A 144,179-nucleotide genomic window follows, 5' to 3' on the forward strand; every position below is an offset into this window, starting at 1 on the left:
ATAAGGGTTGTTTTCCTTCCGTTTGGGACAGGAGAGAAGGGACACCTTTACAAAAGGAAATTTATGCCCAGCTTTTAGGCAGAAACAGGAGGACAGAGTTCTTCCTCCATCTGCTGCTTCTCAGTTGCTTTCAACTCAAAATAATCCTTACACCAAAGAGGCATATTTCAGGATGGCGTATTACGCTCCTCTTCATTTTCTAAGGGAGCATCCAAGTTCAATCCTCCTGTAAAGATATTGGTTCCCAAACTATGTTCTGAGGAGCTAGTTCCCAAAGTTGTCTTATTTTTAAAAAAAAGAGTTCTATGGTCAAATAAATTCGGGAAATACTAGATTTAACAATGTCAAACATGAATCTTTCCAGCAGGAATTCTCAGAACCTTTAATTGCTAACAATACATTGTGATTCAGCAAAAGGGGAGTAATAATTCACTGTGTTCCCCAAACTTATTTGACCACGGTGTATGTTTTTCAGAGTATTTTTTAAGACTAATGTTTTCAGTAGTGCATACTGAGAAATAATGCGATTAGTCATCTTTGTATGTAAATGCAAAATTTAAGCAGCCACTGAAATAAGCATAAGCCACAAGGTAGAGAGCTAACTGAGTAAAGCTGGCACATTGTCAGTCAGCAGTAACCATGCTGCATTGCAAGTCATGCTTCAGGGGACTGAGCTCAGGGTTGTCCCTAGGAAGAAAAACTCAAGGGTCCAAAGCTTCTGGATCCCACTGAATTGAAACCCCTTCTTGGGCACTAAAGAGCACCAATGGATGAAGGAAAAATGGTCTCAAGTGGTCATTTCCATGCCTGGCTCATTCTTCTTAAACACCTATTAACATGATTGCTTCGTGATTACAAAGGCTAACTGCCAAGCATTTTTCACAGGAAGTAAGGCACTGCTTGTCTTTAACCATTCTTCCGGCTCGTGGAAAAGGGTTAGCGTTTTACAAAAATCTTTTTAATCTTATTTTAATTGAAGAAACCGCTAAAAATAGCATTTGAGTGGCTGCAAGATAAAAAGGAAAACGTGCATTCAAGGCACAAAGCTAAATAAATGCAACAATACAGATGATTTGGGGGCAGGGGCGTATAGGATTCAGAATTGATAGAAGATACCAATATCCCAGAAGCATGATGGTGACTAGTGTCTTCCCTCTGGTTATGCTGTTCCACCAGAATTTTAATTTCAGCAGCGACATCCTCAGTGTCACAATGGACTGATTCAGAGTTTCCCAAATCAGTAGACTTGATCCTTGATCTTCAAAGGTCAACTGTCACGACATGTCCCCTTCATCATCCTCCATGCTCCCTGGATAAGGGGCATGGCTAAGCGCCCAAGTCAGAGGATTGGTTGGTGATATCCTACAATGTCTCAAAGATTTGGAGGAAAAATGGAGAAAGAGGGACTGGTATTTACTGAGCCCGTAGGTGCCAGATATTTTCATATACATTATCTCATTAATAAACAGATCTTTCCCCTATTTTGTACATAAAGAAAACTGGGGCTTAGAGAGGTTATAAAACTTATCCAAGGTCAAACCAAATGCTGATGAGTAAATTAGGTTAAAATTTGAGCCAGGCTGGGTGAGTTCAAAGTCGGTTTTATAATATCATGCTGTCTCCTGATCATAAAAACCTTCATTTTACATAAGAGCATAAATGGCCCATTTATACCATTTCTTTCAGTATTTAGCAAAACGTCTCAATTTTTATCATTACACTAATTTCAAGAGACCTGGTAATGTTCAGAACTTCTCGTTCATTTGCCCAATCAATGGAGCTATTTATTCTCAATCGCTGGTAATGAACTTTCTTAACTCAGCATTTTGTGAGAAAAGGTCTAAATTCTTGAATTGCTTCATTTCACGCTCATTCTCTTTGCATGCATCTTTTTGGTTTGCTTTTAAAAATAGATTCCAAAATCATGACACATTCAGTTATGAAAAACAGGATGGAGAACACTAATCTGAAATGGTCACATGGCTGAGTACCTGTGTCTGTAGTAATCCTAAATTAAATAGAAAACTCTTGAATTTATGAAGCAATCATTCATGAGTGCTTGATAGAAAAAAATAGACAAAACACTGCCATAGGACTGCAGACTTGGATTCTACCCCACTCTCCCACAGTTGCCACCCTGGTTAAGACTATCTGATTCAGTTTCCTCATTATTTAAAATAAGAGTCGATCTCTTAAGTTCCTTTAAACATTCCATGATTCAATATTCACCTGCAACTTACTGGCCTTTGCAGTGAATAAACAATTTAAAATAATTCAAATCCTACCACCATAATCTTTTTAAAAATTTCTTTGACAAAGGCAAGGGACTTATCCATCTTCCAGTTAAATTTTGTTAGAGTGATAGAAAATCAAGCAGCAAAGAAGAAAGTATGGTCACCCAGCTAGGCAGTGATTGATACAGTGCTTGGAAAATGGTTTACTTAATGAGCAAGTGGCATAACTGCTTATTTGGGTTGCAGGTATCATGATTCATATTCACTAAAGAGAGAAAAATCAATCTTTTCCAGGAAGGACAGTAATACAGTAAAACTTCTTTCCCTCTTGCTTAGCCTGATACTATATACTCACAAATAAAAATAATTCTGTGTTAGTCCTCATACAGATGCCCACAACACCTGCTTTCAAATTCTTATAATCAGAGAAATTATGTAACAGACTATCTGTCTCAATCCTAACTCTGATAACAAACAGACCTAGGTTTCCTGGTATAGTTTCCTCGGTGTATCACTCCCCTCGTCATCCCATCACTTTCACGTTCCCCTTCCTCACCCAACATTTACACGAGTTCTGATGCAGTAAGCCACATTGTAAGATGAGAGTCTGAATCTTATCCACCATACCCTGGTAGAGCTGAGCAAACAATAGTCACTCAAAAATATCGTTGACTTGACCTTCTGGGTTTAATTTCCTAATGAATTCATTATTCCTTCAAAATGTCAGGATCAGAAGCATTTCAATGGCAGTAGGCAGTTCTTGCTTATTTCTTTGAAGGTTCTTTGGACATGGTCAAGCCTATAGGGTAGATGCACTAGAGGAGATACTTTGGGGAAATGCTTCCCTTAACCAATCTAGCAGATGTCAAAATGGGGAAGAGAGAACTAGTGGGCAATTTCTCCCTCCCCACATATACACATTCATCTCTTTTCTGGCCATCAGCCCAAGGACCTTATAAGCAGAAGTCCCTTGTCAGAAAACATCAGTCACACTCACTGTTAATTCCCCCATCACAGAATCATCATTCTACCTCTCGTACATGTGAGGAGAGCACAGTAATCTCAGTATAGTGCTTCTCCAACTACAAAGTGCATATGAATCATCTGGGGACTTGGTTGAAATGCAGATTCAGATTTAATAGGTCTGGGGTAGAGTCCAACCTTCTGCATTCCTAATAAGCTTCAACAGACACTGATGCTGCTGGTTTGCAAACCACACTTGAGTAGCAAGGTCCTAGGATCTTTGCCGTCCCAAATTTGGAGCATATTTTACCTTATGGTCTCCGTGTGGCTGATTATCTACCAAGAGTATTAAACAGCAGAAAACTCAGAACCTCTGCCTTGGGAGAATTCTAACCTGCACACAGGAGCTAAGTTCACTGACTCTCCCTGCCCAGACTCTGGATCTTTCTTCCTGCCCAGATGGATTTGTCAGATTCTTCTTGCTTAGCTGAATGACAAATCCTGGCTCAGCCTCACCAGCCTTATCTTATACCACTCTGACAGCAACTCAAACATTCAGAGCACCTGCTAAAATACAGATTCTTGGGCCCTAACCTTGAGTTGCTGATTCATTAGGTCTGGAGTGGCCCCAAGAAGAAACAGAAACTCTAGGCGATTCTAATACATTATGAGATTTTGGGGAAGGAAATACATGTAACCTCTTTGATGGATATGGGAAATCTTTATCTTATAGGTATTAATGCCCTTACATCAAGAAAGACAGAAACAGAAAAGACACATAGGAAAAAAAAGGGAACATCACTTGAGCATCTGATACTATGATAGAAGAAACTATTTCCTCCCCAATTTGGACACTTGCTTAAGGGCACTTACGGTTAATTCTAGCGTATTCTGTCCTTTTCTTTGGATATGAAGTATGTCTTGTGTATTCTATACAAAATTCTTTTAATGTAGGTTTGATTACAGATACACTCAGTTAATGAGAAAAATATCAAAGGAATGGTTATTCGCCCTTCTGATGGAACAAATGAAACTGAAGTTGTTTATACACATAGAATATTTTTTACTATATCCAAGAAGACAAACATTGGAATTAGTTAACAAAAATAGGACTGAACATTAATTAGTACCTTTAAAAGGGCAGAAGCAAATATAAAATACAAAAAGTAACTTTAGTTAGACTTTATGAATGAAATGTCCTCCCTAAGAAAGGCTCCAGTTTGGCTACTTGGTCTCCTCCACGGTAGATGTGGCATCTTGAGGGGTGTTAGCCTCTGTGGGTGCAGCCTCAGGTCCCGCTACAGTAGCAGTGGTCTCAGATAGAGCAGAGATGGTTTCTGGATTGGAACCAGCTCCTGTCTGATTGGGGGTGGTCTCAGTCTGACTGGGGGCGGTCTCAGTCTGCGAGGCCGAGGTTTCTTGACTAGAGCTGGCATCTGTTAGACTGGGTACGTCAGCTTGAAGAGGCATGGCCTCTTCTTCTGCTTCCAATTCTGTTTCCTGACTTTGAACTTCCTCACCTTCTTCTACCATAGCAGGTGGTAGCTGTAATAGAGTCTAATGAAAAAAAGAAAATTATTGGTATGAACTCAACTGAAAAAACACTGGTTTACAAAGCCAAGCTCTCACATTAACATTATCTTCCAAATAGATACTATTCACCCTAGAGTTATTCAAAACACTGCTGGCCAGTTTATATTACAGACAAAAAAGCTCTGATGACAATGGCCTAGGTTTTGCTGACTTGCAAGGAATATGCCTACACAGTTATCACAAAATAATGCTCAAAGTAATATACTAAATCTTCAGAGAGGAAAACAATATGAATACCTATCAGATTTTTTAGTAAAGGAATTTGCTGTAACACTTAGGAAAAACAGTGGCTGATTAGGATGGATCGACACACCAACTCAAGAAAGTGCCAGCTTCAATCAAGGAGCCCTATGCGGGGTGGAGCGGAACCACGCCTTGAGACAAAGCCACGGCAGGGAGGGAGCCGCAGGTAGAGGCTTCTGTCCCACCCAACCAGAACACTGGGGCAGTTTGACATGCTGAGCCTTCCCTTTACCCCATGGCAGTCGGAGCTAAGGCTTGACTTCTCTCCCCAGGGACTCTGTTTCTCTTGTTGGAAACTGAAAAATTTTAAAAGTACCATTTATAATAATATCAAAAAATATTAAATAATTAGCAATGAAACTAACAACATATGTGTAAGGTCTGTATGCTGAAAACTGCCAAACACTGATGAGAGAATTCAAAGACCTAAATAAATGGAAAGAGAGAGATATTCATGGAAGTCTCCACAATGTTAAGATGTTAATCTCCCCAAATTGATCCTAAGCAATCCTACTCCTCAAAATATCCTAATTAAAATCCGAGCATGCTTTTTTAGGGGTAGAAATCGACAAGCTGATTCTAAAATGTATATAGAAAAGCAAGGAACTAGAATAGCCAAAATAATTTTGAAAGAGAACAAAACTAAAGGACTTGCATTATCTAACTTCAAGATTTACTATAAAGCAACTCTAATAAAGGTACTGTGGTAATGGCAAAAGGCAGATACACAGATCAACAGAAGAGAACAGAAAGCCCAGAAACAGACACTCACGTATGTGGCCAACTGATTTTTGACTAAGACGACAAGGCAACTGAACAGAGGAAAAAATAGTCTACTCAGGAAATGGTGCTGAAACAATCAGATATCCACACGCAAATAAACAGAACTCAAGCCTACACTGCACTATATAAAAAAATTAACTCAAAATGTATCATACCTCTAACTGCAAACCTAAAACTATAAAACTTCTGGAAGAAAATATCCGAAAAAATCTGTAACTTTGGGTTAGACTGTTCTTTTAGGACATAAAAAGCATGAATCATAAAAGAACAACTTGATACACTGAAATTCATCAAAATTTAAAACTTCTGTTCTTTGAGACACTTAAAAATGAAAAAACAAGTCAAAGATTAGGAGAAAATATTCATAAAACACATATCTGATAAGAGAATCATAGTCAGAATAAATTTTAAAACTCTCAAACCTCAATAATAATAAAACAAACAACCCAATTTAAAAAATGAGCAAGAGACCTGAATAGACATATCTTCAAAGAAGATATACACATGGCAAACAACCACATGAAAAGATGCTCAATATCATTAGTCATTAGGGAAATGCAAATTAAAACCACTATATATCTACCGGAATGGATAAAATAAAAAAGACCAACTATAACGAGTGTGGGTGAGGATATAAAGCAACTACAGCTCTCATACATTGCTGGTGGGAATAAAAATGTACAACCACTTTGTAAAACAGGTTGACAGTTTCCTAAAAACTTGAACACACACTTTCTATATCATCCAGCCATTCTGCTCCTAGAAATGTACTCAAAACCAAGTACAAAGACTTGTACAAGAATGTTCACAGCAGGTTTATTTGTAATAGCCAAAATTGGAAATAACCCCAAATGTCCATCAAGATGTAAATGGGTAAACTTGGTACATCCATACAATGGAATACTATTCAGTAATAAAAGGAAAGAACTACTGATCAGGCAAAAACATGAATGAATCTTGAAATAATTATACTGTATAATAGCTAAAAAAAACAAGAGTACATGCTGTATAAGTCTATTTACATAAATGTCTAGAAAATGGAGACTAATCTAGAGTGACAGAAAGCAGATGCCTCGTTGCCTGGAGAAGGTGGGAAAGGGATTGGTGAAGGATCAGAGGGATTACCAAGGGCCATGAGGACACTTTTAGGGATAATGGCTATGTTCATTACCTTGATTGTGGTGATGGCTTCACAGGCACATACATTTGTCAGAACATAGCACACTGTATACTTTAAATATGTGGAATTTATTATATGCCAAATTATACCTACATAAAGATGTAAAAGTATGGATGTCACATGAATAATAACAACCTACTTTCGTTTAGCTGGTTTCCCACAAGGAATCAAGTACTTTAAAGATTTATTCTGCAACAAAGAAGATGCTTTCTATAGCAAGAAAAGTAAGAGTCAGTTTTGAGAAAACTCACCTGATGATAATGATGTGTAGTCTGTATCAAGTGCATGTACATGTTGTACACAAAGTTTGCCATCTGAGGCATATTCTTTATTATCTGTACTTCATGAGATGGTCTCTCTCCATTCTAGAAAAAGGCAAAAAGAAAGTTTAGAGTGAAAAACACTAAAAGCTAACATTCCAATAGAAACCCATGTCTCCATCTTATGTATAAGCACTATTAGGGTTTGGAGAGCATAAACAGGTAAGTGTGAACATGAATGAGAACATAAACATGAATTCCACTAAGGAATTCATGAAGAGGAGTGATTCACTTTAAATTTAAAAAATGTAGAGACTAGAAGAGAGCTAAGAGTCACTAGCTGTTAATACAATTTCCGGCTGGTAAGTAAAATATGAGTTTTGGTCTACTAGCTAACGTGGAATAATAAGAAATAAGCAATTATTTGACTCGAGAGAAAAATCAACATGGTTAAAGTAGTGGTCTCTAATACTGTGTATGCTCCAAAGGCAATTCTCAAGATCATTCAAAAAGAAAATATTAAAACAATTCTTCCTATTTACGTTTTCCTAAAAAAGAAGTTAACATTTCACAATAAGAAGTTAACAACATATGGACTGTTAGTCATGAGGGTAAATATTCAACAGGTTCTTTTACTAATAAAGTGTATGGTCAAAAATGTTGGTAAATAGTAACCTAAAGTGTGAACTTTGTGGTATCTATCAGAACCATCTGGGGGAAAAGAGTTAAATCGCAGAGACCTGGGCTCTAGCATCCAGAGATTTAGAGTCAGGAGGTCTGAGACAGGATGAGGTGATGCTAATGGAGTAGTTTCTGACAACTTCTGAGAAACACTGCTCTATCAGTGTAGGTAAACTCAGAAAGCAAATGAAGAAAATACAAAATTTGCACTTCTTCCTCAACCATCCTAGAATAAAGTTAACAACTTTCCTATTTATAGTCAATTATAAAATGTTTATAAAGTTTCACCCTTTCTTACTGTAGGAGCAATTCAGAAAACCATAAAGGTAAGAAACTTATATGAAGAAGAAGGATTTTACCTTAATGTGACAAATTATTTAAAGTACATAAAGTTAGAAATATTTAGTACGTTAAATAGCATTCCTCAGAATTAAGCAGAATGGTAGTATTGCATGTACAGGTGTTCTTTTGAGAATGGTCATTCTCTGCAACGGTCACAACTTCTGTGGGCAAAGACTGCCATGCCGTTTGACAACTATGAAATACTGCCTTCAAAACATAGAAGGTTTTTGTTTTGTTTTCGTTTGCTTATTTTCTGGTGGCTTTGCTGGGAGTTGCCTCTTCTGAGATGCAGTACTAGCTGCTCAGCCCTCACTGCCCCCTACATTATCTCTTGAGCAGAGGATGGAGAGATGCTCTGAGCCCCCCAGGGCTTGAATCCACGGTGTTGGCGTGTTTGCGTAAGGTACGGGTTTCTAAGCCTTCTGTTCATTGGTATTGCCTGACCTGCTCGCCAGGTTTTTCCAGGTGTGTCCCTGCAGCCCTGGGATAGGAAGCACCTGGGGACTGTTAAACCTGAGGCCATCTAGGCCCTGCCCCAGACAGGAATCTCCCTGTTTAATAATCAGCCCACAAAAGACCAAGAACCTCAGGGCTATAGGATTGTGTCCAGACTTTAGAGCCTGACACTCAAAGCTACACGATCCCACCCCATCATATTTCTCCATCCTTTTCTTCCTATTCCTCCACAGCAGCATTTCTTTAAAAAAAAATGCAGTTATAAAAAAAAAGTACTAAGCATTATTATAAAACAAATACACAGAATTTATTCTTGGCTTTTCTAAAAAACATTTAAAACAGTTTTACTGAAAATCCAATGGACCTCCAAGGCATTTCATTAAATGAAAAAAGCAAAGTCTCCCCCAAAGTCTATAGTATGCTAACCTTCATGTAAAAAAGAAAACAATATAAGAGAATAAACAAGTATCTGCTCCTGTGTGCAAACGGAATATATGAAGGATGAATTGGAAACTAAAGTGATAGGTTACCTATGGGGGGGGAGGGAAAGGGGAAAAGAAGGAGATAGGACAAGGGGAGCAGAGATGAGGAGGAGTGGCACTTCTCTGAGTATGTCTTTTGTTAGGCGTATGTGCTGCCCCTCCTACATCCCCCAGAATGTAAGCTTCTTAAGGGTTCTCCAAGAGCTAAACCCTTTATTGCTGTTATCAAGTAATTAGCTAAGTTCTCCTTACAAAACTGAAGAGAGGCAGTATAGTACAATGATTATTAACATGGACTTGGGAGTCAGCCTGCCTGGGTTTTCAAATCTTGGATTCTCCATCTATTAGAAGCGTGGCCAAACTACTTAACTTCTCTAATCCTCAGTTTCCTCATATGTAAAATGGAGTTAGTAAGAAAACCTACTGAACAGGACTGTTACTGAGATGAAATGAGATAATGTGTGTAAAGAGCTAGGTGCCTGATACATGGTGAGTACTCAATAAATGTTGGCATATTTTTATATAATAGTTGGCACTATTTTTATAGAGAAAATCTAATTCAGTTCCCTAGTGTAAGGAGTACTCTAACCCAGTGACTGGATGATCTATGTGATGATGTTCCCAGCTAACGTGGCCATCTGTTAAGAGAATGCTGCTATACAATGAAGAAAGAAGTCCTACCTTTCTACTGGTTGGGAAAGGCTCTGTTGGAATTATATGCAAATGAAGTGGGCGGGCCGTGAGCTGGCTGAAAGCTGGAGTTAGTTCAAAACAGTTTTGGAAGAGGGATACTCTGGCGAAGATATAAAGTCCAAGTCTGGCTCTAGACATGGCCACCACTAAGCGACGGACATCCCTTTGGGAAACAAATAAAATTAATTAACATACATCAAGATTAATAACATTTAAACAGCTTTTTTTTTTTTTTTTTTTTTACATATTCCACTAAATATTCCTGTTAAGCTGCAGCAATAAAAAGTTAGGCTTCTTAAATGCTTAATAGAGTAAACATTAAGTTAATCAATGTTATGTGACTAGTAAACCAAGTAAAAAGTGAATGCTTTATTACTAACTTCAATGGTGTTTTTGGGGTTGGGGAGAGGGAAAATCACAAAATAACCAATGTGCTGATTAAAAAGGTCTAACTAAGTAGTTACATCAGTATTATGGTACAGTTCAGTTGTCAGTCACCACAGCTGAGTCAATCTGAACCAACTCTTCCTCTACTTCTTCACCTATCAGGTTCCCAGGCTCTCTCAAGGTCAAATTTTACTTCTAGATAATTCTTACCACACTGTTTTATACTTATTTATAATAATAATTACAAATACACACAGAAACATAGCATGATGATATAACATAATATAACATAATAATACCACAGCTTATTCATGTATTTATTCTAGTATCTAGGTTCAATGCCTGGCCTATAATAAGTACTCAATGTTCACATAAACAGTAATAAAAATGGCTAAAATGAATGATACAACTATACATGTAGCTCACTATCTGATGAATTGTGTCAGTTTTCTTTATCTTTTAAAAAGAATATACTTTTTTAAAACTTTATCTGAATCAAATAATTTGTAAAAGAAGGGCTATATATTAAATCTAATTTCACCTCACTATTAGTGAGGATGTGTTTTAGTGAGAAAAGATAATTTTGGTTTCAAATACAGAGGACAGTTTGTTTTCTTGAGATACTCTTAGATGCTCTTTAAATTTGTGAGTATTCTACAAAAATTTGAATAATAATAAAGTCTGATAAAATCAGCCCTAAGCCCTGAAAGAAATGTTACAAAGATCATATAATGACCAGACAGAGAACCAGGAATTAAGAGTATTTATCAAATGGCTTTTCTTTGTCTCCGCATAATGCAAGATATTTGCAGAATATCTCTAAGTCAGCCTAATTGTCTATGGTGTTTTATGACCTTGATAGGTACCTAGTTACCTGTTTCAGGAGGTACTGTGCAACATCAGTACATATCATTCATGTTCGTGTGTGTGTGTGTGTGTGTGTGGGGTAGATCTCCTCCTCCAAAAAACGAAGATATATTCATTTAGGTAAAAGGAGAAAACATACCCCTTTGCAGTAGCTTTTTGAGGAATTTCTACATTTGTAACACTGGATTCATGAAGGAAATATTATCTTCTAGGTTACTTCAAGCCAAATTGTTTTTTATTTTCTCCACATTTCCTCAGAACCCAAGGGGTCATGCTATAGGTGGGTGGTTCCAACGCTGGTAATTGGATGTACAATGCTAGAAATACTTACCATGAGTTCTCACACAAATATTATAAAGGAAATTATTGTTAAAACAATGTTGTCAGGGAAAAAAGGGGTTGGTGGTGGAAAGAGGCGATCTAAACTGTGGTTTTCATGGTAATCACTGTATTATGATGTTCACTTCTCCCCTTCAAATCCAGAAGGTTCTATCTCTAGGCAGAACACAGATACAGTGCTACTGCAGTGACACTGAACCGGTTCCTCTGAGGAAACTTTTCCCAGTCCTCAGTGCTACAGTGCAGTGAGGTCACTTTCCAAGCCTGATCTCCACTGTACATGAGGAGAGTTGGACTAAAATCTTCTGCAGACTCAAATGTCGGTATCTTCCAAGGATATGTTTAATGTCTCCCCCACTGGACTCTATGCAACAAGAGGGTGGAGATATGAATGTTAGATTTACTACTATATGTCAAGAACCCAGCACACTGCCAAATAATAGATAGATCTGAAAATATTTGTTAAGTGAACCACCAAACACTATAAACATAACAAACTACAAACTACCAGTCAAAAAAGTAAAGGGTGGCAGCATGAATAGACAAGGTTCCTTGGAGCTGTGTCTTGAACCCAGGGCAAAGGGTATTACCACCTTCTTTCACAGTCCCCAGAAGATGGCTAGACAGAAACAGCATTGTTAAACAACAAGCCATCACTCTGATAGAACCTCTATGAGGAAACAACACAGCAAAGTTACAGTTTCACTGCTTCACTCTGAACAAGTCACAAGCGTTTCTACTGGTACCCGGACTATTCAAATCAGGTGGCAACAAGAACAATGAATATTGGAAAAGGGACTAGAAATGTCTCACTACTCTGGCTTCCAAACAGCTCCACAGTGTCCCAAAACAGGTCTCTGGAACTAAAGCTGAATAGTCTGCCTCCTACACAATCACCTGATTAGTCTACCCTGAATGAAAAAAGATGTGGGTAAAAGAAATATGGCAGGCACTTGGAAAACAGTTTAGCAGTTCCTTAAAGGGTTAAACATAGAGTTACCATATGACCCACCAATTCCACTCCTAGGTCTACACCCAAGAGAAAGGAAAATATATGTCCACACAAAAACTTGTGCATGAATGTTCATAGCAGCATTATTCATAATATGAAATAAATATTATTCAGCAACAAAAAGGAATGAAGTACTGATAACATGCTACAACGTGGATGAACCTTGAACACATTATGCCAAGCAACTCCATTTATACAAGTCTAGAATATGCAAATCTACAAAGACAGAAAGTAGAACAGTGTTGCCAAGGTCTGTGGGGAGAGGTGGGGGAGTGACTGCTGGTAAGTAGAGTTTCCTGTTGGGGTGATGAAAATGTTCTAAAATTGTGAAGATAGCTGCATAACTCTGTGAATATACTAAAAATCATTGCATTGTATACTTAAAGTATGTGAATTGTCTAGTATGAGAATCATATCTCAATAAAGCTGTTATTAAAAAGGGAAATATGGAAAGAAGTAGGTTTCCTTGGTCTCTTGAAACTTGAAAAACAAAATAATTTCCTGCTTAGAAAAGGAAAGATATGAAAGATTATCTCTACAAACCAAAATATTCTATCAAGAGTTTGATAAAATTCTAGCTAAGATGCCTAAGACATCTGGGTAATTGGTAGCATAAATAATAGTTCAACTGACATTTCCCCTGTATGCTTTAACAACACCAGCACCGTCACCAGCATCCCCTCCCCACAAAGAAGCTGGACTTTCAAAAGCAAATTTTAGCAAATACAAAGATTGATTTATTTGGATAAAGGTTATTTTTGCTTAGAAAATTTTGGTATGTAAGACAACAACAAGAACAAAGGTTCTTCTTTAACTCTTCATTTATAAGCATTTTATCATCACCATCTTTTTCTTTAAGTTTCCATAAAAGTCAGACAAAGAATAGCACAGAACTAAACTCATGGGAATCTGAAAAAGACAAAGCACTACAGAGTAACCAAAAAGGTCTGGAGAGGAGGAAGCAGTATGCATGTATTCATACTGTGAGTTTTTGAGAGATTTTGATTATGTAAATCATAATGATGCCCCATTCGGACAGCAACTATAAATCTCAATGTGGAAAAAGAACTGCTTTTTAGAAAAGTTAGTCTCTGAATACATGCTTGACACAAATAAATACACAAAAATAAACTATTTTAGAACGCTATAGTCTTCAAACAATTTTTTGAAACATTACGTCTTTGCTTACTCTTACATAAAAGTTATCAGTCTAATGGAACCTGATCACTGGGCTAAGCTCCAAATAGATCTTGACTTAATGACAACATTATAAGAGCTCTGAGAATTTTCTTTTTATAGCCACCAAATAAAATAATAAAATGAACTCTCCCTATAGCTTTGCTAAGTGAGTCATATGAGTTGAAGGTTTATGTAAAACTAAACGGCTGCTTTGTAATAAGAAGATATTATTCTCATAAATCTCTAGCATATAAATACATCACAATAAATGATAAAAATAGGTTATTGTTTGTTTTGACAATTCTTAATCCTGGGAGAACAAATGGTTCCTTTATCCTCTAACACTGAAGCTGAAAGACTGTGTGGGAAAAAGTCAGAAATCCTATGCAGTAAAAAATTCATCCTGAAGATACTTTTTACCACTTTACTTCCTTTAATCTCTGACTTTAAGTTTCCAACAGATATAGGATAAATATATTAAGATTTTATGATAAAATGCTATCTCTGAATGTTACTAAAGAGTACAAAAGTCAAAATTACCAAAACATTTAAGATTCAAAAAATTTAGAAGCAATGGTTAACTATACACAGAATCTGATACTGTTACATTCCAACAAAAAGCACCAAAAGTTGCCATAACAATTAATTATACTCTAAACTTAAAAAATTTAAAACTACTTAGCCACAAACGTAGAGATAATTCAGTAATACTATGAATGTTTTTCCTTACATACCTCAGATGGCCCACAGCCCTGGTTCGTACTAGAGAAAGAAGAATATAATCATTCTGTTGACCCTGAAATCTGTCAACAGTTGTCACCTAGGAATAAAAATGGGAAATATGGTAGATTTTCAAAAGCACAATAATAAGACTCTAGAGAGATCATTTAAATAATGTGCTAGAAATAAAAATCTTACCCTTAAAATAATCAATCCTAAAAGAAACATGACTACATACTTGGAATTGAAAGAACAAGTTAATGAACACTATGAAATAAACCACGGTACCCAGATCAGGCTATGTCCCTGTGTTATTCACACTGATAGTACTCATATTTACCTCTGCTGATAACCAAATAACTATCTGTGGAATTAATAGTCTTCCCCTACGAGACTACTCAACTCCACGAAAGCAGGACTGTGTTTAGCTTACTACCTGCTATCCCAGTTTGACGCCCAGTAATATAACTTAGGATGTTCACTTACTGTTTAACATAGTCCTAGTCCTCATCAATAGCATTCCTCTATCAAAAAATAAACAAGGAATCTTCATAGTACTTTTTGTTCAGTGAAAATAGATGCATAAATAAGGAAGTTCAGGAAGGTCTTAGTCTAATAACAGCACTCAGGCATTTATCATTAATTCAACAAAAAGTTTAAATGCTTATCCTGTACAAACTATAACTCATGGTCTCTACCTTTAGGAAGTTGACAAAACATTTCTTTTATATCAACTCCACAGAGGTATAATTTACATACAATATAAGGCACTCATTTTAAGCGTATAATTTTATAAATGTTGACAATATATATTCCCATATAACCACCACCACAATCAAAATTTCCATCACCTCAGGCCCCTTTGTCATCAAACCTATATCTCCCAGCCCTAGGCAACCACTAATCTGCTTTCTGTCACTACAGATTATTTTTTGCCAGTTCTAGAAGTCCATAAAAATGGAATCATAAAGTTTCAATTCTTTTTTGTCTGGCTTCTTTCACTCAGCATAATGATTTTTTTTTTTTTTTTTTTTTTTTATAAAGATTTTATTTATTTTTTATTTTTTGCCCCCAAAGCCCCAGTAGATAGTTGTATGTCACAGCTGCACATCCTTCTAGTTGCTGTATGTGGGACTCGGCCTCAGGATGGACAGAGAAGTGGTGCCTCGATGCGCACCCGGGATCCGAACCCGGGCCGCCAGCATCGCAGCGCGCGCACTTAACCACCAAGCCACAGGGCCGGCCCAGCATAATGATTTTGAGATTCATCCATGTGTTGTGTACAGAAGAAGTTCCTATCTTTTTACTGTTGAATAGTATTCCACTGAACAGATATATCACAATTTGTTTATCCATTCACCTGTTCATGGCATTTGGGTTGTCTCTAGTTTGGGGCTATTTTGAATAAAATTGCAATGAATATTCATGTATAAATATTTTTGTGTACATATGCTTTCACTGCTCTTGGATAAATATCTAGGAGTGAAACTGCTGAGCTGTATGGTAAATGTATGTTTAACTTTACAAGGAACTGGAAAACTGTTTTCCAAAGTTGCTGTACCACTTTATATATTCGCCAGCAATGGTCCAGTTCCAGAGTTCCCGTTGCTCCACATCTTGCCAACACTTGGTATACTGTCAATCTTTATAATTTTAGCCATTCTACTGGGGGTGTAGTGGTACCTCAATGTAGTTTTAATTTGCATTTCCCTGACAACTAATGATGGTATTTTTCATGTGCTTATTGACTATTCATATGTCTTCTTGTTGAAGCATCTGTTCAATTCATTTGCCAATTTTGTACTGGGTTGTCTTTATTAAACAATGACTTCTATAGTGCTTACATTCTAGATATCAAGTCCTTTGCTGTTATGTGTGGATGCTATATCTGGAAATTCTGTTGCCATCCTGACCATGTGGAGAGCTTGTCTGAGAACTGAGCTCACATACTGAGGATGGCAGAGCAGAAGGATGACATGAGCCTTGGTTCCTGAGGACATCCTTGAGTCACACTGTAACCCAACCCTGGAGCCACTCTCCTTTCATCTTCTCGTTACGAGAGAGAGTAACTTTCCTTATTCTTTGAGTTAAGTTTTTCTATTACTTATAAATAAAAGGATTCAGATACTGAGGTCCTTCTATTTCTAAACTTTCTATATTTCAAAGTTGTTAGTTTTTCATTTGCACTCTGTATATCCCTTACAGAGTGTTCTATAGCATCTATTCCTCACCGTATTCCTTCCAATTTTGTCTCCATTTCCATGACTTTGTTTTATTTTCTTCCAGTTCACATTTCATCTCTTCCTGAGTTCTTCAATTTCTCTGCTTTGTACTCTTCCCTCACAGAAATGGTTACTTTATTAAGTATTGTAAAATTCATAGCCAAATGTGTATTCAAAATTTTCATGTTTCAGGCCAACATGTTTTCTGGAGCATGTATCTTGTCAATTAGTATGTTTTGATGCTCTTTCCCTCATTTTTTCCTATATAAATTGAGCTTGTGCTAGTTTCCTTTTCCCCACTATTGCATCATTGAATGAGTGGGTTTTCTTAGATTAGCTACGTGCAAGAGATTAGGCTGGAGTGAGCAGGACTGTTTTCTAAAGGCTGGATGGTTTTCACCACAGAAGGTTCTCTTTTCCTCTGCTACTATAGAGACAGTCTATTTTTTGCAAATATAGCTCACCTGTAGGCTTCTTTGAACCAATCTGGGACCAGGAAGGCTTCTGCTCACCCCAGTTCCCAAATCCATTGTTCAATAATAGGGACGTGGCTCCTATACTTCCGAGTATGCCCCTCACCTTCAGCAAGTGTGTTTTTGCTGGCACTTTCAAGACTGGTCCCCTAAATTCTTCTTCCCACATTTTCTTCCTGATCTTAGCCACCTGATCTCTGTCAACTCATTAAAAATGGAGTTTATCTTCACCTCCTCCCATTTTCCTCTTACTTTTAGATGATTTCCAAGAAAAGGTGAAAAAGCTTTTATTCAGTTGTGTTCACAACCAAAGTCCTAATTTCATCATTACTAATATTATATTTATGTTTTGTTATTCTTTCTAATTTTTCAACTTTTTATTGATAAGATCAAGCATCTTCATTTTTATTTGATATTACTCCATCATATCACATAAAAAGTAAAAAAGTATAAAAAACATAATCCTAAGGTCTGAATGTACTTTACAATTTTCCTTTATCCTCAAGAAAAAACACTCCTCTACACATAGCCAATAAGAGGTGGCACAAATTATTCCTTTACAAAACAAAACAAAATAAAAAATGCTACAATTCCTATTTCTACTATAACAGTACATAAATAATGTAATTTTGTTATCCATAATTTTACCAACAAGGTTTTAGAAACATTTATTTCTGATTCCTATCAACAAAAATCTTCAACATGGTAGCTGAGACAGAAGTTCATAGCAAACTGGTAACACTGTCAGATAGGATTGCCATAGAATTATTTGTAGTTCCTTTTATTTCATTTTCTTAACATCTTAAAAAGAGATAGGAAAGAGACAAAGTAGAACAATATAAATAACCTATAATAAATATAAATCTTTCCATCTTGCCACCACCAAGAATAAGAGAACATATTATATTCATAAAATTACCTTATTTGGTCTTCCAATCAATGGGTTGCTCCCACATCGTCTGTTGATGATGTCACGAATAAGATGCTTTTGTCCATTATATGTTGTTAGAATACTGATCTTATCAGCAGGGTAACCAAGTAAACACATGTACATAAAAAGTGCCACTACATATTCTGCCTCTCCAAGATTCTGTAATGCAAACATAATCAGATTGTGCATTTATTTCTTTTTGTTTCAATTTTATAGAGAAAACAGCACAATTTGTTCATTTATCACACCTCAAGAAATGAAGAGGTAATAATAACTCGGACAAGTGAACACCTTTCATAAAACTGAGAAATAACCTTATCCTAGGTTATCACTGATAAATAAAAATAGAATAATTTCTGGTAATTATTTCCCTTTGACATTTGCAATACATTTGCAATATACAGAACAATCTTAAAATAAAAGCTATGTACTTAAAGGCTTAATATTTCTGGGACCACAACAGTCACAATATAGGTCAATAATATTCTACTACAGTGTACTACAACTATAGTTATGGAAAGAAATATTAACATAAAGGAGCAAGGCAACTATCTCAGAAGCCAGCAGAAAATCCAGTCTAATAGCATATACATCTAACAGTGCTGTAGCTAACTCCCAATTTTTACACAATGTGTTTTCTTCTTCCTCATACTTCTTAGTATTTTTTATGTGTTTTCTATTTGTACTCTTACCGATGGCTGCCACATTTACCAGACCACTTAAGGTGGGAAGAGGATGCGGCCTCAAATTGCTTAGTCTGGCGTACTGTGATGTTAAAGATTCTGTTTAAAGATTGGTAGGAAGGGGCTTAAAACCAATGCTTAACTTAACGTGAAAGTGAGAAAGCATACACGAGGTAATTCAGTCCAGTAGAGACTAAACTGAAAGTAATAAATGAGAGAAGAAAGTAAAATGAGAACATAAACACATCATGAAAATCAAAAGAGAAAGACAAGTAGCTGGATTTCATGTAAAGGCAATACGAAAATTACAGGAAGACCTTCAGAAAAATCATTTGTATTCTGGTGACACTTGGTGCCTCTCACACAGCTTGAGTTATCTCTTCATTTAAATTCTCTAGTTCTTTAGAACACAGGAGGGAAAAGAAGCCACATGACTGTGTAAATTTTTCCATTTTCTTTATCAATAGCAAACTACATTTATCAATAAGCCTCAGCTCTAATATAGATAAAATAACAAATCTTTTAGTGTATACGCTGCCAGATCTTTTTGTATAGATTATCTGTATATATTTCTTTTTGCATGTTTTGTTGTTTCTTTTTAAAAATAAAGTGGGACACTATAGATACACTTTGCAACTTGATTTTTCTCATTTAATATGGCATAAACATTTTCCCTATCATTCTTAGTGGCTACTCAATATTTCATTATATGGAATAGGTAATAATGTAATTAATCAATACTGATAAGTAATTGGGTTATTTCTCATTTCCAAAATAATTTGCAGTAAAATAAAAAGATGTGATCAACATTTTAGCAAACAAGTCTTTACAAATTTGTGCAATTTTTTTTTTTTAGGATAAATTCCTAGAAGTGAGAACATTGCTTTTAATTCATTCTGACAATTTGTCCACCAAATTACTTTCCTACTAGCATTGCATGAGTATCGAATTTCCCCAAAACGACCCAAACAGAGTATTATCATAGATGAAAATATGTTCCAGTGATTTATATTTGCTATAAATCTATCTCTCTTTTTGTGAATTGCATATTCTTGTCCTTATTGCATTTTTCTGTCGGGGCACTGATTTTTTTTGTTTCTTTGTTTGAGGAAGACTGGCCCTGAGCTAACATCTGTGCCCATCTTCCTCTACTTTATATGGGACGCCACCACTGGGACACCGCCACAGCATGGCTTGACAAGTGCGTTGGCACGCAGCCGGGATCCGAACCCCCGGGCGCCAGCCGAGTGCGTGCACTTAACCGCTACGCCACCAGGCCAGCCCCGGGGTACTGATTTTTTTAAAAAAGTGATTTATAAGAGTTCAGACACATTCAAACTTTAACTCACTATTTGTTAAATGTTGAAAATAATCACTATTTATTTAATCACTAATCACTCAAATCAATCACTATTTTTATGATTTTTGCTTTTGGTAATGAGCTTAAAAAGACCTTTCTCCAACATTATAAATTGATCAATGTTTTCTTCTTTCTATTACGCCTATAGTTTCTTTTCTTTGAAGTATATATCTTTAATCTATCTGAAACTGAATTTTTTGTGTTGTGTGTGAAGCGGGGATCTACCTTTCCTTTATTCAATGGCTAGCCAAATGGCTCCGTATCACTGATTTACGCAGTAATTCAGCCAGAAAAATGCAGAATAAACGTAGAGGTTTCACGTTATTTCTTACCTGATAAAAGTAAGGATTAGGTTCAGACTCTCCCACGCCCTGGAAATCTTCCACATTGATGAGCTGGAAGTCATAGAGCAAGCCAGCATTCGCGGTACTGAACTCTGGCAAGAGCTGCACATGCGGTAAGTTTCCCAGATTCTTGTATCGCCAGTTGTAGAGGTTGCACAGGCTTTCCCAAGACAAATCCCCCCAAACAGGAAATATTAGCAACGTAAAATCCCTTTTAATATACATAAGGGGGGTTCTAAGGAACTACGCTCTTCCTTTTAATTTTCATGTTACCCATTTTGTGTTCATCTTTTTAGCAATAACGCTTTTTCAACCTTTGCCTCCCTACTTCAAGTAACCAAACCAGAAGACTGACGCTATTAGAGAAATGATAGCTCCATTGTGTTCTCTGAGGTAAATGCTATCTGTACTCCTTAAATTTAAAAAATCAGGCAAGAGTCTGTAAATTGAGGAAAACTTTGAGGTAACTATAAGATGGGGCCTGGACACCTTATGAAATGAGTAAGGATTGGTGTGTTCTCCTCTTGTTCACCTTTTGCTTCACATTTCAAAATGACATTAACTGTATATCTTTCGGCGGCAAGAAGAAAGGGGAAGTGACAGTGAAAAGAAGCCCTTAGTTTTTAAGTCACTTAAGTTAATCTCAGTGAATAAAGTGAAGGCAATAAGCGTGCTTTCAGATACGTAGATGGCAAGTTCCCGGATAGCAGGGCATGCTACGAGTCTATACAGAAGATGTTATCAAATACTTGGGTCACGGAACTAACGTCCTTAAACAGGAGTAATTCTCCCCCTCGTCTCCTCTACCTTGCTCTGGCTCTCCCTTGGGCATCAAGATCCACAGTAGGAACTCCAACCCGGACAAAGCGAGTGAAGAGAGATTGCTCCATGTTTGAATACTTCTGAAAAGCCATGTTCTTAATGACTGGAGGTAACTGGTGATGATCACCAATCATAATCCATCGTTTCAGTCGGCTAAAACCATCCTGAGGATTCTAGAAATGACAGGTGAGGTAATGGCAAAATGCTGTAATTAATATATTACCCTGTTAGTCTCCAATTTATTGCACAAGATTCTTGCTATTCACAAAATGGCTTTATCAGCTTACTGATTCTCGATATTCACCAGCTCCACTGAGAGGAATCTGGTAAATTTATAGAATGACTTGTGAACCAAGTAAGGGTACCATCGCTCTTGGCTGATAGTGTGTGAGGGAGGATGGAGAGATTGAGAAGGCAAGCATGGAATTACCCTACTTTAACAGGTAGGGTAATCCAAAATGGTCTGGAAGGCTTAGGTCAGAATTAGGCAGAGCGCATAGAAAGAAACAGATGCCCAAGAAGGGAAATGGAAAGATGTCAAAGTAAAAACCTTGTATCACAATTATGCTGAGAGCCAGTCCTGAATCCCCCCAAAGCAGTAAAAATTATACCTTCTTTAATTTCCTATCCTACTACTTCAATTTCCTACTCTACATGTCTCCTTGTTCCTTGAAACATATCCTGATAAAATACATTCTAAGTCCCAAATAAACTGGCTTATAAAACAACTTTTGGAACCAAATGTATTTATAAATTGGAGCAGTCTCTATTCTCAAATTGGGAATTCCACTTTTTTTGTGTGTGTGAGGAAGATCTAACATCTGTTGCCAATCCTCCTCTTTTTGCTGAGGAAGATTAGCCCTGAGCTAACATCTGTGCCCATCTTCCTCTATTTTGTATGTGGGACGCCACCACACATGGCTTGATAAGTGGTCCGTAGGTCTGCAACCGGGATTCGAATCTGCCAACCCTGGGCCGCCGAAGTGCAGAGTGCAAACTTAACCACTACGCCCCCATGCCAGCCCCAACACTTTGTTTTTAATGCTTTGATAGTAAAGACTATCATACAATAAGAAAACATTCTTAAACATCATCATTTAGCTCAAAAAACTTAGGCAAAAAATAAAAGCAATGTACTCAGTGAACATCAAAAACAATTCTAGAAACAACTCTAACAAAAGAAATGAAAAAATAGCTCGTCTTCCCTCCAACTGCATAACAATGTAATTTTCTTGATTAAAATTACTAAGTCTTTTCAAAACTCAGAGATAAACTATGAATTTTTAAATAGCACTCTCGGAAACAATACAAACTACTAAATAACCAGCGAATAGACTAAAGGAAGTTTATAGGCTTAAAATAGAATACCAAACATAATGAAGTTAAGGAGAATATATAATTACAGCAATTAGCACCCCAAAACTGTGTAGCTTTCTGATGCTGCCCCCCAGAATTCTTAAAACTCTCCTTTCTTTGTCTCAGACCTCAAAATCTTACCTGTAGAAGAAGAGGTATAAAAGTTTCTATCTCCAGAATCTGAGCAGCCTCTTCCATTAAAATGTTGTCATACTGACAAAAGGGAGATAAAGAAAAGCTTGTCAAAAAGATAGCTTGAAAGTCAAACAATGACCATCATAACTGTAACAACCATCCAAAAAAATCCCAAATAATTTCAGAGAAAAATAACAACATATGAATTATTCAAACAGAAAGTTCATGATCTTATTTACCATTATGCTCCCGCTTCTCCAATTCCAGTCTTTAACCTCAGGGAAGCCCCCTAAATATACAACTCGACGTTGAGGAGATCTCGTGTATCATTTCTTGGATTGCAATATCAGTTTAGCTATTTTCAATTCAGTTCTTTAAGTTCTACATAAGCAAGACTTAATGTACGACTATATATGAGGTCATGTCTCATATATAATTGGTACTATTACCCTAGTTAGCATTTTGGGGTAATTTTTTTTTCCTTATGAATCCTACCCAACACTCAACAATCTCCTTCTGTTTCACCCGCGGCATTCAATCTGTCACCAAAGCATGTGAATTCTGCCTTCAAAACTCCCTCTTGAATCTATTCATTATTCTCCATTTCTACTACCACCACCACTCTAGTCCAAAGCACTGCTCTGACTATTGCCAGCAATCTCTTTACTAGTCCCTCTCCTTCCTGTCTTGCCTTCCCTAAACCACAGCTATGAGAGTCATCAGATATGTCACCTCCTGGTTTCAAACACCTCACTGACTTCCAACCATCTTAGGAGAAAAATCTCTTAACGTGGCTCCAAGAGATGTATTAATTAGGGCCTATATTCAGTCTGGCCCTTGCTTTCCTTTCCTACTTTATTTGTCACCTTTCTCCTTACTCACTAAGCTTCAACTACATTGACCTATTTCATTTTTTCAGAAATGGCAAAACTATTCCTGCCTCAGGCTCTCTGCACATGCTATTCTCTCTTCACTTTCTGTCTCCTTGGCTCTTTCTCATTCTTAAAGTATCAGCTCAAAACCCACTATATCCAGGCCTTCTCTGACCTCCCAATCTAAAGCACGCTTCACAGTGCTCTGTTCCTCTGTCTCACAGCACATCACAATTTGTAATTCTATCTGTGTACAGTCATACATGGCTTAACAATGTGGATACATTCTGAGAAATGTGTCATTAGGCAATTTTGTCATTGTGTGAACATCATAGCGTGTACTTACACAAACCTAGATGGTGTAGCCTACTACACACCTAGGCTATATGGTACTAATCTTATGGGACTACCATCATATATGTGGTCCATTGTTGACCAAACATTGTTCTGCGGCACATGAGTGTATTTACTTGTTTGATGCCTACATCCTCCCACGGTAACCACAAGCCCACTAGGACCAGTTCACTGACCCCCTCTTATCAACAGAGTAATTAAGAGTTGTTTTTCAGGAACTGAGAGTGATCCCTTATCTAGTTCTGGCCTGTTAAGACCACCAACCCATCAACTGGGTCTGCACAAATGCCTGATAGGTGACCCTTTTTTTTTTTTTTTTTTAAAGATTTTATTTATTTTATTTTTTCCCCCCAAAGCCCCAGTGGATAGTTGTATGTCGTAGCTGCATATCCTTCTAGTTGCTGTATGTGGGACTCGGCCCCAGGATGAACGGAGAAGCGGTGCCCCAATGCGCACCCGGGATCGAACCCGGGCCACCAGCATCGCAGCGCGCGCACTTAACCACCAAGCCACAGGGCCGGCCATAGGTGACCCTTTTGACGTCAAGGGGCAGAAAACTCCACCCTCAGATCATGCTAATGCCACCACTTTGTGAACACGCGTCCTATGAAGAGGCATGAAGCTTGACTACACTGGTGTAGATCATCAATTACCTCACTTCTCCTTACCTCCAATCATCTATCTCCACACTTCAGACTGCCTTCCCCTTTTATCCTGTAAATTTTGCCCCAAGCCCTTGATTGGGGAGACAGATTTGAGAGCTTTTGCCTCCTGTCTCCTTGCGGGTCAACCTCACAATAAAGCTTTTTCTTTTCTCAAAAGCTGACGCTGTAGTAATTGGCTTTTTACGAGCACTGGGCAAGAGAACCGCATCTTTGTGTGGTAACACCACTAACCCAGTTTCCAGTAATGTCAGGCACTGCACATTTGCAAAATAATGAAAATACAGGTCTTTCTCCAATATAAGGAAATTTCATTCTCTCTTTAACGATTACTTCTTTACTATCTGCCAAATTCTCTTCTAGATCTATTCTCTACATGTTTTATCTGTCCACTCCACTTCTAATTCTGATTGCTACTTAGGTTGATACCTTATTCCTTGTTTTATTGGTAAAATACTTTGAAAATCTCACTAAGTAAAAATTAGAGTTCCTTTGTTTTCTGTTTTTAAAGATTTTTCACCTTATTTTATTTTCTAGGGAGGTGGAAGATAGAGGGAGCATATTTACTCTTAATGCCTAATTAACTCTCCTCTTTTAAACTAATTGTTTATATATCTTGTAATTTCTGTGTTACTCATTTTTACCAAAATATGCTTGTGTCTGTGTATGTCCAAGACTGATAGCTGAGCTGGATTTCCAATGGATACGATGCAAGTTAAGGCTGAATTCTGAACTGTTTCTTATTGAAACCACCTGAAGGTTTAAGCATGTGGATGGGCATCTTCTCTAGCTCTATCTGATGCTGAATTTCCCTATCACAATGACTAATTAGGTCATCCTGGTGGGAGTTGAGAAGAAGGAGGAGTTCAAAGAGTCACATTTTCTCAGAAGTCCCTGCACAGACTTCAGGATAATAGACATGATACGCAAAACAGAGTGGGAGCAGCTCAAAGAAGACAGCTTGAAGAGCCTACTTTCTGAAAAACAACTCTGAAAATCTAATGCAATTTAACTTAAAAAATAGATCTATAGATTCTGCTTTTTAAAAAAGATTTTAATCACAAAGGAAAATTATGACATAACTATATTGGGAGTATTAAGGAAGGAAAAAGAGCACATATGTGCATGCATGTCTCCTTGGGGACAGCACAGAGTCAAAAGACAATGCTTAAAGTGGAAAGTTAACATTCTTTATTGATATAGAAAAAAAGGACAAAGGAAATTCTGAAAGAGCTGACAGCGTGGATAATTGGAGAGGATCAAGGGAGTAAGGGATTGCCTTTTTTATGTTAAGTAGATCTACAATGTTTTTAAGGCCTTAAATCAGATGAATGTATAAGTTTGATAAAAATAACACCTCAAAATTAAAAAACTAAAAAATCTAAGAGATACCATCAGCACTCAAATGATTAATGAAAATGTGATAAGCTAGGAATAATGTTTTTTAGAATAGGCATGTGAAAAGTCATATGAAAGCATAAAATGCTAAGTATGATTGCATCATTTCCCCTTGTTATTAAACTGATATAATTTAATATCAAATTCAAAGTATATTTTATATGTCAGCCCCAAGAACAAAACATATAGGTGAAAAATTCTAACAATTTGCAATAGGGTAAGTTCACACTACCTTTTAATAAATTATCATTATTTGTCCTACCTTGCACCTAAGAAACCTTTCATCCAAGATAACAACAATTCTATCACCTTGAATTTATTTAGCATCTATCTTCCAGTGAGCTCATAACATTTAAAAATTGTCAGTTACTTTCATCAACAACAAAAGCTTTGCTAACTTCGAATCTGAACCAGTACATGGATCCTATTTTAAACAACAGATAAACCAGTTGCAGGGAAGTTAAATGATTTACACTGAAATCAAAGTTTAGGTCAGTATCACTAGCTAAATCACAAAGAGTCTGCAAATTCAAATTGACTGCTCAATTACTATATTCCAACTTCAACTGAGTCAAAGGCTAAAAGGCTATCATGCCCTTTAGCTCTTGGGTCTTTATCTTATGATGAAGCCATTTTATTATCTTATCTTATATGAGAATAGGAATAGTCTCTAAATAGGAATATTCCATATCCTCATATGGAAGGCTTTTCATTTACTGAATGAACAAATAACTGGGAGTGGATGTGTGCTTAAAACATGAACATTTCAAGTGTATAGATGTCTAATAGGTGAAAAATATTGTCAAATGTTATTTTTATAGCTTTTAGTTCTGTTGGAAGATTTTTAAACATAGCAAAAATAAATTAATCTACCTTAACAAGTATTAGGATTTGGTTGGACAATCATATGGTTATAATGTTACTTAATGGACATATTACTGATAACTAGATTTAAAAAAATAGATTTAGAGTTCACTAATCATATAAACATGGGAGGTTATCATCACTTTTAAGAAAGACATTTTTAAGTAATTATAAATGCAAATTTCAATAAGAGGTGAGCCAATCTCCAAGGGAAATAAATACCCTAGGTTAAAAAAAAAAAAAGAAAAAAAAACTAACGGATGAATAGATGATGAATTAAAGAACTAAAATATAAGTCTTTACCTTGAAACCCAACTTGACTAAATCATGTCGTTTTAAGGCAGCATGAGTACAGGTCATAGCAATGATTTTGGCTTCTTTCACCAAAAGGTATTTAGATCTGTCCAGTCCACTTCGAAGCAGTTCAGAGGCTCTGAATTCCTATGGGAGTTAGGGGGTGGGGGTTGGGGGAGGAGCAGTGAGAGACTGTTTTAGGAAAATAAACATAGTTTATGCATACACTCATACAATCCAATTACTCAGACTTAATTCCTGAGAAATTAATATAAATAAATCATAAACTAAGCCTAAAGAATCATAATTCTGCTCATTACTAATTAGCTACTAACTGAGTTCAAATAATAGCTGACATTCAAACTACAATTTGAACTGTTTTTTGTATAAGGTAAAATATTTACAATATCAACAAGCACACTGAATAAAATACCAATCGCCATTGTACCTATATTCCTTTTTTGTTTTTTCTAAAGAATATCGCTACAATCTTTTTTTTTAAATTTTTTTGTGAGGAAGATCAACCCTGAGCTAATATCCATGCCAATCCTCCTCTTTTTTGCTGAGGAAGACTGGCCCTGGGCTAACATCTGTGCCCATCTTCCTCTACTTTATATGGGATGCTGCCACAGCATGGCCTGACAAGCGGTGCCTTGGTGCATGCCTGGGATGCAAACCCAGGCTGCCTGCAGCAGAGCGCGCGCACTTAACCGCTACACCACAGGGCCGGCCCCATGCACCTATATTACTTAAGGTCCCTCCAGGAAAATGTCAAGTATTTCAAGTATTCATAACAAAAGGAATTTAATGCAGGGGACTGGTTACACAGATGACAGAGGAACAGAAAAGCCAACCAGGGAATGGCGGAGTAACCCAGAGATTAGCAACAGCAGGAAGTTACAATTATTCCTAGGCTAGGAAGGATAAAGGGAGGACACAGTGTTATCAGAGCCCAGGACTGGGGTACCAGAATAAGCTGGAACCACAGTGGGCCAGGCCAGCAGAAGTGAGCCATGGAAGAGATAAGACCCAAAGTAGAGAGTGCTGGTGGAGAAACATCCTGGTTTCTCTCTTTCCTCTATTTCTGCCACATTTCTCCTGGCTAAACCCAGCCAGAAGTCAGCTGATATGGAAGGCTAGGAAATTAAACCTCCAAGGATCAGTCCCACCCCGGAGCACGGCAGAAGATCCCCCACAGAGCAGAGTAGGGGGATGGACAATAGATGGACGACATGAAGAGCAAAGACGACAAAGCAGAGCACCTAATATCAAATGTTATCAAGCCTGAACATTATGTCATACTTACTTCACACCTTTTTAACATTTTTGTTTTGTTTTTTAAATAATTAAAACATTACAGGTACAGGTGAGGTACCCCTTATGCCCTTCTCCCTACTCCCTCTCCAGACAGCTACTATTATAAATTATATGTTTTTATCCTTTTACTTTCTGTTTATGTAATCATAAAAGTACTGTAATATTGTTTTGCAGATTTATAATTTTGATTTATCATACTATATATTTATTATTCTGTATCTACCATCCATCCATCCATACATCTATCCATCCACCTACCCATACCATGCATCAATATTTACCGAACATTGACTATGTGCCAGATACTGTTCTAGGAAGCAGGGATATAATTATACCTAAAAATGACAGAGACAAAAGAGACAAAGTTTCTGCCCTTTTTACCTGGAGTAATCCTGAAACTTCTTACTGAAAAATCTGAGCCTGAATGTGATCTCTTTATAGGATTGCTGTAGTCTTCCAATGATGTTTTCCATAAGGAATTTTTGAGAAAACAAGGAAGTATCCCAGGGGCTCCCTGGGTTCCAGACATATTCTTCTCTGTCCTCTTTGTATAGTGGTGATTCTTATTTTACTTTAATAATCATGATCAATCATCCTAACCCAGCAACCTCACTTTTTGCCTACTGGTCAAGAGGCATGAAGAACTTAGAATGGCCATGTCGCAGGCTCAAATTCCAATCCAAAGAACCATTGTTGAACCTCCTGATGGAAGCATCCCTTTCTTAAATACTAACACTTTTACACCAGAAAAGCCAGAATAATGAGGATTCAACTCATATCTTAATTTTTACTTAGTTCTTAAACCAGAACTATAAATGTTTCCAATAATCTCACTTAAAAATAACAATCTGGCTTGTTGGACTTGAATATTCTATTTACTTAATTTACCAAAAAAAAAAAAACAACTAAACTTAAAACCTTTAAAGGAAAGTTAAAAGAACTTGACGATCCTTACCTCAAGCTGAGTAAAGATTTTCTTAATGTGCCTGAAACATCCTTCAGCAATTTCCATGTCTTCTTCATAAGATCGGCCTTTAAAAATGGGTTGAGGGGCATTTGCAAAGTATTCATGAAAAGGGAAGAAAGTGGAGACTTCCATAACATCTGGCAACGTATTACTTTTATTTTTCACTTTGCTGATATACTCTTCCCAACGAGACATTACCTGTAAGAAAAAGGAACTTGCGGTTAAATTTGGCAGCTAATTACTATGTTTTAAATGGTAATATAAAAAAGAAATCTAGTAAAAGTAAGATCTGCTAGGTAAAGGAAAAGAAAAGCAATCTTTGACCCAATAGGACTATTTCTTATCCAAGACACTGATAGATTATCCTTCTCGCATAAAAGTAACCTTTAAGATTGTAGAAAAAAGGCTCTTTAATCAAAAACGTAAAAACAGGAAAGAACTTCAGGATCATCTCATGGGACTTTATCTCAGACATTTCAGATTCTCCACGTATACTCAAGATAGTTTTTTAATGATGCTTTAAAAAAAACCTCTCTGGACAAAGAAATTCCTTATTTTTTCATTATTCTGAGTTTCCCTCCATATATGGTAAGTCCAGCTTCAGCAGCTTTTAAATCAATTTGGCACTTGTCAACCCTTCTCCCAGACCTTTATAATTTTTCCAATTCTTCTTAGTACATTTATAAAGAACTTCTGGTTAAGCTGAGTATATACTGAAAGCTCATTTTATGACATCTGTGACATAGTTCAATTACATCCTGGTATAATATTAACTATCCTTTACCATGCAGTTCCTACTTAATTTCAATTTTTTCAATTCTTCTAGATCTTTTTCTGTTATAACTTTAGTGTTTCTCAAATTGTGGTCCTTAGGCAGAATATCTGAGAAGCTAAATAAAAACGTAGACTCCTGGATGCCATCCCCTACTAAAAGAGAATCTCTGGGGACAGAGCTTGAGAATTTCCTTTTTAAACAGCTTTCCCGGGCTGGCCCCGTGGCTTGGTGGTTAAGTGCGCGCGCTCCGATGCTGGTGGCCCGGGTTCGGATCCCGGGCGCGCACCGAGGCACCACTTCTCCGTCCATCCTGAGGCCGAGTCCCACATACAGCAACTAGAAGGATGTGCAGCTATGACATACAACTATCTACTGGGGCTTTGAGGGGAAAAATAAATAAATAAAATCTTTAAAAAAATAAAAAATAAAAAAAAATAAACAGCTTTCCCAATCTGATACTCATATGCTGAAAATTGTTGATTGACACTGTGAAGTCTCAAGTTTATATTGCCCAAATTAATATTATTACTTAAACCTTCACAATTTATAGATTATTTCTCCTACCTTTTTTTTTTTTTTTTTTTGCTGAGGAAGATTCACCCTGAGCTGGCATGTGTTGCCAATCCTCTTCTTTTTGCTTGAGGAAGATTAGCCCTAAGCTAGCACCTGCTGCCAATCTTCCTCTATTTCGCATGTAGGTCGTCACCAAAACATGGCCGCTGACGAGTGGTGTAGGTCCACGTCCAGGAACCGAACCAGGGCTGCCAAAGTGGAGCGCACCAAACTTAACCACTAGGCCCCAGGGCCGGCCCCTATTTCTCCTATATTTAAAAGTAGTTTTCACTGAGAGCCTAGTGATTTTTATTTTGTGCCAAATATGCACTTAAGCATGATCTTTACTCCATTATTCAAAGTCCTAAACAGTCTCAGTCTAATGCAGACTACTTTGCAAGATAATGCCTATCTTCCCTGTTTCACAAGAAACCATGAAATCTGCTCATTTTGAATGGACTCAACTGGTTTGTGTACCTACTTACAATGAGCATAAACCCATTCTTTCATATACATTTTAAATTTCAATGTTATGACTTTTACCTAAAATATACAAATAGCATTAGTACAAAGAGAATAGTTATATAAAAATCTTCATTATTTGATTATGCCTTAATCTACTTAAAATTACCAGTAAACCAATTGATTATTAAAGTTTATTTTATAATGGGCTGGCCCCGTGGCCTAGTGATTAAGTTTGGCGTGTGTCACTTTGGCAGCCCGGGTTCAGTTCCTGGGCATGGACCTACACCACTCATCAGCAACCATGCTGTGGCGGCAACCCACACACAAAATAGAGGAAGATCAGCCTGGATGTTAGCTCAGGGCAAATCTTTCTCAGCAAAAAAAAAAAAGTTTATTTTTATTCATTTTCTTTGGCTTTCTATTTCTCACTGGTTTTCAAAAACAACCCTAAAATTAGCCCTAACAAAAGCAAAAGCACATCTCTAAAATAAAGTCGAAAGAATTTTTAAATTTGAAATTAATTCTAAAACATAATTTGTTTCTGATAATTTGAAAGAAGAATATGTTTTTATTTATTAGTTGTTAATATGCATAACAACTTACTTATGCATAGTAAAAGTAAGTTACATAACTGTACTTTGTTACAAGTGGGTAGCTAGTTATATTTCTGTAGTAATGAAAAAAAGAAAAGAGAGAGACTAGAAACTTTGTCAATAGCAATAAAGAAACAAGAAGAAAAAGTACCAACATTGGCCTTTCACTGAGTGAGTCATCAAGCAAAGTTATTGTATTTAGCAAAGAAAATTAAAGATAACTGGAAAAACCCACAAACATTTAAGGTTCACAAATATAGCCTTGACAAGAGCATATGTTTTAACCTACTCAACAAAAAAACAAGCTTTCAAGAACGATCTCAAAAACCAATCCAGTTTCCAACAGAAGACCATATTACAACGAAGTATGACTTAAAAACCCTAATCTCTTACCTGATATAAGAAGAAATAGCCTGCAGTTTCACAAGTATATGAAGCATCTCCTGGAACCCCCAGACTCTTTTGCAATCGTTTGACTTCTTCTAAAAGTTCTATTCTTCGAGCCAGGACATAATTAACTCTTCCATACCTAGAAATTTCAATTAAGCAAAAAGGCAAAATTATGTAACGAAGAGACTTTCAAAGAAACTGACAGCAAAATATTCAAGAAAATCATAATAGAAACTACAAATTGCCAAACAGAAAAAAAACAGTAGAAAACATAGTTTCTATTTAACTCTAAGTGGTAGTTCTTGGGTTATTTTATACTATAGCTACTTACAGCATAACCTACGAATCAGTGCTGATCTGCAAATGTGTTAGTGGTCTATGAGGAAGGAAAATCAACTATATCACTAAATACACCACTTAGTTCAGCTATTTTTTTTTTTTTTCCATAGCAAGACCCTCACAAAGAAAGAAACAGTGCATGCTGGTGCTAGTTCGTCTCATCACAGACCAAGAACAGACAGTTTACAGACTGGCTGCTTTGAATAGCACTGTTTCACGTTATCATAAAAGAAGATTAGTTCTAAAGGCTTTGAAAAGTAATTTTAAAATGTATTTGATCATTCTTTGTCACCCCAGCATGTAGCTTGCCACCTGAACCTAGTAAGTTCATAAACATTTGCTGAATGAGTAAGAAAACTGAAATTTGGAGAGTACCTGGCCCAAAGATATATAGTTAAGACATAAAGTAGTGAAACCAGAATTGGACCCCAAAGTCTATACACCTACTCTTTCCACCACAACAAAGTGTCTCCTACAACCCTTTAACACTAAAAAAATATTAAAATAGTGTAAACATTCTGTTCTCATGTTCAAAGTCTCGACAAGGGAAGAAGTCATGTTCCCGGATACTGCATAGTTCAGATTCACCTTTGAGGCAGCAAAGAATGATCAAGAATAAAAAAGAGACATAAGACACAGTCATTGTTTTTATGAATTTTCTAACTTAGAAGGATATAAACATTACAGTAAATCATTTTTTTCTGTTTGCTTATCTATAGTTTAAAACTTTTTCTACAACGAACACTTTCGTAATAAGAAAAAATTGAGGATGCTTATAAAGTCTCTAATAAAATGCCAAAATTCCTGTGATATAATATTAAATTTAAAAAGCAATATACAATGGAACTCTATGTAACATATGCTCAATTATTCAGTAAATCTTTCCAAAAAAAGGTCTATTAATTAATTTTAAAAAGCAATGTACACAATTATAAATAACAGCATGATTACAGCTGATTGGTGAAAAAAGACTAACAAAAACTTGTTTTGGAGTAGTGGAATTATGGATGACCATTCCCTCTCTAATATCTCACTAGATTTAAAAAATTTTCTTTAGAGACAATGGTATTACTTTTATTGTGAAACAATATACACTATTTTTCTTTTTAATTATGACAAAGGAGAAAAATGAAAGAATATGCCCAATTGAACAAGCATACACTACTAACAAGACCTGAGGCTTGGTTTCTGTATCAGAAAGCAAAAAGTATTTCTTTCCCTAGAAACTTGATAGTACCTGAAATAATTTTTAATATTCTACTTCAGTTCTATTTTATTATTCTTTAAAAACTGTATATTCTATTGCAATATAATTATAATGACAGTGGGTAGCATTCCATCAGCACCTACATGTTCACTGAATTCTGGATTATTAGATTTTACAGTCTAGCCCACTTCTGTAAGTTAGGTTTAATGACAGGAAATACTCATGGGAAGAATTCAGGGAAGTATCACTGGCTGATCTAAAATTCAGAATCTAGAGCCTCAAATAACTTAACGTGTGTTGTTCTTTGCCCTCTGACGTTTTTAGAAGCTAACAAATGTTTGGTGAGCTCTGTAATAAAAGAAGTCAAAACAGATTCAACACAACTTAACACTCTTTTAGCTCTATTGATTCTATGATCAATTTAGTCAAAGGTCATGTTCAATAGCCAAAGGCTGTATTAAATATGTGCAGCTGTTAATTATGCCTATTGTCTGAAATTATGCTTTAAAAATGGAATTAAATATAAATGAAATGAGCTACTATAAAGCAACTTTGAAGGAAAAAACCAAAATACTAACAGCAGAAGAAATTGGATTTGTAAAATTTTGGTCACTTTACAATATGCAATTTCAACAAAAAGTCCAGCTAAACTGTCAATAAGTACCTGAAATAACACAACTGCAAAGCTTATACTATCATTAATCTTCAACTGCATTTCATTAAATGAATCAACTTCTTAATTGATGCCTAAAATATATGCAAATTAAACGTCTGGATGAAACTCGAAAAGAAATCACGTAAAGTTGTACAATTTTGATTTGGCAACATTAAAAATTACCTCAATACCTAGAAACCAAATGGCAATCTGCAATTTTAAAAAGATGAATAAGACAACTGTCTTCATTGAAATAACTGTATGCTTGAGGAATAAAATGACATAAACACACAGAATTGGAACTGACAGAGTCACGACCAGAGATCATGACTTTAGGTCAACCTATAGTCTAAGTAGGTGATGCTAGAACTTTTCAGAATTAAGTTGGATTTTTCAGTGCTCTCTTTTTTTGGTGTTTCTTTAGTAAAGAAAAAGAGGAGAAAGTTAAAAATTCTGTTGTACACCATGTCAAAACTCATCTTCATTTGCTCACCTGCTGAAATCTTTCTCTGTCTCCAGCTCTTCTTCTCCATGACCAAGACGCAGGAGGTGGCGTTCATCAATGTCTAAAGCCATGATTTTCTCAAACAACTGGTTCAGGGCCTTGGAGAATAAAACAGAAAGGATGATGGTGAGTTTTAAAGAATCAGCAGGCTCCTTTAAAATAACAAAAACTAACAGAAGGATAGAAAAGAATGAGCACTGTCCAGTCAGATAAGAATCAAAATTGAAACGCAGAAGAAAACATCTTACATTAGGCCACTTATAATTTAAACAAAATAGTATTTTTATCGATTTCTGATATTGCTGCCTATGTATACTTGGCCAAATGAATAACCGGAAACCAAAAAAATCATCTACTCATTAAATCTCTGCTTCTAATTTATCAAAAGAGAAAAAGCTTTGGCTCAGTTTCTATTTCCCTCAAATAGTAACAATGACTAAAATAATTAATAACCACACCAAGTTTCATTTCACTCAACAGAATTTCCATCAGTTGCAGGAACTGAAAAGCTTTTGTGGTTAGAAAAGGACTCTTCGACAGTGAGTGTGTAGGTGGAATACATCAAGAGGACCACGGAGTGGAAAGGTAAAGTGCATTCAAATCTTAGGCTGAAAGTCTCAAGATCTCTATACAACAACGAGCAGAGTACTCATTTATTGCAAATTATTCTGATGAAAGCCATTTAGAAGTCACTCCTTTCTACCTATGAAACATTTATATCTAGGTTTCCTCAAACCCTAGTATTTATTATCTCAACATCTGTAGTTACAAGGTTTTGCAGAAAGGCAAAAGTTTCATAGTATGGAAAGATACAGCAATAAAGACATCATATAAAAATTAGGCCCCACTCAAACATCTCTCCATTTTTCATCAGTCTAACCCTGCCTATCAAGTCAACTTCCAGTCTCATAAACATTCAGGTTATATAATGTAAATATAGAAATCCTTTGCTATCAAAATTCTAGCAATTAGAGCTCAGAAACTGAAGACATAAATTTTCAGAAAAAATTCCCCACTATCCACACTCTTGATATTCTCCATCTAAAACCTGAGACCCAATATATCAGACCACACGGCATTACTCAGTACCCAAATCCAGGAAGCATAGATTTAGAGGGCAGAAAATACTTCCGCATTGCAATCTCAGGAAAAACAGCAAGATTTCATTGTGAATTAGACTGATGTTGGAGAACTGCTTGAATTATATATATGTAAATCAGATCTGGCCACAAAACAGTTGTGAAAAATCAACAATTTGACAAACATCAAGGAGGATGATCTGATTATCAAAGGATCAAGAAAGGCCCTTAGCAAACAATGAAGTCTTTGGCTATTTTTGCAAAATAACCCTCTCTATAATTGTGCTATACAAGTCAATCATAAGTAGAGGCTACTATAGAAGGTCATTATTAAGTTATAACAAAACTTACTAAAAAATACTATGTTAAAACAACAACAAATGAATTATTCTTTTTTCCTTCTAAGAATCTGCAAATAGGTGAAGTTATTACAGACTAAATTTTATTAAATAGAATCAAAAAACATCTTTATATAATTTATCAGATAAAGTCTCAATCAACCCTCTCCCCTGCACAATTTTAGTACAACATGCCACGATTACTTATAAACTTCAAAGATATAAAAACATGATAAGTGAATGAAATGAACAGTATTAATTTTAAAAACCTGTAGATTAAAAGCTGACGAATAACAGAATTAACTGACATTTAGCATTCTAAAAACCCAGCGCTTCTTTGTAGACCAATTCTTTTATAGAACTGGTCAACTGAAGTCACCATTATTAATATGTATTCAGAGTAAGTATGTTCAGAGGTTTAGACTAACAAGCAAGTTTCATAACATGTTTCAAGATGTTCTAAGACCTGTGTGTCATGTTTTACGGGAGAGCTGATAAATGTTACTGGTTCTTCCTCATTTCTATGATAGTGACAGCTTCAAAACAACTACCACAGCATACATACAGATGTAAAGATCATTTTTCAGCCATTATTCACTAGAAAGGAGTTGGTTTTTGTTGTTTTAGCTGTTTACAAACGCCTTTTTGCATTGGACCTGCAACTTACAATAGTCCTTCCACATAATATAGATATTCGTATGTATACTTCATAAAGATTTAAAATTCATTCTAGTCCTAATATGATTTAGATTTATTCTTTTAGGAATATTCATTCTACTAGCAGAAAAATGCTACTAGTAAGGGTTAATGCTTTCAAGCTCAAAGTAATAGCTCTAACTTAGCATGGAAGATAGGGAGAAAAAAGCCAATTTAATTTAATCCAAATATTTGACCACATATCCAAATATTCTTCATGGCTTTTCCACATTTTGATCCCCTCCACTAGAAATAAAAGATTGTTTTTATATTTTCCTCAATATAGTCTGGTCATGACCAGTGATAATCCAAGGGTAACTCAATAACAAACACTATACTCATCAGCCTTTCCTCTGTACCTACCATCAGGTTATCATATAAGCAGAAATCTCCATTGTGCTTTCATGCACCCCTGCTCCTTCTTTACCTTCCCCTACATTAACTCCATAGATGCGTGTGTAGACACACACATACACACACATACACTCTTACCTGATTGGAGTGAGTAACAATCAGAGTCCTCTGCTCTGGGAAATTGTGGTAGATGTTGGATATGATTTGGACTGCCACATCTGTTTTTCCTGTACCTGGTGGGCCCACAACCTAACAAGGAGATGAACACATAGCAAACTACTATCACACTGATAGACAATGGAAATTCTAAAACTGAAAGATAAATTAAAAAATTCGCTGGATGAGTTCAATAGCAGAATGAACAGAATAGAGTCAGCGAACTTACAGATCAATAGAAATCACCCAACCTGAACAACAAGCAGAAAAAAAAAAGATTAAAAAAAAATAAACAGAGACCATGAATCTATGAGGCAATACTAAAAGGTCTAACATTCATATCATTGAAGTCCTAGAAAGAAAGGAAAATGTGTACAGAATAGAAAAAGTATTTGAAGAAATAATGGCAAAAAATTTCCCAAATTTGGCAAAAGACATATATCTACAGCAAAAGACATATATCTACAGATTCAAGAAGCTCAGGAAACCCCAAAAAGAATAATCCCAAAGAAATCTAAGCCTAGACACATCACATCCATACGTACATATCCATAAAGTTTTAAAATACATGAAGCAAAAACTGACAGAACCGAAAGGAGAAACAGACAAATATATAATTATAGCTGGAAACTTCAATACTCCTCTCTCAGTAATCGGCAGAAATAACAGGTGGAATATCGGCAGGGATAGAGAAGTACTGAACAATACCATCAACCAAAAGGACCTAATTGACACATATAGGACACTCCATCCTAACACAACAGAACACATATTCTTTTCAAGTGCTCATGGAATATTCACCAAGACAGATCATATCCTGGGCCATAAAAGAAACTTTAAGAAATTAAAAAAACAAAAAACAGAAAATCACATAAAGTATGTTCTCTGATCATAAGGGACTTAGACCAGTAACTGAAAGATAATAAGAAAATCTCCAAATACTTGGAAATTAAACACACAAAAGTCAGTGGTCAGCAGACTTCTTCTGTAAAGAGCCAGGAAATAAACATTTTAGGCTTTGTGGCCCATAAAATCTCTGTTGCAAGTATTTAAACTCTGCTGTGGTAGCACATAAGCAGCCATAGGCAGTACATAAACAAATGGGCATAGCTCTGTTCTAATAAAACTTTCGTTATGGACACTGAAATGAGTAGCAAGATCTCCATACGTATAAAATGCCACAATTACTTAAAAACACTTAAATTCATTTGGGTTTTTGCACTTCAAATGGAACATACTCTAAAAATCTGATGCTTATGTCACGTCTGAGTCCATGTAAGAACACGTATAACACTCATTCTCTTACCATAGTTAGCCCAGGCTGCATTCCAGCACGGATGGCCTCTATCTGTGTATGAGTGAACTGAATTGTATTACTGCAAATAAGAGTAGATAAAAAGTTGGTTAAAAATACAGATGAATGACATTTAGTAAAAATTTAGACAACAACGACCAGAGGTCTAAAAATCTGCTTGTATTTCCTCCTGTTCTCCCAATCACTTCTTCCCACCACCCTGACCCTTTCTGTGTATGTGGTAAAAAATACATAACATGAGACATACCCCCACAACAAATTTTAAATGTGAAGTACAGTATTGTTAAGTGTAAGCACAACGTTGTACAGCAGATCTCTAGAATTTTTACATCTTACATGACTGAACCAATCTCTTCTGAATAACTCTCTTCACCCCTGCCCCTCCACAGACCAATAAGAACTGAACGAATCTTGTGGAAAGAGAAGATTACAGTTATTTTTCAATACACTTAGTCCATCCCAGACCTCATTTAAAGAGTCAAAATTCTAGTTCCCAGTCTAATGCCAAATATAATGCGATATCATTAATCATGGCACACGTGCAGCGGGGTAACTACGATATATAACACATGGTCATGAAGTACATACCCTGTGCTCAAATTAAGGTAGTCCTCTAATATTTATTTCTCATAGTACCTGAAAATATTTCTTTTTGAAATACGACTACAGGATGGCCCAAAATGTCTGAGCTACTCAGCCGACTGACAGAGTAGAAGGAAAGAGGGTCCAGAAATAAGAAGTTTCCTGGGATTTTTAAAGAATCAGAAAATTTAAAAATATTACTAATCCATTTGAAATAGCAAACTATTATTCATTATGACAATTATCATAGATAGAAAAATTACCGTTTGGGTTGGTTGTAAGGATAGGGACCCCTATTAGGAATAACATGAGGTTCAACAATTAAGGTCTTTGCCTCTTCAGTGTCTTCATCTTCCCCATCTGTATCCTTCCTTTTCTTCCCTTTTCCACTTCTTACTGGAAAAGTGATCCTAGAGGACCAAAACCTTTATTCATTTTTACAATGAACAATAATTTACCAAGCACCTATCTGCTGCATGACACTGTATAGAGGATAATCGGATGAGTAAGAAACCTTTATGGCCTAAAGGATATGAATTGTATATGAATTTTGAAAAAAGGAGATTTAAAAGCACTAAAATATGTGTTAAGGGTGCTCGGATTAGAAAAAGTCATCTGATTAAGGGCAAATCAAAGAAGAAACATTTATATACTACATCACATGCACTGTAAAGGGTTACACATTGTCCCTCATTTAACCAGAAAAAGCTTCATGGGAGAGGTGGCATCTAACATGAGTTTCAAAGAATTTAGACATACAAGCATGGGAGGGATGACATTCTAGGAAGAAAGAAGTAACAGCAGAGGCTCAAGGACAAGTAGCCATTTTTGCGCAGTGTAGGATACGATAGAGAAAATAAGGCTAGAGAGAAAGGCTGGAGCCTTGTTATGACACCTTTGGAGTATCAAGCGTTTAAGGCAGAAGTTCTTAGCCTGAGGTCAGGATATCTCAGGAGGCAACTCCTCATAGGCAGCTCGGGAAGTCAATAAATATCCTAAAATTAAACCAAAAATTTAATTCTCTATGTACACTTTTTCTAATCTTTCTTCACCTTCTGAAAGGATAAATAATACCAAAAAAATTGCTAAGAACCAAGAAGTTAAGAGGTCAGCCCTTATTTTGATAAACAACAGGAAAAATCAGCTTTTTAGCTAGGGAGTAGAATGACTCTTGCAGTAAGGCATGTAATGGGTTTAAGTAAGGAGAGAGAGGCAGGAAAGACACTGCCACCATAAAGACTGAAGGTGTTGAGGGCCTAGAGAGGCAGCAGTCAGGAATGACATATGAAAAAAAAGTATCCTTAAGGCAGAGTCTATAAGGCATAGCAGGAGTTATAGGAGTAAAAAGATTCAAAAATAATGCTAAGATTTCAAGACGGGGTGACTAGAGAAATATTTTTGCCTTTAATAGGATTAGGAAAGTATGCAGGAAGACTAGGTTTGAGTGTTATAAAGGACACATGTTTTTCACATGTAGAATTATTATATTTTTATTTAACAGTCAATTAAAAGCTATACGTTCTAATTTCCATCCGAGAAAGTTGGCCCTTTGCTACCACCCATAGGTGTACTGAGTGCTTTGCCATTAATCCATATGATGGAATTCAGGGAATGGTAATCAGTGCTTCAGGTACTGTGTGCTATTTCTACTCAAATTTTAAAACCGAAGTTCCTTTAACATTAAATCTAACTATATTGTGAATATTTAAAATTTGTGAAAGCAAGCAAAATTAAAAGAAAAAGGAATTTTTTCCTAAAAACAAAAGAAAGTTCAAAATCACATGGCTAAGTGTATTAATCAGGAAATACACCAGACTATGCATAATACGCAAAGATGTATTTCTTCAGTCAAATGCTAGAAATATATTTATATAGTACTCTTCAGATAACAAGCATCTACTGATCCCTTATAAAACATGAGCCTACTTTTATTGTGGTCTTAAAATAGCTACTATGCAAAGAATTAGAGCCAAATAAAATAAATTTATCCCAGTGATTATACAGTGAAGGTAAAGACTGCCCAAACAAAATCCAGATATGATACTCAAAACTTATTTTAGCTATAGTCCTAATGGCCTAACTCAGACTGACTACAGAAAGCTTGAAAGGAGTATATCCAGTTCTGACTTTACCTGAAAGGGGGTATCTGTAGAGCTGGGTCATCCACAGTTACTTTAACATTATGACCAGGAAAGCTGGTTTTTAAATGCTCAATGGAGAGAAATGTATCATTGAAATCAAGGGTGGAAATCTGATTGGGCATTTTGGAATAATGTGCACTACTTGGATCCCCATAACCTAAAATGATGTCATGCAGCCAGTCAGGTACCACACAATCAGTGTTCATCAGGTTCCGAATAGTCTCCAGCACAGCCTGTCAGTAAAACGACAAAAAAGGTTTGTGTCAAGAAGACATCTCAAACATTTGTACTTCAATGGAATGCAGAGCCGGCTGCACTAATCCAGAATTCCCGAGTGTTTCAGGGCAAGAAGCTATTTTCTGCTGACAGGTGCTTGGCTAGACTGAATCAACAGCTATACTTTCAGCTGATACCATACAGTGAGTTAAACAAAAGACCAAACTTAGCAAGAACAGTTTATCCGATAAGAGTTCATTTAGACAGAAAGTCATAAATGAGTTTACCACTTGACTTCTGCTGGGTAGGATGAAAATCCGATCAGGTCTACACAACAGCAAGAAAAAATTACAGAATAAACCCTTAAAGAAAATGCTTCCTCCCAGAAACGACTGGAGTTTTCTCCTCTTTATATTGCATAGTTCCTCAATGCTAAGTTCATACATAACCAGAAGCACATTAATATTCCTCAATTGTGAAACACATCACAATTTAGAAATACTAAAATTAGCACTGTTCGAAATAAAAAATTAAGTGAACAATGATAAAAATGAAACGTCACATAAAATTTCAGAATGAAAGAATCAGGACTACAATAAAAGGTTTTTATAGTAGATAATACATACATTGCCAAAAGTAATTACTAAAAGCCAAGGCAAATTCTTAGACTTTCCAATAATTATTTCAACAAAATGATCTATCCCACATATGGAAATCAGAAGGCTAGGTTATTAATTTCAAAGAATAAAATAACCAAAGCAGCCATTTTTATATCATAAACGCTATACAATCCAACAGGATAACAAAATAACAGGATAGTGTATGTTAATCACACTCTTATTACCGTGACTTGTTTTATTTTCTTGCATTTATCACTACCTGAAATTCTCTTTTTCATGTACTGGGTTACTTGTTTATCACTTGTCTAATCCCTATTAGAATGCAATTTCCATGAGAGCAGGGATGGGTAAATGGATGGATGGACAGATAACTGAACATGTTCACATGATGACGAAAAAGATGAGGGCTCTTCACTCTAAGGTAATTATGATTCTAGTAGGGAGATAAAATATGTCTTTACCAACAATACAAAGCAGCAGAATGTGGCAAACAATAAAGAATATTACAAAATACAACAGGAACACAGTTCAAGGCAGGTGAGAGATGGACGTAGGGGAGACTTCTGACATTAGGAAAGGTTTCACAAAGTGCCATTTCGATTTAGCTCAAGTACACGATTTGTGAAAAAGCTTTGATTTATTTCCTCATTAACGGAAAGTCACAGAAATGTTCTGAGAAGCAAAGTGAAATTATCAGTGGAAGTGTATGAAAAACAGGTGACTGACTAGGAGGGTAGAGACAGAGGAGGCTGTTCAGTGCAACTATTCAGGCAAGAAGTAGAGTATCCAGATTAGGACAGGCTGTATGAACAGGAGAAGAGAAGGAAATAAATGAGGGCTATTGTCCAGGTATATAATGAAATACCAAAGATACCAAAAGAGCAATCTTCCTTTCCTAAACATAGGCAAGTTAGTCATTCCCCCTCTTTCTTGGATGAGAACCTGAATGCCTCTTTTGAACTTCCATGACACTTATCTGCATCCTTCTCATGGCTTTTGGTGCCGTCTCATCTTTCACGGTAGTTGTTTATATTTCTAACTTCCCTTATTAGTATTCTAAGCTCTCTAAAGGTAAAGCTGTGTCTTTATTAGCTTTATTAGCTCCATACGACTTAGCACAATATCAGACACACAGTAGGCATTAAGTAAAATGGTCAAAAGAATGAATATAAGAAAGGAACTTTTTTTCATTTTTAGTAAACTGACCGAAATTCAATCATTACTGAGAAACAAAACAGACAGACAAAACAGAGATTCTACCCATCCTAATGTCAGAGAAATAACAAATATAAAGTCATTCTCAAGTCAGATAAATAACAAATATATAATTATAGGGTGTAAAAAAAAATAAAGATAACTTGATAAAGAACGATGAGAAAGGGAAACGCTACTTTAGATAAGGTTGCCAGAGAGGGCTTCTCCTAGGAGGTGACATTTAAACAGAGTTGTCCATGTACAGTGAGGGAACAAACCTTGTAAGCACCTGAAGGAAGACTGTATAGGTAGAGGGAACAGCATGTGCAAAGGCTTGGATTACTAAAAAACAGCAAAAAGGTCAGTGTGAGTGGCATGGAGTGAATAAGGGAAAAGTGGTAGAAAATGATGTTGGAGAGGTAGCCAGAGGACAGAAAATGAAGGGCCCTCTTGGATTATGATAACAACTTTCTACTGTGATGGAAATCACTAGATCATTGAACAGGGGTACTAAGGTATAATTTAGGTTTAGTCGCTACATGGATAATAGTGTTAGCGTAGGAGCAGTCAAGAATGGAAACAGGTATGTGAGAGATGGAAGGTGTCTTGGACATGGCATCAGTGGAGGTGGCGAGTTAATCACATGGATGGATCGGATGTGGAGTGTGAGACAAACACAGATCAAGGGTACTTCCATTGTTTTATCTTCAGGAACAGAGTGAGATAGGGAATAAATTCCTTTGTATGTAAGTTTTATTTTTTTAATCACAACAATGGGTTAAAAAAGGTAATAATGTGATAATGTATAAGAAGCACTGTGTTTTGGAGGAGAGAGAAAAGGCACTTGTGCAAAAGCTAGTGTTAACAAATGCTAGAATTGCTCAATGTTTATGTTTTATAATATAGTTTCCAATAACATTTTTTAAAAATCTTCCTTTGCTAAAACTCCTTCTCTCCACAAAGTTATTATAAAAGTAAACCTCTCTAGCCCCCAAACCTCCCTTTTCCCACTAATGAGTAAAGTACAAATATACTATATCACAGAGTAGTTCAGAGCCCTGGGGTTCCACATCTGTATTCTTAAAGTGATTTGGAGGTGCACCCACTTTTGATTTAAAAAAGAAATCCCAGTAAACAAACAAACAAGCAGTTTTCTTCAGCTCAAACTGGGGCATAAACTGAGTATCTAATGTACAAAAAGAAGGAAAGAAGCTGACCTTAAATAACACCTGGATTAATTTATATTTTAAGTTTCTAAACTTACCAAAAGACAAAATAGATTTAGCAAATGAATTTCTGTAAGTTTTTATATTTAATCTATATGTTAAGATCTTAAGAGAATTGTTTAGAGTCCAAATAAAAGCAGTGATCATTATTTTCCTAACAAATCATTTTCTTACCTAGTATATATGTATTTATGTTTTAAAAGTTATTCAAATTATGACATAGTACTTTTAGTCACATAGCCCAGAAATTACCTTAAAGTTATTTTCCTTTGGTTTTCTCCTCATTATTATATTGAAAGTTTCATATACATCTTCTGCTCCATTTTGTATAGTGTTGGTCATATCTTGTTGATACTGGTTTGGATCCAAAAACACTCTAAATGTCCTTGACTCTCCTCTAAGATTGGGTCTGGGTTCAGGTCCTGGACATTTTGAAAAAGTTTATTAAATGAAATATATACTTTTCAAATATCAAAGTAAGTTAGCAGTATTCCTTTTCTAGAAATGATGAGTAAATTGTCCAGACTTAACTTCAGCCATTTCCCCAACTAGAATGCCTTTCACTCATCCACTACAAATTTCAAGCTGAAAATATTTTCTCCTTTCTCTAAATTCCTACTATTTCTTCCCAGAACAATCATGTAATGTCTATGATGCAAGGCCATGAATTGTGATAATTTGTATATGCCCTCAACTAAAACAGGAGCCTTAGAAGTCAAAGAACTTTACTTCTGTGTCACTCACAGCTCCTACTACTGCCTTACATATAGTAAGTACTTAGCCAATCACTCTTTTCGTCCTTCTACATTCCACACCTAACATCACTAGTATGAAAGAAAATTTCATATACTAATGGCTGAAAGCTCAGAGGTTTTTTCTTGCCCCTTTGCATCTCTTCTTTCTTTTTGTCTTAGACTTTCAACTCTGGTCCCATTACGTGGCCTTATGTTTATTCTACCTATCCTCCATTCCCTTCTCCTATTTTCTTTTACTCTAGTGATGAGTAGCCTAATTATCATCACTTTAGCAATGGTGTGGTCATGAAATCAAAGGTAGTAGGAGCTGATTCAAGTTCTAAGAGAAGCTTAGTAAACAAACTATAAAATAAGCAGTGGACATAGATGTAGCTATAATTTAAGAGTAAGTATTACTGAAAAAGTCAGGACAACATAAGAAAGAATCTCAAAGAGCAATCAGTGATAAGCCTAAGAAATGAAAGAGCTGACTAACCCTGTAAGGCAATGTTTCTAAATGGGGTAATGTTGGCATCTTAGGAAGGATAACTCCTTCTACAAGACAGTTTTGTTTAGATGTTTAGCATCCCTGGCTCCCATCCATCAAATGCCAATAGCTCACCATCCTCTACCCCTACCCCAGTCATTTGACAATGTAAATATCAATATATATTTCAAAATGCAGAGTAGTGCTGTTCTCAATTGAGAACCACTGCTATAATAATCAAATCAGTTACACTTAAGAAGGAAAAATTAGACAAACATATCATTGAACAACTATAAGGGGTGTTTAGAGGTTTCTAAGAGCAATATAGTCAAGTATTATAAAAAGAAAAGTTTTAAATAAAGGTGCTTTCCAAAGATCCTATCCTTTCCAATATCTAACATAGAAGTTTAGAAACAATATTATTTATTTCTAAAATTGGGTAGTGGGTACCCTACACGTATTTTATATATAATCCTTTGTGTCTATGTAGTACATAAAACAACTAAAAAATATTAGCTAAGATGCAAAAAGGGAAAAAGGCAAAGAAATTTATCATTATGTACACATACTGTTTCAAAAATATAGATCACCGTACCGTCTTCAATGACACGCCCTTTATCATCCAGCATGCCCTGGATTTCACAGCCTCTGACATAAACCAGGCCAACCTGTTCAATAAAAGGTCTCCTCCGGTCAAACTTGGTACCATAAGGTTTTGTGGGACGCACGGTAATTAAAAAGCATACATCATGCTTACGAAGTCCTGGTAAAACATAAAGACATTTTCACTTATTAGAATATCATTGTTTTCAGTCTTTTGTTGGCAAATTCTCATCCTCTTATCTTTGGAATAAAGATATAAAAAACATTTAAAATATCAGAGCTGATCAGTGGTTATACCTGCATTGTAATACAATTATAGGTTTTCCTATAATCATTAATACTTGATATTTGATAGCAATAACTAAAATGAAAATTTCTCTCTATATTAAAATTAGAAACTTTTATGCCATGAATACATTACTGAATAAGTCCTCTAAGTCATGCTACAGCTCCAAAATTGGATGCTCGTCATCATTCTTATTTTTAACATTCTTAATAAGTAACCAAAAATATGGTTGGCATATAATCCATCTATATCATATTTAGCAGGTTTCTAACATCAGTTTAAATCATCCATCAGAGTCATTCCAACAACAGCCTAATTGTATTTCACCAAAAGAGGTCAACTCAAGAATAATTCATCAAAGCACAAAAGCACTGTTTACAGGTATCATCTTGAGAAGATGGTTGAATATATAGTTTCAGTTGGCAAATACTGAAAATCTTCATAAGTGAATGTCAAGAAATAGGAGACTTGTGTCAGAGTCCATAGCTTCTCAGTCTTTAGACTAACTAATGGAGTCAACTGGATTCCCAGCTCTATTAAAAGTAGAGACACTGGATGACAACGGACATAAAATTAGACCACACAGAATGTAATGTTAAACTACTTAATCTTCATTTCTTTTCTGATTCATTTTTGTTAGTCATTGTATGATATAAACACAAATTTAAACAGTCTGCTTGTTTATAGCTTTGGTAACAAGATATACAACTGAATCAAATCAGCAATGTGAGTGTGTAGCTAATAGTATTGGGATCATTCTGATTTATTTCAATATGGAGAGGGGTTCGAGTGAGCTAGAAATAATAATTCTGATTCATAACAACGACTATTGTAATTATTTCCTAACAAATTCTATGCAAAGAAGCAGAAGTAGAGAACTAAGGGGGAACTGTTCTACTATATGAGTTGCACTGCCTATGTGGCTTCTGAACTGTACAACTCATTAAAACTTCTAACTCTTAGAGCCAAAGAAGGGCCCTGAGAAGTAATTTACTCCCTACCAATGTTACTATTTGGTGTCACTGAGGGATGACTGCTAGTTCCCTCCTAAAGCAGACCATTTTACTGTGGGACATCTTAGATCCACCTTAAAAATCCCTATATTACAATGAGCTCAACCATTTTCCTCCTTTCAACCATTTGCATTCACTCTCTCCTGGCGTGGAATCCAGCATATCAGTTTCATTAATTCTGTCTCCTTAATTTTAAATGGAGTAATGGAGAAGACAGGGCCTGAGTTTCATACCTTCTTGAAGGGACAAGAAGAACGTTTTATAGTATTTGGCTTAAACTCTTTAAAACTATTCTGTTTTTACAGGACAATAGTCATTACTGTTTACAGAACTTCCCTCTCAATTTTGCCTCCATTTTCTATTTGGTTACTCTATCTGTGATCAATACAGGGCCTGAATTTTAGCTCTGGCCTCCCAGAAAACACTTTTCTCCACACTACACCCCATAATATGAATCACTTGTCCCACAATACCCTATTGTTCCCTATTTTGCCCATCAAAATTTACCCATTCTATTTCTCATTCTACCAGAGGCCCACGTTTAAAAGAAAGAAAGCAAAAAAAGAAAGAAAAAAAGACTGACGCCTTTCTGATCGCAGTCTCCAAAGTAATGGAGGAAAGGGGTTTGAATAATATATCCTTTTTTTCTTAACACCATAATGCAGACTCATCTCTGTCATCTATAAATTTCTATAAAGGGTTTTTTTTTTAATATTTTATTTCCAACCAGTACTACTTCTAGGGGTAGCCAATAAGTTATTTCAGTTTATTACGCACTATGTAGAACAGTGTTTACTTTAATACCTCCTTAAACTCCAAGGGGTAATAAATATAAGACCTTCTCCAGCAACAGAACATCTCTCTCGAGATTCAGCAATAATAAAAGTACACATTATTCTAGATAGCAATGCACCAGGCTGGAACTCTTTTGAAGAATACAAGAGTCATAAAAACAATCTATCACAAACTGTACCCACTACAGTGGCCATTTGTTAAACATTTGGCCAGCTTCACTGCTGGATTCCTTCAGAATTATTTGATAAATATATCATATAGTCCCTACGGTTATAAACAGCTATACTGGGAGCAATAATTTCTGCAAACTGATCCAGTAAGAGACTATCCCTTTCCTTCTGGCATGCCAAGAAGGTGGAAGGACATAAAACCTACTGGCTACTATTTCTCACAACAGGGCAGCAAGAGCTCTCACAGACAGCTGGGAGAAAAATATAAAGTGTCAATTAAAAATCAGTTCATGTGCCATTTCTGGCACAGGTGTTATTGATATTTTAACTCTATTTGACTTAGTCATTTTGAACATATCTGCTTCTAAATAAAATTAATTGTGACATAAAACTCCCATCCCTAAAATCTTGCCTAATAAATAGGGAAAATAACTCATTTAATTTCTCTGCAATTATTATTTATCCTTGAGAACATTTGATTTCACTGATTCTTTATCTGACTTCCTCCCTTTGGTACAAATAAAGTATTATTATTTCTTTCTGAAATGTTTTACTAGCTCCCTGAAAATTCCTTTTAAGTTTGTCTCATTTTGATTTTGTATATTTATTTTCCACAAATTGTATACATCCCTGTTCTCTTCACTTTGGCTGCTTTTATCTTCTAAAAACATCAATTTCCCTTACTTGCTCTGCATGTGTGCAAGTTATATGTGGGTTTCTCCCTTTCTTTAGTGAACGCTAATATTTTTATTCTTTTTATGTTGATCCTACATATTCATAAACAATATCTTACTAAATTTAAGATTTAAAATGCTCTTCTCTTGGCTCTGCAAACCACCAATTTCCAAAACACTTTGACATACATGGTATTTTACACTTTTTATTGACATACATGGTATTTTATACTTTTTATTAAAGTATTAAGGTATTTTGTTATTCTTGTATGATCCTTGGTATTTTTACTACTAATATTTATAAAGACAATTGCAATTCTTTAGATCAAATTTTAAAGATAAAATTTAATAAAAGTTTAAAAGGGTAACATTCAGTAAAAGTGCTTTGCTAATGCTCTAAGTGAAAGTCTATAAACTAAAAAGGTAACCACTTTTTGAAATGCAAAATTACCTTCCCATTCATCTTTGATGTGATCTCTGACATTCAGATTGATGGTAACATCCGCACGAACTCGGGTTGGCCAGTTTTCACCTATGTTGGGTTTGGCAACCTCCACTACAGTGAAAGCCACAATGGGCTGAGCCATTCGTGCCCAACCACCAAATACTACCCCGCCATACTCAGATTGCCTGAAAATCAAAAAACTGGATGATTATTTAAACAAAAAATAACTTTTCCCCAACTTTTGGATAAGTAAAACTTGTAAGTATGAACACATTTAGCTAGTACTGAAGCCCTACCATTAGTAACTCTTATTTCTAAACTTTTAAAAAAATCTAAGTCCCAATATATAGGGAGTATATACGGTAGGATGAAACAGGCAAACATGGTCTAGAAAAGAAAGGGAAGCAGAGAAATATCCCTCACACCCACGGAAAAAATGATAATTCCATGTACATAACAGCTAAGCCATTTTGTCAAAGAATAAAATAATCCAGCACCTTTAGTTCTATTTTATATTCTTATCCTTTCCCCCTCTTCATCAAGATAGTCTCAACTGTTTATATTTTATCTTATGTATTATAAGTATTTTTATAAGCTGTTTCAAAAATGTTTTGGAATAAGCTAGAATTAAAAAAATTAAAAACAAGCAAACAAATGATAACATCTATGCAAATGCCTTCTTTAGGGCATAATATTTAAATCATCTAAAAGATGCTACCATGGATTGGGGGGAAAATAATCAAGCTAGTTGTAATAACCAGTAATATTCAAATACTCATTCTTTCTTTCTATATATTAGTCTAACTAGTGCTTTAGTTTTTACATTAAATAGTGTATTTGGGAAATCTGTAACATAAAAACTGCAGCAACACTCCAAAATTGGAAAGTACTGCCAAAAATGACATGCTCACAAAGATAAAGAAAAACTATATCCTAAGTAAATGCTTTACAAAAACCTTTTTTGTGTCTTAACAAAAAATTGTAGAACTTCCTAACATCAAAGAGTGAAACTAATTAAAAATAAAAGTTCTACAATCCAATGACTTGGTTAGTACTGGGATAATTTCTAAAAGGCATTATTACCTTGTATCTAACCCCTTCTGAAACTTTCTATCACCGCTCCCATTTTTTACAACTTTACTACAGTATAGTTCACATATCATAAAATTCATTCATTGTAAATGTACAATTCAATAATCTTTAGTAAATTTACACAGCTGTGCATCTATCACCATAATCCAATTTTAGGACATTTCCATCATACTTAAAAAAGATCCCTCTCGTCCAACTGCAGTCAATCCCTGTTCCTACCCCCAGGCAACCACTAGTCTACTCTCCCCAATTCTTCTCCCCCCTTATAAAATCTACCTGCAACATGAGGCATTAAAAAGTACACAGAGATTTCTGTTCCTCATAAGCACATTCTTTCTTACACTACTCAGTAGTTTCAGCAACCTGAAAACATGATCATTAGAACTATGTAAGGAGTAAAAATGCCTCTGTTAGTTTTCTACCTTCAGGACACACAGAACAGAAAGAAGCCCAGCCCCTTTTTAGATCTCATCATTTTTAACAGTTTTCACTGATGGGCAAGTAGGAATGAAAATTCAGAAAAATTTATTATCACAAGTTAACTTCAAAAAGTGACATTTCCTTCCTCCTAGCAGAAAATAATGCAAGTAAAAAAAAAAAGGTTCCTTATTAATAGACCATAAGAACAATAAGTATTACTGCTTTATTTGGCATTTAAGTAAAATATAAGTGAATTCTATTTGATGAACTGCTAGTTAAATCTCCTCTTTGCAAAATGGCCAAAATTAGGTCCAGAATCTGAGCATGTAAATGCAAGGTAACCAGAAATTATAAGTAAGCTTTCTGATCAAGCAGTCCCCTGGGGTCCAAACAATGGGCAATAATTTCAGCAAAGCTGTGGGCAGGAATGATCAGCCAGTGGGTATACAAATTTCACAGTGCTAGCCTGCCTACTGACTCAACTGATTATTAAGTCAAAAATACTTTATGTTGTGTTTTATAGTCTCACCCAGAATAACTTTTCACATAATAATTAAAAAATAGAACCATGTATGAAATAAAATATGGAAGTGAGAAAAACAGATCATAATCACACTGTCCATGTAGCTCTCTGTAATTAGTAAGGAGAGAAGCCTGGAAGATACCTGAATCAGTTCACATTCAAATTATGTTAAGCTTTTCAAATAGAATGCAGTATAACTGTGTATGTATGTATGGTGTCACTATAACGAAATGCAAATTCATTTTACAGAATTATTTTTCTCGTGTATATCACTTGTGATATATAACGTATCTCCATCAATTTCATACTTAGAATGAAATAGTGAATGAAGGGCATTTACCCACAGTCAGTCATGTCTAAAAAGCAAACTTAACCTTTACAAATCTCATAAGGCAGGTCTGTCTACAATAACTAGAATGAATTCTTTTCTTAGCTAAAGGAATTCCAGATATGAGCTAGCAGGTGGAGAGTCAAGTCTAAACATAAGAATTCTTTAAATAATGAGACCTACTCAACTGGCCCTAAAAGTAAACGCTAATGATTTAGTCTCTTCAAGGCAATCCATGGATGGAGGGCCAGGGAAGACTTTCCAATGTTCCATTCCATGCAATGTTCAGCAACGCACCTCATCTCTTGCCAGGCTCCTTAGACAGGCTAACTGAGACTACTGGTGACAGCCACAAGAGCAGCTGGGGTAGAATACTCATTTATCATAAGCTTCTCCCAGGACTTAAAGTGTCCTTGCCCTAGTACAGGCTTGCCAGTCAACACCACACACCCTTCCCTCTTTACCCTTTTACTAATGCCCAACCTACTCCCCCCTACATTTCTCACCCCACCCCCCTAGAATGACGACCTCTCCTCCATCATCTCCAGCCCTACCCCCAAGTACCCAGATACATATTTTATATTTTAGCATTTTTGATATATTCTAATTCACATTAAAGAATTTCTCAAAGAGTTAAGTATCTCGTATTTTGGAGGGCATCTTCATGTCAGGAATATTATTTCTAAATACACTTTTGAGGTTTCTGATAGAAGTATGTCAGTCACTGTTTGCATCTCTTCATTGCAAGTAGAACCAATTTACTAACCATGGCTTCATTCTGCTGACACTATCCTCGATGTCCTGCCTAATTTCATAAGTTGATTCTAAGCGGAAGAGATTAAAGTTCCTTAGGAGGTAATCATGAAGCGTCAAAAACTGCAAATTCAACTTGGGAAGAGCAAGACAACCTGAAAAGGAAAATAACATCCATATTTGAATTATGTTTTTAGTCAGACATCTGCTCTGTGTGTACAAAAAGTTAACACAAATTTGGTAAGAATCTAATTTAATGATGTCTAAAATTCAGCATATTTGATAAGGTCTTGATTAGGCATTGATTATATGTTATTCCTAGAGTTACTTCCCTTTTCTGGCTGTATTAATGAACAATATTCTTTCCATTACTCTCACTTAACACTATTTTCCTTGGATAATAAGTGACTAAGCAATCAACAGCAATATCAAAAAGGTTAAAAAAAGAGGAAACCCAAAACATATTTTATTGGCAAATCATATATTTTCATCATCCCTATCCACACCTACCAAAGCAATAATGCAGCTAAAAGCAAGAAACATCGATGAACAAAAATTTCAAACCACTTATATTAGTAAACTCTGACTTATAATCTAATTCAATTTGTTTCAGGCCAGAGGCTGAGGGAAAGCATCTCTTTAGATACCATATTTTTATTAAAAACAAAAAAAAGACAAAATTAAAATGTCACCATTTTGCAACACCCACTGAATTAACAAATCTAGGTGTTAAGCAGCAATGGCTACTAATATCACAACAAGAGGGACAACCAGATATTATGTGCCTCCTGACGAAAGAATACACCACCACCAAGAATCTCGCCACAGAGAGAACCTCGGCCTGATCAAGCCTCTGCATCCAGCTGCCAATTTGCAAGAAAAATAAAGAGCAGAGGGACATGCTGAACTGTACTATGAGTAGTCAATTAGAAAATTCTAGACTGTGGAAAACTATACAGATCAAATAACTTAGGGTCTTCAATAAAAAGAAAAGGAAGGAATATAGGCGTTGTGTAAGATAAAAGACATTTTAAAAAATATACAAAACTGACTGTAGTGTCAGGGATGCCCAACTGGGTGATAAAACTATGAAGAAATGCAAGATAGTGATTGCTATAAAAGTCAGGAAATGGTTACTTTCAAGTGGAGGGAGGAAGTGGTAACTAGGAGGGGATACATGGGAGGGTTCTGGGATGGCTGACAAGGTGGTTACGTGAGTTTCATGATGTTTTCTTTATGATAACTAGTGAAGTTCTATATTTACTTTGTGCGGCTTTCTATATTTGTGTTTATTTTACAGTAAAAACATCAAAAAAAATTTTTTTTCAAAGATTTTCTTTACAATTCTTACATTGTAATTTTTTATATCTGTCCCAATTTCAATTATTTTCTCTCCTGGGGAGCTAGAAGCAGCTTGCATAATCATGCAGAATTAGCTCTGATCTTTGCCTATTTCATAGCATCAGATATTGGGTCCACCAAACACAGTCCCATCCATTGTCAATGAAGAACAACGGCAAGACATAGCCAAGTCTCTGGAAACAGCTATATTACAGTCAAACCATTTGGCAACTAATACTGTTCTGAAGTAATTTCATTCTATGTAAGGTGTGAAGACTTAAATTTTGAGAAGTATTCCTTTTCACCTAACTTCATTAATCATAGGAGTAAAAGAAAAATAATACTTTATACTAAGAAAAATATGTTTTAAACTCAGACCAGCATCACTGAATAGTACCAAAAGCTAGACATAAGACTGTTTACATTTTTAAGGACACATAAACTTTTTATTAAAAAGATAAAAAATATTCTCAAGTGGTATTTGCCTTTTAGAGACAGATTAGTCAAAAAGAGTTAGATGTCATACATATAAGGTCATAAATGCTTTTAGGATGTGAATTAGAAAAGTGAGAAAACAATGCATTAACCACTGTCAGAACTTAAAAACAGCTGAAGGTCGCCTATTCTGAAATCCAGTATAATCTTAGTGTACTGGGTTTATTGGGATTTTGATTCCAGGATACGACTCTGAAGTTAACAATTTTTCTTTTAAATTAACACTACCAAAACTTACATGGTGACGTCTTTACAATAGCTACAGTTCTTCTAATAATAATACTATTATTCAGAAGATTTCCTGAAATGTTTTTGAAATAGGTCTTCAAAATGTGTCAGAATGCACTTTGGCATATATTCAATTGTGGCGATTTCTCATCTTTAGAAGATTAGCGAAAGAATTTAAAAACAAATCTGTTGAAATAGGTAGGTAAACAAACTAGGCAATACCATTTTGGATCAAAATTAAGGGTTTATTATTAACTAATGACAATGTCTTTTTTTTGGTTTGGTGGTCATCAGCTGGCTCTACAAGGAATACAAAAGAGTCTCTAAAAAAGGCTTTGAAAAATAAAGTACTACCAAACAAAGTCACATAATAAAAGCTACTCTTCCTGTATTATTAGGTCCCCTTAAAACACAGTTTTATTGCTTTATGGTCATAGTTTATACAGCATAACATGTACACGCACACATTAGGGCATACTTAAATTTAATAAAAATTCTTAATGCTAAGTATTCAAAATACTGAATAGTTTCCAACTTCTGAAGCTGAACTTTAAGGTACCAGAAAATTATCCTGATGTATACAGTAGATAGGAGTATTTTCAGTTACAGATGATGAATTTGAAACTAAGTTTCATGTTACACTTGAATCCTGTATTTCTTTACCATACCTTCCCCAGAGTAGTACTCAGTTGGGACAATATTTTCATCCCATATGATTTTCTCAGTTGGATACAAAGGCATCTGGTTCAACTGCTGAATTTGAGAAATTCGACGTTCATGACGAGATACCTAAAAGAAACAGGTTTGGGCAGAAAGTTAAGAAGTATTTTTTTTTTTGGTGAGGAAGATTAGCCCTGAGCTAACATCTGTTGACAATTCTCCTCTTTTTGCCAAGGAAGATTGGCCCTGGGCTAACATCCGTGCCCATCTTCCTCTACTTTATATGTGGGACGCCTGCCACAGCACGGCTTAATAAGCGGTGCATAGGTCCAAGCCTGGGATCTGAACCTGTGAACCCTGGGCTGCCGAAGCGGAGCACATGAACTTAACCACTATGCTACCAGGCCAGCCCCAAGAAGCATCTTTTTTCAATCAAAATAATTTATGGAGAAATTCACTACAAAGTATGGAACGAGAAGTTTCACGTCTTTCAGTTCTTATAGCACTTAACAAGATTTTTTTTTTACCTTTTCCCATTTTCTCCACAAGTCAAAGATAAAAGAGGTACCAATCATGATGGGCTTTGGAATCAGACAGATCTGAGTTCAACTCCCAGCACCTCTACTTATGAGCTATGTAAAAGCTGGGCAAGCTACTTCAACCTCCCTGATTTTAGTTTCCTTTTCAGTAAAAGAAATAAAATGCCACTCACCTCTCAAGTTTCTTATGAAACTGAAATGGAATAAAACAGTGTCCAAGTACCTGGCACATGCAAAGACCTTAAAAATCTTAGCACTTAGCATTCGCCAATGTAAGAAAAAAATGGGAGCCCCAAGTCCTAGGTTATAGTTTTCATTCTTGTACTAGCTAGTTGAACAATCTGGGAAACTTTACTAATAACCTGGCCTCAGTCTTCTTTGTAAAATCAGCGAGTTGGACTTGATGATATCTGTGTACCCTTCTACTGTTAATATCACAGTAATCTATCTCAAAAACAGAAATATGTTTTTACCTAATTAACAGATGCTAAAATAATGACATATTTGAAAAATGTGTCACATATCTTCAGTAGAGAGAGCATTACTTTAGCAAAGAAGATAATGTGATATCATCTAAACAATATGCATATTTCAACTTTTTAATCATAATTCGGACATTAGAAGAATCCAAAGCCTGAGGAAAGCCTTGAGGAAACAGAGGAAACTAAAGATAATGCTGCAGCACTATAAAATTATAAAACTGTTTTCCTTTGGCATAACTATTTAAATTTTAAGGATAAAATCTTAGCTATAAGACCCTAAAAGGTGTAGGATCAACTTTATACTCAACCTATTTTCCATTAGAAAGATTCCTGGATAAATCCTCATTTCTTTCTATAGTAAGGATTTATTATTAATCCCTAAAACCTGACTTACAAGAGAAGATTTTAAATTATCAGAAAATAGGACAAGGAATTTTTAAAAAGCACTTCTAGTCAGAGCCAATGAGAAGTGATCTGTAAGAAGGAAGGCAAAGATGGTGACCCAAGACATACATTTCATGCAAGTAAATACATAGATAAAAAAGTATTTTCCATACTTGAATTAATTTAAAACCCTTCCCAAGGATTTCTCTCCAAGTGGCACTTAAACACCTGTTACCAGGCTTAAAACACCTGCTACAAATAGTTTCTTGTTGCTAGCCCCAAAACGAGCATATCATCTTGCTCTCTACAGTAAGGAATTATATTTTATGCCCTATATTAAAAATATTAGTTTGCAATATAAGTCACAAAACCACGTGCCCACTATTGTTCCATATGTGTAAAAAAATGTATATACACATCCACATAGTGTATGTTTGAATAGATATAAAAAAAAGTCTGAAACATAGAAAAAACAACTCAACCTTACAGTAGTCAGGAAACAAAAAAATTAAAACAGGCTATTATTTTTTTCACCCATGAGACCGACAAAAATTGGGATGACTCATAACATCCAATGCTGCTAAGAGCTTAAGGAGACATACTTTAATACACTGTGGCAGGACCATACACCATTTGGAGAACAATTTGGCGCACATTTTATCTTTGAAATAAGCACACACTTCAACCAAACAATTTCACTTCTAGGTACCGTTACTAAATGTTCACATATGGGCACAAGGAGGCATATACAAGGACTGCATCATTATTTGTAATAGCAAACACTGCAAACAACCTAAATATTCATAGTGGAGGTCGGGTAAATACTCATCTATTTTATTCAGGTTAAAAATAAGGAATATTATTTGGCCGGCCCTGTGGCTTAGCAGTTAAGTAAGCGCGCGCTCCGCTACCGGCGGCCCGGGTTCGGATCCCAGGCGAGCACTGACGCACCGCTTCTCCGGCTATGCTGAGGCCGCGTCCCACATGCAGCAACTAGACGGACGTGCAACTATGACATACAACTATCCACTGGGGCTTTAGGGGAAAAAAAAGGAGGAGGATTGGCAATAGATGTCAGCTCAGAGCCGGTCTTTCTCAGCAAAAAGAGGAGGATTAGCATGGATGTTAGCTCAGGGCTGATCTTCCTCACAAAAAAATAAAATAAAATAAAATAAAAATAAGGAATATTAAAAATAAGTGAAATTATGAAATATTTCACTGAAGTTAAAAATAAGGTATATACCTTCTCCTCAATTTTGCTATGAATCTAAAACTGCACCAAAAAAATTAAGTTTTACCAAAAACAAATATTAGTTTGAGAGTTAAAGCTCCTTATTTCCCAAAATGATTGAGAAATTCCTTAGAATTCTAAATCACTAAGTCAGTAATAACTTACTCTATTTCTAAACATTTCTGAGTTTTCTAGTGGCAAAGGTATGGCTTAGTATTCAAGGTACTATATTTAAATGGTAACTTTTAAAATAAAGTTAGATAGACAGAGACAAATCTATATGTATTATCTGTGTGTGTGTAACTGTGACCTCTTAAAAGCAGGAGTGGTGTCAGCTCTCTTATGTATCCCCAATGCCTAAATCCAGTTCTTGACACAGAGTTGCTCATAAATGTTTATGTGGAATGAATTCACAACCATAAAGCAGTTTTAAGAGGTAAAAGACTTGAGATGAGAAAAGAAATCTGACAAAAATCAAATGATTTAATTCCAAAACAGGTAGGAATTATCTACCTAATCTTTAGCCCAGAAAAAAATCTTATCAAATCCTACATCTTTAAGAACGATTCAAAAAGGTACAGAAAAGGGCCGGCCCCGTGGCTTGGTGGTTAAGTGAGCGCGCTCCACTGCTGGCGACCCGGGTTCGGATCCCGGGCTCGCACCGACGCGCTGCTTCTCTGGCCATGCTGAGGCCGCGTCCCACATACAGCAACTAGAAGGATGTGCAGCTGTGACACACAACTATCTACTGGGGCTTTGGGGGGAAAAAATAAATAAATAAAATCTTTAAAAAAAAAAAACAAAAAGGTACAGAAAACCCCATGTAAAATTCAAAGAACATTAATATTTACCAGTAATTCTAGAAGAAATTCTTTATCAAAAGTTGTGTCTTCAGTTTTAGGAAGAGTTGGTAACAAGCAGAGGTATGATGCCACCTGGTGGAGTGTATTTGAACTGCAGAATAAAGAATATTCAGATGAGAATATTTTATTCTTAACGTCCTTTTCTCACTTTTGAAACGTAATTTTACAGATTGCTTAAAAAGTTTTACTTAGCAAATATAATCCTATGACATGAGTAACAAATATAAAAAATCAGCAATGAAAGTTAAACCTTTAATAAAGGATTCCCAAAGTGTCTTCTGCAAACCTCTCATGGTCCTTGAGATCCTTTCTGGGAGTCTGCAAGGACAACACTTTTTTCTATTAATACTAAGACATTATTTGTTGTTTTCACTGTTTTTACATATACAGTGACAGTGCGAAAGCAATCGTGGGTAAGAATGGGGCATGGATCAATGTGGTGGCACCAACCAGTACCGTAAGTAGTCACAGCATTCCTCACTGCCACATGCAGTTTAAAAAAAAAGTTAGTTTTGTTTAAGAATGCCCTTGATGAAGCAGCAAAAAATTATTAATATTATTAAATATGGACTCTTGGGTACCTGTTTTTTTAAAATTTTTGTGTGACAAAATGGGAAGTATACATTTTGCACACAATTTTTACTTGAAAGAACAACTGACAAACCATGGTTATTCAGACTGGAGTAAATGGCAAAAAATTTTTCAAATTTCAAAAATAAACCTGTAACTTCAAGGAAAACCACCAACAGTATTTGCTGCCAAAGACAAAATTTGAACTTCCAAGTGAAAAACTGGAATTTTGGAAAACTTGCATTTGCCACTGTGAGCGTGACAGCTTTCCACTACCTTAAATACAGTTCATCACCCTCCAAAATTCCCTCAAACTCTCTATCCCAGTCCCTGGTAACCACTAATCTGTTTGCAGTCTATAATTTTGCTTTTTCCAGAAGGTCAAATAAATGGAATTATACATTGTGTGGCCTTTTGACACTGGTTGCTTTCACTTAGCATAATGCATTTGAGATTCACCTACATTGTTGTGTGTATCTGTAGTTGGTTCCTTTTTACTGCTCAGTAATATTCCATTATATGGATATTTCACAGTGTTTATTCATTCACCAGTAGAAGGAGACTGTGTATTCCAGTTTTTGACAACTACAAATAAAAACACTATATACAATTCTGTACAGATTTCTGTGCGAATATAAGAAATGAAAATTTCTGTTGGGTATGTCTGTGAGAACACTAAATCATACAGTAAGTGCATGTTTAACTTTACAAGAAACTGTCAAATTTTTCCAAAGTGGCACTACCATTCTGAATTCCCATCAGCAATGTACGAGAATTCCAGTTGCTCCACGTTCTTGTCAAGAGTCAATACGTTGTGGTTTTTATAAATAATTCTAATAGGCACATAATTTATCTCATTATGATTTAAATTTGCATTTCCCTAATGACTAATGATGTTAAGCATCTTTCAGTGGGTTTACTGAAATCAATATATTTTCTCTGGTGAAGTATCTGTTCAAACCTATAGCCAATTTTCTTTTTTGTGAGGAAGATTAGCCCTGAGCTAATATCTGTTGCCAATCCTCCTCTTCCTACTGAGGAATATTGGCCCTGGGCTAACATCTATGCCCATCTTCCACTACTATATATGTGGGACGTCTGCCACAGCATGGCCTCGTGAGTGGTGCGTAAGTCCACGCCAGGGATCTGAACTCGCGAACCCCGGGCTGCCAAAGCAGAGTGCGAGAACTTAACCACAACACCACCGGGCCAGCCCCTATAGCCATTTTTTAATTGTTGTTTTCTTATTATTGAGTTCTGAGACTTCTGGATACCAGTCCATCATCAGATATACGTTTGGCCACTATTTTCTCCTAGTTTGGGGCTTGTCTCTTCATTCTCTTAACAATGCCTTTCAAAAAGAAGTTTTAAATTTTGATCAAGTCCAATTTACCAATCCTTTCCTTTCTGGATTGTGGTTTCACGTCTACTATAATCTTTGCACAAACCACAATCACAAAGATTTTTCTCCTAAATTTCCTATACGTTTTAGTTTTGATATTTAGGTCTATGATTCATTTTGAGTTAATCTGTATACATGATGCGAGATATGTGTCAAGTTTCATACTTTGCTTATTGATGACCAACTGTTCTGGCACCATTGTTGAAAAGATTATCCTTTCTCCATTGAGCTGCCTCGGCACCTTAGTCAAAAACCACCAAACGATATACGTGTGGTCTATTTCGGAACTTGACTCTGTTCCAGTGATCTATATGTCTATCCTTTTTCCAATACTACAATGTCTTGATTACTGTAACTTTATAGTAAGTCTTGAAATGAGGTACTGTAGTGGAAATCCTCCAACTTTGTTCTTTTTCAAAATGGTTTTGGCTATTCTAGTTCCTTTGCCTTTCCATATTAATTCTAGAATAATTTCTATAAAATATCCTGCTGGGATTTTGACTGGAACTGAACTATATATCTATAGATTAATTTGGGCAGAATTCACACCTTAACTGAGATCTCTCATACATGAGCAAGGCATATCTCTCCATTTTTTAAATTAATTTGCTTTAATTGCACAGACTTCCTCCATGTGGTTTTCAGATATCACTCTGACAGTAACTTAAAAAAACTACCGCTTGTCAAGTTTTGATATAGTATCAAAGAATAATATTCTCAATTACTTGAAAAAGCTATTGAAACATACTTCCCTCTGCGTAAACCGAATTTTCTTCATTTACTTCAACCAAAACAACATCTCACAACAAACTGAATCCAGAAGCAGATTTGCAAATCCAACTGTCCTCCAAATGTCTGATTAAGCCAGGCATTAAAGAGACTTACAAAAAGGTAAAACAATGTCAGTCTTCTCACTATGTATTTTTTCATTTTGGAGACTATATTTTTCATTAACAATATGTATGCTAACATATAATGGATTTTAATTGATCTTTTTAATGAATTAAGTACAGCAGTCCCCCCTTATCCATGGGGGATATGTTTCAAGACCTCCAGTGAATGTCTAAAACCACAGATAGTACTGAACCCTATATATACTATGTTTCTTTCTATACATACCTATGATGAAGTTTAATTTATAAATCAGGCACAGTAAGAGATCAATAACTTCTCTTTGGCATATCTGAATTGCCAGCATCACTACTCTTGCCCTTTGGGGTCGTTATTAAGTAAAATAAGGGTTACTTGAACACAACATTGGGATACCGTGACAGTCAATCTGATAACCAAGACGACTAAGTGACTAACAAGCGGATCCGCTGGACAATGGGATGATTCACGTCCTGGGCAAGATGGAGCGGGACGGCACAGGATTCATCACACTACTCAGAATGGCATGCAATTTAAAACTTACGAATTATTTATTTCTGGAATTTTCCATTTAATATTTTCAGACCACTGTTCACTGTAGGCAACTGAAACTATGGAAACTGAAACTTCAGATAAGGGAGGACTAGTCTATTTAAAATTTTTCCAGTTTTAATTTCTAATATAGTAAATATAATGGCTATAATCCACATAAAAAAAGTTCTTTGAGATCCTCAATAATTTTTAAGAGTGTGAAGGAGTTCTATGGGCAAAAATAAATTCCCTGGGTGGATTATGCAGCTAAATTAAATGTAAAAAAACAAATCTGCAAAAGTGCTTTAAAAATAGAAGACAGGGGCCGGCCCTGTGGCCTAGTGGTTAAGTTCAGCACGCTCTGCTTCAGTGGCTCAGGGTTTGGTTCCCAGGTGTGGACCTACACCACTCATTGGCGACCATGCTGTGGCGGAGACCCACATACAAAATAGAGGAAGACTGGCAACAAATGTTAACTCAGGGTGAATCTTCCTCAGCAAAAAAAAAACACGACGACAATATTTTTGTAATCTTATGGTGAAGAAGGCCTTCTATATAAAGCGTTTGTTATTGTTTTTAAATAGAGTGAAAGATGTGATTAATTAAATATTTAGAACATCTGTAATAACAAAATATACCAAAAACAAAGTTTAAAAGTAAAGTGTGAAACTGAAAGAAAATAATTGCAACAAAAACTAGACAAAATACTAGTGTCCAGAATACATACAGATTCTTAAAAAAAAAAAATCAACAAAACTACAAGAGATTCAACACAAACTAGCAAAGGATAATAATAAGAAAGTTACAGAAGAAATGCAAACAGCCAAGAAAAATAGAAAGATGCTCAATTTCCCAATATAACCACAGAATGTGAAGTAAAACAATGAGAGTTTTTTTTTCCCTTGGATTAGCAAAAATTAAAGACTAATTTACCTACTGTTGGTATGGAGAGAAATAAATCTTCATACATTGTTGGTGTAGTATATAATTGGTATATATTTTGAAGGAAATTTAGCAATATGTAACAAATATTAAACACATAACCCCTTTGAGTCAGCCATTCTGCTTCTGGGAATCAGTAAAAAAAATTTTTACATAGGAGTAAAAAGGATGTTCATTGCCAAATTATTTGTAATAGCCAAAAATTTAAAAATTAAAGATCCATCAATGGGAGAGTGATTAAAAAATAGGATGGTAGACCTGTTCAAGTGAACTCTATGCAGTTATTTAAAAGAAGAAAGTAGATCTATGTGTTATTATAAGAGTTAATATTAAATTCTCACGTAAAAATGAACAACCAAACTGACCTCGGTTTGTTTAATTTAAATAGCCAATTAACTAAACATAAATTCTCCCAAGAGTTAAGGACAATGGAGACATAACAAAGCACAGTAGTTAAAAGTTAGGGTTCAGAATAAAAAAGAATGAAATCTTGCCATTTATGACAACATAGATGGAGCTTGAGGGCATTATGCTAAGTGAAATAAGTCAGACAGAGAAGGTTATGATCTCATTTGTATGTGGAATCTGAAAAAAAACAAGTTCATAGATACAGAGAATAGACTGGTGGTTTCCTGGGGGTGAGGGGGGCGGCGTCAAGGGAGTCAAAAGGTACAAACTTCCAGTTATGAGATAAATAAGTCCTAGAGATGTTATGTACAGCATGGCAACTACAGTTAATAATACTGTATTGTATATTTGAAAGTTGCTAAGAGAGTAGATCTTAAAAGTTTTCACCACATGAAAAGAAAAATTCTGTATGTGTGGTGACAGATATTAACTAGACTTAATGTGGTGATCTTTTCACAATATATAAAAATATCGAATCATTATGTTGTACACCTGAAACTAATGTAATGTATATCAAACTATACCTCAATTAAAAAAAAATTAAGAAGGAAAAAAAACTTAGGACTCAGAAATCATACTACCTAGGTTCAAATCCTCTCTTTGCCACTTACTTGCTGTGTAACCTAGGCAAATTACTTAACTACTCTGGGCCTCAGCTACCTTAAATGTAAAATGGTAGCTACTCTTCCCACATGGATGTTTTGAGGATTAAATTATTTACATACTTAGTAGAGTGCCTATTACACACTAAATAAATGTATGCTATTATTACTATTTTCAAAGAAAGTATATCATCAGATATCTAAATGCCACAGAATATTAACTAATTTCATAAATTGTAAACATGCAAAAATTTTCCCAAGTCACACCTCTAATATCACATATGATGAGCGTTTACTGGTTTCTGTTGTATGTTGTTTGTGACTGATGGGATACCAGTTTTATATTCTACTTTAAGAAAAATTTAAGATCTAGGAAAACTGTATAAGTTATGAAAAATATAAATCTTACCAAAAAAACAAAAGAGAAAATGGGCAATTATATTTAGTGACTCAAAGATACCAAATGTTAGAGACAAGTCCTAGTTCTAGTTGTCAATGAAGAGTACTGCAGCAAGTAACATTACCTAAAATAGTGCAAAAGTGACTAGAAGCAAAAAAGAAAATGTAAATCCAGTTTTCCTTTCATGCTGCCTTACCTAAGAGGTCCAAAACACTTGAGCAAGGACTCCCGAGTGTCTACTTCTGCCACATTTGAGAGGGCAAAATCATAGAGCTCTGGGAAATGCGCAAAAGCAGCTCTCTAGAAAAGAACAGCAAAAAAATAATTAATGTTTACATATTAATACAATCAACTACAATTTCTATACTATATAATGGAAATATTTAAAAAAATATATTAATGCACTTCTCTCTCTCTTTTTTTTTTTTTTGTGAGGAAGATTGGCCCTGAGCTAACATCCGTGCCCATCTTCCTCTACTTTATATGGGACGCCACCACAGCATGGCCTGACAAGCGGTGCGTCGGTGCGCACCCAGGATCCAAACCTGCGAACCCTGGGCCACCGAAGCGCAGCGCACACACTTAACCGCTAGGCCACCAGGCCGGCCCCTATGCACTTCTCTTTCTTATAGCCTTCTCATATGGGACCTCTGCCTTACTGTCAGAGCATTCAGTACAATGAGAAAAAACTAGAACTGTTCTAGTAGGAATGCAAAAACAAAGAGTCAATGTTCAGTTTTTGATTTTTAAAACTGTATTTTGAATATACACGAAAATAGCCATGAAGGCCAGCTTCATTGACAGGAGGGGAACTGGCCTAATAAAACTAACAGAAAATTCCCACTAAAGAGATAGCTTGAGGGAGAAGCCAAAAGCCTAGTGTGCTTGTGCCCTGCTTTATTTTGGAACTCTGGAACGAGAGGACCTTGCAGAGTAACACCTCCAACCAACAGGGGGTAAGCTGCAAGAAAACAGAAATAGTGGCATTGTGCTGATTTAATAAGAGGGTGTGAGATAACATTCCTAGTCTTCCTTAATGCCCACGTGGCACAGAGAAGATCCAGAAGTTTTCATGTGCCCCACAGTGGATGACACAGAACACTGCCAAGGTTATGGCTGAGGCTGCCATGGGACGGCTACAGGCAATGAAACAATGACCCTGCAGCCCAAGCCTGAGAGTGAGCTGTCTAAGTGAGGAAATGAATGAGCACCAGCTCTCGGGAGAACTCCAGCACCATCAAGAACAAGGTTGGGGCCTCGTTAGCAGGGAGATGGCCAGGCTCCTTGGGAGCAATCATCACGCCTTGCCTGTGCCAAGTTAACAGACCATATGCCACACCAGCTGTGGTCACTTCAAGGGCAGAGGCAGAAGGACAAAAACACGAATGCTCTGAAAAGAGCAGGAAAAGACATCTGAACTGGGACAGTATGCAGATCACTCTTCTTCCAAACAATGAGGCTATCTTAGTGTCTCCACGTACCCGATGCCATTTTGGGAAAGAAGAGGGAAAGCAGCGACTCCTTGAGAGATAGTGGAATTGATTATGAAAGACAGTTTAAACTTAAGTTTGACTGAGTCTTTACCCAAAAAAAGACTTGTTAAAACAGAAAGAAATGAATTACTTTAAATTGACAAATAAAAGCTTCTTTCTGCCACCAGAGGAAATGGAGCTCAAGAGCAAGATGAGACCAGTAACAGAAAACAAAAGGTATTTTTTTGGCATATCTGAGCTGTCTTGGTAAATTTCAGTCTCACTATGTGTGTTTGTCTTTAAAATGTACAAATGCTTACAAATACTTTGTCATATGTTGAAATACTTTTTCACAAAACAAAACTATTATATAAATGCACCAAACTGGCCCAGTAACTCATACTTCTGAGTGTTAAATATCAGTCTATTGATTCTCAGGACTGAGGACTACGAAAGAATGCCATTTTTTTCATGAATTCATCAGAATTAGAAATATTTTAAAAGTTCAAGATGAAAACACTATTAAATTAGTATCTTTTTCTATTTGTACTATACAAAACATAAATTATTTATGACCCAACTTTATGGAGCAGAGGCAACGGCTATAATGCATTTCAATTACCTGTAGAGAAGTAATTCTATCATAGTGAATTGTAGTCATCTCATTCTCTGTCAGAGCATTTCCAGTCTGGTCATTAATCTCAAAACCAGTATAGAACTTAAGCATGTCCAAAAGCTGAAAGGATACATTTAAATTAATAAACTGTGTGAACATAAGAGCAAGAAAGCTGAGCAAACACTATTTATTAAAAATAATAAACAAGTCTATATACCCTCTCAGAGGTGCTTAAAAACTGGAATGTAAACATTCCAGCAAACAGTTCAGAACGTATCCAAACACATTTTATTTATGTGAGAATAAAGTATGTGCTTTGTGAATAAATTGTTGTCTATTTCATATACAAAGCTACTTCTACAGAGAAGAACTTAAACTGCAATCCCAATACTAAACAGACATTAAGGATCTAATCAAAGGAAGCCATTTTAATGGAAAAAAAAAAATCTATCTACATCACTGCAAGTTGATAGATCTATACCACTAGACGGAACTCCTGAGGTCTTTACCTATGCCGCTTAGAATTTTCTGAATGAGGGTTTTAGAATTCATAATTGGAGATAGTCTATGTGCTACTTCTCTTAGGAAAAAAAACAGCAAGGTGGGGAAAGCTAATTCATTCATTCCTCTCATCAGTCTCCGTGGCCATCAAGCCCTCTTGCAGTGAAGGCCTGCTTCCCCCCGTGGTGGCAGCATCAACAGTCTACTGGCCGAATTCACCCCAAATCTTTATTATTCTTAATTTTAATCTATGGTAGATCAGATATTAGGATTTTAATATAAGTGGGAAATCACTGGATAGAAATTTAATAAGAGAATGAGAAAAAAAGGAATGCTCATAGATACAAGATAAAAGAATTCTTAAAAGAATATGTAAATACACAAAAATTCTATCCCAACTAAGATCTCATCAAAAGGTAATTGTTAGACGTTTGTTAGAAGACTTTTCTTCTGGATGACATCACAAGGAAGGTGAAACCCTAATACTTTGTCTTCCTACCCAACGTAGCATATGAAGTGCATCTGCCTTCCTACTTAAGGCAGCAGACTAAGTGCATATACACTCCCATGCTATTGACTGCCTCTGTCACCATCATCTTATAGAAAGACAGCCATGGTATTAGGGTATAGTTCACTGAAATTAATGCTCATCATCTATTATATTCGACAGTGGTAACTGACATGAAATCAAAACATGTGAGTATATGGGTCTACATCGCATATAATTTAGTCTGATAATAAAATCACATATGATTAACCAAAGGTTATAACTACTAGAGGCAACCTACACAAGAATACGTTCACTTTGTATATTAAGACATGATTTTACTTCAAAATGACTAATTAGGAATTTACATTATTCAATTCAATATTTAGCAAAATTTACACTATGTCATGCCTGGTACTCCCAGTTGCACAGCAAAGAAAAGATCAACTTAGAAACAAAAATGATAAGTATGTTCAGATACATCAACACTCACCTGGGAAAAAAGATGGCCATCCTCTTCCCTATGAACAAGATTGGAAAGGTAACAGTGAACCAAAAGGTGGGAATCATCCAAGATGGTATTAAACCAGCGCCTTGTGGGGAGTAGGGCCTAGAAAAAATATACACCACAGCAATAAGTCTGCATGTTCTCTGCAGCTAGAGGTGATGTCTCCTGATATTTAACTCAAAAGTGTTAATCACAGACAAAGGACCCTCCAGTCTCCCAAGAGACATGGTGCACTAAGCAAGGGGTCTGGTCCATGTTGTAATTTAAATTTAGTGGTAATGTTTCTAAATAAAATTCAGCACCAGAAGAAATCTCACAGATATCTCGACCACTAGTTTTCAAACAAAATCCTACAAGAAATCCCAATATGTATTGTGTATAGGTTTAAAAATGGAGATGCTGTGAGAGAAAAGGGAGTTGAGATCCCTAAGTGGAGACTCCTTTCTCCATTTCCTCTTCCCACATCCACCTATGACAGTCAACAAGGCAATGCTGAGAAACTGGGACAATCACTTTGAAAACCACTAATCTAATCAAATATCCTCATTTTGTGGAGGAGGTTATTGAGATCCTCAGAGGTTATAAATTAGTTACTGGCAGAGCTAGAATTTGAATGAAGATCTCATGAATGACTGCTAGTCCAAGAATCTAATCCTCCTGTCAAGAAATCACTCGGCCTCTTCAGATAAGGAAAGAAGAGAAAGGATTCTTTCAATTTCCTTCATTAAAGGAGAAAGGAAAGAAAATGAATTCAATCTGAACTACACCAACTTGGCACCTGAACTTTCCATCAAAATCTTATACCTAATAGTATGAAATCCTCTTTTTTAAGAATCTTAATTTAAAAAATTGACAACAGCAGCTATATCTTTCTTCATCAACAATATTAGGCACATTTAGAAAAGTGAGATTTTTAAAGAGATGGCCATAACCCCATGACTTCAGCCAGTATTTAAAACTCTACGAAAGGGTATTAATATGTGACAGAAAACAAATTACCATTGCTGGATTCATGTGTAATAACTATACTAAATAATGTTTTTTCTACAAACAACAGCCATCTGACAGTCATCTGAAAACTTCAAGGGTCAATTGCTTTTGACTTCCTTCTCTATGAGACACCTTGAAATAGGTACAATCAAACTAAGGGCAGTTTCAGGTGATAAAGAAATATTTTACATATAGCCGTATGCTTAATCTTAGCCTCCTAAATGCTTATGTAACAGAAAAGTCACTGCACGCTTCTTACCTCTAGATCAATCATAAGTTCAATGAATCTTTCACAGTAATGAACTTTGTCCATAGTGACAGGTTCTAGATGTAACAGAACACATGTTAGAATTTTCTTACTTAGGCCATTCTATGGTACTATATCTTAAAATTGGCAGTTAATTAGTTATTTAAACAAGGTCATTTGTCCCTTATTCATCAGGATTAGACTAATTATGATTCAGAGTAAGGACCTCACATATATTTCAAAAAAGGCAGGCCTTACCCTTATATTACAAATATGAGAAAATGAAAAACCTAGCTTGGATCAGAAATAAATCAGAAAATCTGATTTTAAAAATCAGATTTGCAAAAATATTTTTAAAGTGTTAATTTTTAAAAATCTATACTGATTGTTAGATTTTGGAAAAAACCTGGAGATATAAAAACTAGAAAGGCAGTTTTATATCAATTCTTGACCTACTTTCTTTATTGTCTACACACCAAACTTCCAGAACTTCTTTCATGTGCATAAACACATATGCATATATGTGTGCATGTATACATACAAAGATATATTTATCTTTAGAACGCATAGCAAGTGGGTAGGAAAGATACACACCAAACCAACTAAAGGAACAATTTTTATGACTTTTTTTCCCACTATACATGCATTACTTTTGACACTAAAATGCCAATGACACATAGAGCAATAAATTTTTAAATCGCTCTTTTATGCTATTCATGAGCATTAATGTACTATTTTTAAAAACATTTATTTTTGTTTTTTAAATAATTACAACCTTGTGACATGATATACTTTCAGAATACAAGTTCTTTCCTAATGCCAGGAAATGGTCTACCATTTTACCAGCTAAAACCATCCTCCCAAGATTGTTTCAATTAAAAAGAAGATAATTTCAGGGTCCCTACTGCTTTTTAGTCTAAGGACTCCTAGCAGCGACTAATCCAGTGCTAAAGTTATAGAAGGCACCCTACAACTGCTTAAATAACTCCACTTATTTAATTTATTTGTAGTATACAGGAAAATGGAAGCCGTTCTAAGAAGAAAGAAATGTGAATACTTTTGTGACTAACATGAAAACGTTAACTGGAACTTTTCTAGTTAACACACGCCCATAATCCAGACCATAAAATAACAACCATAGAATTTCATAGCTGGAAAAGATCTTAGAGAACATCTACTCTAGCTCTTCGTTTTCCAGGTGAGAAACTGAAGACCAGAGAAAATGACAAGATAAAAGTGTAGAACAAAGTAAAGGCTGGTTAGAACTAGAATCCAGGTTTTCTGAGACATAGTCTAGGTCATACAGCTGTTGAAACTAAAGAATATAAAGGAGCAACTTTTAAATTAAATCCATTCAAACCAGTCCTTTGTTGCTATCTTTTGTTCCTTTATCGTCAAAGGAAAATATTTTCGTCTAAAATTTAAAAATACAGCAAACTCTGTATTCTGTTTTTATTTATAGTTTGAGAAAATTACTGGCAATGGCCTACTTAAAATTAGAACACGATGCTTGCTGCTCAACTTCTGAGGTCTGGTGGATAAGGCTGTATGTTTTTACATTAGTTGGCCCTACTGATCATATTATTCAGAGCTGAAGCCTCGTTACTCCAATTTCAGACACCAATATATCCTTATTATTTGCTTCTTACTCTGTTTTTTTCCTTTCTTCTGACAGCAGTCCTGACATCTCAGATCATCCTACACATTTCCTTTATAACAACTGATATGAACACGTTGTTTTTAATGACCCTGTAAAATGAAACTACAATCCTTCTTATTCTTTTAAAAATTAGTTTTCTGTTTCCTAACTATACAATCCATCCATCTTTATACCCTTTCTGAACTGGCACACTATTTTCATCATCTTGTTGGTTCCTTTGCTGGCGAGTTAACAAATTTTGACTAAAGCTCAACATCAATCTAAGAAATTTTGTTTTCTGACAATATATGAACAACAATGGCAACAGTTAGTGGTTTACAGGTTGTTAAAATTACTGCAGGCCTATGTTGTTGTTACTTGATTTTCAAACCTTTCTACATGACCCTAGATAAACATTCCATAGTTAGAGTCATCAATTTTTATGACCCTAATTATTACAGACATTAGTAGTTCTAAGCACTAATTATTACTATTTGTGTTAAGAAAACCAAATCTAAGCCCTCTTTCCAGGTTTAAGCCGCTTAACTGAAAGATTTAAATATATTAATATTTAGCAACTTAGATTACCAATAAGCATATGACAATTTTTCCTGTATACTGATGCTGGTAGTGATATTATGCCCCAAATTAGGTACAGTTGATTTTTAGCAGTATTGTTCGTTCCTCAGTGAATTATAGGAATGATTTTCAGTTGTAAAATATTAATTGGAGGGTCAGCATTTATAAGCAATTCTGTTGTATTTTAGTTTAAACAAAGCTACAATCTGTGATGCAAAAATATAAATATGCTACATCAACAGAGCTGTTCTTAGATTATATTCCAGTTACAAAAGAAAATATTATTAACCAATGACATATCTTACATAGCATATATACACCTTTATTAAGTAAATAATATTCTATTTGCATTCACTAAATGCTCATAAAGATCTTGCAAACCCAGCATAATGTAATTAGCCCCTCTTGGTACACAGACATATAACACACACACACACACACACACACACACACACACACACACACACACACACACACACACACACACACACACACACACACACACACACACACACACACACACGTATATGGATCTATATATAGTATAATCGTGGTATATTTTAAAGTCTATACGCTACACAGTACTTATATTTGTTTCATCAATAAATGGGAGCCACGATTTTGTCTTGTAATTCATATCTCAAAAACAATTCTCCTCCTCCCCTCCAAACAGAATTTGAATTTTGAATTGAATTTTCAGCACCGTACTGTAAATGCCATGTGGACAGGGTCTGTGACTGTCTCGTTCACCACTGTGTCCCAGTACCCTGTTCAGGACTTGAGTCTTGTTAAGTAAGGTCCAAAAATATTTGCTCAATAAATAAACATTTCAATATCCATGCTGGTGCCTTGAAAATATGTGAATTTTTAAAGCAGTCACAGTACTCAGACCAGTAATATATTTGAAAAGTGGAGGACATACACTTTGTCATCATGATTTAAAAACATTCTAAGATCAGTTTTTAGACTAGAGATTTATAAATACTATAGGGGGATCTAAATGATAATTTCACAAATGAGCTGACAAAAAGAAGATAGTTACCAGAAAGTGGGACTGATTTCAGCACAGAGATAAACTTCTGGATGAGTTGTGAAAGAAATCTTCTTTCTTGATAGGCTCTAAAACCAGAGAGATAATGTTGACCAAAATATTGTTGAAAAATAATTATTTCAAAAGTAAAATTCAAATGTTGAACAAGCCTTTCTTACACTGTTCAAATGTTCCATTTTTCTCTGAAATTGGGACCATAATTTAAACACAGTTTCTCCTTTGTATGTAAATACAGCACTACATGAAGAAAAGAAGAGCTTCATTACTGGCCTAATAAGCCACCTAAGAAAGCACCTCTTTTCTCTTACTACTAAAGTTTTCACTTGTGATTTAAAAGTCATGAGTAGAAAGTTTTCAAAATTTCATTTAGTCTGCCCTTAACATTAAAAATCCAATGTTTGAGTATGTAGTTAAAATGAGGTGAGCAACTTTAGACTTTAATATGTTTAAAGTATCAAAAATAAGAGAATTTTACAATGTCTAAAAATTAAATATTACTTAAAAAACAATTTTCTACTCATTACTAATTTAAGATGCACCATGTACCAATTAATCAACAATCACCAGATACTGGACAGCTGCAAATGATTATGCCAGTCCTGCTGGAAATACAAAGGAGGGGAATGACTAAAATATACTTGAAATGAAAATGTAATTCGTAACACAAACCAGCATGTAATTAATAAAATGGCTGACATTAATTGAGCATTTACTGCGCCAGGATTTGAGCTGTGTTAAGTACTTCATAGGAATAATCTCATTTAATGCTGACAACAGTCCTATATAGAAATAGGTACTATTGTCCCAATTTCACACTGAGGCTCAGAGGTAAGGTAACTTGCCCAAAGTTACACAGCAAGAGAGTGTGAAGCCTAGTTCAGTCTGACTGTAGAACCTATACTCTAAACAATTACATATCCTAACCATTACATAAACAGCGGGTGTTTCAATAAAAAACACACAGTGTGTTTTAGGAGTTCAGAAGAAGAAAGCACTGTGGCCTCAACTAGTTGGTCTAGAAGAGTGTTTAGAGGGTTAACCTTCAATTAAGTGGAGTGGAAGGGAAAGGGTACTTAGGGAAGGAATGTTTAAGAAACAATGAATAGACTAGTCCAGTGGTTTGGGGGAGTCACAAGGAATAGCTGGAGGTTTCTGAATGCCACTGTAAGGAGTTTAGGAGTTGATCCTACAGGAATTAGGAAACCACTGAAAGACTGTGAGTAGGAATATGGCAAAATAAACATAGTTTTCTCTGAAGATGGCTAGTTAGGCTCATTGCTGTGGGAAAGCTGGAAGCAACATCAAATGGGAATTTATTGTAGTGGTTCAGTCAAGAGGCTGTAAAGGCGTGAATTAAGATGACAGCAGCGTGAACAGTCAAGAAAGGAGAGGAAGGACAAAAGATGAAACCGACAGGACTGGTTGACTGGATATAAACAGCTAGTCAGAGAAGGGGAGCATTCTAAGCCTAAATGGCTGGAAGAATTCAGAGAAACTAGGCAGAAAGGTGAGTTTGGGAGGAAAAAAACAGTGAGTATTATTTAGTTAAGCCCAATTGAAATTCACGGCGTGCATCCATATAGAAAAGTATACAGCAATAAGTTATACAAAGACAGGAAAGCAGAGAAGTCAGGACCAAAGAGACTTAGGGTTAAATCATATTGAGGTAAAGGGAAGAGAGGGTTTTTTTAAAAAACAAAGTAGTCAGATGATGCAAAGATATGTGATTAGTCCAATCAAGAGGCTGTTGGCTGGAAAGATACCATGAAAGAGATGAGACTGGAGTTGGAAATTTAAGAAGGGATATTCCTACTCCAATTCTAATATCCCGTCCTTATAACTCTCACTCTCTTACTCCCAAACTCATTTCTCTGACATCCAGCTTTTTTCACTTCTTTCCATTTTCAGTAACCACCAGCATAACTCCAGGTTTCACTTCTTTTTGTCCTCTTTTCGTGGTTTACATACCTCACTAAATAATCTCACCCATACTCATGGCTTCAATTACTATCTGCACACGTAAAGACTACTCTCCTAAGTGGAAGAAAAAATAAGAGTTAAAAGAAGTTATCATAGGCCCAAGGGAAGGGAGTCGTGAGCATATACACATAAGCAGAGAGTAAGAAGGGAGCGGAAAAGAGCAATTAAAGATGGAGAAAGAAAAACGATCACTGTTGGAACAGTCATGCAGTAAATAAGGCAAGAGCATAGTTGACCAATTAGCCTCAGAGAGAGAGAGAAACAAACCTCTTAGAGTATGCAGATCCTTCCTGTGTCCTACTATTGCTCAATGAAATAAATACTCGCTACCAGACTTTTATCCAATTGATAATAATTACTATTAAAATAACCCATAACCCTTACCTGCTTCTTTAATCCTTATACTTGATTTATTTTTCTCCTTAGCATGTATCACCACCTAATATACTATATAATTCATCTGTTTATTGCTGTCTTCCCCAACTAGAATGTAAGTTCCACAAGAGCAGGAATTACTTTCCATTTTGTTCTCCGCTATATCCCCTATACCTAGAATAGTACCTGACAAAATAACAAACACTCAATATTTGTTGAATTAATTGATGAATTATGGCTGGAGTATATAAAAGTCATTGTTAAGAGTGAGGGAGTAAGAAAAGCTGGATTGACAGCCTGAAGATTGTGGAGAAAACTGAGAACCATCTATGATGGACTACGGACAACAGGCAGAGAGAAGACCATTGATATACTTATCACTGAGACAGAAGGGAAAGAAGAAAAACACAGTGGTGATGTGGTATCCCCTTTAGACCTTTGTGAAAAATATTCCTATGACAGTCTAAGTAAAAGCACTTCTTGATCATTTATTTGGTTCTATGTAAACAAGAAACCAGTCAACATCATCTAAGATAGACAACCCATATATTATAACCTAAGAAACCAACATGGAACGAAACTTTGGCAACATACTGTTCTCTCGCTTCTGGATCCATCTTTTCATCATTCTTTTTAATCAAGTTCCAGAATTTCCTCAGCTTAGGTGTCTTTTTTAATTCTAACTCCAATCGTGCCTGAAAGAGGTATGTAATATTATATCACCAGTAACCTCAAAGTTTACAAGGATAAAGATCAGACCAACTATTCGCTAGTTTTCTAAAGTATGTATACGATACAGAGTAATGGGATAAAACCTGAAAGCAACTTGACAAAAACTAAGGAAACTTAAAACTAAGAAACAAGTACATTTTTAAAATCTCTTCAATTTAACACTTGATAATAAAAAAACAAAAATAAGACAAAAGAAACTGCCTTTTCTAGTCAAGATTTTAAGCTCAGTAATCAATCAAATTTCTTTCTTATATCTAAAATTAAAGATTTCGGTTTGAAAAATATGAGCATTAACACTTAAGAACATAATCATCGAAGTCTGAAAAATAAGTCTAAAACAATGAACATAAAAGATAGCTATCACAAGTAAACAAGAAAACGTCCACATTACCATAACCTTTCTTATGGCACTTATCAGTTTTTAACTTAGTATTAACTATTTATACTTGCCTGTTTTCATCTCCATCAACTGGTACCTATAAACGAGTCTGCATATCTGGGTGTCTGCAAAAACACCCATGTGCAGGAAATGGAATTCTGAATAAAGGATTATGCTGGAATTTGATAGCTTTAACTTTACTTCCTAAGATCTGTTAATCTGGCTTTGATACCAGCACCTATTATCCAAGAAGGATTTGAGGAAAAAATCAAGTCATTAATACTAAACATGATCCAGACCTTCTCCTATAGCTGTGTGCACATTCCAATCAAGGGAAATAAAAAATTCAAGTCTGCATTTAGTCTCATCCAAGACAAACATAAGAATACTAACCATATTTTGCTAAATTAACCCCCGTCTCTATAAGCACAATAGATATTACCTTATTTCACCTTATAATACTGAAATTAGGTAAAACACATATTAGCTTGGCCATAAAAACTTTAAAACTGAAAAAACTACTTCTATGATAAGTTAATGCATAGTAAATTAGATAAATTTTCTAAGCAGGAAAGGGAATTTTTAGCTACCATTTTACATCCAAATTAAAGCTACACAGTCTAGAACCACATGTTCCCCTTATAACACATACACACATAAGTTTCTGAAATTAAATACTTACAGGCTGTAAGCCCATCCACATTGGGAGGGAGATAAGCTGCTGTACTTGACTGCGTATCAAGTCTACTTCCTGTGTAAAGCCATGAAGAAAACAAGTTTATAAACACACCAGCATTTTAACCTAAGTCATAGAAGCATACTGCCTTTTTAAGTCCTGGCAGGGGGAAACATCCCACCAATACTTTCAAATTAATATTATTTAATGTTATTTTAATATTAAGAAGCTCACTACTTAGAAAAAAAATACCCTCAATCCTCATTATTTGTAGATTCTGTATTTGTGAATTCACCTACTCACAAAAATGTATCTGTAACCCCAAATTCAATACACCCTGTGCTTTCACGGTCATTCACAAACAGCACAGAGCAGCAAAAAACATGAGCTGCCCAACACACACATTTCCAGCTGAGGGTGAACAAGGCGATGCTCTGCCTTCTTGTGTTCAGCTCTCATACTATAAATACACGTCCTTTTTCTGGTCTATTTAATGCTACTTTTTTCACATTTTTTGAGGTTTTTTTTCCCTTTGGCAAGGAAGATTGGCCCTGGGCTAACATCTGTGCCCATCTTCCTCTACTTTATATGGGGGACATATATAGTATGTGTCCTGCCACAACATGACTGGATAAGCGGTGCATAGGTCCACGCCTGGGATCCGAACCGACAAACCCCAAGCTGCTGAAGCGGAGTGCGTGAACTTAACCACTACGCCACAGGGCCAGCCCCAACATTTTCGTGTCTTTTGTTGGTGATTTTGCTATTTAAAATGGCCTCAAGCACAGGGCTAAAGTGTTGTCTAGTGTTCCTAGGTGCAAGAAGGCTGTGATGTGCCTTATGGAGAAAACATGTTAGGTAAGATTCCTTCAGACTTAAGTTATAGTGCTGTTGGCAGTGAATGTTAATGAATCAACAATATATATTACATCAGGGGGTCTTTAAACAGAAACACACATAAAACAAGGTTATGTGTTGCCTGGTTGACGAAAATATTGTGACCAGAGGCTGGCAGGAACCTAACCCTGTATGTTCCCTAGGAGCAATGGTTCCATTCTAGCTAATTCTTTATTCACTTTAAAGTGATAAAACAGTGTTCACAGTGACTTTACAGAACATAACTACCTCAAACAATGAGAATTAACAGCATATTGAAAAAAATAAAGCATTTCAATAATAAGCTGGCTTTTAAGTTAATTAAACCTAGCACCAAATACTAATACTAATTAAATCTGGTCTTTATTTAATTTCTGATAAGGAATCATGTCTATTTATATTTATATTTGCTTTGTTTAGTTTAATAAATATTAAAGAGATAATAGTGGCATCCACTAGGGACATCATAAATCTTTTTTTAATGCCTTTACAAGATCCATGTGAGGTAGTACATGGAAATAGGTAGTAATAACCATCCATCTGCCAACATTGTCTTCAGGAAAAGAAAGAACCCCATGCATTCTCCTGCATGGGTCTAAGTGCACTATCAATCCAGAAGCACTTATCTTTAAACAGGTATATACTATCAGATAACCACAGTAGGGAAGCACAAATGAAACATTAATTACTATAAATATTTAATTTTTTAGAAGATACTCTTATGAAGCATAAAAACACATCTTACACAATCCAAGAGATTTTCAAAGATCATCCACAACTGCCCTTTATCAGTCAACTCAAAACATAACTCGCCCACTGATCTTCCAGTTCGTGCATGAAGAATGATTGCAAAGCAACGAAATGGGGTTTTTCTGTGTGGCTTGTGGCATAGATCTTATTACTCAAAGTTCATACTAACCAGATTCTTTGCTGCTCTACCTTTGGAAAATTTCAGTTCTTGTTATCATTTTTCTTACTGACTAGACAGAAAAAAGGAGAGATCAAGTCCAAATCTACTAAAAAGCAAACAGATCTTATAAAATGGTTTTATTGAGAAGTGGCTAAAATTAAGCTTTTAGCATTATCCTCAGTCCCCACTACTGTGGGTGAAGAGTTGGCTACAGAGGTAATCTCATCTATGTTCAACTTAAAACAACAAGCAAACTTAAAAGTTTCCCCAAAAGATAAAGTAAAATTACCAAACTATTGAAGCAATGATCAAGAAAAAGCAGTAAGACCGTCTGTTCATGGAGGGAAAATTCACCATCAGTTTCAGCTAATGCTGCTTTCAAGATGCATTTAAAAAAGAATGGGAAGTGGTCTGGCTTCTTCTTAAAAGTCTGAAAAGAGGAAGAACAAAAATTCATTTTGAAATGCCTTGCTCACCTCTTTTTCTCCCTTACACAAAGACTGTTAGACTTTCTAGGAATCTATTAAAGCCAAATAATTACAAAAGGACTATTTGCTTACTTATAATTAATAGTTGCAAGTCAAAATACAGGCTTTTGGCAGGACTATGAGAGAGTTGCAGAAATCTTCAGCTAATAAAATAATGGTTTTAACTCCTTTATTTTCTCTTTTATGGATTATGCCTATATTTAGCTTAGCCTTTGTTCTCTTATTAAGGACCTGAAGTGTTTTAATTCTTCTGACTTAAACAAAAGAAACCACATGTTTGGCAAAAATGATGGTTTTCCAAATGACTAATCTCAAGGAGAGCCTCTCCTGCTTTACATTAGCTCTTTACTCTTAACATGTGAATAATGTGGAAAAAAAAAAAAAAAGTAAATAATGTAAATATTTTCAAGCTTCTCTTTGATCTACCTCCCCATCTAGTTTCTGCCACATCTCTCTTCTCTAAGTGCTCCAAATATGTGGTCTACACTAGTTGTTTTCATTCACTTCTCTAAAGCAAGGTTCCACCCACAGCACTCCCCTGAAACTGTTATGGTTGTCAAGTCCAATGGACTCTTACCAACTCTCAACTCCTCTTCAATGCGCTGAAGGCACACCTCTTCCTTTGTCACTTAAACAGCAGTGTTCTAGGGTTCTAGCCTCATTCTTCTCCTCCCCTCCCATTACTTCAACTACCATATGCTAATGGTTCCAAATAGACATCTTTAGTCCAGACTTCTCTCCTTAACTTTAGACTCTAAGCTTCCTCTGTCTACTAGACAATTTCATCCAGATATTCCAAACGCAATTTAAACTCACTAAGTCTGAAACTTAAATAATTTTGCATCCTCTAAAGTATTCCTCAACCCTCTATTACCTATCTTGGTAAATGGCACTATCATCTACTATATTCAGTTGTCCAAGCCTCGAAGCTTATTGAAAATCACACCCTTCCCTAATGCTACTTCAATTATCACATCCAATCAATTCTACTTTCTAGATTTGCGTGTAACCTCTTCTCTTAATCTGTATTGCTATTTCTCTATTTCAAGGCCTAATCATTAAAGTGGTCTTTATAACATGCAAACTGGTCAGGTCATCCCCTAGATCAAAAAATTTTCCTTCTCCCTTCCTAGAGTAGCCTGAAGCAACTTCAAGAAATCCCTACGATTTCTCAATAAGATACAAGGCCCACAGTTTACTTTGGGCTTTAACCTGCCCAAAGATGGCATGTACTTAACGAATATTTGAGAGAACTGTCCACAGTTTATTCTTAAAGAGTCTGAAACCTTCTCATTTTGGAGACCATCCCCTCAAAAAGATGACAAGTATCGATGCCTTTTCTTCATTTAAAAAAAGTATGACTGGAAGGAAAGAAACTCTTTTGATGAGCTGACCAATTTATGGTGGCCAAAGATTTTGGACCTCTACTGAACAAGCCTCTGTTATACTAGCACAAAGACAAAATGTCATTCTATTACAAATTTCAAAAAGAGACAACAGATTCCAGATGAGGGACAAAGAGAAAATTGAAATCACAATATAAACATCTGTCTTAACTTTGGAAAACTACTTTATTCATTTAAAACTACATATATAGTCCTTGTGGTGAAAAAGGACATTGAAAAATATTATCTCATTTGAGCATTATCTATTTGTGCTAATTAATATAAATTTCACATAATCTGATGTAAGTCTTTATAATCCATGCCATTCTTTGTTTCAAGCACAAAGCAGAAAACTCCACATTCATTATTTTTCAATTCATAATAAATTAGTTTGAAGAAAATATTGAAACTGAAAGAAAACTAATATTATTTTTCATATATTCATTCTTTTTTGTCAACATTTACTTTATTATGGGGTAAAATTCTGTTCTGATAGCATTATTTATCATCAGTAAAAGTTCTGCTACTTTGTAATGGCTTAAGTGAGCACAGTATGAAAGCTATGAAGTATGTTAAATCTGTTACCTCCCATGCAGGGACATTTTCTCTGAACTTCTCATTCACCATACAGCAGATTGACATTAAATAGGCCTTGCTGGACACCTCTGGAGAATAATTCATCCAGAGGTAATTTTCAAGATACTGGCTGTGAAGAGTGAAAAGGCATAGAATATTTTATTGGTTATCACCACTCATTAAAATATGTCACTCACCTGGAAAAGCATAAGTATTTACAACTTTCTGAAAACATTTTGAAAATCTATATAATTTAAGAACCCTTCACAAATTTACCTGTAATCTAAGTTACTGCTACCTACTACAAACTTATATATAGCAATTGCAGCTTTGGAGAATGAGAGTCTTCTATGTCCAAATAGGAAGACATCAAAGGTTACTAATAAGTGTAATTATCACCCTCAGAACACTGGATATTCCCTTATGTATGGCTCTTTGTGAAGTAAAGAAGAAAAATACCTGACGAATATCAACTCTAAAACAAAACGACATAATGGGCAGTGTCACAGATAAATGTATCTGAGACATTAATACTAACTCATATCAAGACCAAATGATTTCCAGGAACTAAGAAAGAGACTTAACAATCAAAAAGAAGCTTTGTAATACTTAATTTACAAGGTATTCGACTTAAGTCAGTTTTCAAGGTAACTGGCATTTTCCCCTCAAGACGCCAAAATTCTTACTTTAAGACTGTGGTGAAAATATTCCTAAATAAATTTAAGTATTTTTGATGTCTAAAACATAACTTAGCCATTTCTTATCATTCAGGGTAGTTATAAACATTAATTACTGTACTGGAATGTAAAATACTCTCAAGCACTACTGAAAAAAAGCAGGACTTTTTGTTTCTATTTTAAATCACTCCACATGCATGTTTCAATCACACACGCATGTGTATGCATGCACACAGTTAAGCGTTTTAGATTCTGCTGTAGCACTATAATTTTTCTACTTTCTCTTCTACTTCAAAGGTCTGCTCACATTGATATTTCCATGGGTCTATCTTTAGCAATCCTTACTTAATTTGCAAGAGCCTAGGAAACTGGGTAGGTAAGATTTTACCCAAAATAACAGTCAAGGCTCCAAGCAAGAGACTAGAGTGCTCTTTCATAAATAAAATGCATGAGCTTCAATTCATTCCTTTCTTACAAGTTTAAATTCCTTTTTCCTGAATTATGTCCTTTAGAACTTCTGTCAGCAATAGTCTTTTAGTGTTAATCTATCTATATGAAATGTCTTTATTTCATGACAGTTTAGCTGGTTACAGAATTCTTTCTGGGTTGACAGTGATTATTTTCTATGTACTAGTCTCATCCTATTATCTTCTATTAAAACTGAGAAGTCTATAATCAATCTATTTGTCCTTCTTCCTCCTTGGGTAATCTTTTTTCTTCAGCAGATTTTAAGATCTTCACTCTTTGTTACTCTGCAGTTGCTTTGTTCAGAATTTACTGTACTTCCTGAATCTAAAAGACTCATATGTTTCAACAGTAGAAAATTCTTAACCATCACCTATTCTAAATTGCCACTCCCCTATTCTCTCTAAATCGTTTCTGAAATTCCTATTGGACCTTCTCATTCTAGCCTCCATATCTCTTAATCTTCTTTTATATTTTTCATCTCTATTTCTCTTTGCTATTATCTAGTTAATTCTTCAGATCTATATTCCAGTTTGTCAATTCCCTCTTTAGTTGTGTCTAATCTGCTATTAAATTTGTCCATTAAGTTTTCAAATTTCAATGTCTTTTATTTCCATTTTTTCCCAAATCTGTCCATCTTTAGTGTCTTGGTCCTTGTCCACATATTCTATTTATTCTTCATACTCATAATAATTTTAAACATAATGATTTGACAGTGTATATCAATTCCTTAACTATCTAAGATTCTTGCGGGGCGGAGGTAATTCTGTTCTTTGTTGTTTTGACTGACTCTTGCTTATACGATCATTATCCTAATATGCTTTGTAATTTGGGAGTTTTTAACTCACTTTTATAAGAGTTTTATCTATAGGAATTTTTTATAATGCAGTTGGAATTTATATCCTTCCAGACTATATTTATATTTGTTTTTGCAGATGCCCCAGGGATATCACTGGCTTGCCAGAGTTTTTAATAGTAATATCTTGGCTTTGGTGTTATCTGACTATATGGCAAACTCCAAACCTATTCTTTACATTTTCAGATGAGGAAATTGAGGATACGAGAGGGAGTGATTTGCTCAAGACAATACAGTTATCTCCATGGTATACAGATGATACAGACCTTACTCCAAACTACATCTCTTTTCTCCAAACATAAGGATTGTTCAATAACTCCCTGATCCTATTTCAGCAATTACAGCAAATGTAATTTATATAACATGCACTTCTGATAAGTTTCATCAACAAACTCTTTTCTTTCTCAGTTCATTCTCCTGTACCTAGCCACCTGCTCCAAGCCATCTCACTTTCCACTCTAGCAAGAAACCATCAATTATCTCTACTATAAACTTTAGACTAGTTACATGTGGAGGCTGGCACAGACAAAATGGCATTCTCACATAAAAATTACATAAAAGCTCCTGAAAGGTAACAATCCACCTTTTCAGTTATTAAAAATCTTTCACTGTCACTGGTGCCGTCAATCTGTTCTGCTGCTTTCTCCTTCAGTTCGTACAATTCTTTCCGTTTCTGATATTTGCCTGGACAGTAGAATTCTAGTCTTATCCTAATTGTATATCAGTATCTTCTTGATTTTTATCTGTCTTTTTGAAAGATGGCATGACATAGTGGGAAGGGCATATTCATCTAAGGGCTAGATGGGTCCAATTTCTAGCCACAATGTTCTCCTCTATAAAATAAGGAAGATCTTACTGGGGTTATAGTGAGGACTAAATGAGATCAAGTATTTAATAACAACACAGTTCTTAGGCTATAGTAGGCACTCAATTTACTAGTTAATTTATAATTACAAACTTCAGTTTCCCTCTGTAAAAATGATAAGACCATCTACTTCATGCCATTTTTTTGAGGATCAAATCAGTGTATGTAGGGAGTAACAGCTGTTAATACAGAGACTCTGACCTCTGATGCAGACTAGATCTCAAGGTAGTGTGGAAAAGTGGAAAAATCATGAGCTTTGCATTGTCATCCCAGCTCTGCCAATTACTTAACTGCACTATCTTGAACAAACTGCTTAACCTCTCTGATCTCAAGTTTCTTCTTCCACTAAACAGAAATGATAACACTTACTGGCAGGGTTGCTATGAGTGCTCTGTACGTAAAATGTTTTAACACTGTGCCTAGCACAGGCAAGTGTTCAATAAATGGTAAATATTACTATCAACAACAACCCTGGCTTTTATTTTCCACCTACTGGCCACAACTGGTTGTAACATGATCGAATCTACTTCATAATCTACATTCTATTTTGTCTGAAATACTTATGTTGTAAGTGGCTAAGTCAGAACAAGGCTGTCTTGGTAATAACAACTTAGGTTGGCAGGAAAAAAATGGCTATAGAAATGCACTACAATTTACTCCCACTAATCACTAGAGGAACCAAGTGAGAGTTGAGAAATTGTTCAGCACACACTATCTTAACTAGCAAGAAACAACTCAAATATAAGTTACACTGACAATGGAGCATCATCTTTGAAAACAAAGGATATCGTACACATATTCCAAAATAAGCCAATCACAAAAATATAAATCTTCAAAAATTTAGATTTATTTCCTTACCCACTCAAAGAAATGTACAGAAAATTTAGCTAAAAGTTAAATCATGCTGTCATCTTTAACTTCATCGAAGTAAAGCCTTTAACTCACCTAAATTCCAAGAGCATTATCTTTCTGATAGCAAACCTAAAAATATAAAAATAAATAATAAAAGTGTTTAAATACAGAATATAAACATTTCAGAGTTATTAACGCAAACGCATTTTGGAATCTTATTTTAATATTGGCTCACATATCAGAATAATCATATTTTAATATGTATTGAAAAAAGCTAATTTTGCTTTTATATTTTTTTGTATTTTGTCAGGGTAGTTTATTTTATTTTTAAAAACTAAGAATAGTTATTTAAGTGAAACCTTATCTTACCCATATAACAAACACAATCAGCACCATGACATACTGGGATGTAAGACAGATTAATAAGCCAAATAATTTTGATCAAAACACAAATGTTCATAATTATTCATAATATTGGATCACAACTGCCAAAAGCTAGCCTGTCTCAATTTCTTAAGCACTGACCAACATTCTTTTATTTAATACTCAAATGGAAACATTCTGAAGTCACGCCCTCCCAAAAGCACAAGGGACATATGTATCTATATCACAGACGTGAGAATCAGACTTTTCACATGCTTCCTAGTCTTGACATTAAGTCTAAAATATTAGAAAATTGTGGAGGGAATATCAGAGATCTCTATTACATTATCTTTTTTTTAATAGAAGTACTTTCTTTTACATGAATAAACGATGCTGTAGTTACCAGGTATCTCTCCAACGGTAGATTCCAATGTTCACTAACTTAGTTTTATCATTTTATATATTGAAAGTAAAGTAGCCAGGCCAGAACACTGCCACTAGATAACAGCCTCCAGCTTTGAAAATTAAATGTGTATGCATTATGAATTTATAATACCCCAAGAGACCATTATCCAGTCAAAATCCCATTCCACTGATTTCTGATCTCTTAAATAGTTTCACTGAGCAAGCAATGTCACAAAACTAGAGTGAAAATAAAATGAAGGTTTTTACTGTGCAAAAGCACAAAGGTAGAACACTGCCAAGGTACTGGTTTCTACAGCTAGCCGGCCACCAAGTGGATACAACATCCTGTGTGTCAGACACACTCTAGGCCTCCAGCTGCAGACATTTCACTTCAACTGCACATTGGACAACAGAATTCACTCAGTGCCCACTATGCACACAATTACACACTTAATATCTTCAGCCACAAGTAGGACCTCCTGAAAAAAGAAAGTCCTGGCTCATGAGACAGAAGATCAGTATTCTAGTCATGACTCAGTGTTACCTTGACAACATCCTTTAAATATTCTGGGACCCAGTTTCCTCACGTACAAAAGAGGCAGAGTGGCCAATTTACTTTTGGATGACTGAATAAGAGAAAAAAAAGTTTTGACAGATCATGATAAAGTAAAAACCCTGTGAGAAACACTCAATTTCTCTTCTAGCAATCTTGGTGGTATTTATTAAATTTAGAGTTTTATGCTTCCACCAATAAACTTTCTGAGACAGACAAAGTGAAGAGCTTAACTAAAGTACACATATAAGACAGAAAAATAGGTGTAGTTAGGGACTAGACATCCTACCAGAAGAACTTTAAAGATAAGGATGAAAAGTCACAAGCAATAATAACAAATGTAAATAATATAAAGGATTTGGGGATGGTTATTTTTTTTTTAGTTACCAATATTTACTGCGAGCATGCTCTGTGCCTGACATGGTGCCAAGGGCTTAACATGCATTTCATTAAATCTTTCCAAAGTTGGATAATTTATGTACAATAAACTGGGTCCTTTAACTGTATTATTAACTGGATCATTAAATTTGATAAGGAAAAGAGTGGGGAAGGGCATGCAAAGGGGAGTTCTTTTGCTGCTCTAATTGCCCCCTGCTTCCTCTCTTGGGATATGGTTGTGTGAAAATATGGGGCCTGGAGCTATGGCAGCCCCTTTGCAACCACGTAGGGAAAGCCAAAGGCAATTTTACGAAGCTGACAAGGGCCCCGACAGTATGAACTTCTGAACTACCTACTTCCAGATTTATTGTTAAATAGATGATTAAAAGAACAAATAAGAAGCCAGGCACAAAAGAGTATGTACCGTGTAATTCCATTTGTTTAAAGTTCAAAAATAAGCAAAACTAAACTATAGTTTTCATGTTTGCATACTTACATATTAAAATGGTAAAGCAAAGGACCATGCAAGGGCTTCTGGGATGCTGACAAAGTTGGCTTTTACTACCTTGGTGGTGGTTATGAATTACAATAATTCAGAAGGCTATACATTTCTGTTTTATGTCCTTTTTGTTATTATATTTCATAGTAAATAGGTTTAAACATTTTTAATAAAAATAAATATAAACACTGGCAAAAGTAAATTGCTCTATAACTCACCCTTTTTTCCAGCATAGAAACCACTCAGAGGGATTCACAACAGGATGAATAATCATACCAAAGCGTGCTGGTTAAGAGAGTTCTAAAGGGCAATGAACCCTGTGTTATTTAAGAACGGAGTACTGGATAAGAGCCATAGAACCAGGATTTAATACCTGGCTCTGCCTCTAACTCCTGGCACACATCTTGGGCTAGTTACTTAACCTCTCTGTACTGTGGTTTCCTCATCCATAAAAGGAAGGTAATAACAGTGACTATCATCGAGTTGTTGTGAGGATAAATAAGCTACTATATGCAAGGTGCTTAGAACAGAATCTGGCACATAGTAAGCACTCAAGAAATAATAATTACTATTTTTTTAATATTTTAAAATCAAACAAATAAAGGTTAAGACAAGCTTGCCAAATTTGATAATGGTAAGGATAGCAAATACAAATCAACTGTATATTAGACCACATGTTACATGGCTGATTGGGCAATATGGTATTTTAAGATCTACCTAATTTTGAGATCCTAGAAGTGATCATTTATACCACAAGAATATTAAGAACTCATTGATTTATTTTCCAGATGCCTCCTAAGGAAACAGGGTTGATGTGCAAAAAACGTATATTACAAGAACCTTAATGTATAATATTAAGAGTACATATCTCATGGCTATAAACTGCCTATTTCGATAGCCTACATACGAGTTAATAAATCTTACTTCAAGCCATTCCCCAATAATGAAAATGCTACGAGCACACAACTCAACAAAATAGCTTCCCCAGGCACTAGTCTAAAATGTGGTCATTTAAAATTTTAAATATACAGTATGGTTTATATGTTACAGAAGTGCACTTAACTTTTTGAACTTTCAGATTTGGGAAGAGAATACAATCAGTTCACTTTTATTTAAGTACTCAAAAATGTGTACAAGATGAGAAAATGGCTGTTAAAGAGTGCCATGATAAATCTTAGAGAGCCCGGCCAATGACAGTTACTCTTTCAGCAATTAAAAATAATGTAGCCAAGTCTATATAACTTAAAAATCACTGGTAGCTTTTAGCTATTACTTATGTAAAAACTATCTTTGAAAAAGATAGGTTTAATCAAAAGTTTAAATGAAAAAACAAAAAAAGCAAGCAATTACTATGCACTGGAATGAAAGTCTGTTCTGAAGAGGCAGACAACTACCTCTGAAGGTTCAAGATAATTTTCAGATTGGTATATCCTTAATATATAAGAAAAAAGGATCCTAGAATTTATCTACCCACTCACCTTTAGTTAAGTTTTCTCAGGCAATTTCATCCATATCCATATCCTCAGACCAACAAGCCATATGTTATATATCTGCTCAAATGTCCTATCTTCAGAGAGGATTTTTGCCTGATCATTCAATCTGAAATAGCAGCCCTTGCCACTATACCCTAACTACACTTTAATTCACTGCACTTACTACCTGCTGGCATTACATATCTGTATATTTCTTGTCTGTCCAGACTAGAACTAGAATGTAAGCTCCATGAGTAGAGACTTCATCCTGCCATGTCCACTGCTGTACCCTTCCCATTGAAATGGTGGTTGACACAAAGTAGCTTCAACCCAGTTCTCTCTTCTGAGCTCTATACCTAGATACACAATTGCTTATTCTACATCTCCATCTGTGTGGCTCTTTAGTACCGAGAATTCAACATTTCCAAAAGTGAACTAATGATCTATGCCCAATCCTACCCCCAACAACAATAGCAAAAGTCAGTAACAGCACCACTTATCACCCAGCAACCTAAGCCTAAAACTTTGGGGTCATCCTTGATTCTTCCCTTTTCTTCACCCACCATATCCAACCACCAACCATCTCTGTACTTCTATCACTCTCAAATTGGCAACTCCTCTCCATTTCAACTCTCCATGCTAGTCCAAGCCATCGTTATCTTGAACCTGACTACTACAACACTCACCTAACTAATTTCCTGCCTGTTGCTCCTTCCAAATTCTCTTTTAAAATATCACCATCCTGCTTTCAACTCTTCACTGGCTTCCCATTGCTCCTCAAATGAAAAACAGAATCCTTAACGTGTTCTTTGGCCCTGCCTGCTTCTATGGGCTCACGAATCAAGCATTAAAACAAAACAACTAGCCTCTTATTTTGACACTGCCATGGATTTGCCTTCACAACATTTAGTACCTCCTAAGACTCAAACACATGAAAAATATCAAATCTGATATTTTGCAAGGTCTGTGACATTCATAACCTAAATGTTTCTATTTCATATTAAAACATTTAGTCAATCGTCCTTTTAAAATACTCACTGGACATACATGTCTACAGGTGCAGATATGGAAACATGCCCCAAATACATTGTTAAATTAAAAAAAACAGGCACAATGAAGAATGATATGTAGAATATAAACTTTTTGTGTTTAAAAAAAAAATCAAGAGTGGGGGACTGGAACAGATATATACATAAATAAATAAACTGAGGGTTGAGGGAGAAGGAAGATGATTTCTTCAAACTCACCCACTTCTGTATATTGTTTAAAAATAATTTTTATTATTTATTATTTTATATATATTTTATATATTATGTATAAAATACATTTTTTAGTATTTTGTATTTAACTATTATTTATGTTTTACTCTTTAATTTTTAAATAATCTTTTTAAATGATTTATCAGAAAATAACAAACTCAGTATTAGTGGAATTGAAATAAAATCTCCATGTTTACTCTCCTTTGCATGTCTTCAAAAACAAAATAAACCCTATGAGATTTGAGCCAAAAATTAGAACAAAGAAATAATTTATGATTTTTCAACAGCTAGATAAAAAATTTTTTCTAGCCACCATCTCCCTGATGACCAAATCAAAAAAGAAAAAAAGTTCCCAATTTATGATGACATTTCGTTTAGAAGTTCAAATGATATCCAACTGGGTCCCACCTAATCCCTTTGTATAAAAATTAAACTCATTCCTACCTTGATTTGACAATCTCTTTCTCATATATATCTTCAATGACCTGTTATCGAAAATATAAAAATGTTTAATATTTAATCAAACAAACTTTTTTCAGACCCTAAATTGATAGTTTTCTATTACTGAGATTACACAAAATAAGTTTAAGATAGCTATCAAATATTATTGCTATTAAAATAATACTTAAGAGATTTTTTATAATCCCATTATATTCCTAAAAATGTAAAATAGCAAAAAGCAAAGTAGTAGAAAAAGACAAATAATAAAATATATCTATATAAAAAGAGTCCTAGAAACAATCATTAAAATGATGTGTTCATAATATTCGTAGGGAAAATAAAAATTCACAACATAAGAATATTTTCTAAGACTTAATTTTAAAGTGCACAAATGTTATCATACTCCATCTAGGAGTCATAATAGTGTGCTTTCAAAAGCCAGACAGAAAGGAAATTAAAATTGTGAAGACATAACAGAAGCAAATGTTAATTGTTACATCCTATTTTCAAATGCATATGATAAAGCCTCAGAATTTCAATTCATTTGGGTTAGGTTCACCAGGATGGTGTAATACTTAAGAATTCAGGCTCTAGAGTTGGCAGCCTGGTTTAAACCACCTACCCTCATTGCTGATGGCTAGGACCCTTGCCTAGGACAGCTCAAAGGCTCAGTTTCCCAGTTCACAGAGAGGATCTAATAATACAAAGTATCCTACCAGGTTGCTATGACACCACACCTAAAGAATTTAGTGCAAGTCCTGGCACATGGTGACCCTTTAATAATAGTTATCAGAAGTAGCAGAAGTAATAGTAGTGCTAGTGATAATAGCAGCAAAAAAAAAAAAAATCCTACTGTAGAATTATGAAGTGCTTTAACCTGCTATAATATATTTTATGGTAACTATAATGCCTTTTAACTGCTCAAAGTATATTTGTCAAACAAATGTTTGTGGGTGGTAGAGGGAGGAAGACAATGAGGCAAGCAAGTCTTGTTCAATTTAGATGAAATTTTCTGTTATTGCTTTTCTTTTTATCGAAATTCAAATTAAATAATAAAATGAAGGGCATAATCTTCTTTAAATACCAACCTATAATAAAATTCTAAACAGGCATACATAGCTTTATCTAGAACTATCACCAGCATTAACTAAAACGATCTGGATATAAATTTAATCTCTAACAACCTTAATCTAACTAAGTTCAACTCAATCTATAGTGTCAAGATATTTTTGTTATTAATTAAAAATAACCCTAGGAAACCTCAGACTCAACATACACAAACAAAAACATGCAAACAGCATATAGTGAGATAAAGCAACTCTGCTGCTAATTAAGAGTAATTAATGTGTGCCATGTTTATCTTCCTGATGAATAAAATGGGATTACTGGCAAAACAAAACAAAAATATATTTATAAATGATAAACAAGCTCAAACAACACTGACATTCTGGGTTAAGTTCAGTTTTACCAACGATGCCTAAAGCATCACAATTCAATTTACAATGGCAGACTTAAAGTGAGTCTTCATTTCTTGTTAAATGGCATGCAATATGTCAGCTGTATTTCATTGAAAGATCACTCTTTAAGAAACTATTCCAATGAAAATTAATCCTACATTTAGGAATTTTTCCTTTCATTTATCCTAAATTGCTTCAACTAAACCATAAGTCCATTCCCTTATTGATTACTGGTCCTTAGTCATCTAATCTTCAACACTAAACAACTCCCACTTCTTCCATTATTACAGATCTTTACCTCAGTTCCTTAATCAAAAAGTAACAGAGAAAACAATAGATTCTATCATAAATGAACTTTAAAAAATTGTACAAAAATTTCTGTATATTTACAAAGATATTCATTATATGGTCATTTATAATAATGACAAATTGAATTAAAAACGATCTAAGAATCTGTAAACAGGAAAATAATTAAATAAATTATATACACTTTCTTTTTTAAAGTTTAACATAACAAAATGATAGTAGAGGTTATCTCTAGGTAGTGATTTTTATTTCCTTATGTGTAACTTCTGTATTTTCTAAATTTTTGAACATCAGTAATTATTAGTTTGATGATAATTATAAACCTGTATTTTCAACTTTTTTAAAAATTATGGAACACTTTTGTTGAAATAGCCCTTAAAAAAGAGATACAAAGAGCATACCTATTCAAAAAGTATGTTATAAACCAAAAGTACTTACCTTTATATCAAACGGTGATTTTTTCTTGATATGGGGAGCCCAATATTTACATGCTAACTGCAAAAGTAAACAATATAGACAGTAAGTCACAGATTCATACCACTGTAGAGCTAGAAGATTGAGATCATTTAGTGACAAGCTGTTTCTTAACAGGGCACTACTGGCATTAAAGGACAGAGTAATTCTACCTTCTAAGAGGACTATATGGGCACGCAGGCCATTAGCACAAGTGGCCCCAATCCACTAAATGCCAGTAATGCCCTGCACTGCCCCTTGCCATTGTGATTTAAGAAAACAAAACAGAGGCTGGCCTGGTGCCATAGCGGTTAAGTTCACACATTCCACTTCAGTGGCCTACGGTTCACCAGTTCGGATCCTGGGTGTGGACCTACTCACCGCTCATCAGGCCATGCTGAGGCAGTGTCCCACACAGAAGAGCTCAACTCTACAACTATGATATACAACTATGTACTGGGGCTTTTGGGTGAAAAAAAAAAGGAAGATTGGCAACAGATGTTAGTGCAGAGTCACTCCTCCTCAAAACAAAACAAAACATACTCTGCTAACCTCCCTTAGGGAAACAATAGAGCCCAGTTAATAACCACAGTCAAACACCTTTAGCATATTGATAAGGAAACCCAGGTCTAGAAAGATTTAAGTGAGCTGCCCAAGATTACACTTAATTAAAAGTTGAGCCAGGGAGTGAGGTCAGCATGATGGCGGAGTGAGCTTTCCCATAAACTCTTCCTCTGAAAAGTAACAACAGAAGGGTCAATCATAAACCAACAAGGGACACTCGCACAGCACAAAGGGACATCAGAAAGACCCACACTGCTGCACATCTGAGAGTGGACATGCTGGTGCCCCCGGAGGAACTGGGGAGAGGAAAGGAGAAATCCTCTCCCTCCCCGTCAGATCGGCGACTTGGGTCGGGCGGCTCCCAGAGAGGGAGGAGAGGCAGCCCTCTGCGGGGAAACTGTAGCTCTTCCGGCTCTCTCAGCCAGTGGGAAACTCCCACATACTGCAGGGGTGCCATCAACATTTGAGCAACCTAGGAGAGCAGATAACAAGGGGTGAGCGAGAAGCGCCCCCTACAGGGACCCAGCGGGCAAAAGAGAGAGCCCCTCCCCACCTGCATGCCCAACACTGCAGCTCAGCTGACCAGCCAGAGCAGCCGGGGCGGAGCACAGGTGGCCCATGGTGGCGGAGCAGCATGCGCAGAGCATGGGCAGCCTGCGGCAGTGTAGCAGCCATGGCGGAGCGCAGGGTGCTCAGATTACACACCCCTTGACCCCCACACAGTGACGGCAGGTGGAAACTGCAACTAGATATTTCCAGGATGAGGAAAAACAAAGCCAATACAGCAACCACAATGCAAAAGTACATTAAATCGCCAGAACAGACGGAAAATGACAAGCACCCAGAAATCAACCTTGAAGGCACTGAAATCCATCACATAAATGACAGAGAATTCAAAATAGCTATCACAAAAAAGCTCAATGAAATACAAGAAAACACAGATGAACCATTCAACGAGATGAGTTTCTTCACAAAAGACATTGAAATCATAAAGAAAAACCAATCAGTATTGATGGAGATGAAGAACACAATGGAGGAGATAAAGGAGAATATGGAATCTTTAAAGAAGAGAGCTGACAATATGGAGGAAACAATTAGCGTTATAGAGAATATTATACAGATATGCTCCAGTTGGAAGAGGACAGAGAACTAAGACTAAAAAGAAATGAAGAAAGTCTCTGAGAAATATCCAACTCAATTAGGAAATGTAACATAAGAATTATAGGTATTCCTGAGGGAAAGACAGGGAAGGAGGAAGAGAGAGCCTATTCAAGAAAATAATAGCTGAGAACTTCCCAAATCTGGGGAAAGAGCAGGAAACAACAGTAAGTAAAGCTAATAGGTCGCCTAAATATGTCAACAGGCAAAGGCCCACTCCAAGGCATATAGTAGTAAAGCTGCCAAAAGTCAATGACAAAGAAACAATATTAAGGGCAGCTAGACAAAAACAAAAAGTAACATACAAAGGAACTCCCAAAAGGCTCTCAGCAGATTTCTCAACAGAAACTTTACAGGCTAGGAGAGACTGGAATGATATATTCAAAATATTGAAAGACAAAAACTTTCAGCCAAGAATACTCTACCCAGCAAAAGTATCCTTCAAATATGATGGAGAAATAATAACGTTCCCAGATAACCAAAAGCTAAGGGAGTTCATGGCCACGAGACCCCCACTACAAGAAATACTCAAGAAGGCCCTCAGGCCTGAACAAAAGAAGAGAAAGGGAATACAAAGCTTGGAGCAAGGAGAAAAATAGGTAGACAAAATCAGAAAAATAGTAGATCTTTACCGGAATAGGTTAGCAACCACTTAAATACAAAAAGCAAAGCTCAAAGGAAGGAAATCACCAAAAATAAATATAACCTCATCACTTTAAACACACACCCACAACACAAGATAGAATAAGTTGTGACAAGAATAACTTAGAAGGGGAAGAGGAAAGAGATCGAATTGACTTAGTATAAGAAAATAAGAGGCCATCAGATAATGGACTATCTCATACACAAGATTTTTTATACAAACCTCAAGGTAACCACTAAACAAATAATCAGAACAAAATCACATATGATAAATAAAGAGAAAACTAAGAGTCATAAGACAGAACAACCAAACTGAACTCGCAGTCCAAAACACATGGGACAAGAAACAAAGGAAACGCTAAAGAACCAGAAAATCAGTGATAAACACCAACATTAAGCCCTCATATATCAATAATTACTCTAAATGTAAATTGACTGAACTCTCCAATCAAAAGACAGAGAGTGGCAGGATGGATTAAAAAGCAAGACCCACCAATATGCTGCCTCCAGGAAACACATCTCAGCTCTAAAGACAAGCACAGGCTCAGAGTGAAAGGATAGAAGACAATACTCCAAGCTAATGGCAAACAAAAGAAAGCAAATGTTGCCATACTCTCATCAGACAAAGTACACTTCAAGATAAAACAGGTTAAGAGAGACAAAGAGGGGCAATATATAATGATAAAAGGGACACTCCATCAAGAAGACATATCAATTATAAATATATATGCACCCAACATAGGAGCACCAAAGTGCATAATGCAACTATTGACAAACCTAAAAGGAGATATTAAAAACAACATAATAATAGTAGGGGATCTTAATATCCCACTTACCTCAATGGATAGATCATCCAGACAAAAAGTCAATACAGAAACAGTGGACTTAAATGAAAAACTGGACAAGATGGACCTAGTAGACATATACAGAGCACTCCATCCAAAGACAGCTAACTCTGCTTTCTTCTCAAGCACACATGGAACATTCTGAAGGACAGACCATATATTGAGAAACAAGGCAAGCCTCAATAAATTTAAGAAGATTGAAATCATAACGAGCATCTTATCAGACCATAATACTATGAAACCAGAAATCAACCACAAGAAAAAAAGTGGGAAAATGACAAAGATGTGGAGATTCAACAACATGCTACTGAACAACCAATGGATCATTGATGAAATTAAAGGAGAAATCAAAAACTATCTGGAAACAAACGAAAATGAAAATATGCAATACCAAACCATACGGGATGCAGCAACAGCGGTCCTGAGAGGGAAACTCATAGTGATACAAGCCCACCTTAACAAACAAGAAAAAGCTCAAATAAGCAACCTCAAATTACACCTAACAGAACTAGAAAAAGCAGAACAAACAAAGCCCAAAGTCAGCAAAAGGAGAGAAATAATAAAAATCAGAGCAGAAATAAATGAAATTGAGACCAAAAAAACAGTAGAAAGGATTGAAACAAAGAGTTGGTTCTTTGAGAAGATACACAAAATCGACAAACCCTTAGCCAGGCTTACTAAGAAAAAAAGAGAAAAGGCTCAAGTAAATAAAAGTAGATGAAAGAGGCGAAATTACAATGGATACCATGGAAATACAAAGGACTATAAGAGAATACTATGAGAAATTATATGCCAACAAATTGGACAATCTAGAAGAAATGGATAAATTCTTAGACTCATACAACCTCCCAAAACTGAACCAAGAAGAAATGGACAATCTGAGTAGACCAATCACAAGTAAAGAGATTGAAATAGTAATCAAAAACCTCCCCAAAAATAAAAGTCCAGGACCAGATGGCTTCTCTGGTGAATTTTACCAAACATTCAAAGAAGATTTAACACCCATCCTTCTCAAACTATTCCAAAAAATAGAGGAAGATGGAACACTTCCTAAATCATTCCATGAGGCCGACATCATCCTGATACCAAAGCCAGGCAAGGACAATACAAAGAAGGAAAATTACAGGCCAATATCGCTGATGAACATAGAAGCAAAAATCCTCAACAAAATATTGGCAAACTGAATACAGCAATACATTAAAAAGATCATACACCATGATCAAGTGGGATTTATACCAGGGACGCAGGGATGGTTCAACATCTGCAAATCAATCAACATGATACACCACATGAACAAAACAAGAAATAAAAACCACATGGTGATCTCAATAGATGCAGAGAAGGCATTTGACAAGATCCAACATCCATTTATGATAAAAACTCTCAACAAAACGGGTACAGAAGGAAAGTACCTCAACATAATAAAGGCTACCTATCACAAACCCACAGCCAAAATCAGACTCAACGGAGAAATTCTGAAAGCCATTCCTCTGAGAACAGGAATGAGGCTCCCCACTCTTGCCACTCTTATTCAACATAGCACTGGAGGTTTTGGCCAGAGCGATTAGGCAAGAAAAAGGAATATAAGGAATCCAAATATGCAAGAAAGAAGTGAAACTCTCACTATTTGCAGACGACATGATTTTATATATAGAAAACCCTAAAGAATCCATTGGAAAACTATGAGAAATAATCAACAACTACAGCAAAGTAGCAGGGTACCAAATCAACCTACAAAAATCAGTTGCATTCCTGTATGCTAATAATGAACTAACAGAAAGAGAGCTCAAAAAGATAATACCATTTACAATTGCATGAAAAAGCATAAAATATCTAGGAATAAATCTTACCAAGGAGGTGAAAGACCTATACAATGAAAACTACAAGACATTATTGAAAGAAATCAATAATGACATAAAGAAATGGAAAGACATCCCATGCACGTGGATTGGAAGAATAAACATAGTTAAAATGTCTATATTACCTAAAGAAATCTACAGATTCAATGCAATCCCAATCAGAATCTCAATGACATTCTTCACGGAAATAGAAAAAAGAATACTAAAATTCACATGGGGCTACAAAAGACCCCAAATAGCCAAAGCAATCCTAAGAAAAAAGAACAAACCTGGAGGCATCACAATCCCTGACTTCAAAACATACTACAAAGCAATGGTAATCAAAACAGCATGGTACTGGTACAAAAACAAACACAGAGATCAATGGAACAGAATTGAAAGCCCAGAAATAAAACCACACATATACGGACAGCTGATTTTCAACAAAGGAGCTAAGAACGTACAATGGAGAAAGGAAAGTCTCTTCAATAAATGGTGCTCGGAAAACTGGACAGCCACATGCAAAGAATGAAAGTGGACCATCTGCTATTGCCACTCACAAAAATTAACTCAAAATGGATCAAAGACCTGAAGGTGAGACCTGAAACTATAAAACTCAGAAGAAAATATAGGCAACACACTATTTGACATTGGTCATAAAGGAATCTTTTCGGATGCCATGCCTACTCGGAGTAGGGAAACTAAAGAAAAAATAAGCAAGTGGGACTTCATCAGATTAAAGAGCTTCTACAAGACAAATGAAATCAGAATCAAGATGAACAGACAACCCACCAGCTGGGAGAAAATATCTGCAAAACATATATCTGACAAGGGGTTAATTTCCATAATATATAAATAACTCACACAACTGAACAACAAAAAAACAAATAACCCAATCAAAAAATGGGCAGAGGAAATGAACAGACACTTCTCCAAAGAAGATATACAGATGGCCAACAGGCATATGAAAAGATGTTCAACATCACTAATCATCAGGGAAATGTAAATCAAAACAACACTAAGATATCACTTCATGGCCGTTAGAATGGCTATAATCACCAAGATAAAAAATAACAAATGTCACAGAGGATGTGGAGAAAGGGGAACCGTCATACACAGCTGGTGGGAATGCAAACTGGTGCAGCCTCTATGGAAAACGGTATGGAGATTCCTCAAAAAATTAAAAATAGAAATACCCTATGATCCAGCTATCCCATTACTGGGAATCTATCCAACGAACCTGAAATCAACAATCCAAAGAGGCTTACGCACCCTTATGTTCACTGCAGCATTATTCACTATAGTCAACAAGTGGAAGCAACCCAAGTGTCCCTCAACTGATGATTGGATCAAGATGTGGTGTGTATATATATATATATGCAATGGAATACTACTCAGTATATATATATATATATATATATATGCAATGGAATACTACTCAGCCATAAAAAAGACAAAATTGTCCCATTTGCAACAACATGGATAGACCTGGAGGGTGTTATGTTAAGTGAAGTAAGCCAGAAAGAGAAAGACAAACACCGTATGATCTCACTCATATGTGGAATATAAACCAACACATGGACAGAGAAAACTGTATTGTGGTTACCAAGGGCAAAGGGGGTGGGAGGTGGGCACAAGGGGTGAAGGGAGACAAGTATATGGTGATTGACAAACAGAAATGTACAACCAAAATTTCACAATGTTATAAACTATTAAGACATTTATTAAAAAATAAAAAGTTGAGCCAGTATTAAAAACCAGATTCAAAATCTTCAGGAACGTTGATTTGTAAAGCAATAACCTTTAAAGGATTAGTACATACATAAAGAAAACCTAAAAAGACTGTAGTCCATAAGCTGGTTATTACAGAGAATAAAAGGGTTGATATGTTATATTCTAGCAGATTAGGGTTAACCCGGAAATTGTGAATTTTTTAAATACAGTCATGTGCCGCATAACAACATTTTGGTTAATGACAGACCGCATATATGACAGTGGTCCCATAAGATTAGCATCATACAGCCTAGGTGTGTAGTAGGCTACAGCATCTACGTTTGTGTAAGTACACTCTAGGATGGCTATACAACCACGACATCGCCTAACAATGCATTTCTCAGAATGTATCCCTATCATTAAGTGACACATGACTGTACACATATACAATGTTTCCAGATACTTAGATGGACTGTATAATATTCAACAGAACAACATGGTCTTATTGACACTTTTTTTAAAGGAACTAAATTACAAATCTTTTGAAAAATAGCAAACTCTGGCAAGCACAAAGACTCAATATATTTATAAAAAGATGAATCTGTACAGTGTCTGGCATGGTGGAGGCACTCACATAAAGCTGATGGATCCATGGAGGAATGGACGAATGAAGTACAATCTGAAATGTTACCTCTTCTGTGAGGCTTTCCTCAACCCTACCTGATGGTGGTAATTGCTTCTTCCTTGTCTCCTTTTTGTAAAAAACTCTATTATAGTCTTATTATTATTATCATCTGTATTATTAATCATTTAATTGCTTATCTATCTTTCCCGTCTGCCTAACTGGAACACTAAAGAGATGGAACCTATGTATTCTTTGCTTCTATAACTAAGTACCTACCTCAGTCAACACACTTAAAGAGCCTCCCAAGCAGTGAGGACACTGGCCCTGAGGAGAAGTCTCTCAAAAACATTACAGTTATGGATCACTTACATGACACTTTCCCAAATTATTAATTGCTCTCTAACCACATAGAAAATACTTCACCCTCCAATTATTCTGCAGTATCCTCATTTCCTATTCTGCTCCCTATGGGCATCACACAAACTCAGTCATCTTTTCCTTACATCATACCCTTGAGAAAACTGAATCTGATCTGTTTTCATGGATTCAGAGACTTCCAAATGACTATGTAAATCCCATCTTCTGATCCAAATTGCTAACTGTACATCTCTACTTCATCACAAATCTAGCAAACATTTATAAAGCATCTATCATGTCTCTTTTTTCTGAGTTTCTCCTTTTCCTTGAGGTCTAACCTGTGACCTCTCAGACACTACGAGCTCCAGGAATATACTACCCTCCCCCCACTGTCTAGTCTCATGTAAAATAGAAACTCTTTCCATTCTCCACTTACGTATAGCTACGAAAACATAGATTGTTCAACATAAACCTTACTGAAAGACAACAGGAAAAGTAAAAAACAGCATAAAAAAATTGAACTCACAAAGTTCAGATCTCTGATCTTCTTAAAACTAAATTTTAACCTCTACATCTTATACATTCAATGATGATTAAGAAGCACCTTCTCTGGTCAGGTGTGCCAGGTGCTCAGAAATTAAAATTCAAAAAAAAAGACAAAGATGATGAACGTAAGTCCAACATGTCCCCTCTACCTAGAAAATCCATTTCTCTACCTTCCTATTTATGTTTCAAAGTCCATCTAAAATGGCACTTTCTCAATGAGAAAATTCCTTCCTTAGACAGATGTAATCATTTAAAACTGTTCTCAAAGCACTTCCCTCACATCTCTATTCTGGCCTTTGTCACAGTGAACTACAATGAGTTCTTTAAAGCCTCTTCAAGTCTCCTTCTACAGACTGTGAACTCCCTGAAGACAAGGATCACATTTTATTCATCTTTGCAGCCTAAAGGAGCCCAAAACAGTATCTGGCAAATATTAGGATTAATGTTTGCTATCACGACCCAAGGCTGCTGAGAACATTCATTCCTCGCACTATATCTTAACGCCCTAGTATATTTATGCATTTTTTTCACTCATTCATTCTTTCAACAAATACTCAATGCACAATGTGTGCCTAACACAATGCTAGGTGCTGGGAGTACACGGGGAATAAAACAGACATGGTCCCTAGCCTCAGCTCTCATAATCTAACACAGGATACAATAAACGTTATATGTTTACAAACAGCATTCTCTAGGACATCTCAGTCAATCCTACAGTTTTAAATACCATCTTGGGTCATTAACTCCCAAATGTATATTTAAGCCTAGATCTTGCCAACATGCTCTAGATTCACATATTCAAATGCCTTCCCAGTGGTTTCAACTGAATGTCTATTAAGCATCTCACACTTAACATGGCCAAAACAGAACCTTCGATATTTCCCACTAAACCCTCTTCTTTCCCAGTAGTCCCTATCTCAGTAAATGCCCAAATCATTCACCCAGCTGTTAAGCTATCCTCGATTTGTCTCTTCTCCCGTCCCTCCACAAACAATCATCATCAAGTCCCACTGCCTCCAGCTTCAGGATACATCAGCCTACTGAAATCTTTTTTTGTGTGTGTGTGTGAGGAAGATCAGCCCTGAGCTAACAACCATGCCAATCCTCCTCTTTTTGCTGAGGAAGACCAGCCCTGAGCTAACATTTATTGCCAATCCTCCTTTTTTTCCCTTTTTCTCCCCAAAGACCCAGTAGATAGTTGTATGTTATAGTTGCACATCCTGCTAGTTGCTGTATGTGGGCCACCACCTCAGCATGGCAGGACAAGCAGTGCATCGGTGCACGCCTGGGATCCAAACCCAGGCCGCTAGTAGTGGGGCCCGGGGCCGGCCCCTGCAATCTTTTTTTTTTTTTTTTGTGAGGAAGATCAGCCCTGTGCTAACATCTGCCAATCCTCCTCTTTTTTGCTGAGGAAGACTGGCCCTGGGCTAACATTTATGCCCATCCTCCTCCACTTTATATGGGATGCCGCCACAGCATGGCTTGACAAGCGGTGCGTGGGTGCGCCAGCGGGATCTGAACCTGCGAACCCCGGGCCACTGCAGTGGAGCGTGCGCACTTAACCGCTTGCGCCACCGGGCCGGCCCTGCAATCTTTAATAGTAGAGGCCACCACCATCTCTTACCTGGACTAACTGCTAACCCTGTAACTACTTTTGCTCTCCCATCCCCATCCAATTTCCACACATTAGCCAGAGTGATCTTCCTAAACTATTATTCACTGGACTGCAATTAAAATCTACCGTATTCAGAATAATATCCAAACTTCTTACCTCAGCCTCCAAAACTGTGTATGATCTGGTCCCTACATACTCTCTGTCCTCATCTCACACCATTCTCCCTCCTCTTATGTTCACTATCCTGGCCTTCTTTCCACTCACACTGTAAGGCATTTGCACTTGCTATTCCCTAGATGTTTCCCTGCTCTTCCCAAAACTGGCTCCTTTTTTGCATTCAGGTCTTAGCTCAAATGTCACCGCAGAGAGGGCTTTCCTGACTGCCTTCCATACACCCCATCCCAGTCACTGTCACAACACCTGTTCTATTTTCCTGATAGCACTTATCACTGTTTGAAACTATAGTGTTCATTTGTCTGACTCATCCCTCTAAAATGCAGGCTCCACAAGAGGAGAAAACTAACAAATAACTTTTACCACAAAAATGCCGGTGTATGGGAAAAGGGAGATCTAATCTAGTTTAAGTTGTCAGGAAAAGCCTCTCCAAAGTAACGTAGATGGATAACAATGAACTAACCACATAAAGGAAGGTGGGAAAAAGTGAGGATTCCAAGCAGAGTGAACAATGTTGAGAGGCCAGGAGGTGACAGATAGCATGGCACAGCCAAATAAGTGCACTTCAGTACGGCTAAAGCACAGAGTTGGAAAGAGAGAGTAAACTGGATATGAGCACAGGCCAGATCACACAACACTGAAGGATTCCAGTCATTATCCTAAGGGCAATAGAGCTCTGTAAGGATTTTAAGAAGGTAAGTGATATGATCAGATTTGCATCTGTGTAAAATCACTCTGACAGCAATAGGAAGAATGGGCTGGAGGAGAGCAAAAGGAAAGAGAAGACAGGTTAGGATGCCTAGGTCCAGGCAGAAAACGATGGCAGTCTGGCTCAGGGTACAGAGGTGCAGAAAAGCGGAGACATTTAAGAGATACTTAGAATGCAGAAATGTGGGAGTTAAGGGAAAGGGAGGACTCAAAACGACTCGGAGGCTTCTGCCTTGGCAAATCCGCTAAGACAGGGAACAGAGAAGACAGAAGCAAGTGGGGTAATAACTTCTGCACTGAGCTACTTGCACTCATCCAATACCCAAAGCAAAGCCTAAGTACTGGGAATATTGCTGAAGGCTACAGGATTGTGTCATTCTATTCAAAGCCAACTGTGGTTCACAATGCGACACAGTAAACAGGTTGTAAATGAACGCTATCTGACGACAGCATTGCTCTCTTCATAGATGCATCTATGTGGAGCAGGTGTCTTGTCAGATTCTCGTCACACCGCTCAAAAACCTAGATTACTCTATGGCTAAGATAAAGCTATTCCTCCCTTAATCGTCAGTTCAGCATCACCTCTGCTAGGAAACCTCCCAGCCAGTCTCAAGTAGACGGGAGTGTTCCTTCTGTGAATCCATCGCTCCGCGACAGACTCTAATGCAGCACAGCTCGCAAAGTAGCTTTCTCTCCACGTGTCTGTCTTCCCTGGAATGTGAACTCCTAGGCAGGCGGCCTCTTTCACCATGGTATCCCCCAGCACAGTGGCCGACACACAGCAGACACTCAGTAAAAAGACGCGAGTGAATAAACTGACCAACGAACGTGCCTCTTGGGTGCTCTCAGTCCCAGGGAAAACCCGACCCCCAGACCTCGGGGCCCTGACGTCCTCATCCCTTCACACACACCAGACTCGCCCGAGCGCACCTGGGTCACGAACTCCGCGTTGATCTGCGACACCGTAGGGGCCACGATTTTCTTGGGCTGAGCAGGGGCCGCCATGGCTGCACTCTCCCTCCGCTCCAGCGGAAAAGAAACGACCGCTGCGAGCAGCGGCGAACACGATGCACTCGCCCTAAGAGGCCGCTGCGGCTGCCCAACCCCGCAACGCAAAAGCCCGCCGGCACGGAGAGCCTCAGTCCTCACAGTCCCCCAAGGAATGCACACAGCAACCCGTACATTCCTCCGGAAGCGGAACGGAAATGGGCCGGAAGTCCATGCAGGCGTGGGTCTGAGCTAGAGAGGCAAGGGCTTGGACCTCCTTCGCACGCGCCCCCTAGCGGGAAGATGAGAGAAAACACCCAGCAGGCCGGACTGGGGTCTCAGAGAGGGACCGGATAGTTGTTGTTGGCTGAGGGTTTCTCGTGGTGGAGTTGAGGGGGAGGGGGAGACTTGGAGTTTCTTTCAATCCTAAAAATAGCATTAGTAAAAAAAACATATACTGGAAATTCCGGGCTTGGTTTTAACTGTTTTTAATAGATTCATGGAGGTATATGTTGACATAGGATGAACTGCACATATTTAGAGTCTAAAATTTGATCCGTTTTCACATAGTCATACATTTGAGAAACCATCACCAAAATCATGATAATAAGCATATCCAACGCCCCTACAAGTTTCCTGGTGCTTTTTCGCAATCCATCCCTATCGCCACTCCTACCACCCATTCTCAGGCAAACACAAATCTGCTTTCTGTCACTATAGATGCATAGATTAGTTTACTTTTTATAGAATTTTATATAAATGAAATAATACAATATGTACCTTTTTTTCCTTCTCACTCAACATAATGATTTTGAAATTCATCCATGTTGATGCACGTTATTAGCAGTTCATTCCTTTTTATTGCTGAGTAGTATTCTATTTTACAGATATACCATAGTTTGTTAAAATACTCATCTGTTTTTGAACATTTGGATGTTTCCAGTTTTTGACTATTACAAATAAATTTACTATGAACATTCGTATATATATACATATATTTTTTTGCGTGTGTGAGGAAGGTCAGCCCTGAGCTAACATCCGTGCTAATCCTCCTCTTTTTGCTGAGGAAGACTGGCTCTGAGCTAACATCTATTGCCAATCCTCCTCCTTGCCCCCCCCCAAAGCCCCAGTAGACAGTTGTATGTCATAGTTGCACATCCTTCTAGTTGCTGTATGTGGGACGTGGCCTCAGCATGGCCGGAGAAGCGGTGAGTCAGTGTGCGCCTGGAATCCGAACCCAGGCCGCCAGTAGCGGAGCGTGCACACTCAACTGCTAAGCCACGGTGCCAGCCCTCATATATATATGTCTTAATGTAGACATATATTTCCCTTTCTCTTAAGTGAATACCTAGGAGTGGAATGGATGGGTCATATGGTAGGTTTATGTTTAAATTTTTAAGAAACTGCCAGTTTTCCAAAGTAGTTGCACCATTTTACATTCACACCAGTAGCATATGAGAGTTCCAGTTTCTTCTCTTCCTCACCAAGACTTAGTATGGTCAGTCTTTTTAATTTTAGCCATTTTAATAGTTATGTGGTGTATCTCATTGTGGCTTTAATTTGTATTTTGCTAATGACTAATGATGTTGAGCATCTGTTGATGTGCTTATTTTTCGTCCATATATCATCTTCTGGGAAGCCTCTGTTCAGATTTTTGCCCTTTTTTTAAATTGGATTGCTTGTTTTCTCATTACTGAGTTGGAATGCACACCTCCACCATTCCCAAATCCATATGTAAATTAAACATGTGTCTCTAGTAAACTTTCCCTGGAGGAACACAGGCAAGAAATTGGTAACACTCTTGTCTCTAGGGAGGAGGAACTGAGGGAGGGGAGAACAGGAGTGAGGGAAGGCTTATTTTACATTTAATATCCTTTTGTAGCTTTTGAATTTTGTTAACATCTATAGCCTGTTTGAAAATAAACTTTTGTGAAAGAAAAAACAAAAAAGTGACTGTAGTTATGAAAATGAAACGTGGCATTGTTTTTTCTTGTACATGCTATTGTATTAAGTTTGTTTATAGAGCTAGAGATGAAAGTTTACATGATCACAATTTTAAATGCAAAAGATTTTGAATATATCACAATATCTATTGACATTTTATTTACAAATATAGTCTATAAAATAAGAAGTAAGGTAAGATTTTCTGAGTAGCTTTTATGATGAGTCTTGGAAGATAGATAAGATTTTGACAAGCAGAAACAGCAGGGACAATATTTCTAGTACAGTCATAGCACAGGTAAAGCCATGGAAGCAGGTCACGCTGGCAGACTGTTAAGAGTGAGCCATAAGGCTTAAACATATTGAAAGCCTTGACAGCTGGGGAAAGGATACTGTACTTATTGTGGAAAGTCATACAAAACCATTGATTGGTAATCTACTTTGGGAAGATGACTTTTTAGTAGTATGTTAGATGGGTTGGAATGAGTACCATGGGGATGAAAATACCAACAGTTGGGAGGCTGTTGCGAATCTATGGCAAAAGTAAAAAGGTCTGCTAAATTGGGGTTCTGGCAGTAGAAATGAAGAGGAAGGAATAAATGTGGAAGACACTGCAAAGACAGAATAAAGAGAAATTCTTCCCAAGTAACTGAAAGAGTAGTGGGACCATAAAACACAACAGAGAAGACAGAGGGTAGAATAGCTTTTAAGAGGAAAGGTGATTCCGTTATAGAGACAGTTTGAGGTAGCAGGAGGACATCCCCGTGGTGGTGAGCAGTTTATTTGCCAATTTACATATTTATTAAATTCATAATTTATCTTATGATCTTGTGGTCAAGAGTATATTAAGCTTATAAGCTCCAGAACATATGTAGCTTTCTAGTGATCTGACTGTGTGAAAGGTTCTATTTTATAACACCTAGTGGATTTATGACAAAATACAGCATCTTTCTCTTTCTCTCGCTCTCAATCTCTCCCTCTTTCTTTCTTTCTCTCGCCTTCTCTCTTCTTTTCATATCACTTCTCTTAGCCAAGTTTTTGACTGATGGGTTTGGACATTCTAAACTTATAATATGTGTATTCTATGATTTTTGCTTTATTTTACAAACTTCCTATAATGTGTTTTGCAAATAAGGAAGGGAGCAAGCAAAGGAACCAGGTAACCAAGAAAGAAGAGTTTCAAAAGCCAAGATTGTCAATAGCGTCAAATGCTTCAAAGAAATGTAACAGGATAAGAACTTCAAAAAGTCCATGGGTTTGACAATTAGGTGATCATTGGTGACCATTATTAGTTGTGATTTTTTCTTGTTGTAAGAAAAAGAAAATTTAATTCAAATTGCTTTAAAACAAAGGAAATCTACAGGTATAAATAAATTAAAAGTCTAGAGATAAGTTAGACTTCAGGCAGTTTGATCAGGCTTCCAGCTCCATTTCTCTATGATTCTTTAGGCTCTGCTCCCTCTACCCATCCCACTGTGCCCCTACTCTGTGTTTTGACTTCATCACCAGACTAGCATCCCTCATGGTATCAAAATGGAGAAAGCCTCTCTACACTCACTTCTCCTTCCTCAATCACTGAAATAAGTACAGACAGGGTTTCACTGTGATCAGATCAACTTAGGTCAGTACTCACTTCCGAGCCAAGTACTCTGGCCAAGGTAATGCTGTGCATTGACTGCCTTAGACCTGGCTAACCCATCACTGAACAGTCATGATCCAAAGGGAGATATGAATAATCTGATAGACTTAGACTGATCATGACCCATTGCTGAAGCTGCAATTAAGGTCAGTCCTACCCCAACCACCTGGCTGATACACAGTGAAAGAGGCAAAACGTTGTGGTTGCAACTAACAATGCTCACTATAAGGATCACTGATAGAGCAGCTCCCAGGAGGCAGTGAGGAAAACACTAGGTAAAAAAGGGCTAAGAAGTGAGTGAGTGAAGAGGCAATGGAGGAAGTAGGTGTAAAATGAATTTTCAACAACTCCGACCAGTGAAGGCAAAGAGTAACAGTAACCAGAAGAACAGGTAAAACTAAAGTTGTGTGTCCCAACCAGCCTATTTAAGCTAGATGCAGTGGAAATAGTTGATTACTTATCCATTCCTCCCTTCTCTCCAAACACAACTTCAAGTTTGACCAGTATGCATATCATCTTCAGGCAGTCTTGTGCTGGAAGGAAGGAAGAAGGAAGGAAGCTGAGCCCCAGCTCCAGCTCTAGGTAATTCTAACTCCCTTGTCAGTGGTTGGTTCAGGAATGTGCCTATGAAGCAATTCCGGCAGGTGAGAGAGGTAAGGTTTGCTGTAGGCTTTTGGGAAAGTTGTTCCTTGTTCTTGGAATTTCTGGATCTCTCACAAAGGAAGCGTGCAGACCCGATTGCAGACAAAGCATCGTAAAACCACAAGGGAAATAGACTTGTCATTGTGAAAGGCAGAGGAGATGGAAGGAACCAGAGTCAATTCAACTATATAATTTAACACCCCTGGAGCTTATCTAGTCACTGGACTTAAAATCATGTAAGCCAATAAAGGTCCCTATTGCTAAAGTGGTTTGAGTCAGGTGTTTTGTCACTTGCAGCCAAAACCATCGTAACTGAATAGGGAACATGTGGAATTTTCTTTTTTAGGCAGAGGGAATCAATGGAGAGGGGAAAACTAAAGATACCAGAAAAAAGGAAGGACTATTGATGAAGTTCCCAGAAGGGGAAAGAGAACAAGGAAAAGCTAGCTTTGGAAAGGTGAAGGAACATTATTATTCTGAGATATATGGTGAGAAAAGGAGGGAATAAAGAGACATTTTTGGGTGAAGAGGAGGGAAGTTTAGAGAGAACATGTTGATTGTCTTTGATCTCAACACATTAGAAGGCAAACTCATTCCAAGAGTGAACGAAAGGCTCTAAGTCAAGTTATAGATTTAAGGAGAATGTAAGAATTTGTAATAATGTTCATTTCTTCCTTCATATATTCAGTATACATTTGAGGATGTAAGGATGTACCACATTATGAAGATACTGTTTTATACTGTATGTAGAAAACATAAAAAGATGCATTCCCTTACTTTCCAGAAGCATGTAGTTTAGCTCAGTTGTTCTCAAAGTGTAGTCTCAACACAGCAATGACAATTAACCTGTATAAATGCAAATTCTCAAACCCAACCCCAGACGCACTGAATCAGAAACTGACAGTGCAGCTCAGCAATCTATGCTTTTAACAAGACCTCTAGATGATTCCAGTGCACATTAAAGTTTGAAAACCATTGACTAACAGTGACAATAGAGTTATGAACAAACAGCAGTGGAAGCAGAGGACGAAGTGATGGGGTAAATCAGGAAGTCTTCCAGAGGAAGTAATACTTAAGCTCAAACTTCAAAGAATGAACAGAAGTTTGCCAATGTAGATGCAAAATATCACATGTTTCATTTTCTGTTTAATAATACCATTGTACCACTTTTCTTTTTCAGTTCTCTTTTTTTTTTTCTCTTAGTGCACATAGGATTCCAGCAGCTAGGCCTGAAATTCTAAGCCCTTCTAACCGGCAATAGGAGAAATTTCAAGATAGGAATGAAATGTTTCCCTTCCCTGCTTCTAAAAAAACAGATATTCTGCATCATAAAACAGTTCTTGCAAATGTTATTTCTAACAACGGATTCTTGTAAGACACCCAGACTTCAAAGGCTGTTGCTATGTCTTAAAAATGTCTATAATTCTAATTGGTTACCTTACATAACATGTAAATTCAAATCTGTTTTCTACAAGTCAGTTTTAAACACTTTAGTTTTCTCCCATAATCATCAAAGAAAAAAAAACTGATCAACTAAATTTCTTCTTTGAACAGAGTGTGAGAGTCTATATCTAATTTAAATTAATACTATGTAGACAAGATGGGGCAAGAAGAATAACAAGAATATGCATTAAAGGAACTAATTCTATATTTTTTAAGTACAAATCTGCAGAGGAAGGCCAAAGAGGAGGAAAAATGGGTAAGTAGGTAGATCATGTGACATGCAATCCTTTTGTAGGTGATCAGGAGCTCTCAAAGGAATGAAGTATGAACGAAGAAGTAAATGATTAAATATCCATGTTAGAAGTTCAGTGTAGAAGGTGGATTGCAGTAGGCCCAGGGAAGTGTTTGGCAATCTGTACCTTTTTCCAGAATTACGTGATTTTCCTTTTTTTTAAAAAAAGCAAACTGTAATTTGAAACTTTATTTTAAAAATAGTCTGAAGTTAGAATTTTTCAAGAATCTTAACCACCACCTACTTTCCTTCAACATACACACATTTTGTCCTAAAATTGTAGGCCCTGTTGCAGTACGAAACGAGAAACAATAATCACACTAACTCAGCCAGTCAAACAACTTCAGTAAATAATCATGCTACAGCCTGGGATCACCCAAACAAAAAAATCTTCTAATTCTCTTTAAAGATATTTATAAAGTTTATTTTTTCAGAAAACCAAAGTAATTGATTCAACAATACTAACAGTTCTAGCATGCAGCAAACCATCATTTAACATCTAACGTTTAATCTTCTTATCATGGATGTATACAGTTTCTTTTCATTCCTGTAAAGTTTCCACAAGCAGCTTGCAGTGATAATAAAAGTAAATAAGGATTTTGTTACAGGTACTTCAAATAGCACTACAGTACATCTTTGACAAAATTTTTACAATATTCCAACTTTCAATATGAAACAGCTTAAAAAGGCATGGGCCAAAAAAAAAGTATAGTAGTATCACTTAGGCAAATAAAGTCTATTAATCATAGAAGCACAAGACTGTGAGGACTCTCCCTGTTTGGGTTGGAAAAGGAGTATATGAGACATTTACTTCAAATAAAATTACATAAATAGCTTAGGAAAATCCCAAAATACATAACTTCAGACATATGAAGGAAAAAATTCCTTGAATCTTTATTCTGGAAAATATGAACTAGTTATTCTTGCTTTTACGTAATAGGTGTGTTCTTGAAAATTTTTGTGTAAAGCAAATGCTGTAAACTATCATCTTGCTTGCACTGGAGGAACATATCTCAAGGAAACCTCAGAGAAATTATTCTTTAAAACATATGATTCTCCTGCACATTGGTACATCATGGGCATGTTATCTATACTGTTGTGTTTCATCTCTGTAAACTAAATCTAGTTTGTCAAAATTCACTTGTGAAAGAAGCAGACCAACCTCCCCTCTCTGCCCTCCCACAAAGATAGTTCTTAGAGTATGTTGCAAAACTTAAATTGTTCATTTATCCAGTTTCAATAAAGGGCTTGTTACCATATTTAAGTGTGCTACGATAAATCCCCACCTGTTCTTTTCACTTTAGAAAGATAATGGTTATTTTCTTTTATTGCTAGGAAATGTCATTTCTAAAGATTTTATAAAAAATGGCAAATTTGACAGACAAGATTTGTAAGTCTTTTATAGTTTAAGATTAAATATTTCCCAAATCATGACAGTACTGTTTAGAAGAATGATACCCTCAATTCTACAAGCATTTTATTCCTATATAGGGATAATTACCTTACTAATTAAGACAACGAGTTACAAAGGATCAAAATAACATTCTTTAGCATTAGAGTCCTTCAAAAAACATAGAGGAATAAAAACTAGAACTAGACTTAGTCATTGCCATTTGATCAAACTTAACAGAAAAGACTTAGTTAAGTCATAGGACCACTCAAAGAGGCATTAAAAGTTTTACTAAAGTAAATGTAAAAGTCTTGTGGAAATCAGATCTATAAGTGAGTCTTCAATCTACAACTACTGCTGTCAATCATTAATAAGCAACTAGATGAATTGCATTTATTCCTCTGAGAAGACAACACTGCATACATATCATCAAAAAGATTATGGCACTTGGACAATATTCCTCACAAGTAAACATGATAAATGTATAGAGGTGCATCCTAGCCTCTCTCCTACTTTTAAATTCTTTTGGGGAAGACAACAGCAGACTGGGCAAAAAACCAATTCTAATCACCTGTGGAAAAGGAGGTGACGCTACCACACAGTCCTAAGAATAGCTTGGGAAAGACCAATGAAAATAATGCCATGATCTTCTCATCCATTTTCACTTTTATTGCCTTAGTATTTATTAAGATTACAAGAAAAAATTTTGCAATGGAATTTGAGCCATAGGTGGACAAAATTATGCTTTCATGTGAAATGGGAAATAAATGAAATATAGTAGGGTTATTTGCTGCAGCCAAAAAAAAATTTTGCCTCTGTCTTTTGAGTATACCTAAAAGGAGATGGCAAGTCTTAAGGAATAATTCCTTTAAAAAGTGAACGAGGCTGAATTACTTGTACCACATCATGGACTTATAACATTTTCAATATGGCCAAAGCATATATTAAAATAAAATAAATGTTTACTGTATGGCATCAAATCATGTCCTTCCCTCTAAGAATTAACTTGGCTGTTCCTAAAATGTTATATTGATTTACTATGTATCTTACCTCTTACTATGCAAGACAAGAAACTGCTTATGAAATCATTCAACCTAATGCAGGCCTTTTGATAAAAATATATTTTACAGCCTTTAAGAACAAGAACACCAGAGAGACCACAAATGTGTTAGTGGTTCTGTCACTTCCGTAACTGAATTTAAAACAACCACTTTCTCTTGTGGTCATTCCTTAAAGTGAGTAAGTTGATGTCTCTTCCAGTGAGGAGCCTGTCTGAATGTTTTGCCACAAACTGAGCATTCAAATGGCTTCTGCCCTGCATGAATTAGATAGTGTCTTTCCAATTTAGATGGAGATCTAAAACTTTTAGAACAAACACTGCATTGGTAAAGAAGGCCATCATTCCTCTCACTACGCCCTGAATAGCTAAAACAATGACTATGATGGCTCTGCTCTGATTCCAGAAGTGCACCAGAGAGATAGGGCTGCCTGTTCCTATAGCGGGTACCAAGAATGAAATCCTCTGATTCTGCCTTAACTTTTATTTCTGATATTTGATCTGACTCTGACATCTCATATTTTTGAAAACCAAGAGACTGACATTGTTGGGAAGCATTATAGGTAACATTATCACCTGGATGAATGAAAAGTCTGTTCAAATTTTCAAATTCTACTTGGCAAAGAGATCTTCTGTAAGGAATCTTATCAATATGAGTTAATTTATGTCTTTTTAAGTGAGCCGACTGTCTAAAAGATTTCCCACACACATTACAGCCAAAAGGCCTCTGTCCAGTATGAATTAAATAGTGTCTTTGTAGTTTGGATATAGAAGGAAACACTTTCTCACATTTGTCACAAGGACACATCTTATGTCCAGTATGTATGTTTTCACTTGGAACTGAAAAACCACACTGAAGCACTTCACAGTTATCAAAGAATTCCTCACCTGATGAACCATAGATAGATATGTCTTTATTGTTCACTGAATTATCCATAGTTAACATGTTTTCTGATGAAAGGACGCCTTTCAAGTTTTTTCCCATATTTTGGCTCTGGAGGTGCTTTTGCCAAGAAAACGGCAAAGTCAATGTTTTCTTCTTTTTATTGCCAACTGTCTTATACGTTCCATGTTTGCCAAGAGAACCCATAAACGTTCTCTGGGTTTGTTCAGGGCTCTGCTCACCAGAAATAAGATCAGAATTTTTCAAGAAACTGTTTTTAAATACTTTTTTCTCAGATCGAAAATTATCTAATTTCTTACCCCCAGCACGTTTAAGCTTAGCCAAGATTTTTTTAACAACTGTTTTATAGTTGTAGCTTCTTTTGAGCCTGCTTGGAATTTTGCCACCTCTGGCAGGAAAACACTTGTGTCCATTGAAAATCTGCTCCGATTCAAAACACTCTTCACACTCTGGACACTGAAAGGGGACAATATAAATAGAGTGGACATCAAGTTGATTATTCTCCTCGGATTCACCTATAACACCATTTTCAAAACCATCCTGCTTTGCATTTAATTTATTAGGCAGGGGACATGATTCTGGACTCTTCACCTTTAGTGAAAGAGTCTGAAAAGTCTTATTCCTGGTATGGATTTGTTTATGCTTCAGAAGTTTGCTTTGAATCTTAAACCCTTTTTGACAAAAACAACACTGAAAAGGTCTTTCTTCTGAATGTGTGAGTTGGTGGATTTTTAAATGAGTTGACTGTCTGAAAGATTTACTGCACAGGACACATTTAAAAGGCCTCTGACCAGTATGAATAAGTGCATGCCTATCAAGTTTTGATTGTGATGGAAACATCTTGCCGCAGATTGTACATGCATGAATATTCTTTCTTTTCTTTGTAGGACCGTATGTAGGATCAGACTTAGAGCACGGGTGTAATGCCCATCTCTCCTCTGTGGAAAAAGTATGATACATTCCGTACCCTGGCTTTTCTTGCTTGGCCTCCAACAATCTTCTGACCTGTTTAACATCATTCTGGTAGGTTTCATTATGAAGTTGTTGGTGCTTCACAAACGTCTTCAGATTTTTAAAGTGGCGTTGACAAATACTACATTTAAAAGGTAGATTATGAGTTAGTTGATGTCTCTCCAGATGAACTAGTTGCCTAAAGGTTTTATGGCACACATCACATTCAAATGGCTTTTGTCCAGTATGAATGAGATAATGCCTAGCTAATTTTGACGGTGTTTCAAAGTGCTTGAAGCAAATATTGCAAACATATGGCCTGTTTCTAGGTAGTTTGTTGGCTACTACACACTGTTGAATCTTTAGCATTTTTAAATTGTTTTCAGCCATCATATTCTTCAGTGATATACTCTGATCAGCTCCATAGTGTTCTTAAACTCCAGGCATGTCTAAAAATTAAAAATAAAAATATGTCAATTTAAAAATTATTTATTCATATGAAAAGAAATAATTTAAGTTGTCCTTTAGCTAAAGATATTAAGGGTAAAGGGTAATCTGGACTTTTCCTGTATTTAAAAGTAAGTTAATAACCATTTTAGATGAATAATTTAGAATCACAAAACTAATTTCACACATATAGAGAAATGATGCCTCTTTAAAAGAAATCTCTAATAATTTATATAATTTTAAGCTATATTTCTAATTAATTGAGATGATACATTAAAAGAGGATTGAATTGAATTTCTTAACATTAAATAGACCTTTTAATTCCAGTTTTCCTAGTTCACTATTAAGTAGATTTGTCAATTTTTTTTTTTTTTTTTAAAGATTTTATTTATTCATTTTTTTCCCCCCAAAGCCCCAGTAGATAGTTGTATGTCATAGGTTCGCATCCTTCTAGTTGCTGTACGTGGGACTCGGCCTCGGGTTGGACGGAGAAGTGGCGCCTTGGGGCGTGCCCGGGATCCGAACCCGGGCCGCCAGCATCAGAGCGCGCGCACTTAACCGCTAAGCCACGGAGCCGGCCCAGATTTGTCAATATTTAGTAGCTTTGTCATTTTTAAAATATTGGGCTGGAAAGGTAAAGAGTGTAAGAATTAAAATATAATAGTAAAAATATGATGTATTTGCCTTCAATTATAGCATACCATGGACATGATCTGAGAATGGAATGTTTCAGTTATGAAAGCTGGATTTCTTAGCCACATCATTAAAATTATTTACTCCCAATTACTTCTTTGGACCAACATGGACAACTGAAAGAAAATATCCCAGAAAACCTGGATTCTAGGCCTGGATTTGTCACTGTATGATGGCAGGAAGAAAGAAATACAGATTCCTCATCTCTAAAAGGAGGAAAATGCCTCCTGGCCTGCCTACCACACCAAGTTGTGAGAATCAATGGAGATAATGCATCTGAATGTGCCGGAAAACTGTGAAGTAATATATAAATACATATATAAAAATATAAGTATATATAATAAGTTATAATTTATATAAATAATATATATTTATATACTATTTATATTTTAATATATAATATATATAAGGTATTACTTAGCTCAACACTAATCAAATTTGCAAACTTTATCTTTATCTACTTAATATCATTTTTAGGGTTTCTAACTAAGAGATTAACATACTAACTAAATTTCTAGTTCTTTTTATTTCTCCTTTCCACTTTTTTGTGGAATTCCTAAAAGACAAGCACAGAGGCAATGAGGTCGACAAATTGGCTACTTATATATTTATCTATGGCTCAGCAACTGCAAGTTGAGTAGGGTTCACTTTTCAGGCAATATAATAAAAGGGTCATTTTGGTCTCAGAGTTAATATAATGATAAAAATGCTTTCCACAATATACCTCTGTAGGACACATGCAAAAGTTTACCAGGGACTTTCACAACTATCCTACACCCTATCCTCTCCTATCAGAAAAGCCAATTTTCTTTTCATCTTTCTTCTACTACTGCATTTTCCTCATATAAGGGAGTCAGAGATAAAAAAAAAAAAAAAAAGCTGTTCTAACTCTCTCATTCTAATGCTGTATCTTCTAGTTGAGATCAGAGCGTTGATAAATCTACCAGAAACTCAGAACTACCAGTTCTTTTGTCAGCTGATTTGGCAAACATCCAACATAAATGCTATTTGCTATTTACTGTCTTCTCCTAGATGACACCTTAAACACAAAATCACAAACACACCTACTGTGATTCTCTTCAGCAATATAAGAAACAGAAAAAAAAATCATTTATTGAGCAAATATCTTCTAGTTGCTTTATCACAGTGTTTTTCAAACTCTATGTCACTACCCATTAATGGATTGTGAAATCATATTAGTGGGTCAAGAGCAGCACTTTTGTTTAATAAAATAGAGAATATCAGATTGCATAACATATAGTAAGGATAAATACTGTTTTGTGAAACTTCTGTAGGAAGAGGTAAAAAAGTTTGTGAAAGCTGTTCCTGGGATACCTCTTCACACAACACTAGACAGAGGAACTCACCATATTAATCACTTTATTCAAAGTGGCCAAGTAACCTATTAGGTAAGATTGGGGCCCACGGGATGAGACAGGATTACTACGGAAAGCTATAGTGTCTGGCTTTCTATAACTGGCCCATATAACCCCAAAATATTTATCAAAAAAAAAATCTAACTAGAGGCCAAATGGAATATGCTACACAAATCTATGCAAAATAAAATAATATGAGTGCAATCCATTTTATTAATTTATAAAATACACCATATAATCCAAATATCCATGTTAGCAACAATCAGCTGTTGGTGCTATTAATATGTTTTTTACAACAGACTTAGACAAATTTCAGGTGAACAACCTCCAAATCCCTAAACGTGCTAACACAGCAGCAGTTATGAGGCGTAAAATTAAGTCATGAATCCAGTGAACTGCCACGAATTTGGCAATTTATATAATTCCTGTCAAGCAATGAGGTGTCAAGGTAGTCAATTAGGACAATGAGCCCAACTGGAAGTAATAATCAAGACTTTATTCACTTACTGCGACAGTGCAAGCAAGAGGCAAAAGAAGTACTGGTTCCCAGCGGTCTATTAAAGAGAGCAGCACTAGGGGAGGGTCAGGTGGACGCAGTGCACACAACCATCTCCCTGCAGAGGAGGCCGGAACAAAAGGCTTCTGCTCTTTAGGTACCTGTGGGCAGGTGAGGAGGAATAAGGGCTAGGAGTGGAAAGGTCCTGAGTCAAGATGGAGAAAAGCATCTCAGTCAAGCCCCCTCGCCCCCATAAGGAGGTCTTGTGGAGATGCCTGGGAAGTACCTCAGCCAAGGTCCTCAGAATGGAGGTACCTGAGCCAGGAATGCAAGATAGTACGAGCACGGCTAGCAGGAGGGAAGGGGTGAGTCCTTGACTGCAACTCCCTCCAGAACACTACAAGGCACCGGCCATGCACAAGTCTGGTGTGGGGAGGGCAGCCTCCTCCCATGAGGCCAGCCAGGCAAAACCATGCAAGTGTCTATGGTCAGGCCTGAGAGGTCACACACAGCCTTTTCACCTGCAGCAGGACTCCTCAATTCCTAGTGTATGTTTCTCCTTCCCTTTAACAGTTTCCGTGGCACACTCTTGAAAAATATCCCACACTAGAACCCCACACATGACCACCATCTCTGATTATAACAGGAATTGACTCCCTACAGCTCCTGTGCCAAAGAGTCTCTGGCTGATCACCTACCACTAGCACTAAGACTGGATACTCCTGTCACTTGCCTCCACACCATGTGGGAAAACACTTACTGGGAGCCCTGTATTGTTAGAACGGTAGGTGGCAAGCCGAGACCTCATCTGCTATTTATAAGTGACAGCTCAGGGATCCCCAACCCTCCAAGTGCAGTCCCACATGTACTTATACTGGGTGCACGCTAATTTGACAGAGCTCCGAATCGCACTTCAACTGATTCCCTATGCTCTCAATTTTTTGTCAGTAATATTTACAAACACAAACCTAACGCGGTATATTTTTTCCTATGTTACCTGAAAATAAAAAATAATATAGTAAATCTCAGTGGTTCAACCCGAAGATTATCCCGACGACAGCAAGATACACTCCGTTGGAAGACCATAAAAACTGATCTCAAAGAATTCCAATGATGCTTCAAGGCTGAAAGCCTGCTGGTTTTCTAGTCTCAACTAACACCGTTAAAACGAAGTGAGGATATCAACGAACGTGAAACGAACAAGGAACGCAAGAGCTGAGAGAAACTTGGACAACTTTCAGTTGGGGAATAACCTCTGGCGACATTAATCACAACCCTTCCCTCTTTGCAGCTTCTTTTGCCCCACTTCCCCCGGCCCACTCTCTTGGCCTTGAACCCTCACCTGTCCCTCCCAGGGGGGTGCAGGACAGAGGACCCTGACATCTGGCCTTCGCCCTAATCGCCCACAAGCAATAAGCACCTAGGGGTCGAGCCGAGGGCGGAGACTGCAAAATCCCACACCGGGAAAGAAGAGCCAGGGTGAGAACTGCCTCGGCCGCAGCCAGGGGAGAAACGCCATCTGTGATGCGACCCACAGCAAGGGAATAGCATCCTCTCTGCGCCTCCCTCCCAGAGGGTCCCGCTCCCCGCGAGACGCAGTCAGGAGGCGCGGACGTGGGAAAGGGAAAGGAGCTGAGGTCGTGGCGTCCCCGTTCTGGGTCCCCGGGCACCCTGGAGGGATCGAGGCAGGCGTGGCCCTTCCCGGGGGTCGCTGCACCTCATAGCCGGGTTCCTGAAGTCCTCCTCACGCACCCGAAGCTGGCACGGGCACGGCAGCCTTCCATCTTAGGGCCCCGGGCGCCGCGAAGACAGCCAGCACACGTCCGCAGGGCCGGCGCGGCGACGGGCTGAGCGCGCAGGCGCGGCGTTCGGGAGCGCCCAGGGACGCGGTCCGGCTGGAAACAGGCTACCCCCACCCCAGGGCCGCCCTCGCTTGGGCGCGGCCTGCTGGGCTCCGGGGAAAGGGGGTTCCAGAGGCGCGCCCCCAATCCCAGCGCCGCTCAGCTCGCAACGCAGTTGCGGGAGGGAAGAGAATAGAGGCGTGAAGAAGGGTGCATATTCCATCTCACTCCTAAACTTCGACGAGGGAACCCTTGTTGCCCTGACCAGTGGGCTTAGGGCCCGGCTGGAAACCGGGGGGCCCGCGTTCAGAGACCAGTGGGCTAGTCCTCACTACGGCAGAGGGCCAGTGATAAACAACGCCCTGGATTCGGGCCTTCTGTGCCAGCACTGCCCTTGGCACTCTGTACATTGTCAGAATACAGCGTAGGGGTCAGGGACGTGGGCTTTGTGGACAGTCTTAACTGGGCTCCACTGCCCGCTCTACCAATGGCCTCCAGCAGCCGACTTCATTAGCTTCTGAGCCTCGTTCAGTCAGTGTATTTCGGTTGTCTGTCCACAAAGTTCTCTGGGCAACATCTTAATTTCAAGTTACCCTGACAATTAGATGAAATGGTTGTAAAGTGCTCAACATAATGGCTAGTGCATAGTTAACCCTCAAATGGCTGTTATCATTTATTAATGATATTTTTATATTAAGTATAACAACTTTATGAAGTTATAGGATCCCATTTTAAAATGAGGAGAGTGAGACACAGACGTTAAGGAATTAGCCGTCACACATCTGATAAACGATGGAGGTGGGATTTGAACATGGGTACTGTAATGTAAGACCTGCACTTTTAATTCATTACTGCTTCCCAAATTAGAGCTCAACATTTTATGTAGACACAATTAAGGGTTAAATGTTGTAGAACAGTTACAGACTAGGATGGCACATTATTACTGAATATGATGCTTAGGTATGTACTGAAGATTTTAAGTACAAAAGACATTAGAGAAGAAGTTATTGTGGATTTTTGCAGCTTCTGATTGTAACTGTCTCAGCTTGAGAGATGAGAACATGAGAACAAGTAACAAGCATATTTTTTCTACTGTAAATAACTTTTTGCATTACTTTTCAGGGACCATTGACAGCAAAAATTATTTCTAATGTTAGTATATGTTCCTCTATTTAAAAAGGGAGAAATAGGGCCATTGAAAAGTAAGTCTCTGTCTTCAGTATAGTAACATGAGGAAATGGCTAATAGGAAATAGGCTTTTACTTCTTATTGAGCAAACTTGGAGGAGTCACGTTGGGAAAGATTGAAGCCCCTATTTCCAACAGAAGCAGAGAACGAAAGAGGAAGGGGAAATCTTTAGGTGTCCTGAGTGCTAACCCCAGGGTGAGGATGCTGTTTGTTCAGATAACCCTTGGAGACTTGCTCCATTCTGCAGCTTCTCCTGGGAGCTCAGCTCAGCCAAACCATGCAGACAATTGCATCCATCACTAGCCACGTGAATCCTTAGGAGAGGTATGCAGACCATAAGAGACTATTACCTGAGGTTGGGGACCAATGGAGGGTACATTACCTGTAAAATAAATAGGCGTTTGCACCAAGATCCTGACTATGGAGTGTGGAACACAGATGAGACATGGATAAGCTATTCTCCAAGACCACGTACCCTACCTCATGACCTCCCCCATGTACCCTGAGAGCTATCTCAGGAGGCTTCTGGAAAAAAAGGGGGAAATTACTGTGAATAAGAGTCATCAGGAAGATTTCGTTGAATAGGTGAGATTTGAAAAGGGACTTGGTAATAAGTACAATATGGATAAATAGAAATTGTAGGGGCAGGATAGAACATTGTAGGGGGAGATGGTATTAGTACAAGGAAAAGTAAAGGAATGGCATGGCATGCGTTTGGGTTGGTATCTTACCTCTGCAACTTACTTAGTGTGTCTTTAAAAGTTATTTAACCTTTCTGAACCTCAGTTTCCTCATCTTTAAAATGGGGATATGATCAATAATTCATTTGTTCAATGACATATCATGTACTAAGCACAAGGGATTCACTTCTAAGTTTATAAGTGAGGCCCTTGACTTCAGTATGGTTTTAAGCTCAGAACAACATACAGACAAAGGAGTATAATATGATGATATGTATGGGGCAGGAGTGGGAAGAAGGAAGATGAAACTCTGCCTGGGGGCTTCAAGTGGAGATGGTCTTTGAGCTGAGGCTTTAAAGATCCATCCATCCTACATATATTTTATTAAGTACTGGCTATGTGCCAAGCCCTGTTCTAGGTACTGGAAATAGGGTAGTGAACAAATTAAAAAGTCAAAAATCCCTGTCTTCATAGATTTTATATTTATAGTTGATATTTTATATATATGCCTACTGAGGGAGACAGACAATAAATTAAGTAAAATATATAACATATAATATGTGAAATATGGATAAGAACTGAGGAAAAAAAATAAGCACGGAGGGGGACTATGAAAATTTCAGAGGGAGGGCTCACTGACGTTTTAGTAGATGGCCAAGGATGACCTTACTGAGAAGTTCTGCAACTTTTGAGTTGAGACCTGATAGAAATGAGAGTGCCAGCCCTGCTCATTGATGCTCTACGTTTAGAGCACCTACTGCTCACTAGGCCCTTTGCAAGAAGCTGGGAAAGGCCTTAAATGCCTTGCGAAGATTTTCTTTTCGTCGTCTTCTCTCTTTTAATCCAGTAGGCAATGGAAAGTTATTGAAGAATTTTAATCACAGCTATGGCATGCTTAGATTTGTGTCTTAGAAAATTCACTCAGAAGAATGAAATGGAGGGGGTGAAATTAAAATAGCCACACTGTCAGCTGGGGCCTTCCTACTCGTGGAATATCTGGTTAACTTGAATGAAAATTCAGTTCCGTGGCCTGTGACAATCTCCATGATCCCTGTGAGTTCTTGCAGTTTGCTCCTGGTCTGTGTCTGTCCTTCTCTGTAGTCCTTCACCTCTAGAGGTATCTGTCTCTTTTTTAGCAGTAACACTTTGACTATAGAACCTAGCTTCTCCATCAGTTTCTAGAAAAACTTCCATTCACATTGAGGCGTGTGTGTGTGTGTGTGTGTGTGTATGTGTGTGTGTGTGTTTAAATACTTTACTGAAGTCAGTAAAGGAGTCACCAGGGGATAGGGCTTCAACTGAAAGGATGTGAGGCCTGGGAGCAACTCAGCCAGTACCAAGTGCATCCAAGATAATTGCACTAGTGTTCACACTTTCAGCATCTTTCATGTGCCTTTGGGAATATTTTGAAGGCAGAAATTTTGAAAGCGACTTTTAATGCTTATTAAAACCTCTTCCTGCCCCCAAGTCATGGGCCTAGCAGAGAGCTCACATCTCCTGTTTTCATCCCACCTCTTATCTTTCCTCTCTCCTCTTCTCCCTCCTTCTGTGGAGCAGCCAACAAAACCATCCACTTGCCTCTTGCAGATAATCCACCAAAATCTGCACCCCTCAGGTGTCAGTTTCTACCCCCAAGCAGTTATCAAAGAATTTTTCCAACAAAGCTCTCCCTTTCTAAGAGGATTTTGTGACTAAATCCTCTCTTTCCCATCATATATTTCCTTGAGAAAAAATATTCGCAGCCTCTTGTATATTTTGCTACATGACTTCTGAGGATCATGTAGCAGGGGCTGGGGTTGGGGAGGTGAGTTAGGATCAGAAGGTAAAACATAGTAAAGCTGTATTTTACTTAAGAGGATTGGACCACCTCCAACTCACAGACTAGTCCCAGTCTCCTAAAGGGTTGCTGGAAATGTTCTCTAAAGCTCCACTGGTGATAATGCCTATGGATTTCTGGGTCTAGTTAGGTAACAGCATCCTACCCTACCCCACCTGACTCTGCATGTGTTGGTTCACTGGGGTTCCAGAGTTACCCAGAGAGCAGGCAGCTTTGATCACACTCGAACTCTGGACACTCACTGATCGGCCGTCTGACTACTTTAATACCAGGGTCTAGGCCAGTCAAGGAGGGAGGGTCAAGCTATGGTGTCTACCAAGCTCGTTTGCTTATGGAATCAGGAGAGTGTGACTCTGTGACCCCTCTCCTGTTTCTGGATCTTAACTTCTGGAGGACAGTAATAGAGTTCTCCTCACAGGCACATTCTACCAAAAAATGCTCATTCTACCAAAAACCACCCAACTGCACAAGAGCCAGAACAGAGAGAGGCATTTCTCTTCTCGGCCCCCACCACTAAGTAGTGCTGTAGGTTTTAAATCTGTCTGCGGTGGCCACTGGATTCCAGGGGCAAATATGCGAGATATTACTGATCTTTTGTTTAGGGCCTGGATTCCCAATTCCCCAAAGGGAGGAAGCCACTTACCCTATAGTCAGGGGGATTTGGGAGTTAGGAATCTGAACTCAGGTGGCTGAGATCTGCATGGCTAGGCTGTTGTCTTTGTCACGGAATAATTGCCCCGAGGAACTCAGGGGAGGTTTTGGAAGCATTAACTCTTTCTCCAAATTGTTTTTTGTTGTTATTGTCATATTAAGAGATGCAATCACCAGCCACGCTGAACCAGACTGAGCTCCATCTCAAGAGCAATGCCTGGGCAGATGAATCAAGAGATGACCTAAAGTCGCCCTTTGCTTCATTTTAATACTAAAATCTCTGCCCCAGGAGAAGCCTAAGCCTTATTACCATAACATGCAATATATGTGGAAGCATGTTTTCCAGCTGAGCCCATGCAAGCAAATACCTACCTCTCGAAATAAAAGGCTCCTGCTTTCCTTTGCTCCAGGAGCCATAGCTTTGGGAAATAATTCCCTGTGGTCTCCTTATTTGCTGCAAATAAATTTTACTTTGTGTGACAACTACTTCTGGTGAAGGCTCTGATTTCAACTCACCAAGAAGCGAACCCACTTTGGTTCAGTAACACCTTCAGTTCTAACTCTGGACAGTTCCCTGAATAATAAGTCTTCTCTCTTCCTCCCCTTGAATTAACGTCCTTAAGAGCAAGAAGGGGGGAGGATAACTCAAATTTTCACAGAAGTTCTGAGCTTCTACTGTAGTGCTTTGCTTTACATTCCTCCTACAGCAACTTGCTCTAACAAACCTAGTTTTTCCAAACTGCTTTCCAACAGCAATGTGGAATGCTTTGTGGCAAAAGCCTCTTAGGTTTTAACACAAAGGCAAAGGTCATTTCTCCTTCCAGCTGTTACATTGTCAAAATCTGACTTACAAATCCAGGCAATTTACCACTTTGCCAAATATTGTTAAGCATTCAGCTACCCCATGTACCCTGAGGGATGCATTGGCAGTTTTGAAATCACATAAATTCTTAATTCTGGATCCTGGAAACTTAATTAGTTATTGTCCACATTCCCACTGCCACTCCTCTAATATTTCAGGGGAATGTAAAAATCTTCCTTTCTGCATTCCCTGAAAATGTTTATACTTCTTGTAGCATGTCGCATTCACTAGGGGTCCTAATATGCTCTCTCAAGTTCAGATCTATGAGGGACCCTGTCTCAGTAGAAGAAGCAAGCATAATAGGAATCTTTAATCAGTCCTGTAATGAGTTGCATTATTCCCCCAAAAAGATATGTTCAAGTCCTAACCCCAAGTACCTGTGAATATGACTTTATTTGGAAATAGGGTCTTTGCAGATGTAACTGATGATTTTGATATGAAATCATCCTGGGTTTAAGGTGAGCCATAATACCAATGACTGATGTCCTTATAAGAAAAGGAAGGGACACAGAAAGACAAATAGTCACACGGAAGAGAAGCCCGCGTGAAGACGGAGGCAGAGGTTGAAGTTACGGTGACACAAGCCAAGAAATGTCTGGGGCTGCTAGGAGCTGGAAGAAGTAACAAAGAATTCTTCCCTAGAGCCTGTAGAGGGAACATGGCGCTACTGACACCTTGATTTCAGTCTTTTAGCCTCCAGAACATGAGAGGATAAATTTCTGGGGAGTTTTTTTGTTTTTTAACTTAAATGACTTGTGAATACTGAGTGCTTTATGTATTTTTTCAGTTATTTTATTGAGGTCATAATGGTTTATAGCATTGTGTAATTTCAGGTGTACATTATTATATATCAGGTTCTGTATAGACTGCAGTGTGCTCACCACCAATATTCTAATTTTTATCCATCACCATACATATGTGCCCCTTTACCCCTTTCACCCACCCCCCCACCCCCTTCCCTTCTGGTAACCACTAATCTGTTCTCTTCATCCATGTGTTTGTTTATCTGCCACATATGAGTGAAATCATGTGGTGTTTGTCTTTCTCTGTCTGGCTAATTTCACTTAACATCATACCCTCAAGGTCCATCCACGTTGTTGCAAATGGGACAATTTTGTCTTTTTTATGGCTCAGTAGTATTCCATAGTATATATATACCATATCTTCTTTATCCATTCATCAGTTGATGGGAAATTTCTGTTGTTCTAAAATGAACATTGTGTGGTTCGTTGTTACAGCAGCCATAGGAAACATATGTCAGTCCAAATATTTTTATTTATTCCTTCAGCAAACATTTATTGAGTACTATCATGGGCCAGGCAGAGAAACAAGACAGGCAAAGTCTTTTCTGTTATAGAGCCTACATTCTGATAGTGATGGAGGTGGGAAAGATATAAAATAAACATATAAACAATAAATTAGCAAGATAACTGAGACTATTGGGACAGGGTGATGTGAGAGAGAATTGAGGTCTGTGAGGACTTCTTTAGATTAAATAGTCAGAGAAGGTCTCTGAGGAGACGACATAAGAGCAGAAACCTGGACAAAAAGAAAGAACTAGTGATGTGAAGATAGATCAATGGGAAGAGAGTTGCAGGCAGATGTTGCAGCTGGTGCAAAGGCCCTCAGAAAGGAATGACCTCCTTGTGTTTGAGGAACAGGTAGAGGGCCAGAGGCTCAAGAATGGTGCTCAAGGGGGAAATGGTACAAAAGGAAATGAACTCAGAAGATGGTAGGGGTGGGATCCTGTGCAGCCTTGCAAACTACTGTAAAGAGTTTGGGTTTTATTCTAGATGCAAGGGGAAGCATTTGGAAGGCTTTAAGAAGGAAAAGTGGTCTGATTTGGATTTTTAAATGATTCTACTGCTGCCCTGTTGGAGTTAATTGAAGGAGTGTGAAGGATTTGTATGGTGTCAATTTAGTTTAACGGGAATTATGTTTCCCAGAATTCCCTTCTCTGCATGGCTCAGGGTTAGCGAGCCTTCTGAGAAGCATTTTGTATGCTATTTGGAAGGCAGAAAGGAAGCAGTATTCTATTGTTTTTACACTTAAAGGTCGGAGCAGGGCACAAGGCACCATTGCAGTGCACCCACACCATTGTAATCTGCTGGTTCACCTTGCTGGTCTGGGGCAACATCCAGTCCACAGCTCCTTCAACTCCTGCCAGATTTTCTCCTTCCACTTCTCTAAATCCTGGGCTGGGAGCATATTTAGCTCCAAGACTAAGGGTCCCAGCTTCTCCTGTGTGGCCCATACCCTCATCAAAGTTGGAGCCTCAGAGGTGGTGAGAGATTGACAGTGATTCTAGTCCATCCTTGTAGGTTCAAGTTTATCCTTCAGATTCCAATTGATCCTTGTGTCTCTCTCTTCACATTCATCGTCTCTTCTAAGTGTCAGCCCCAGGCTCTGGCACCAGACACATACACTGTTTAATCAGCTCCCACAGTTGTGTAAGGGCAAAGCCCTATAACAAATTCATATATATATATGAATTTAGTTATATATTTATTATATATCTATATATGAACATTTATATACTTATATAAATATTTATATACTTTAATATATTTATATAAATATTTTTATATATAAAATGTGTGATATGTATTACATATCTAAATATATTTTATATTTGGAATATGTGATATTTATATATTTAAATATTTATTATATATAAAACACGTGTATTTTATACATGATATATTTATCACATATGTCTGTGTGTGTGTTTGTATATACACACACACACACACACACACACATATATATATACACACACACACACGTCTCCATCTTTGTGGTTCTGCTTCTCTGATTGAACACCATTGCAGCAGCGGCATAAGTGAAAGCAGGTACACTTGTTAAGAGGCCGTTACTATTTAGTCCAGAATCAGAGATCCAGAGATGTCATGGAGATGGAGAGAAGTATACCAATTTAAGAAATGTTTTTGAGGTTGTAGAGAAACAGAAACAACAGGATGTATAGAGAGAGAGAAAAGAAAGAGATTTATTATAAAGAATTGACTCACATAATTATGGAGACTGAGAAGTCCCAGGATCTGTAGTTGGCGGGCTGGAGACCCAGGAGAGCCAATGGTGTAGTTCCAGTCTGAAAGGTGTCAGGCTTGAGACCCAAGAAGAGCTGATGTTTCCATTTGAATCTGAAGGCAGAAAAAGACATGTCCCAGCTCAAATAGTCAGGTGGAAGGAGTTCCCTCCTCCTCTTGGGAGGGTTAGTTTTTTGTTCTATTCAAACCTTCAACTGGTTGGATGGGGCCCACCCACATTAGGGAGAGCAATCTGCTTTACTCAGTCTACTGATTCAAATGTTAATCTTATCCAGAACACCCTCACAGACACACCCAGACTAATGTTTGATCAAATGTCTGGGCACCCTGTGGCCCAGTCAAGTTGACCTATAAAATTAACTATCACAGAGGTAGAACTTACCAAATGTGTAGATATATACTGGATGCAGGTCTGGCTTTGTGTGCAGTTGCACCAGGCACCACACTTAGAAAGACTCTATGGTTGGTTTAATGCTCCGCTGTTGCCACCTTAAAATTCTTAATAATTTTCAACAAGCGGCCCTGAATTTTCGTTTTTCACCGGCCCCCACAGACTATGTAGCTGGTCCTGCTTGGATGTGAGCAGTGAGGGAAAAAGAGGTTCGAGGATTATACTTAAGTTTTTGGCTTAAACAGCAGGGTGGATGGTAGTTCATTTGGAGGTGCAATTTGAGAGAGAAATCAAGAATTTTGATTTGAACATGTTAATTTAGAGCTGCCTCTTAGATATTGTGGAAAGATGTTTGTTGATTGCCTCCCCAGAATTCATTTCCCTCTTCCCGATTCCTAGCTAGACCTTGTTTCCCAGCCTTGTGGTTAGGGTTTGATTGGCTCTAGTTTGAGCCATCCATAGGCTGTCCTGGCATGGCAGGCTCTGCCCTTTGGGGGCAACATAATCAACTAAGCTGAGTAGACTAGTGCTCTTTCTAATTCCCTTTAACCCTAGAATAAAGAATAAGGAGAAGACTGGCTATTTGAGAAGGAGAGGCAAAGGCTACAGAAATCAAACCTAAAGGTTTATCAATCCCAGGCCATGTATATTTGTGGGAGATATTGCTCATTTTCCCCAATATCCGTACTTCTCATCTTCTTGTGTAAGAGACCTACTTTTTAGCTGAACATATGGCCTCCTGGTATAGAGACTACATTTCCCAACCTTCCATGCAGCTAAGTACAGCCACATAATTATATTCTGTTTAATGGACTATAAGAGGTCGTAGTGTGTACAATTTGCTGGATGTGTCTTTAAAGGAAGGGGGTATGCTATTCCTTTTTCCTTTCTCCTTCCAGCTGTCTAGATTTTGAATGCATTGATAGAAATCCCAGTAGAAAGCAGCAGAAAAGAATCCTGGTCCTTTAACATCATGGAGCCATGCAAGTTCTGAACTGCCTACCTCTTGTCTTTTACAAGAGGGCTAAATACTATCTTATTTAAGATAAGACTGTTATACACCACTATTTTGGATTTCTGTCACATGCAGCCAATGTTACTCCTAAATGATACAATATCCATATAATTAACTCCTTTTCTTTCAAGGGCACCTAAATGATTATCTACTTGGTATAAATAAGAGTCTAATTAGAACAATTTTTTTCTTATTCAGGCCTTGCGTAATTTAGTCTACATACACACCAAAAAACCTCTATCCAACCCATATTTTGCTTTGCCTTTTAAGTCCTAAAAGAAATATAGACACTTTTCTAGGATCTATTATTAAAAGCACCACTACTTTCTCTAGGGAAGCAACAATTGATCCACATTTTCCTGGCACCAGCTCACATTTCATAAACTCATGTTTAAAATTAACCCAAATCATTAAACAACACAGAAAAAAATTCTTTTTAAATTACACAATAAAAGCTGCCTTCTGAGAGACTGAAAAAAGCGAGTTTACATGTAATCTCAGATAAGGTGACCAAATATCCAAAATTGGCTAAGACAGTCCCAACTCCCAGATTGCCAGCTGCTCTGGTTTCTGTCTCAGCACACGTCCTGGTTCTAGCCAGATGTCATCCAACTTTGGGAGAGGAATTCCTGCCCTGCTCAGGAGAGCAAGTTGCTGACAATGGAAGAAACAACATGAAAGTGTAAATGGTTAAAAAACTAACTAAACTGTGGCTACAATTTTAGTTATTTTGGTTCTCTGTTTAACAATGTTTGGAAGCATTTGTCAACAAATATTGTTTAGTTTGATGTCTTTCACACTGTGCATGGCATGATCCCCTTCTAGGATGGGATTTGTATTTTTAAATAGGCTATAAATACTAAAACAGGCCAGAAAATGCCAGAATGCATTGAACATACTAAGAATGAGTATTTCTCAAAAATTTCTGCTTATGTTTTATCTGTGAGTCTTTGGTGCAAAAGAGTAATCAAAAGAAGTTTAAAAACCACTAAATTTTAGTCATTTGTGAGTATACTCATCCATTGTTTCTTGAATACAGCAATATTAACAAATGTTAAGCCTTTCATTCAACATATATTTGACATATATAACGTTAACAGTACTTGTGAGTCTGTCACTTCCCTGGGTGGGGTTTTCTCTTCAAGCCCCATACTCATACAAGTTTTCCAAGGCTGATCCAAGGACTTTCCAGGTGCCCAGGACTGTTGGATGGGGGGTTGTCTACAGGGGATCGGTCAGTTCACCCTTGAAGTTCACTGGACAGATGGTGTTTAAAGACTAAATTGAAGTTAGCTAATTGGACAAGGAGCGAGGGGCATTCCAGATAGAAGGAGCAGTGTGTGTTAAACAGAAGAAAGAAACAGTAGAGTGTTTGGGTTCACGATATCTTACACGTAATTCCAAAATTCAGAAAGTTCTAAAAGCTGAAAGCTTTTTGTTAACCTGGCAGGAAAACCAGACTCGATCTGAACTCATTGGAGTACTGCATTTATCAGGGACCCTTCAAGAAACAGATGGCATTCTCAAATTGGGATTGTCTGAAGAGGGTTTGATAAAGAGACCACTTACAGAGATATGGGTGGAGTGCTGGTATAAGGGATAGGAATGTGATGGTAGGATAGCAGTGTGATGGTGGCATGGTACCCTGGGACGGTCAGAGCAGAGCTGTAGTGATCCCTAGACACAAGCAAAAGAGAAGAGGGGGTGGTTCTTGGAAGCCAGAAGGAAAGAGCTGTGGCAAGACAGCTACCTAAAGAGCAACTGCCTACAGATGGCTGTCCTTCAGCAGAAGGAAATACCCCAGGCCTCCTGGATACTGTGCTGGGATCCCCGCTGGCTGGACCCCATCAGAAGCCTGGGGGCAATGGATGTGGAACTGAAGCCCAGATAGGTTAGTTTCCTGGGCACAGAGCTGGTGGCAAAGAATGGGTAATAAATCTGCAGGTGCCAAGGGAAGTGGCTCAGTGACAAAACCAAACCTGAACTGACTGAGGCCTTTGCGACCTTATCACACTTAATGTGAATACTACTCTAGGTTTTCTGCAGAAATATTTATGTGTTTGAAGAACTGTGTGTGAAGAACTGGTGCATGAATTGTGCTTAAAGAGTTGATGCCTGAGCCCCTCTGGTGTGTCATGTAATACATACAAACATGGGATTACTTGTTGAAAATCTAAAAAGTTATGAATTCTGAAACACCTCTGGCCTCTGGAGTTTCTGCTAAGAGAATATGGGGATGCATACAGTAAACTGGAGACATTACCATATGGCTAGACCATTTTGCATGTGGGGAATCGGGCAGGAGTTGGAAAGTGGGAGAGGAGGCTAGAGAAGTGGACTGGGGCCATGGCAGAAAGAGGATTTCATGCCGGGCCAAGAGTATGGGCTTGGCTGTAAATGATGGGAATCTGTAATTAAGACTTTTAAAGGGGGTGACATGGTTACCCGTATATTTTAGAAAGATCGCTCTAGCTACAGTACACAGATTGGGTTGGGCTCTCCCAGGCAGCAGAGCATGGGACAGCCTGGGTTTGGGATTTTCTCTCACACCTCAAAGTGGAGAAGAAGCAAGGGCGGAGGTCAGACAGGGGTGAACAGCTGGCCCTAGTGACTCCCACAACTGCACAACACGGCACTTGGGACAGAAGATGGAAGAAACAGGGGAAGCATGCTGGGGGCAAGGAGCAGACACTGATAACTGTTTCAGATATCATCTTCGGCACTGCTTAGTAAGCTGCTTAACAAGGCCTTTGCCGGCATTGGAGATGTATTTTATTGTCAATCAACCAAGAGAGATACCATTCTCTTGCTTTTTTGAATCATAGATTTTTTTTAAAAGAGGATCAAACAGGAACCCATGGGTGTTAAGTGGCAGAAGTTACCCAGTGAGTCAATGATAGACCCTGGACTGGTTTTCTAACTCTGTGCTGTGTCGTTTTTATCATACCACGCTGTCATCCAATCAGTCGGAAATATGGCGATGGTGTGCATAAATGTGTATTTGAGTTTCTAAAAGGAATACGTAATTATAAAAGACTAGCGCATTAACTGTTGACTTATCGGTATTTAGAAGGTGTTATTTTTTTCTCTTTAAGTTTTAATGAAAATCAAACCTCAAAATCCATAGCATTAGCAAAAGAGAAGTGTGGTAGAGCTAGCACAGTAATTTATGCATAATTATGGAAGAATTGATGCTTACAATGTTTATATGATGTATCTTATGAGTCAGCTTGTCAAACTTATACACAGCTTATTTCTTATTGATTATTTCTTAATCTTTATCCAACTGTTAATGGTTTCCATATGCTTGCTTGTGCTTAATTCATGTGCATTTGGTGACTCTTACCTACCACAAGCAAGTAGAAGTCTATAAAGTAAAAATTTATCTCCTTTTCACCCCTGCTTCAGGACATTCTCCAGAGGTAAACACTCTTAAGAGGTTTGTGTGTATTCTTTCAGACTTTTTCTATTTGTATCTAAACATACCTGCATGTTAAAGACATATAAAAACAAATGTTGTTTCTTGTAACATTTTCCCACAAAAATGGCATAATACTATGAAAGTGTTCTGCAGCTTGCCCTTTTCACTTAATATGTTAAGTGTATCTTTTCATGTAAATATGCATAGATCGACTTTATTCTTTTTAATGATTGCTTTGTGTTCTATTGCATGGGTGTTCTTTAATTTAGCTGTTCTCCTACTGATGGGTAAATCGGTTCTTTTTAAATTTTTGTTATGACAAATAATCCTTCAGATTAACATCCCTGTACTACTTCTTAGTCATACTTAAAGGACCTCACTCTCTAAGGTCCTTGGCTGAAGTATATATTTTATAGGAACTAATATCTTCTTTTCTCTTAAACCAAAAAGAAGTCATTCATATTAACCTGTAAATATAGCAACAAAAAGCATTTTATTGATTTTTATGCGAATTATAAAGGTGACTAAGAGGGTTCCGACCTGGTAGAAACCATTCACTTCTTGCTATTTTCTCCTTTAGCTCAGTGACCTCAGCTTCTTAAGCAAGGCCATTCTGGAGATTACTCTTAAAATTCTTCTTTGGTGTTCACTTCATCATATCTTTTAGCCTAAGAACATCTTAAAGGCATAGACCTGAGAAAAAAATCTCCAGGTTAAAGAGGTGGAAGTTGCTAGAAGTTAAAAGCAGTGTTTCCATACTAGAGAAGTGACATGCTAAAGGGCCATGGCATCCAGGACATTTTCTAAGCCTCTGCCTCCAACTCTGCCTCAAATAATGACCCATTCTGGGAGGAGCAGAGTGTGGTGGTTGAGAGCATGGACTCTGCAGCCATATACCTTGGGTTTCGTCGCTCATTAGTTGTGGGCCTTGAGCAAATGACTTAACCTCTCTGTGCCTCAGTTTCTTCATCTGTTAAAATGGGGATGGTGATGACGATGATGACGATATCACCTACTCTGTAGCCTTGTTACAAAAAATCAAAGATTAATATTTGTAAAGCATTTACAGAGTCTGGCACATAATAAGCTTTGTGTAAGTGTTTGTTGAATAAAACAACACAATGTTATAGGCACTGTGCTTGTTCTCAGTCTCCTGCAGAAGCAGCTGTTCATGAAACTTTCCCAAAGTTCAAGTATCACTGGCATTGCATGTGAAAAATCTCCCTTCTCCTCCTCATCAGCTCCCTCACTGTAGGGGTTTCTCTCTTCAGTGCTCACAGAAGCCGTGTATTTCAGTGGTCTGTTCTTGGTGTCTAAACTTCTGATGAGAAATGATATTTTATTTAGGTTAAAAAGAGAATGGACAGATATTGGGTGTCTGTTTCCTAGACAGTTGTTGGCACATTCTTTGTGTTCAATAAAATATTCTAAGAAGAGGAGATCTGCAAAAACACATCATAGAAGAAATTGAGTCAGATTTCAGAAACATAAGTACAGTGAAAATTGTCTGATTCTCAGGAAGTTTGTGACTTTCTGAACAGAAGAAAATGATATGAAATTCATTGACAATATATATTTATACCTCACATTTTCAAATTTTAATGTTACAACTATTAGAAATACAGCCAATTTTTATTTATACAAGAGATGATCAGTTAGATCTGAGATTTTACAGGTCTTTTGTTACTCTTTCCTTCCCACTCTACCCCTGAGGTTTCCTACATTTTGATCAACCACAATGCACGTGCAGTCAGATATGAGATTGGTTTCTCTTAATATGGTTAGACTTCCAAGGCAAACTGTGTAGTTCCTCACTTCCTCTTTAGCAGGAAGACACAGGGCCACTCCTTCTGGGGGCCTCCGTATTCTCTGGAGTGGTTTGACTGTAACTTTGGGATGAACACTCTGACCAACTAGTTTCATATTCTTGTCTGCTGTATCATGATTTAGTTTCACAACAAAACTGAATGTCTTACTTCCTCATGTTTTCACTAATAGAATTTGGGGGCTTGACAACAGCTTTCAACTCCAGCTTCAGCATAGAATTGTAGTTGTAGGACTTTGGGGGGAATTTCTGATACTGAAAGAGGGAGGAAAAATTAGCATGCTGCGGGTAGCCACTGAAGTACCCATGGAGAGTTGGCATTCACACTTTCAGACTTTGATTAAAACACTAGGAAAGAAGCTGTAGCAGATACAATGGTAGCCACCTTATAATTAGGTATTTTATGTGTGTGTTTGTTTCTTTTATACCTCACCTTGTTCCAGAAAGTTGAGCAGTTATCATATGATTTCTCTTCCAGGACAGCAACATGAAAAGATGGAGCTCTCATTCCTTTTCTTTCTCCTTGGCCTGCATAGGCCTGTGTTTAACTCTGTAATAATTTCTTTTCAAGCTCGAGTTGCTCAGGCAACTATAGTCTTTGCTCTCTGACTTGACCCTGTTTCTTGATGAATGGTCTTTTCATTTCTTTGCTAAGTCCTAAAGGTTTTCACATTCTACAATTTTCTCTGCTAAATAGCTCTAGGCATAACTGCTTATGAAATCATAGGCAATCATAAAACCTTAGATTTTAAAGGAAACTTAGAGACCATTTAATCCAACCTCCTCATTTTACAGTTAAAGAAATTGAGTCCCCAAGTGGGTAAATAGCTAGTTCAATGTCATCCAGCTAATTTGTAAACTGGGCAGAATTTTCCCAAGCTAATTTTTTGACTTGAGGAGAACTACAAATAAAACTATTTTAAAAGGCACGTACTTTTCCATATTGGTCCTTTTGAAATATCATATGGATATAAGTTACAGAACCAAATTTACTAAATCATAACTCCTAATCCTAAAAAACACTGATGTGAGAAATAGATAAACGAGGTTTGGGATTAACATGCTTTTTAACAGACCATTTATTACAACACTGGTCTCAGATGTATTAGTTAATTGAGGGTTGGCTAGGCCAGCCTAAAGAGATTGCTTTTCTTTACCTAATGACCTTTATTTTAGTTTGGGAGGGAGCTGAAGGAAAATGGACCAACACAAATAGAGAGAAATAATGTCAACAAAGGAATCAGGTTAGGCTCAATAATCTACCGTCATTAATGTTAATATAATTATTACATTTTGTGCCCACAAGATCATAACTCTAGTTTGGCAATACGAAGACCAGATAAGAAATTATAAATTACCTTTGTGTCCAGAATTTGCATCTAACTAGAGCCAAAGATGAGAAGTCTGTGGCTTCCCCATGCTTTTTCTACTACCCACTCACTCCAGTTATGTGTCCTCCTATGTGGCCACAAGTAACTTGAATCTTTTAAAAGCCACTCTTTTTGGCTGCTGTATGCCTCTCGTTACAAGACAGTGTATCTCACAAGCAGGTCCATCCCTAACATTTGTGAGCCTGAGGTGAATGTGTAAATGGTTGTCTCCAACCCCTTCCCCTCCCATGGACCACCCACCCTTCTGTCCATACTAACTTCGAAGAGACTTGTGTACAGATGTGTAGCCTCCACCCTACATACCCAAGCTCTGTTCATAACTCCAAACACAAATTCCTCAAATAGCCACCTCTTGACCATACTTTGGGCAATACAGTTTGCCCTTAAGAGGACAGAGAGAAGCACAAGCCCAAGGAGGCCCTGGAAGCAGGCTCGGGACTTCAAGAACAGGAAATTCTGGATTTCTTGAGTAAGGAGAGCTTAGTCTAGAAGAGGGAAAGAAGGTTCCAGGTGGGCAAATCTCCTTGGCCTCACAGACCCACCATTGTGTGGGAAGGAGGAGGGCCAGAATAGGGGCCTTGAAAGCATAGGACCCAGGAAAGAACACCTGGTTGATTGGATCAAGAGCAGTACGGCAGACAAGAAAACTCTGGGGTGGAGCCCTCTGTCCCTTGGATTGGTCTTGTACAAGGGATGGAAGGAAAGACGTTTGATGTCCAGAAAGAAGCCATCTTAAACAAGTTATATTTTAAACAGGGAAGGTTCAAGAGATGTTCGAAAAGAGCATCTAGAAGAACAAGACTGTTCAAAAGTATGTCATGTCAGAACTGGAAGGACTCTTCGAGATCATCTTTTAAAGATGGAATGAGACCACAGAGACAAGCAGGTCAGCCCAAGGTCAGACTGCAAGTTAGTAATACAGCTTAGCCCAAAACTAGGAACTTGGGTTTCCAGGTTCTCGGGACTGGGTTTTTTCCACGGTCTGGTGCTGAATCCCTTTGAAGTATAATTTTATGCAACATGGAAGAAGGATGGCCACAGGGTGGCTCTTATACTGTAAGTATATCTTTTCAATGATGTGCAGAGCAGAATGCAAATACCAACGGTTTCCACTGAAAATCAAAGACTAGTAAAACTTGTGTGTGTGTGTGTGTGTGTGTGTGTGTGTATGTGGCAGAAACAGAGAGAGAGAGAGAGGTGGGAAATCAGGTGAAGAAAGATAAGGGAAGCACTATAATGTAGGGGCCAATGTCTTGGTGGGGATTCTGAGCATCAGAGAAACTTTATCTTTTCTTATGGATCAAAACCAGGAAGTGATGTTACCAGCACTAAGTGATTCAATTGGAGAACTTGGTAGCAGATAAGAGAAAAGGCAGAAATGAAGAAGGGAGTTGTAGGGACTCTGAATTACCCCCTCACTCCCATTTGCCCCCACTTTGGGACTATATATCAACTCCATTCATATCTTCATACACTGTCAATAATGTTTGTTTTAAAAATGAAGTCCAGGAAATAGAACATATTGAAGTGGCAAGTACGGTCTAAGCATTGATTGATAGTTTTAAAACAAATTAATATTTGTGGTCCATGAAAAAAGAGAATTATACTGGAGTACAAAATTTGTCTTCCAGTCCTAGCTTTGCAGAAGCCCCATTTAACCTCTGTAGTTCTGTTTTCCCAAAGTTAAGCTCTACATAAGAAAGCTAGCTCTTAATCTTTATGACAACAAAAAATGAGGGGAAAAAACCCAAATGTGCAACCACAGGGAAATATTATGGAATGTTTATATGCTACAATATTGTCAACATTAAAAATTACAGTTTTGAAAATTTTTAGCAATATACTAAACATTCACAATAAATGTTAATTGAAAAAGCATGATTCAGAAACTATATGTTGTTATGCCAATTTTATAAAATATATGATTACAAAGTACTTGAAACAAATACATAAACATGTTAATTTTATGATCTCTAGGTGGTAGAGATGGTTTTAATTTTCCTCCTTATACAGTATTTTTATTATTTTCCAAATCGTGTTTAATGAACACGTACTAATTTTACCATCAAGAAGAGATGTTGTTTTTAATAGAAACGATGTGCTCTAGCCTAGTTCATATGGATGTTGTGAGGAAAATGGCAATAATGTAAGTTTAAAAACTCTGAATTCTGGGGCTGGCCCGGTAGCATAGTGGTTAAGTTTGCACACTCCACTTTAGCGTCCCGTGGTTTGCGGGTTCAGATCCTGGACATGAACCTATACACTGCTCATCAAGCCATGTTGTGGCAGCCTCCCGTATACAAAATAGAGGAAGATTGGCACAGATGTTAGCTCAGGGACAATCTTCCTCAAGCAAAAAGAGGAAGATTGGCAACGGATGTTAGCTCAGGGCCAATCTCCCTCACCAAAACAAACCTCTGAATTCTGACAAACATATGGTAAACAATCCAAGTACTTATATTCAAGGACAAATTGGATGTACATTTCCATGTACAGCTTTTTTCTAAATAATGAATTAATAATGAATGGATGCACCTGGAAATAATCATCCCAGTCATTAGAAGAGCACAGTATATATGTGCCACTTCACTTTACAACTAGTTCCATGTGCTGACACTGGTGTCTAAGAAAAAGTCAGATCAACCTTGATCATTATACAACAACTTTAGCCAGTCATCAGGAGGGATGGCCAGCTCTTTGGGAAAGTCTTTGTGCCTGAGGTCGGGCCTCAGGTAGGGGTGGGAAGCATGTAGACAGACTCCTTTTTCTGTGGCTTCAATTTCAGCCCCTCTTCTCAGTAGGCAATGACCACTATCTCATGTCATTCCCCATGGAAACTGCTGGAACATGGGAGGGGGTTAAGATAGGTTCTTAGGAAATAAAAGCAGGCAGCAAGTTAAGGACTGCAGGTGGAGCTGATATCAGAATTAGTGTGGCATCCTGGTAAGGTAAGGTAGGTGACTACTGCCATCTATGGACTACTATGTCAAGTACCTGCTAGTCACGATCTCATTTAATCCTCTCATAAGGTCACATAAGTTATGTTATTTCTTTCTCTTCCTCCTTCTCCTCCTCCTCCTCCTGCTTTTTTTTTTTTTTTTTTTAACTGGAGAAACTAAAGTTCAGAGAGGAGAAACAATCTGGTCTAAGATCACATAGCTAATAAATGCTAGAGCCAGACTTTGAATTCAGGTTTTACTTGCTCTGAAATTTGTGCTTTTTACAGTAAAGTTCAATGAGTCCTAGAATTATTTAACACCAGATTCACTTAAGGAGAATTTTGGAAATACAAATTCCTAAGTCGTATCCCTAGAAATTCCAATTCAATAGGTCAAGAATAGAACCCTAGGGGGCTGGCCTGGTGGCGTAGCAGTTAAGTGCGCGCGCTTCGCTTTTGTGGCCCGAGGGTTCGCAGGTTTGGATCCCGGGTGCGCACCGTCGCACCCCTTGTCAAGCCATGCTGTGGCGGCGTCCCATATAAACTGGAGGAATATGGGCACGGATGTTAGCCCAGGGCCCATCTTCCTAGGCAAAAAGAGGAGGATTGGCATGGATGTTAGCTCAGGGCTGATCTTTCCCACCAAAAATAAAAGAATGGGACCAAGGAACCTGTATTTTTAAAAGCCTCGTTGATTTGCTGGTCAGGGAGGTTCTAAGACCGCTGCTGCATTCCACATTGCTGCTCCCATATGAGCAATGAGAAGGGATGTGTTCTTGTGCATAGGCCCGAAGACTCAGCTGGTGAGTGAGCGATGCTGGAGGAGCTACGTGTGAACTTCACGCCCTTCACAAAACCCCCACTCTTGGCCCCTATTCTTCAGCCTCATCTGTCTCTCACAAGGTCAGAATTGGGGAGAGCTAGCCAATCGGGAAGGGTGCTAAAACAAAACGTGTAAATGTCCCAAGATAGAGAAAATTGTTTTTAATAGAACTCTTTAGCAAGAACTGAACTGTGTTTATAGTTGAAAAGAAGCCTCTCCGGGTAGTGAGTGGGAGGAGGGCACGAGCCCCCCAAGGAGTTTAATTCAGTAACAATAGACAGTCATTCAACTGCCTCTAAGGAGGGCACGTCCTGCGAGGTGCAGACCTTATATTTTGCTGAGAGGCGTTGCAGGTTTGGGGTCAAAGCGTGTCCCAGTTTAGGACCACAGAGGAGTAGCTTAGGGACTGCCAGTGTTCTCCCCAACTGCATTTTCTCCAGGCTAATCAACTTTTCCTCTAAGTAAATATCTAACAAATATATTAAATATATTGGTTTGAAGAGGCACAAAATCATTGACTGGCCTCATGCATCCCCACATTTTGGGTTTACCCTGTCTCTCACACCATCCCCACATCGCCTCCTCTTTCCTCCAGGTCTTTGCACATCTAGTCCTATTGTTTGGAATACTCTTCCGCTCTCTCTCACCCTCTTTCCCTTCACCTACATTATTCTTATTAGTCCTGCAGGTCTCAGCTTAAGTATCTCTTTCTCGGGAAGCTTCCTCAACATAGAGGTTAGAGGTCAGTATATGTTCTGACAACTCTCTGTGAGCACTCACCACATTTCATTGTCATGACATATCTAATTACCTATTTCCCCCTGAACTGTGAGCTCAACCAAGGCAGAAACTTTCTTGTCTTGTCCACCACTGTTTGCTTGTAGCTAGTCCAGTGTTCTTTAAACACGTATTGAGGACTGAGTGAGCTGAGAGTCTGAGACTACGTGCATGGTGAGCCCCTCACTTAGCAGGATCAGAGGCTAGGGCTGGAACTGTGATCAGTTCACAGGAACTCCAGTGGATAGAATCCCTAACTTTACCAAACCTCAACTTTATCCAAATTATGATGCCAAGAATCCCAAGATGAGAATCAGGAGTACAAGGTTCACCCAGGTGTGTGACCTTTGGCCAATTGCTTAACCTCTTTATCTCTCAGAGCTTTTCAGAGTCACAAAGGAAAGTGTAGGAAAGTACTTTGAAAACAATACAAGTATGAGTGCCCAGTCATGGAGAGGTAGAAGAGATGGGGTCATCTCTAAAGGGCTGTGGTTGGGACTCAGGGGCGGCATTCTGGTTCCCATTTTTCCCACCTCAAGCCATTCGTCTGGTCGAGTCGGCGCAGTCAGTTCAGTGGAGCCCTCATCAATCCCCACTCACCACCGCCATTATCTGGTTGATTAATACAGTTGGTGTGTTATTGCAGGGGGAAGGGGAGGAGGAGCGAGAGCAAAGTGGCAGCATTTGCTGGTGTAAGAATGTGGTGGATCTGTCAAAAACACTTTCCAGGTTCCTCGTTCTCTAGAGGATAATTTTTCTGCTGGTATTTTGAGATCTTAAAATTAAATACCTGTACCAGACCTGCCATCTCCAAGGTGACAGTGCTAGAAATCTCCCTTGGCTTCTTAACTTGAGAGGTTTTAAATAATAGTTGCCTTAATGAAGCACCATATGGATAACATTTTAGGACGGGAAGGCAAATGGTGGTAAGAAAGAAAAATCAACTACAAAAACAAGCAAAAGCATTTCACAATATATATGTACATCAAATCATCACATTGTACACCTTAATCTTATGCAACGTTACATGTCAATTATATGTCAATAAAGCTGGAAAAAAAACAAACTAAAGAATTTTAAATAGGGCTGCAAGATATAGCAAATAAAAATATTTGGGACATAGAGCAAAAAATTATTAATCGTTTATCTGAAATCCAAATTTTACTGGGTGTCCTGTATTTTATCAGGCAACTTTTAATGGAAGGTCTCTTATTTTCCCTAGTTCTGTTCTCATTATTTCATAGTGTAAAGTAAAATGTTCTATAGAAATGTTCATTCTGTAGTATCATTGCTTAAATGAGTTGAATGTTATCATTTAGTGACTTTAAAATTACATTTGCCTTCAAAATAGCCATTCTTTTTCACTCATCTTTTCATTTGGGAGATTAGGATTTAATTTACCTTTTCAATTATTTCGTGTATTTCTTGTGCTCTTCTGTGTTTTAACCTTAAATCAATATAGGCTTTTATCATTATGGTTCTTTTATTGTATTATAATTCAATACCATCCATTACCGTGTATTATCTGAAGACAAATAAAAGGAATCACCGCTTTACACAGTAGAAAATCTTGGGCACCGCATTTCATTCATTCTGCTCAGCACTCAGTGGAATTGTTCTCTATATTATTTTATTTTTTATTGAAAATTTGAAATGCATACGAAAGTAGAAGGAATATTTTTATGAACCTCCATGTAGCGTCAGCCGGCTTCAACAATCACCTCATGGCCAATATTGTTTTATCTACACCTCTACCCATTCCTCCTCCCCACCACCACTTCGATTATTTTTGAGCAAATCTCAGACATCATATCACTTCATTGGTAAATATTTTAGTATATATCTCTAAAAATATAATGATCTTTTAAAAAATATCCACAATACTCTAACCATACCTAAAAAAATTAACAGCATTTCTTTAATATTATCAAATATCTTGAGGATTCAATTTTCTGTGGATTGTCTCATAATTTTTTTTATGGTTTGTTTTTTTGAACCAGAGATCAGAAACCAAAGTCCCTTTGTTGTAATTTGTTGATAGGTTTCTCTCTCCCTCCCTCTTTTTTTCCCTTGTAAGCTATTTATTGAAGAAACTTGGTTGTCCAGTTGAGTCTTATACATTCTGGATTTTTTTTTATTGTATCCCCATAATATCATTTAACATGATCCTCTGTCTCTGTGTTTCTGATGAACCGGTAGTTGGATCTAGAGATTTAGTCTAATTCAGGTTAAAACTTTTTGCAAGAGTACCTCTTAGGTGGTGATGTGTACTTCCACCAGGAGGTATATAATATCCAATTGTCTCTCCATTTGTGATATCAACAGCCATTGATGATCATTGCACAGATCCATTATTTAATTAGAAATCTGCAAAAATGGTGTTAGTTTTATTATGTCATTCTTTTTCTATTTATTAATGAGAGAATTTTCAGTCATTAATTATTTTGTTACCCTGAAGTAACATGGGAAATATGGTAAATATGGGAAAGTATCATAGGTCGGTTCCCTGGGAAACAGGCTCTGAGATGGAGATTGTGTGTCAGAGGTGTAAAGGGGAGAGCTCTAGGGAATAACACCTGTGAGAAAGTGAGGGAAGCAGGGACCGGGTGAGGGAGAAGTTGAACCGCCATGCAGTTGCAAAGGAGGACTCAGCCAATCCCAGAGGGAGCTTTGAAGCTGGGGTGGCCCTTCAAAGTTGAGGGTGTGCCGTTGTACCCCCACCCCACCCTTGCGTTGGCTAACCATTGTTTGTGGGCTGCCCCTGGCTTGAGGGTATAATCTTGGGTCAGACATCTCCCTTTTGCCCAAAGACAATTCCTGGGGAGGGCTCAACTGAGAACATTTAGCAGTAGATGCTCCTGGCAACTGAATGGGAGTGCACTGAAGTATCCAATACAAAAAGGCAGGTTAAATGCTTGATTTTTTTCTCTTTATTTACCAGATTTAAGAATTATAAGCTGGTTCCTTAGCATCTTCCAAAGGTAACCAATGAGATTGTTTTAAGTATCATAAACTCACGATTTTAACATATTTGATGTGTTTGCAATCCATTGCAGTAATTATTTCTATTGATTTCCATCTTGAGCCAGGGGAAACTTCCTCAAGTTGGCTCATGAACCCTTTGACATGACCCCCAATAGTTTTTGATAGCTTCCTTACCTTCTTGATGACAGAGTGTCCAGGCTCAGCTGGTACAGTTCCTGTCCCAGACCTGTAAATCACCATTTCCTCATGGAGTCCTGGCTCCTTTGAGGAAAAAATCATATTTGGAGGCCACAGCCTGGTTGGGAGTGGTGCTTACTGCTATTGGGTTGGTTATTGCTCAGCCTTTCCAGCAGAGACAGCTAGGAAATATACGTATTCCTAAAAAGAGAAATGTGTCATAAATTCTTCACTGGTTTTTCTAGGTTGAATTTAGTATTTCAGGGGTTTACAAAATTTCTTTGATTTTATGTTAGTATCTTTTCTCTTCCTCTGGAAATCCTTGTTCTTCAGACTTGAACGTGATTACTTACTCACTTTG

The 144,179-nt window shown here is 37.0% G+C and overlaps 2 protein-coding genes across 3 annotated transcripts; both read right to left on the reverse strand.

Moving 5' to 3' along the window:
* Window positions 1-4,236: 4,236 nt before the first annotated feature.
* On the reverse strand, window positions 4,237-104,877 carry AQR (aquarius intron-binding spliceosomal factor). 2 transcript variants are annotated; one of them, XM_004421385.3, is made up of 35 exons: window positions 104,621-104,876; window positions 92,891-92,947; window positions 90,693-90,733; window positions 85,413-85,448; window positions 81,614-81,734; window positions 79,445-79,585; window positions 77,376-77,444; window positions 76,177-76,277; window positions 73,219-73,295; window positions 69,971-70,035; window positions 68,707-68,823; window positions 67,232-67,345; window positions 65,334-65,437; window positions 59,401-59,503; window positions 55,922-56,042; window positions 53,203-53,344; window positions 50,080-50,258; window positions 46,683-46,850; window positions 45,119-45,288; window positions 41,602-41,843; window positions 39,733-39,879; window positions 38,879-38,948; window positions 37,555-37,665; window positions 34,938-35,047; window positions 32,247-32,382; window positions 29,457-29,666; window positions 27,194-27,331; window positions 22,747-22,818; window positions 21,235-21,422; window positions 20,416-20,587; window positions 18,029-18,199; window positions 14,429-14,514; window positions 9,899-10,073; window positions 7,248-7,361; window positions 4,237-4,754 (listed from the first exon to the last, which is right to left on the reverse strand). In XM_004421385.3, the coding sequence occupies exons 1-35, from the start codon at window positions 104,693-104,695 to the stop codon at window positions 4,422-4,424; spliced, it is 4,476 nt and encodes a 1,491-aa protein (XP_004421442.1). In that variant the 5' UTR covers window positions 104,696-104,876; the 3' UTR covers window positions 4,237-4,421. The 2 variants fall into 2 exon arrangements, with proteins under 2 accessions (XP_004421442.1, XP_087280871.1); XM_087424745.1 differs by lacking the exon at window positions 39,733-39,879 and having other exon boundaries at window positions 104,621-104,877.
* A 5,953-nt stretch (window positions 104,878-110,830) lies between these two features.
* On the reverse strand, window positions 110,831-119,802 carry ZNF770 (zinc finger protein 770). The gene is made up of 2 exons (XM_014780551.2): window positions 117,960-119,802; window positions 110,831-115,385 (listed from the first exon to the last, which is right to left on the reverse strand). The coding sequence occupies exon 2, from the start codon at window positions 115,327-115,329 to the stop codon at window positions 113,248-113,250; it is 2,082 nt and encodes a 693-aa protein (XP_014636037.1). The 5' UTR covers window positions 115,330-115,385; window positions 117,960-119,802; the 3' UTR covers window positions 110,831-113,247.
* Between the last annotated feature and the right edge of the window lie 24,377 nt (window positions 119,803-144,179).

This window comes from Ceratotherium simum, chromosome 3 (assembly GCF_057802395.1).
Source record: "Ceratotherium simum simum isolate JZ-2026a chromosome 3, ASM5780239v1, whole genome shotgun sequence".
NCBI lineage: Eukaryota > Metazoa > Chordata > Mammalia > Perissodactyla > Rhinocerotidae > Ceratotherium > Ceratotherium simum.

Coding starts and splice junctions, on each gene's coding strand:
- AQR (XM_004421385.3), bottom strand. CDS start 104,695: ATGGCGGCCCCTGCTCAGCCCAAGAAAATCGTGGCCCCTACGGTGTCG. Junction 27,332..29,456: donor AAATCTTTACTCAGCTTGAG/GTAAGGATCGTC, acceptor TAACTCCCATAG/GAATTCAGAGCCTCTGAACT. Junction 4,755..7,247: donor CTACACATCATTATCATCAG/GTGAGTTTTCTC, acceptor TTTTTTCATTAG/ACTCTATTACAGCTACCACC.
- ZNF770 (XM_014780551.2), bottom strand. CDS start 115,329: ATGATGGCTGAAAACAATTTAAAAATGCTAAAGATTCAACAGTGTGTA.